This window comes from Onychomys torridus, chromosome 14 (assembly GCF_903995425.1).
Source record: "Onychomys torridus chromosome 14, mOncTor1.1, whole genome shotgun sequence".
In the NCBI taxonomy this organism is placed as follows: domain Eukaryota; kingdom Metazoa; phylum Chordata; class Mammalia; order Rodentia; family Cricetidae; genus Onychomys; species Onychomys torridus.
In genome coordinates, this window is record NC_050456.1 from 56,098,422 (window position 1) to 56,242,600 (window position 144,179).

General features: G+C 46.3%; 1 protein-coding gene across 4 annotated transcripts; it reads left to right on the plus strand.

Moving 5' to 3' along the window:
- Nucleotides 1-2,857: 2,857 nt before the first annotated feature.
- Nucleotides 2,858-98,213, plus strand: Adck1 (aarF domain containing kinase 1). 4 transcript variants are annotated; one of them, XM_036206568.1, is made up of 11 exons: nt 2,858-2,939; nt 10,593-10,738; nt 15,051-15,134; nt 36,993-37,196; nt 66,211-66,369; nt 75,929-76,087; nt 81,384-81,500; nt 91,725-91,874; nt 93,232-93,429; nt 95,536-95,729; nt 97,536-98,213. In XM_036206568.1, exons 2-11 carry the CDS (start codon nt 10,604-10,606, stop codon nt 97,705-97,707), a joined length of 1,572 nt encoding a protein of 523 aa, XP_036062461.1. In that variant the 5' UTR covers nt 2,858-2,939; nt 10,593-10,603; the 3' UTR covers nt 97,708-98,213. The 4 variants fall into 4 exon arrangements, with proteins under 4 accessions (XP_036062461.1, XP_036062463.1, XP_036062464.1 ...); XM_036206570.1 differs by lacking the exon at nt 2,858-2,939 and adding an exon at nt 2,947-3,129; XM_036206571.1 differs by lacking the exon at nt 2,858-2,939 and adding an exon at nt 3,145-3,306.
- Nucleotides 98,214-144,179: the final 45,966 nt, after the last annotated feature.

Genomic DNA, 144,179 nt, shown 5'->3' on the forward strand with positions numbered 1-144,179 from the left:
GTTAGAGGACATCTTGGTGGAGTGGAGTCTTTCTTTTCAGCAGTATGTAGTATGATGATATGTGTAGGATTCAACACATATCGTCAAGTTTGTCTAGCAAGCACACATTTACTCACTGAGCCGTCTCACTGGCCTCATTCTGTTCCATCTCAATGCTTTTGAGTGATTTTCTTTGTAAATGGAGGCGAAGTTTTCCTGTCCCAACTGCCTGGTTCCAAGTAAACACACAAAAGCTTAAATTCATTACAAAATGATTGGCAGACAGCTCAAATTTATTACTACCTAGCTCTTACTTTTAAATTAACCCATTTCTCTCTTTCTTCCTTCCTTCCCTCCCTCCCTCCCTCCCTCCCTTCCTTCCTTCCTTCCTTTCTTTCTTTCTTTCTTTTTTTCTGAGACAGGGTTTCTCTATGTAGCTTTGCGCCTTTCCTGGAACTCACTTGGTAGCCCATGCTGGCCTCGAACTCACAGATATCTGCCTGTCTCTGCCTCCCAAGTGCTGGGATTAAAGGCGTGCATCACCACTGCCTGGCAAATTAACCCATTTCTATCAGTCTACATATTGTCATGTAACCCATGGCTTTATTGGTCCTCTGACATCTTGCTTCTTGGGTAGCTCACTGACATCTCTCTTGACTCTGCCCTTCTTCAGTTTGATTGTCCCACTGAATTTTATCCTGCCTTGCTATAGGCCAGGCAGCTTTATTATTAACCAATGAGAGTAATACATATTCACAGCGTACAGAGGATCATCCCACAGCATTTCTCTGTTCCTAGCTTGTTCCCAAACACAAACCTTTCCTCTGGGGAGTTCCCTCTTCAACTTTTAATTCCCAGCCTACAAGTCAACTTTTAGTTTCCTCTTGGACAGAATTAATGCTTCCTTCTTTGTGCCCTATACCACTTGATTCATACATAGCTTTACCGTTTCTTGCCCCACCTGGACATTATTGATCATACTTCAGTGTATGACCTGCAAACTTGAATTGGTGAGGACTATGTTGGTCATCTCTATGTCACCACTGTCTGTGCTGTGGCCACCTTCTCTCTATATCTTTTTTTTTTTAAAGTTATATTTATTTATTTGATTTTATAAATGTTTTGCCTATACGTATTTGTAGGCACCACATTATTACTGTTATTAACGAGGCAATTCCACGCAATTTATCTGGTCATCAAAAGAGGCTTATTTCTGGGATAACTTACAGCCAATAAGGGTTGGCTACAGGATCTGGGAGAAATGAGATACCATCCAGCGGAGAACTCTGGCTTGGTGTCCCATCCATCTTCCAGGACTACGAGGTATCCAGAAGGGCCAAATACGTATGCACCTTGAGTCTTAAGGGGCTCCCTCTCAGCCATGCCCCAGGGGCAGGTCAGCCCCAGGGGCAGGTCATAGGCAGGTATGGCAGTTATCTGCTGTCGCTCTAGGGGCAGTGTTTCAAGGTCGAAGCTGGAACAGCTACCCACTACACCACATGTGTGCTTGGTGCTCACAAAGGTCAGAAGAGGGCATTGGGATCCCCTGGAACTCAAGTTTCAGGTAGTTGTAAGTTGCCATGTGGGTGGTGGAAAATGGACCTGGGTCCTCTGTAAGAGCAGGAAGTGCTCTTAACGGATGAGCTAGCTCTCCAGCTCCAGTCACTTCCTTCCAGCCTTTATGTGGCTCTTTCCCCTTTTCTTAAAGTATCTTCCCAATCCCCCCTGCCCCTTTTTGAGACAGTGTTTCTTTATGTAGTCCTGGAACTTGCTTTGTAGACCAGGCTAGCCTTGACCTCACAGAGCTCCATCTGCCTTTGCCCCTCCAGTGCACCACCACACCCAACTATGTGGCTACTTCTTTCTGATGCCTTTCAATGAAGCTAAGTTCTTAAATTTAATACAGTTCAAATTTATCAAGGCTCCCATTACAATTTGTGCATATGACACTTAAGCCCTATCTTGAGCTCATGAGGATGTTTTCCTTTAAAACTTACCTTAATTTTCTCATTGGCCTCTTGACTTCAGTTAGTTTCTGCATGTGGAGCTAGTTAAAGGGTCCAGCAGATAATTAGTGTTCAGCTCATGTCCTGAAACCCTTTGTCTTCCCTCAATGACCTGGAATGCCTGCCTATCAGAATCTAGCTTCCACAGAGGTCTGGAGACTTCTGGGCTCTTTAGGAGATTCCATACTTACACCTATGTCAATGTCACATAGTCTTAATTTTCATAGCCTAATTGTACATGTGGAACATGGAGGTCCAAGTTCTTGAAGCATGTTCTTCTTCAGAAATGTTTTGATTATGCTTTATTGACAGATGAATCCCCCATTCTATCTTTGTCTTTCCACAGCGGGAACAGCTTCTGATGTTTACAGAATGGGTGCCTCATAATGTTTTCAAAGTACATCTTATAAGTCAACGTCTGGTCATTAGAGGTCAGTACATCAGGATCACAGATAACTCAGATCCATCTGTGTATCCTCCTCCTCCTCGTCCTCCTTCTTTTTAAGCTGAGGATCAAACCCAGGGCCTTGCGCTGCAAGCGCTCTACCACACTGAACTAAATCCCCAACCCCCATCTATGTATTCTTATTATTTAACAACTATCAGTAAATTTCTTCTTCGACGACTCATTCTGATGCCTGCTTAAAATCTATAGCTCCATAATTGCATCCTCCCACTAAATACGAATCCATAACCTGCCTTCTGAAAAACATTCTAAGATTCCGTGTCGGTATCTCAGGCAGAGAAGCGACACAGACTCCGCTCTGGCTCAGGATGGAGAGTCTCAGGACCACAGTGGCTCTGACTGGTGTCAGTGACCTAAGGAACCCAGGAGAACTACAAGTCCCGGCAGCCCGCGCGGCACCGGCTTTCAGTAAGCGCCCGGGTGGCGGAGGCACGGTTTCCTGGAGTTTGGGATCCGGGCTGCGGCGGTCCTACTTCTCTTCCCGCCGGGTGAGTAGCACCAGCGCAAGGAGCCCGGGCAGACCTGGTCGCCAGATCGCGCCGCACGTGGAGCGCGGAGGGAACGGGTGCAGACGTGCTCCTCGCTTTCTGAGCTCAGGCTTTGCAGCCCTGGCGAAGCTGGGTGGAAACTCAGGGCGTGTGACCTTGTCACCCTGGCAGGCGCGACCACGTGGCTTAGGTGACTCGCAGTGCCCCGCCCCCCTTCTCTACGCTTCTGTAGCTCGGTGTCCTAGCGGTCGTTAGCGGGGACTGGTCACTTTGGTGGTCCAACCTTGTGTGCACCGGAGTAGGCGGTTTCGAGCGGCTCCGCCAGAAGCATTCACACCTTGGTGGCCCTGTGGGCTCCCACGCAGAGGTAGCTGGGGCGGTGAGTGTGGAGTGGTGAAGTACAGGGGCTCCCCAGAGAGCCGGTCACCTACGCTTGCAACAGGAGCCAGTCTTACTTCTGATCCTGAGGACGCCTTTCCAGCCCCGCGGTGCTTCCAGCTGATTTGTGGAGAGAAGCCTGTTAGAAGACACCTAGTACAGCTGTCCCAGTGGCTTTTACTTGCCACCAAGCGGGAAGCTTAGCGGTCAGTGGGCACTCAAGAAATAATTGCTGAGTTGACAGGACTTAGATTTTTGTCCCTGCTTCAAGTTTTTTTTTTTTTTTTTTTTAGCGTCTTCTTGTCACTGTAGTTCTCAGGCTGTATAGTGTGCAGCCGAATTGTGTGGAGGGCTTGTTACTCTACAGAATTCTGCCCACTCCCCTCCCAACTTCTGATTCTAGTATGGTATTTGAAGTCTGGAATCGGCATGTCCAACATGAATCCTGGAGATGCGTTGTTGCTGTCCTGGGGACCATTATTTGAATGCTACTGTTTTATAACAACAACAACAACAACAACAAAAATCCATAAATTCTTCATACCTGGTTATGTTTTTTTTTAATTAAAAAAATTATTTATTTATTCATTTATTTATTTATTTATTATTTTTGTCCTTGTTTACCAGCTTCACTGTTGTAGTTGGACCACCCCTGGGGATTGCTTTACACAGTGCACGCTATCATACCCCCCCCCCATTATGTTACTTATATATATTCATGTAGTTTCGTCACTTGGGCCATCTTTTCCCCCTGGGTTATATCATAATTTCTTTTACTGTGTTATTTGCTCGGTTGGTATTCAACAGGCCGTATGGTGTGAGATTATTATTATTATTTTTTTTACCTCTGCTGAGAGAATTTGCGTTTTCTTTCTTTCCAAATTTACTCCACCTCCCTGCCCCATTTTTGTCAGAGAAGGTCCTGGGGAGTGAGAAGAGTACTTGGTTTTGTCATCCATCCTTGTCTTGTTCAGCCCCGATAGGACAGCACACTGGGTCACCTAGGTTTCAATGTCCACGACAGAGAACCACTGGCCACCCCAGGACCCAGCCAATTGTGTGTTCATATCCACCTGTTGCTTTGGTGGCGGAGCAGACACATCTGGCTGGATCCAAGCTTTTGCTCCATTGGCTCCTAACCCTTGCGTGGTTCCTTCCACTTCCTTGTGTGTAGAGGGAAACTCCAAAGGTGTGTACCTGAGGATCTGAGCTGTGCAAGTAACATGAGCTATGAATGTAAGCCCTTTGGGAGGTTCACTCTCTCCTCGTATCTGCTGCTTGCTCTTTGCTCTTGGTCTTACATCGTTAGTCCCCCTTTCCTAAGATGAGCTGAATGAAAGAAGGTGTCTCTTCTGTGCCTCGGTGAGATTTATTTTCCTTATCTGCTGATGAACCTTGGCATTGGTTATGTATTCCTTCATTTAATTAGTATTGATCTGAGCAGCTTCTAGCCATTACACGCTAAGACATATAGGTAAAACCTTGCATTGAACTTGACCACTATTTTAGGGTGGGGAAGACTGTGAGCCTCCTTAGGTCAACTGTCCCTGGGTATTGACTCATCTTGTTTGTTCTCTCCAAGAGTATTTTTTGGGTCTTTTCTGGTTTGGAGAACATCCTTGAAAAAAAAAAAAGTGATTATTTGCCCAGTCTCTGTGGGAAATGGGAGGTAGCTAGGGTTACTTTTGGGGAAAATTGAATTTGCTCCTTAAGTGATTTTCCTTAGCGGTGTTTTCTAGTTCACTGAGTGGGGATGAGTGGGGGTGTAATTTCAGGTCTGTATTCTTAGGATGCGGCCTGGGAAGGGGGCAGCCAGGAGATGGTAGTTGGAAAGGCCATTTACAGTAAGTGCTGGATTTCATATTTAGTTCTGTCCTTGAGATGGACATTTTTGTTTGACCATCAACTTCCACTTGTACAACTTTCTGATGTATGTTGTCATGATGAACTGGGGTGTCTCCTCTGGCCTAGGGACAAAGAGTTCATTCTTCCCATTGATTTGACAGTTAAAAAGCCACATCAGTGCTTCAGGCTCTAAAGTGTTATTTCTAGCGAGGAATATTGCTTGATCTTTGACATGCTATTGATTTCCAGAGCTGCAAACACTGCCTCCACAGGCTTAGCACTTTGGGGGCTTGGTTGCAGGTCAGAAACTATGGTTTCTGTCTGCAGCAGCTGTATTTACTTCAAGCCAGTAGTAAGGACTTAATGCCTTGAGGTCCAAGTATCCCTATCAAAGAAAGAGATATGTCATTAAAGAAAGAGAGAAAGATGGGGCTGGAGAGATGGCTTGTGGATATGCGCTCAGATGTGTTGCTTATCTGGGGGTCTTGAGTTTGGTTCCTAGAACCTACATTGGGTGGTTCACAAATGTGTAACTGCAGCTCCAGGGCATCTTATGTACCCCTTCTGACCTCCATGGGCACCTGAACACATACACACACAGACACACACACACACACACAGACAGACACAGACACAGACACACACACACACACACACACACAGACATATAGAGACAGGTATGCACACAGACATATACACATAGACAAACATATACAGACACACACAGAGAGACACAGACACACACATATATAGACACACATACAGAGACACACAGATGTGGACACAGACACACATACACAGACACAGAGACGCACACAGAAAAACACACAAATACACACACATACAGACACATACATAGAGACAGAGAAACACACACACATACACACACACAGACAAAAACACAGACACATATATAGACACACACAGACACATACACACAGACACAAATATACAGACATACACATAGACACACACACAGACACAGACACAGACACACACACAAACACACGCTAAAATAAATCTGAACATTTGCAGTGGAAAGGCCTGTTCATATCATTTCTTTACCACTTTACTGGCTGAGCCACTGGGGCCGAACACTCACTCTCTGCCTTCATTGTCCTTACTTATACTTGAGACTATTGCTTGTCTTGTCTCACTGCGCTGTGTGAAATATTAACAAGGTGAGTGTACCGTGTAGTGGGATTAAAAGTGTGTACCTCCCGAGCCCACATGTGTGTTGACTCTGTAAAGGTTAATTTTTGCTCTAATATTATCTAGTGATTACGTGTTAGGCTCTGGGTAGTCTCAGACCTCCTGCAAGGTGTGTGCCTTATGAGAGGTAAACAGGTGAAAGTCAAGGCAAGCAAACAGAGCAGGGCAGGTGATTCATTAGCAGGGGCCTTTGTAATGAAAGGCGTTTTTCATTGACAGACATACTTCACGCGTGACAGGCCTTTTAAAATACCCCGAGGGAAGCAGCTCATTTATATGTTGAAGACTCTCTGACACCTTATGGAAAACTCCAACTCCAATTTATCTAGACACAGTTTGGCTCTTATTTCATCTATTTTATGTATTTCAATTCCTACCACTTTTATTACCGAGGACATTTGTTTGAAAATGGGATTGCCTCTTTGCTCCTTTGATACTCAGTGGTAGTCTCAAGGGTAGAGAGGACTGCAGGCTGTTAGGGGCTGCTGTGGAGGATGGTAAACAGGAGGGTGGGGTTCAGAGGAGCAAAGGTTGGGAGGTAGTATGGGGGGAACGGAGAGAGAATGACTATCGAGTTGGAGGTCCGGGGTATATTCATCTAGAGACTCAAGTTACTGGTTCTGCACAGGCCTCATGGGGAGTAGAGTTGATCCATTTGTTGATTAATTCAGTTAGTAAATGTTTTTGGACCACTTACAATGAGCTAGACTACCGTCTGGCATGTTACATCCTGGGGGCCACATTTGGCCTGGCCCATTGCTTTGCATGCTGTGGTTTGGTTGCCTTGCACTAGAGTGAGTGCAGAGTTGAGTAGTTGCCTCAGAGGTAGGGTAGCCCCCAAAGCTAAAAGTAGTTACTGTATGGCCTTTTGTAGGAGAGCTTGCTGGCCTCTGTTCTAGGCACAGGGAACAGCAAGGTGGAACTCTTGGAGTGCAGTCTTGGATGTGTTGGAAAACTAGTAAGTTGGAATAGAGTGAGTGGAGGGCAAGGTGGACAGGCCAGAGATCCTTTGAGAAATCTGGAAGGCAGATCTGTTAAGACCTTGGCTATTTGTGAGTGAGTTGAGGTGATTTGGATAGCTGAGTGCACAGAAGTGAATAGTTGGACTTAAATTTCTACATGCGAATTAACTCGGGGAAGCTGAGGGTTGAAACACGAATTGCTAAATGGTCTTATAATTAAAAAATCCTGGGTTGGGGGTTTAGCTCAGTGGTAGAGCGCTTGCCTAGCAAGCGCAAGGCCCTGGGTTCAGTCCTCAGCTCTGGAAAAACAACAACAACAACAACAACAACAACAAAAACAACCCTGCCAGGCAGTGATGGTGCATGCCTTTGATCCCATCACTCAAGAGGCAGAGCCAGGAGGATCTCTGTGAATTCAAGGCCAGCCTGGTGTACAGATCCAGGACAGGCACCAAAGCTACACAGAGAAACCCTGTCTCAAAAAAAAAAAAAAAAAAAAAAATCCCAAGCTAGATATTAGGGAAAATGCTGAAACATTAGAGGGACAAAGGGACAAGCCATTACCATGTCTTACTTCGCCAAGTCCACAAATCCTCTGACTGAATGTCTCCAAGTCCTCAGCCAAAAGGGGTTCAGCTGAAAAGGCTCTAGTTCCTGTCTCCTCACGCTTTATATACCTTTCTCTGCCCAGCCATATTCCTTCCCAAGTGCTGGGATTAAAGGCGTGTGACTCCCAAGTACTGGGATTAAAGGTGTGTGCCACCACTGCCTGGCTCTGTTTCCTCTCCTAGACTGAATCAATCTCATGTAGTCCAAGGTGGCTTTGAACTCACAGAGATCCAGATGGATCTTTGCCTCCTGAGTGCTAGGATTAAAGGTATGTGCCACCACTGCCTGACCTCTATGTTTAATCTAGTGGCTTGTTCTGTTCTCTGATCTGCAGGCAAATTTTATTAGGTACACAATATACCACAGAGAGTAGTTTGGAGTTTGAGGATAACCTTGTCTACATAGTGAGATCCAGGCTAGCTAGGGCTACATAGTCTCTATTTCAAACTAGTCAGTCAGTCAACTAACCAACCAACCAACCAACCAACCAACCAACCAAAAAAAATCTACTGCAGGAAGAGAATTGCTCTGTCTAATAGCTGACTTACTGTGTTTATCTCTAATTTTGTCTTGAGGTCTTAGGGCAGTGATTCTCAACCTGTGAGTCACGACCCTTTTTTTCATAGGGGTTGCCCAAGACCATTGGAAAATATAGATATTTACATTACAATTCACAACAGTAGCAAAATTAAAGTTATGAGATAGCAACAAAAATAATTATATGTTTGGGGGTCACCACAGCATGAGGGACTGTATTAAAGGGTCACAGCATTAGGAGGTTGAGAACCCTTGTCTTAGAGGAATGGCTGTGTCTTAGTTAGGGTTTCCATTGCTGTGAACAAACAACATGACCATGGCAACTCTTATAAAGGAAAACATTTAACTAGGGCTGGCTTACAGTTTCAGAGGTTTAGTCCATTATCTTCATGACAGTATGCAGGCAGACACGGTGCTGGGGAGGTAGCTGGGAGTTCTCCCTCCAGACTGGCAGGCAGCAGGAAGAGAGAGGACCTGGCTTGAGTATTTGAAACCCAAAGCTCCTCTTCCCCCACTTCCTCCAACAGGGTCACACCTCCTAAATCTCTCTCAAGTAGTGCTATTCCCTAATGACCACACATTCAAATATATGAGCCTATGGGGGTCATTCATATTCAAACCACAACAGACTATATCATGCTCCTTCAGGGGACCAGATGTTGTTCCCAGCACCCATGTCTAGTAGTTCCTAACTGCCTGTAACTCTGGCTCCAGGGACCCTGACATCCTCTTCTGTCTCCCACGGGCACCTAAACATGTACAGATCTATATGTATACACATAAATACAATAAAATAAATCTTGAAAAAGAGAGAGGCGAGAAGCAGAACAGGTAGGTAAAGTAGGAAAGGTTGGAGGAAGGTGCTATATCTCAGTGCAGACGCACAAGCTGTGTTGAATGCAAGCCTAGGAAGCCAACTATGTGCTCTTTAAAGAAATGGTGTAAAGTCTAAGTTGAAAATAAAGGACTGGAAAAAGATGTGCTTTGTGTATATTTAAACAGAGGCCTGTGTCTATATTTATGAAGCATGATTCAAAATAGACTACAGAGAAATTGGAGACAAGGCCGTTTGTAGCAGTAGCTTCTGTGCAGAGAGGAAACCAAGTGACAGAATGGGGCCAGAGCAGAAACTTAGGAGGTGATGACCTGTACATTGCTGCTGCGTCTCTCAAGCCTTTGCACTGACGGGAGGCTTGGTGATGTTCCTTTCTGTCTGGCGCTGGTCCCTTGGCACCTGCTGCTGGGTAAAGGGCTTTGGTGGGATGCAGAGTACTCAGGGATTGTTGAGGAGGTAAGGCCTTGGGACGAAGTGTCCCCAAAGAATGGCTGTGTCGCCACTGTGAACTGAGGAGGTATGAGTAAAGAGGGTAGGGTCTTTCTGCCCAGCGGTATAAGTTCGGTACCCAGTAGGCCTCCCAGGACTGTGTACGGACAGAGTAACATCGTCATCCTCCAGGAGCACATTCTAAACTATCTGACTGTAGTAACCGTTTGGACTGTCAGCTAGAAATGGAGGGACTACTGGCTGCGTCTGCCTACCTACCATTTTGTCAGGAGCCTGCCAACTTCCGGCCTGTGCCTCAAGGCTGATGGTGACCGTGGCTGTGTGCTGTTGTAACAGTAGTTACAATTGACAACAGTGGCCATGCCTTTCCTGTTCTTCCTATCTAAAGAGCTTTACCTCTTCTGGATCCTTTACTCCTTGACTCTAATTCTTGCTACTCCCTGGCAGCTCTGATAATGTGCTGTGTATCTTTTTGCTTCCTTTCTGCCCCACCCTAGAGAGTAAGCTCCACATAGGCAAGGGCTGTCTTTTGTTCAGCTCCTCTGTGGTAGCTAAGACAGCACCTGGTGCTGTCGAGGAAGGACGCTGGGAGTCAATTTGTACCAGGTGCTACACCAAGCACTTTATGTGATTATTTCCCCTCATCTTGATTTCAAGGTAGGCTGTTATCTTGTTTTAGAAATGAAGAAACCAAGGCCCCATGAGATTAAGACTATGACATAGGGTCATACAATCTGTGAGTGGCAGGGCTGGGATTTGATTCTGGATGGCTGCTCTATGAACTCCTTAATTGCTAACCTTTCTTGACCTTTCTTTCTTGCACAGGGTCTGGGGACATGGCCAGAAAGGCTCTCAAGCTTGCTTCCTGGACCGGTGTGGCTCTTGCTGCCTCTGGTGTCTACCTCTACGGTAACAACTACTTGGACCCTAATGACTTTGGCGCCGTTAGGGTGGGCCGAGCTGTTGCTACGGTAGGTTTCTCTCCTTTGGGGGTTGCAGAGGAATTACAGCATTACTTTAGGTGTTCATAGGTGCGGCAGGTAGGCATGCTGACATATATGGACATACAGGTATGTCAGCTCTGTGTAGCTGGAAGTTTTCCTGTGTTCCTCCCGGTCTGCAGCTGCTCAGATCTGAGTAAACACACAGAGGCTTATATGAATTAAAACTGCTTGGCCATTAGCTCAGGCTTACTTCTTACTAGCTCTTACACTGAAACTCAGCCCATTTCTGTTAATCTATATGTCACCATGTGTTCCAGAGTTTTACCTGTGTGCCATTACATGTTGTTGTTGAAGTTTTCCTGTGTCCACCTGGTCCTGTAGCTGCTCAGACCCAAGTAAACACACAGAGACTTATTACTTATAAATTGTATGGCCGTGGCAGTCTTCTTGCTGTCTGTTCTTATATCTTAAATTAACCCATTTCTATAAATCTATACCTTGCCACATGGCTCATGGCTTACTGGTATCCTTACATCTTGCTTCTCATGGTGGCGGCAGCTGGCAGCATCTCCTGACTCAGCCTTCCACTTCCCAGAATTCTCCTCTCTATACTTCGCTTATTCTATACTTATAGTATATTTGCCTATACTATACTTCCTGCTTGGCTACTGGCCAATCAGCATTTTATTTATCAATCAATCAGAGCAACACATTCACAGCATACAGAAAGACATCCCCAGTGCTCCCTGGACAGTGGGCTGGCATCTCCTGACTCAGCCTTCCTCTTTCCAGAATTCTCCTTCTCTGTTTATCTCGCCTGTACTTCCTGCCTGGCTACTGGCCAATCAGCATTTTATTAAACTAGTGTACAAAAGCCTTATCCCACAGCATTTCTCCTTTTCTGTTTAACTAAAAAGGAAAGTTTTAACTTTAACATAGTAAAATTATATATAACAAAACAGTTATCAAGCAAGAATTACAGTTATAATATTTAGTCTGTTTGTATTTGGCAAAATTAAAGATTATATCCTATCCTGTATTTGTGAGTCTAAGGTTTCATATCTACCTTATCTCTTAGCATAACCAAGGAATATTATAATTATAACTATGTAGTCTTCAACTACATCAAAGACCTCAGAAGGATACATTATTATCTAAGTAAACAGGAAGAGCATTGTAAGCAACTTCCAAAAATCTAGAATGACAGAGACATTTACCTGCCTGGACAGTTACCCAAAGTTCCTCTGTAACGTTGGGGCATCCATCTGTAGCCCATAGGCCTAGTCTCTCAGTCATTTTTTTCCTGCTGTGTTGTCCTGTAGAATGTCTGGCAGTTTCTTCTGCAAAGCAGGAACCTGAAGAACCATCTAGCCTTGCAAATTTCAGTGGTTACTTCCTATGGGTCCTGCATTTCTGGTTTATACAACATTTTGTTGAGCAGCCCAGGCAAGAACAGTTTCTTGTCCAAATGGCTATTTTTGCCAAGAAGATAAACTCCATATGGAGTGTCTTCAACGCCCATCTTCCTCTTTGAAGTAAATCAGTGCTGCCAGGAGCAGACATGTCTAAATTTTTAAAACATTTTAAATGCCATATTCTGTAGGTCTTTCAAGTGTTTAAAGATAACTACCTAATTGAATTATATCTATGTATACCTAGAAAACTCAACATGACTATAAGTTTGACTATCATAGAAGACTAATTATTAATCTGTATTTCTTAATTATCCATGATAATTCAAATGAGTTATATAAACATAATACCTTAAACAAGAGTAGATATGTATAACAAAATTAACTTTAAATTTGTATCAGTAAACTAAAATCTATACCAATGTAAAACATTTTAAACAAGTTGCTCTTTAAAAGTAGGTTCAACAATCTACCTTTTTATCCTATCATATCTATATCAAGATATTGATTATGACCAATAACAATTTGTAACCAGCTACCTAAACGAAGACAAACATCCATAATCTATTTTTTTGGGAATATGGGTGTAGTTTTCTAGGCTACTTCCTGCTGTTAGAGGGTGCTGGTAATCTTATGGGGACACAAAGAAAATTTTAGGATTATGGTCAAGTCCTGACTAGAGTAGTTTGTGAGGCTGTATTCTCTGAGTGAATTGCCTTGAAGTTGATTTTAGATGTTGGATGATCTGGGCCACGGTGTCTTGGCTGGTCAAACCATATTAGCCTGGAAGCAATCCACAGGTTCCCATCTTCTGTGGAAACAAAAGCAGAACTTCTTTTCCAAAGCAATGAATCCTTAGACATAATTTGTGAAATCAAGATATCTTTAAAAAAAAAAAAAAAAAAAAAAAAAAAAATATATATATATATATATATATATATATATATATGTTTAACTCTTTAACAGCTTTTACAATCAAATGTTTCTCTGCAGTTAAAAATCCCAAAGACAAAATTATAATTTAAGCTTCCTTTAAATTATTTATTTATTTATTTATTTATTTATTTATTTATCTATTTATTTATTTATCTATCTATCTATCTATCTATCTTGTAAACAGTGTTCTGCCTGCATGCCAGAAAGAGGGCACCAGATCCTATTATAGATGGTTATGAGCCACTATGTGGTTGCTGGGAATTGAACTCAGAACCTGTGGAAGAACAGCCAATACATTTAACCTCTGAGCCATATCAACAGCCCAGCTTTTTAAAAAAAAAAAAAAAAAAAAAAAAAAAATATATATATATATATATATATATATATATATATATATATATATATATATATTACCCTTACTGTCTCTCTTTCTGTCTGTTCTCTCTCTCTCTTTTTTTTAAAGATTTATTTATTTATTATGTATACAGTATTCTGCCTGCATGTGTCCCTGCAGGCCAGAAGAGGCCACCAGATCTCATTACAAGTGGTTGTGAGCCACCATGTGGTTGCTGGGAATTGAACTCAGGACCTCTGGAAGAGCAGTCGGCACTCTTAACCACTGAGCCATCTCTCCAGCCCCCCTTACTGTCTCTTTAAAGCCTTTATTTTTAAAAGCTTTCTATTTCTTTATATAACTGTCTATATTCCTTTTCCTCTCTCTTCCAAGCCTACGTACATTTTTACACACATTGTAAACCATTTAGAGGTTTATTTGATCTGGACCTGACTTATTGTGAATCTATTGCTTTCAACTGTAGAATGACTAGGACTAAAATGGCAGCTTTGGCTGCTGGCTCTGCCTACCTCAGTTTCCCAACATGGTGGAACTACATTTACAGCCAGAAATGGGAGAACCATGCTCTCCACCAACTCTGGGAAGCAGTGGGTCTATGCTTTCATCCAGCAGCATATATAGTCCAGAAGCTTCTTCTTGGGTTTTTTAGAAACCTTGTCTTGAAATTTAAAAAATAAAAAAAGAAAGTTGTGAGTTTCAACTCAGAAAGGCGGGTGGACCCAACAAGTGAGCTGTCCATTCTCTGAAGGCCTCTGGTCCTGATCATCCTGGTTTATTTATTATTCAGTGAATAAACCTTGCTGATAGCTGGTGCTCAGAACATACAGGTGGAATGAAATTAGGCTTTGGGTAAGTACAAATGAACACTTTTTTTTTTTTTGGTTTTGGAGACAGTGTTTCTTTGTGTAGTCTTGGCTGTCCTGGAACTAGCTCTGTAGACCAGGCTGGCCTCAAACTCATAGATATACCTACCTTTGCCCTCCGAGTGCTGGGATTAAAGGTGTGTGTGCACCACTACTGCCTAGGGGTAAACAAACACTTTTGAATATAAATCTCAGAATGTAATTTCTAAGGTCTTTAGCTGCTCAGCTCTGAAAAGGAAAGTTTGAGCTTAAGTCTTCTCCATGCTGGATATCTGCTGGAAACCTCTGATTTTCTTATTGACTGTGGATAAGGGCCCCTCATTGGAGGGTTTTGGCCAGAGGATCGAGAATGGAAATTCATATTTAACAGCCTTCATTTGGTTAGTATTTATTGAATGTCTACCTGTGTAGTGTAAAAGATGCTGGAGAGCAGTAATATGTAGGAAGGACCAATCTTAAATTCAGACAGCTCACAAACAAGTAAGCAAATGGGCAAGTGAATTTAGAGGTGGTTGATTATGATCAATTACGGACAGTTTCTGTTGTATAAAGGCAACTTGATATGGGACATCTCTAGAGGAGTGTCGTTTGTACTCACTGCTGAAGGTCAGGAAGGAGCATCTAGGCTAAGTAAGATATGGGGGCTGAGCATCCAAAGGGTGGGACCAGTTACTTTTATAGACCCAGCAGCTCCTGTGTGGGTCTCCTGGCTTTGGCAGGGGTGTGGTATTTGATGTCCTCAATGTTAAGCATTCTCCTTCCTTGGTTCACAGACAGCTGTTATCAGTTATGACTATCTCACCTCCCTGAGGAGTGTCCCATATGGCTCAGAGGAGTATTTGCAGCGTCAATCCCAGGTAAGGAAACTGTGGGACCCATCAGAGTTGGGCCAGGATGGGTGTGTCTGAAGAGTGGGCCCAGAGTGAGCATTGAGGTAATGGCCACTGGCCAAGGGAACAGAAGACCACCTGCTCCTCCCTATGCAGGTGCCTTAGTACCTGTGAGTAGCACTGCTCTCCCACATGAAACTGGGTCTTCCATACTGTGGTGGTTTGAAAGAAAATGGCCCCCAAAGGCAGTGGCACTATTAGGAGGTGTGGCCTTGTTGGAGTAGGTGTGGTCTTGTTGGAGGAAGTATGTCACTATGGAGGTGGGCTTTGAGGTCTCATATATGCTCAAGCCACACTCAGTGTCTCAGATCACTTCCTGTTGCCTGTGAGTCAAGATGTAAGAACTCTCAGCTCTCTCTCCAGCACCATGTCTGCCTGCATGCTGCCTTGCTCCATACCATGATGATAATGGACTAAACCTCTGAAATTGTAAGACGCCATCTCAATGAAATGTTTTCCTTTATAAGAGTTGCTGTGGTCATGATGTCTCTTCACAGAAATAGAAACTCTAAGACACATACTAAGGCCATTATCTATAACGTGTTGTTGGGGAGGTGACTGTGTTTTTCTGGTGACAGCAGGGATGTAGGCCAACTCCGGAGGGATAATAACTTCTAAGCTGTGTTGTTAGGCAGAAAGAGGTTGATTGTTTTTCTGTCCTCTGAAGGCCAGTGGCCTTCATTAGGAGTAGAGCTGTGGACCTCACACACCTCCTCAGTCAGAATGTGGTAGTTGATGTAGATGTGTTAGAGATACCAGGGAGATGGGGGATCAAACATGAGGTCAAACAGAGAAAGGTTGACAACAGACGGGCATGCCTTTGCTCAGGTGGTTCCTGCAGCCGGATTGTCCTCAGAATGCTAAGTTTTGCTTCTGGGCTCAGCGTGGACACCTCTCCTCTGTGCTGCCTTCCTTCCAGGCATCCTTTGTGAATGGGAGAGTTAATGAAAACATTTTCATTTAAACTTTTCATTTTGCACATTTTAACTGTCCACAGAAGTAACAGAGAGCAGAGCAGAGTCTGATGACCCCACTCCTCCCATGGAGCTGTCCAGCCTGAGGAATGATTGATTTGTCATTTCTCTGGTTTGTTTACTCACTCTGAAGTGTTTAAATGAAACCTCAGGTGACATATTGTTTCACATATCAGTTCTTCAGTACATGTCTCTAATAGAGAAAGACCTTTGAAAAACCACAACCATAATATTCTGGTCACATGTAACGAGATGAACAATTTCACAGTAACTTCTGGTTCATGTCCAGATTGCTTTTCTCCCAGAAATGCTTTTTAAAGTATTGTTTTAAATTTATGAGTATGTGCGAACTCTGTGTGTGTGTGTGTGTGTGTGTGTGTGTGTGTACATTGGGTGTCTACTCTATCACTCTCTGCTTGATTTCCTTAAGCCAGGTCTCTCGCTGAACCTGGAGTGAAGCTGGCAGTCAGCAAGCCCCATGTGTTCCTCCTGTCTCCACCAGGTTCACAATGCTGGGGTTAGAGGTGCACGACACCACATCTGGCTTTTTACCTGGGATCTGGGAATTTGAACCCAGGTCCTCAGACTTTCAGTCTTACCCACTGAGCCATCTCCCCAGCCCTGAGATTTATCTATTTATAGTTTGTTCCAACCTGAATCCAAACACGGTGTATATATATATATATATATATATATATATATATATATATATATATATATGTATTGCATTTTGCTGACATTTCGTGAGTCTTTTAGAATCCATAACATTTCTTCTCTCTTCCTTTAATTTTTTTTTTTATTTAGTTATTCACTTGTTGGAGAGCTGGATCATTTATCCTGTAGAATTTCCACATTCAGGATTTGGCTGATTGCCCCCTCAAAGTGCTATTTAATGGGAAATGCATTCAGACGACTCACAATTCAAAATATACAATATCTGAAACAGACAAAATGACCCTTGTTCCTCAGGTACCCAATTTCCCTGCCTGGAGGCAATCATCATTTCTTGTATATCTTCCCAGAGCTGTCTTCCTATAATTTAATCATTCCGTCTTTATTCCTACCATAGACAATAGTTACACATCTTCTCTCAGGCTCTTGCTTCTCTTACATTGGAGATTGGGGCTCTCAGTTTGTATATTTAATCTTCAGCAATAATGCCTAGGATGGGGGCTGGAGAGATGGCTCAGCGGTTAAGAGCACTGGCTGTTCTTCCAGAGGACCCAGGTTCAATTCCCAGCACCCACATGGCAGCTCACATCTGTCTGTAATGCTTACACCAATGCACATAAAATTATACCAGGTTTTTTTCTTTTGGGTCACCAACTAGCTCCCAAATCATAACATGGAGACTTACTAGTTTTGAATGCCTGGTCTTAGTTTAGCTCATTTCTAGCTAGCTCTTTTAGTTTAAATTAACCTGTTTCTCCTTATCTACCTTTTGCCTTGGGGTTTTTTATTTTCTTTCTGTATGTCTTACTTTCACTGCGTATCATGTGTGCTGGCTGTTGGCTCTCTGGCTTCTGGCTCCAGGTGTGTCCCTCATTCTCTCCGCCCCTCCTCCTCTTTCTTCTTCTCTTGTTCCTCCTTCCTTCCTCTTGAGCCTGGATTTCTCCTCTTACTTATTCTCTCCCCGCCAGCCTCTCCTCTCCTCTTTTTGCCTGGCTATTGGCCATTCAGCTCTTTATTAGACCAATCAGGTGCCTTAGTCAGGCAGGGTGAAACAAATGCAACACATCTTTACATCATTAAACAAATGCAGCAGAAACAAATGTAACACATCTTTGCCTAGTTAATATTCCACAACATAAAATTAAATAAATTATTAAATAAAAAAACCAGTGCCTAGGATAGAATGGGTTTAATGTCTGTCTCAGTGTCAGCTTATGCCCTTGCCTTTAGAGAGGCCACAGAAGGAGCCTAAGATTTTCATTCAGAATCCTGAGGTTGTGCCTTTGCTTTGGGAAGGTCATCCAACCCTGTGAAGTGGCTCTTTTCCTTGTCTGTAAACTAGAGATGGTGATTGTCCTCACCGAGGATTATGTAGTCACCTGTTGGAGTCAGTGAAAGATAAAGCAAATGTGAAGATAAGTCAGAGGTCTCCTGGAAGGTGAGGACAGACCTGGTGTAGGGTGTGAGTTTCCTGGTCTGCGGTGCCGATCCAAGTGCCTGGGACGTAGTTGGTTCTGAATAAAGGCTTGAACAAATGAATGAATGAATGAATGAATGAATGAATGAATGGCATCACTGTAATATCTCAAGGCCCCTGTCTTTGAGGTGTAGTTCCCCTCTGCTCCCCCCACCCCACGTCCTTTCTTCATTTATTCCATGCTGTGGTCCTTAGAATCCTCCAGAGTGACATTCTTCAGAGATTTCCAGGCCGGGACTAGGGCAAGGGTTGTCTTGGGGAATCCCGGGAGCAGACGGGCTGTGAAGAGACTTGCTCTCCAGTATGTAAGTCTCGTGGAAGGCAGTGATCCTGCAGCTCCCCTAGAAGCTACCAGCTCTGGGAACCCGGTGAGGGAAGTACAGCTAGGCCTTTGATGAGAGGGCAGTGTGTATGTAGTGGCTGGGTGCTGCACCCTATAACAGAATGTAGGCTGGGTCCTGGGAGTTGTGCCTGGGAAGGGGATCCAGCAGGCACCGAAGAGCATGGATAAATACTGCAGGAGTGTTCTCATCGTCACAACTGCCAAAGGAGTGAGCAAGGAAAAGCACCATTAGCTCCCTTGTCAAGCTGGCATCTCCGGGTTCTAGAGTACGTTACAACCAGGGGGCTTAGCGCAGCAGTCAGTGACTTGAAGGACTTTCAAGGTCAGCACTGGCAGGCTGGCTTTGTGACTCACACACACTGCATCATGAAGGGGAAGAAGGGAAAGCATGTGGCACTTTGCTAGGCAGCTGAGGGTGTAAGGATGGTCTCTGGAGAACTGGATTCCTGGTGCCCAGATGCTTGTAATGGAGGTTTGTGTGACTGGACATGGTCACCATCCAGAAGGAAGCCACTCCTAGTATACATGTCTCGTCAAAAGGCTGGAGGTGACAGGACAGGATGGAGTTGATTCTGATTGAAGGATTGGGTGATAGTGGGTATCCTCTTCATAGGGAACAACTTCTGGACCCTCCTTTGGTGATCTACCATATTGTATACTCTCTCTTCTATGCTCTCTCTCTCTCATCCTGGTCAGATGAAGACAGGTTCTCTGATGCTATGAGCAGGCGTTCACATGTACCTGAACAGCAATTATGAGACAGGTATGATGCTAAGGACTCTGTAATCTGTCCTAACTTCCAGACAATCCCGCAATGTAGATACCATTGTTCTCATTGTAAAGAAACTTAAAAAAATAAATTTCCTAGGTTAGACTACAAAGTACTGGGGTTCCCAATGTCATCCTCATACATATGATGTTGTACTTTGTTCTTGTTTTTCCCCTCCCACCAATCTGTCCTGTGTCCCTCCTCCAGCTGATTCCTTCTCACCCAGTCAGTCCCCTTTCAGAGGAAGAAACTCTGGCACATGTTAGTCAAGTGACTTGTCTAGGGGTCCACAGCTAATCAGTTACCTCCCTGTGATTGTCATACAAACTACTTAAAATGAGTAGCTTAACACAACAAAACATACCCTCCTATAGTTCCGGATGCCAGAAGTCCAAAATCAAAGGACTAACAGGGTCGTGCTGGTTCTGTGGGCACTATGGAAGAATCTTTAGCCTCCTTGGGAACTCCAAGCAGCCCAGTGACTGCATATCTCTAATTTCTGTCCCCATCTCCCCCTTCTCTTTCCTGTAAGGAGAGTTGTCATTGGGCTTAGACATGTCTCTCTCATCTCCCAGGTAGTCTAGACTGATCACATCTGAAAATTCTCAGTAATGTTGGCAAAAGTTCTCTTTCTAAATAAGGTTACAATTTGAGATTCCAGGGGCTAGGATGTGTCTGCATCTGTGTGTGTGTGTGTGTGTGTGTGTGTGTGTGTGTGTGTGTGTGTGTGTGTGTGTGTGTTGGAGAGGTAGGCGGCTGTTCGGCACACCCCAGGAGCTCAAATGAGCTGCGTGGTGTAGCTCTTCCTAAACCTGTGCCAACTACTTCCTGATTGGGAGTACCCAGGACTTCTCAAGCCTGCAGTCACACAGGCATGGGTTGGCTTGTTGTATCAGAAAGTATGGACTGTTAAGTCTTGGCGTTCTGCTGACCTCCCACCCTCCATGCCTTCAGCGCTTGGCCATTTCTTCTGGAGCCTTTCAGTCCGTTCATCTTGGATTTATGAGTTCTCACACCTTCATGTGTTCAGCAGGTCAAGCCTCAGGGGCTGTGAGGACCGCTTCCTACCTGGGCAGGTATGACGGATGTGGTACTCTTGCCTTAGTGGCCGCACCTCTAAAATAGGACTATGGGAACGGCCTGGCCTTACTAGTGAAGTGTGGCAGATGGTGCTGCGGCTGCAGAGGTGGCTTGGCTGCTCGATAAGAGCAGCGGCAATTGAATAGGCTGCCGTTCGTTCCTGCATCTCACTGTTGTGGCCCCAAGCAGCTATTTTCTCCCAGATTAAAATCCACTCAGCGCTCTTCCTGTCCCCAAATAAAAACTCCTCTCCAAGCTCTTGCCTGTTACAGCGAGACTTTTTAATAGATTCTGCCTCGTAGAACCATGAGGCATATGTCCAATTAGCAGAATAAGTTTGCTTAAATGTACAAATAAACTGTTGATTGACAAGAGCGGCACATGTTCGAGGCTAATTTAAGGCAAAGTAGTTTGGGAACTGGGGTGCAGCCTCTTCTCCCACCTCAACCTATGGCTAGGCCTTTCCTTAGGAGACGGATCTTCACCCTGACCATCTAGATGATGATGATGATGATGATGATGATGATGATGATGTGTGTGTGTGTGTGTGTGTGTGTGTGTGAGTGTGATCTCCATGCTCCATGCTGTGCTTCATCGTTGGGCAGAGTATCCAAGCAGGAATATTCACAGAACCAATGGAACAGCTACTGCTTAGCGAGCATGTATGGCATGCCAGCCACTCTGTGGGATACTGGGTATACAGCGGTCGATTCTTGAGGGGACAAGAGGTGAGCAACAGCTGGGGAACCCCCGAGAGCACCTGCTCCAAGAGGACAGGGACTTGGTCTCCCTTGCTTGCTGCCCTGCTGGGACACTCGGCCCAGTAGGCTCAGTGTATATTCTTAGATGAGTTATCGAGGGAAGGGACAAGATATTTTGAGCTCTTATTGAGTGTCCCAAAGGAGATAAAAATGGAGTCACGGGATAAAGAGCAACTGAGGGTGGGGTGAAGGAGAGCTCTCTGACCTCCGCTGTGTCTGGAGAACTGTAAAAGAGCCAGCAAGGGGAGATGGGGGGGGCTGTTAGAGCTGGCTTTGCAGGTCTGGGGCTCCGGGCAAAAGCGGCTTTGGCTAGGTAAGCCTGTTGCCTTCCTTGTGTCTGTGTTACCTTGCCGCACTGATAATGGGTACTCTCACGAGGCTGCAGCCTCCATGCTAGTACCTGGTCAGGCTCTGCACCTGAAAGTGGTGGGAGATCCCTGTCATGTGACCTTTTGGTGTTGCTCTGGTCATTCTAGCCATGGTTGGGGGTAGGTGCCATATGGCTCCTGTGTGCCAGTAGCAGGCTCCCTGCAGGGCTGCAGGGTAGTGACAGAATGCAAACCACCCTGGGCGGAGCTTCGGGGGTTGCAGGGCAGAGGTAGGGAGGTTGGGCTTGGGGAGAGCCAATGTGCCAGACATGGGGAATAGCCTCCAAGAACCCATCCTAAGGATGGAGAGTATGTATGAGCTAAATCCCCCAGTGTTGACTCCACTGTACCCTCAGATCTCACTTAGAAACATCAATTCAGAAATAAAGTATCTCAAGACAGCCACCGTGTTAATTTCCTGTGGTTACTGTAACAAATTGCTATTAAATGGTGGCTTAACTTAAAATAATACAGACTTGGGGTGCTGGAGGTTTTTTTGTTTTTTTGTTTTTTTCCCTTCCTTCCTTCATTTTTTTGAGACAGGGTCTCACTATGTAGCCTTGGCTGGCCTAGAACTCATCATGTAGCCCAAGCTGGCCTTGAACTTGTAGAGATCATTCTGCTCCTACGTCTGTTGTGATTAAAGCTGTGCCACCACACCTGACTATTTTTCTGGTTTTTAGGGATGCCCCAGGTTTCTTGGCTCATGGGCCCTTTCCCCATCCTCAAAGCCAGCAGCATCTGGTCCAGTCCTCGGCTGCTGTCTCCCTGGTTCTCTTCTGCCTTTGTCTTTCATTTCTGAGAGCTGTGGTGATTACCTGCACCTGAGCAAGGCCACGAATCTCACTAGGAAGATCATGGGGTTATTAGCAACCTTATTTTCTTCCGCCACGATGTGAACTGCCTTTGGATCTGTTAAGAAAACAAATTTCCCTATGAAAAATTCCAAATGTCATTACAAAGCACAGAGTAATAAAAATGAATGTTGTACCTGGCGCCGGGTTAACTGAGAGTATAGGTTGTTGGCTGATTTCTGCTGGCAGCCATCCGGCCACTGTGAAGAGAAAGCCCATTTGTGGGTGAAGTTGGTATTAAAGAGTTGGGTTATTTGAGTTCCTGTTGAAACCAATGAGTCTTGATCATACTGGGAACTCTTGGAGAAGGATGTCTGGGTTTGAAGCATGATTGGCATCTTGACAGGTCACAGAAAGATCAATAATTCAAGAGGAATGATGCCAAGGAGAGGTTTGTATGGTACAGGCTTGAAATGGAGCCACTGTGGATCAGGAGCCATCTCACCCTGTCTTAGTCCTGGCCTAGCATTTGTTTCCCTTATGTAAGAATGTGGCGATGGCCTCAGCTGTTGAATAGGCAGAAAGTAGAAAGTTGGTAAATTTAAGCGTATGAATTATTTTCTTTGTAGATGAGATCTTGAAACACAGGTTTACCTTGATGGCTCCTTATTTATATATTGTATGTTTTGTGTTGTATGTGTGTATCCTAAAATATGTTGCCATAATTCTTTTGTTTGTTTACTGCTGGAGAACTTTAAATAGTAATTTCAATCTATGTCTCTAAACCAGGACACTTTGCTAAGGAATCACAGTGTCATTAGTATACATAATGAGATTAATAAGTGTTAATGTCGTCTGTGTTAGTATTCTTTAAGAACAGTGGTTCTTTCCTAATTCTGCAACCTATAGTTCCTCATGCTGTGGTGACCCCCAACCATAAAATTATTTTCATTGCTACTTCATAACTGTAAGTTTGCTACTGTTATGAATCGTAATGTAAATATTTTTGGAGACAGGTTTGTCAAAGGGGTTGCGACCCACAGGTTGAAAACCACTGCTCTAGAGGACCAGAACATAGAACATGAATGTATACAAAGTGGAATAATTAGACTGGCTGATGTGGACAGGTTGGGTAGTCCAGCAGTGGCTGTTTGTTCACTGGAGAGGCTGAAAGCCCCATAGCTCCTCAGTGCAGCAGGACAGATGTCTCCTCTGCAGTTCCAACCTGGCACCCAAGGCCTGGAAGACTCCCAGGACCTACTGATCCTCAGTCCTCCTAGGAAGGCCAAAGAAACTGGGTTCTTTGGGGAAGGATGGCAGCCACGGTGGGGGTAACAGCAGCAGAGTAGATGGACGTACCCACCAGAAGCAAAGGCAGGCAGGCAGGCAGGCAGGCAAAAGCAGCGCTGCCATTTCCTCAGATCACTTCATTCCTGGGCTGCTAGTGGAGAGTACTGCCCACTCTTGGGGAGTGTCTTCCCCTTCAGATAATTCTTCTGCAAAAGCATGCCTCTCAGTTTATTTCAGACCCTGTAATTGCTAACTGTGGTCAGTTTTCCCTAGCTTCCCTACCTAATGCCCTTCATGTGCCCCTGAACCTGCTACCCAGCCTCATACCCTTTCCAAGCACAAGGCCTTCTTGCCTGTATCTTTTGAGGTTTGTGTAGGTGGAAGTTTCTGTCCTGCTAGCCACTCCCAAATAACCACACAGAGGCTTATATTAATTAAAAATGCTTGGCTGATAGCTCAGGCTTATTACTGACTAGCTCTTATAACTTAACTCATTCTATTAATCTATGTATTGCCATCTGGCTCATGGCTTTACCTGTCCTCCAGCATGTCTTGCTCCCTCTCTGTCTCCACTGACTCTGCCCTTCTTCTTCCTCTCTAATGCTTCTTCCCAGCATTTCCAGTTTGGCTGTTCAGCCTATACTTCCTGCCTGGCTACCGGCCAGTCATTTCTTTATTAACCAATGAGAATAATACATATTCACAGTGTACAGAGGATAATTCCACAGCAGGTTTTGTTTTGTTTCCTGCCATCGGCGATAAGAACGCAAGGCTGTATAGACACGAAAAGAGACTGTCATCCCACACCCAGGCTGATATCCTGAACAAGCACAGAGAGACAAGAGGGGAGGCAGGCTGGCTGGTGGTTATTCTGCTTGTGGCCTTAACATTTGTTATTCTTGTCTGTAATTTCAGAAATGCCCTCACTCTTCAAGCCACAGAGCAACTGTGAGAACAAATTAATTATGCATCTCTTCTCACTGTGTGTGATTAAGGGGCAGGTGGAGGGAAGGATTCTTTGTAGCTTTCCTGGCCAGGAGGTTCCCAAATGGACACTTTCTAGATTGAAGAGTGCAGGTCCCCAACTCCTGTAGGCATCTGTAGAGGCAGGCTTGCTTTGTGGCAGGGGGAACTGCAAGTCGCCAGTAATAACATTGTTATTCTCTTAAAGTTGTAACTCATTTGCTGAGTGCTTGCTGTCATGACAACTCATCTGTTGGAATTCCAGGGATGCTGGGACAACTTTCTTCGCTTCATACTTCTCTCAGTCATTGCCAGCAGCTTTAATTCCATCACGAGACTAATCCCTTCAATCTAAAACTCTGTTCCCAGTTAAGATACAGGTGCTGGGCTGGGGAGATGGCACATGCCGTGCAAACGTGAGGACCCGAGTTCAGTCCCCAGAACCCATGTTCAAAGAAAGCCAGATAGATGCAGTGGCGCACGCCTTTAATCCCAGGACCTGGGAGAAGGAGGCAGGCAGATCTCTGTGTGTTTGAGGCCAGCCTGGGCTACACGGCATGTTCCATCCCTGCTGGAGTTACGTGGTGAGTTCCGGTGTTTTAGATTCTTTCCATTGCTCTGATAAAACACCATGGCCAGGGAAACTTAGAGAAGGAGCTGGGACCACACACTCTTTGGTCTGGAGAGTATCTATCTGAACTTCTGTTTCTTCTTTAGAAGTATGGTGGCATGCACTCTGTCCAACTCACAACCCTCCTAGCTTGGCTTAGACACGCTTTATAGTCTAGACAGGTTTTGAACTCAGGATCCTTTCGCCTCAGCCTCTGAGTGCTGGAAATACAGGCCTGCATCGCCAGGCTTGGCTTTAACGTGATTCACTGCTGACTGTAGCATCAGTTCCAGGTCTGAGTTGATCGTGTTTGGTATTTGTTCTTCTCATGACACATGAAGTGTCGTGCTTTCTTGATCCTCTGTATATCTGTTAATTTTCTAGATGTCAGATATTGTATTTTATCTTTGTGGGTGTTATATGTTTTTGTAATAAATGCTCTTGGAATTTGATCTGGGACATTGTTGAGTTTCTGGGGGATAGTTAGTTTTCTTTTCAGGTCTTGCTTTGATATTTGTTAGTTGGGAATGAGACAGTGTTTAGGCTATCTCTAGATACTGAGGCTGGGACTTCTTGGGTATGAACAAACAGTGTCCCATGAATTAGGATACTTTCCAGTCTGGATGGTAAGAATAGGCCACATGTGAGTCCTGGTACTTAACTCTAATCTCTGGACTTGTTCTTTCTCTGGACGCAGGCAGTTTTTGCATGTATGTGTGCTGATCAGCCTCAAGCTGAATACCAGGGAACTGGCTCTGTGCAAATCGCCAATTTTCCTTTATTAGTGTTCTTTACTTCTCTCTCCTCTCCTGCGAACTCTTTCTAGACTGAATTCTGTCTCCGTAACTCAAGGGTCCTTTTGACAGAGATGCTGCAGATTACGGGGGCCACCGCTGGGTTCATCTTCCTTCTTTCTACCTTCATTGCACGATGCACAGGGTTTTGAAAACCACCGTTTTATGTTTCGAATGTGAAGGCAAGAGAAGCCGCTTTTGGGGACATCAAGGTCTATGGCCTAGGAGACTCCCAAGGGGAAGCCTGGGGTACGGAATCATGCTTTATGTCATGGGTGTGGTGGGAAGGACATGCTATGTTTGATTCACTGATTGGACACTAGTGTGATTGTTGTGCCCAAAGCCTGGACCCCCCAAAGGGTCACCAAGAGACTGAATCTGATGCAAAAACAAAGAGTCTCGAGTTAACCCGGTTGGTCCAACTGAGGTAGCAGCAGAGCAGGAGAGACCATGAGCAGCACCAGGAGAGGGTTTTTATAGTGGCTAGACAAGGTGGGGGGGCTTGGGGGAATTCCAAGATTGCCCAGTTACAGACCTGGGATTGGCTCAAGTCCTGGTTAGGAGTACCTGGACTGAGTTGATTGGCTCTTTTGGGTCTAGGGAATTGCAACATTAGCACCTGGAGTTGTCTGCTTCTGATTGGCCCTCCCTGTGGGGTGAGGTGTTCCTGGCTCCTGATAGGCCCTTCCCTATGGGATGAGGTGTTCACGGATTCTGATTGGCCCTTCCTTATGGGGCAGGGTGTTAGCTAGGGCAAAAGGTCAGAGGCAGTCAGGAAGTCAGGAGTGGAGGGGCTTCCTACTATGCCTGTAATTCTGCTGAGGCCTGGGCCTCTCAGTGATGTCTGAGAGGCCCTTGGATCTGTCCAGCTCAAGGCAGGGGAGCTCAAGATAGGTGATGCTTACTTTTGTGCCCGCATTGTATGGATCTAGACGAGATTGCCGAGGGAGTAAAGCTGGAGAATCATATTAGCTATTGTTTATCTTTGGATATTTTGAAGTCCTGGGTCCTTGAAGACATTAGAAAGGCTTTTCCTCTCAGTGACTGATCCTGAGAGAGGAAGTGTCTCTCTAGCACTGTGACTCTGACATGCAAGCCAACTGATGCAGAGTGCTTATTCCCCAACCCCTTCCATTCAGCTCGTGCACTCAAGGCCTCATTTCCTTCACTCTAAATGTCCAGGACCAGGTCCCAGACACCTAGGTATAGCCTTTGTGCTCCAGAGCCTGCAGTAATGACTCAAGCCAGCCAGTCCTGAACTGCCCCGCCTCACCCATCTCTCCAATAGAACCCACAACAAAGACGTTTGCCCATGCTTTCTACCTTCCCTGGTAGTTTTTCATGTAGCCCTAGGTGGCATGCCATGACTTCTAGGGATTTGTGACTAAAAATTCTAAAATTTCCTTCATGATAATTGTGTCTGTGTTTGTGCATCTCACCATACTTGATTAAAACACCTCTCCAGTTCCCTTACAACAGGTATAGAAATACCTGCTCTGGCTAAGAGCAGCACATCTATGACTTCACTTCCCAGCAACCCCATGAGGTCAATATTATTTCTGGTTGTGAAAACCGAGTTTGAGAGAAGTTCTGTAACTTGCCCATGGTGATGCTGCTATTCATTGCTGTGGTTATCTCTGTGTTCATCTTCATCTTTGGCAAATGTTAGCGTACAGTGCAATGAGTTCATTATGACATTGCCAAGCATGCACACAATATACCTAATCACATTCAAGACCCAGTTGGCTCTGTTTGGAATCTATGACTTTGTCTTTCACTGTCCCCCACTCCTTCCCATCTTTTGTGGGGCACTTGTGTATCCATACCCCTGTCTCATGACATCTCCAAACCTTAATCGGTTCTGATGGGGCCCCTGTGGATTCAGTCTGATGCTGGTACCTTTCTGCCAAGTTTGGGGAAGTAGGGCCCCTGCTCCCTAGGGTTCAGACAGGAAGAGAGAATGGTCTTGGGCCTTTGCTCCATTGGCTCAAATCAGTAATTAATCGGCACTGAGTTTATCTTCTTAGTCATTCATTGCCCCCCCCCCAAACCAAACTGTCTAATAACAATACTTTTAATTAATATGAGGCAGATTAAAACTCATTACAGCAAGGTGGTAATGAGGTAATCATAAGGTATGTTATTGAGCTGGGAGTGAAAAGGAAGAAGGAGCCTGGGCAGGGAGACCACGCCAGCTGTTCTGTGATAGTTCAGTGGGGATGGGAGGCAGGTGTTGGGGATCTTGGTGAGGAGGCGCTGCATCCATACAGCCAGCTGATCAGTGAAGCCAGGTGCTGGGTAATGGCACAACTGGGGTGCAGTGAGCAAATGGGTGCCAGATGTCAAAGGAAGAGGTAGGAATTGGGAGAATCTGAGGGGACTCTGAAGTCTATATATTTAGAATAATACTATGTGTGTTTCTTTCCTCTCCCTCCCCCTTCTCTCTCTCTTCCTCTCTCCCTCCCTCCTCCCTAGCTCCATCCCTTACTTTTGTGAGAGGGCCTAGGACTCTCTAGTTAGCCCGGATAGGGCTCAAGCTCATGAGCCTCCTGCCTCAGCCTCCAAGTCGTGGGATTGTAAGGGATGTTCCACAGTGTGATTTGCATTTCATTTTTTTAGTTTTTCGAGTCAGGGTTTCTCTGTGTAGTTTTGGTGCCTGTCCTGGAACTCACTCTGTAGACCAGGCTGGCCTCGAACTCACAGAGATCCTCCTGGCTCTGCTTCCCGAGTGCTGGGATTAAAGGCGTGCACCACCACCGCCGCCTAGCCTTTTTGCATTTCTTGTAGGGTGATGCTTCACAGTTTAGATGACGGTCTGTGAAATTAGCTTTTCTTCCTATTAGGTTGTAGGGACCAGGTTTGTTAGACTGAATATGTGTGTGTGATGGGCTTAAGGTTTTTGTTCTGTCTTTTTTGAGACAGGGTCTCTGTGAAGCTCTGGCTGTCCTATGTAGACCAGACTGGCCTCGAACTCACAGAGATCTGCTTGCCTCTGCCTCCTGAATGCTGGGATTAAAGGTGTACACCACTATGCATGGCTTTTTGTTTGCTTGCTTTTGTATTTAAACATATTTTATCCATCATTTAATTAGTTCTTTGAGCATTTCATGCATACTTTGACCCCATTCATCCTCCCTCCCCCAACTCCTCCAGGCCCTCCTCTTCTTCCCTCATTTAACACTTAAAAAAAAAGTCCATACTGTAAGAGCGTGAATTGTTGAGCCCAAGATTGCAAAAAACACAGGGACAAATAGCCAAACGAATGGAAGCACATGAATTATGAACCAAAGGCTGTAGAGCCCCCAGCTGGATCAGGCCCTCTGGATAAGTGAGACAATTGAATAGCTTGATCTGTTTGGGAGGCATCCAGTCTGTGGGACCAGGATCTGTCCTTAGTGCATGAGCTGGCTGCTTGGAACCTTGGGTTTACACAGGGACACTTTGCTCAGCCTGGAAGGAGGGGACTGGACCTGCCTGTACTGAATCCACCAGGTTTAAATGAATCCCCAGGGGAGTCTTGGCCCTGGAGGATATGGGAATGGGGGGGAGGGGCTGGGGAGAAGGTAGGGGTGGGGGCAGGAGGGGGGAGGACAGGGGAACCCATGGCTGATGTGTAAAATTATAACACAAATATAATAATAATAATAATAATAATAATAATAATAATAATAATAATAATGTCCATAAAGGGCATTTTCTGTTGACCCTTCCCCTCCCAAAGCAAACAATTGCCAAGAGCTTGGCTAGGGTGGATCTGTGTGTCCAGTTACTCTCTCGTGCTGGGATTTGGCTTGGCCTGGGCTTGCACAGGACTTGTGTATGATGTCACAGCCACTGTGAATTTGTGTGTGCTTGCCTGGTGTGTCCAGAAGACACTGTTTCTTTGCGGTCATCCACTACCTCTGGCTCTTAGACGCTTTTAGGTCCCTCTTCCACAAAGATCCCTGAGCCTTTGGAGGACCAGGTATGGTACGTTTGTTCCACGTAGGGCTGGCCTTCTGCAGTCTCTTATTCTCTATGCATTGACCAGTTAGGGGTCTCTGTCAATCATCTATTGCAAACAGAAGCTTCTCTGATGAGGGTTGAGAGATGCATTAATCTATGAGTGTAATGATAGGTTGTTAGGAATTGGGTTAATATATTTATATTTAGTGGAATGAGAGTAGTGGGTTCTCTCCTCAGGTCTATGAGCTGTCTTACCATGGTGTGAGGCCTGATAATGGTGCCAAGTATGGGTTTCATCTTGTGTAGCGGGCCCTGAGTCCAGTCAGAAAGTGGTTGACTTCTGACTGACAGCAAAGTGGTCGTCATGGAATGCATGGCATTTGAGCTCCTTTTGCGCCCAGCGGGCATGTCTTGCCAGATAGACTGTTACAGCTGACAGAATTCGCACCTGGGTAAGATCGATGATTGCTTATCTCCTCTGGTTTCATTGTCTAGCACCTTCCAGCACAATGAAAGCTAGGCAGTGGGGACAAAACTTCCAGGTTAGTTCTAACTTGATTTCCCCATGTTCTGTGACTCAAGTATGTGATATGTTCAGCAAGAGGGTCTTGCTGTCATGTTCCGGAGGGTCAACAATAGCACTGGTAATAGCCTGTACTGTTTAGGGGTCTATGGGACCTCACTAACCAACAACTCCAAGAGAAGTAACCCATTCCTAGCCCTGGGCTTTTTATTTGTTATTCTCTGATATAGTAGGGGCCCTATTGCCCTTCTAGGGTGATTTCATTGTGACTCCTTTTATGTATGTGTATAGCTATATTTTAGGAAGATTCTACAGTAGTAAGTTTCCAGATGACCTCTTTTGAGAAGTCCCTAGAGTTATTTATCCCTCCCAGTTTCCTCTTCTACCCGCCCTCTCCTTCTCCGCCATAATTTATTCCTTTATATCACTGTAGTCTGTCTCCTATCTCTTGAAAGCTTCTCTCATGGTCTGTTAGTATTTTCCTGGCCTCTGTGGGTATTCCAAATGAAACACAAATATCTAAAGATTCAAGGCTACTATCTACAAATCAGAGAGAACATGTGACCTCTGCCTTTCTGGGCCTGGCTTACCTCAATCAGGACATTTCCAGTTCCCCTCATTTGCCTATGGATGTTATGATTTCATCTTTCTTAGTAGCTGAGTAGTAGTTCTCTGTGTAGATATGCCACATTTTCATTACCCATTCATCTGTGATGGGCATCTAGGTTGTTTCCATTTACTGGATATTGTGAACAGAGCAGCAATGACCATGGAGCAAGTATCTCTGTGGTAGGATGTAGAGTTCTTTGTGTATTTATTTGCCTGAGAGCTGGATCATGTCTGAATTATTTTCAGCTTTTTGAGCAACATCCACACTAATTCCCATAGTGGCTGCATTTACACCCCATCAGCAGCAAATGCGGGTTGCTGCTTTCCCCACATCCATGCAAGCAAGCATTTGTGCTCTGGATTTTTTGTTTGTTTGTGTTTTTGTTTTTTTTTTTTTTTTGAGACAGGGTTTCTCTTTGTAGCCCTGGCTGTCCTGGAACTCACTCTGTAGACCAGGCTGGCCTCGAACTCACAGAAATCTGCCTGCCTCTGCCTCCCGAGTGCTGGGATCAGAGGCGTGAGCCACCACTGCCCAGCTGTATTTTGGATCTTAGCCATCCTGATGGGAGGGCAATGAAATCTCAAAGTAGTTTTAATTGTCAGTTCCCAGATGGCGAAGGATGTTTAACATTTTAAAAACTGTTTCCCAGCCACTCTTTGGGGAACTCTGTTTTATTAATTTTTGGACATTTCACTCCCTGGAGAGATTGATTTGTTTCCTCTCTGCTTTTTCTGCTAGTTTTTGTGCACTGACTGTATGCTGGACCTGGTGCTAGGCTTGATGTTACGCATTACTTTATTTAACCACTGTGGTGAGCGTAATTATTGTCCTATTTCTGATCGGGAAGAGACCAAGGTTCTGTCGAGGTTTGATGATAGGTAAGTAGCAAAGTAGGATTTGGGCTCAAGTCTTCCTGACTCCAGTGTCAGTAACATTGACTAGCAAGTCACATGACCCTCCCCCCCCCCCTTGTTTGGTTAGGAGTGAATACATCTTTTGTAGCCATCTAAAATGTATACACTGGATCCAACCGTCAGGGTCACCTCATTTCCTAACCTGGTTATTGTTCAGTGCCTGTCACATGGAGTGACTGGACAGCTACCTTTCTTGCCTGCTGTTGACAGTTTTGGCTTTTTGGATGTATGCCCGCTGCTCAGTTGATATGTTGATATTGTAGTCTTTCTATGCGAAGACCATGATGTACATCACCACTGCAAGCCTAGTACATACAAAACCCCCATCAATGCTCATTTCCTTGCATAGGGGGCAGAGGATACAGGCCTAGGTGCCTGATGACAGACATTGTGATTTTTACCATTCATTTACTGGCTGTGAGACTTTGAAAGTGTCCCTGAACTCTGAAGTTATTTAATCTTTATGGACATATCAAAGGTCTGTGGTCCGCAGCTGGGGGATGACTCAGTTGGTAAAGTGCTTGCCTTGCAAGCGTGAGGCTTTGAACTTACAGAACCCATGTGAAAAGGTGAGCTTGGTGATGTAATCCTGAATGTTAGAACGAGCCTGGCTTCTGACCCAAAAGGACAGTGGACCTGCGGGAGCTGGAGCAGAATAGGGACCCTGGAGGGCCGAGTGTTACTGTTAGGCAGCATCGGCGTTTTGCACCATTGCAGAATATTTTAAGTTTTCTGTCAGTGGCAATGCACCTTGTCTGTGAGCGTGTGTGTGTGTGTGTGTGTGTGTGTGTGTGTGTGTGTGTGTGTGTAGAAACTGAATGAAGGTGACCTCATCAGGCCTTCTTTAGTGGAAATGAGGGTGCCATATGCAGTAGGTACTGACTCAGTTTCATGGATCCTGGTTTTATGAGTATCTTTGTTGACCTATCTTTTATGACCTATCTTTGTTACCAGTCTACATTTTTTGGTGACTGGGTGGCTTTCCCTGAGGTACACAGACTATACTATAGACACACATAGCCTCTGTACCCAAGAGCTAATGTGCCATGTAATAAATAGTTAAGCCAGGGTTGACTGGCCTCTCTTGGGCTTGGGTGAACCAAGGATCCCCATGTTGCTTAGACAGTGTTTGAAGGTGACCATCCCTTTGTGTCAAGAGATATCCATTTGTCACTGTTTTGAGTCACAGGTGATGAGGAACAATGAACCCTGTTTCCTTTTGGAGAGGCTGGACAGGATGAGGTCAATGCTTTCTAAGGACCCGCAGCAACAGGGACGTGTAGGTGTGAATCTAGCTTAAAGAACACAGTTGATGCTGGGCGGCGGTGGTGCACACCTTTAATCCCAGCACTCAGGAGGCAGAGCCAGGCGGATCTCTGTGAGTTCAAGGCCAGCCTGGTCTACAGAGCAAGATCCAGGACAGGCACCAAAACTACACAGAGAAACCCTGTCTTGAAAAACAAAAACCAAAAAAACCAAAAAACAAACAAACAAATAGAACACAGTAATCAGGTCTGCCAGCAGTACACACATGCACACGTGCATCCAGGGTGCCCCACAACATACAAGCACACACAGCAACACATGCTGCAACTTTCAGGATGAACACACACACACACACACACACACACACACACACACATACACACACACACAAACTATGGCTTCAATAGTTCTCTTGATCTGAAAAACCCCTCAATTTTCATCTTAATCATTGCAAATTTAATTTCAGGGCTTAGCACTGTGTATCACCCAGCTTCTAATTACATAAGTAATTTGAACAGGGGAAATTGAATGTAAAGAATTATTAAGTAGTGAAAGATGGCTAATTTCTAGAAGAGATCCAATGAGATTCTAATGGCGGAAACTGTAAATACACACAGCAGCTACTCCTGGAGACGGTGGGCCAGAGAACAAGGCTGAGTCTGATGACTTAAGCTGAGTTCTTCCCACGTCGGGGGCAGCCTGCTGGCTGGCAGAAGAGCTTGTGAGTGGGTATGAGAGCAAGTTCACCTGTAGGAACAGCATGTTGGGTGCTCAACACATTGTGGAGTGCCTTGGTTGGTTCACAGACCGGGCCTACAGGTAGTGGAGGGCATGGGCCGCCACTGATCTGTGAGCAGTGCCTGCCTCGCTGGTTGCTCATTTTTTTCTAAACACTGGAACCATTAAGGGCAATGCTGGCCTCTGTTTGGGCCTCAGTGCACCCCCCTGCTGCCCAAACCTGATGCCTGTCTTTAGGATCAAGAAGAGGTGGGTGGATCCATAGCTGAGAGGCAGTGTAGATGGTCCCACTTACAGGGGCTGGATTTACTAAGATTTTTTTTTTTTTTTTTTTTTTTTTACCTTTAGGGGCAGGGGAATGGCCTAATTGGTAAAGTACCTGCTGTGTAAGCATGGGGACCTGAGTTTGGATTCCTGTCACTTAAAAATTGGGTGTGGTAGTGTGCATGTGTAACCATAGCCTTGGGGGTGTCAGGAGACAGGTAGTTCCCTGAAGTTCACTGGCCAGCCAGCCTAGAGGAATTGATGAACTCCAGCTTCATGGACAAACCCTGTCCCCAAAAACGGAAGTGGAGCGTGATTGAGGAGGACACCGAGGTTGGCTACTGCCCTTCACAGGCACTCACACACTCTTGAGTTGTTTGCCTACAATAGTTTTAAACTTTGTTCTGACCACATCATCTCATCTCAGAACTGTCGCTTACCCTTGACTAGCTATAGCCACTACTTAACCTAGTTCCATATGTCCTTCCACTGTCTAGCATTGGCCAGCTTTGTCCTGGTTTCAGTCCTTTGTGATTCTGGAGCTGAACCAAGTCCTTTGGATACTAGACAGGCATTCTACCACATGGACTGCATCCCCAGCTCCCCGTTTTCTCACTTCTCAAGAGAATCTCCTTGCCTCCCAACTCTACCTTCTCTGGGGTCACTGTCCATGTTAGGATTAATTTCTTACTGTTAACTGCTAGAGGAAATGGACCATCATTGGTGCCACTTGGACCCCGTCTGCATCAAGGCTGGGAGACTCCACTGAAGGGGTGGAGTTGTAGGACCATAGGCTCCCCCCTAGAATGGGTTATGATGCATATCAGAGCCATGCACCAGGATTAGAAATGGATGGGTCCCTGTGGGCCTGAAGACAGCCTGGACCTGGGATGGGGGTGTTCAGGGCTGCAGGGATCTTTTCGTTTTGTTTTCTTTTTAAAAAATTTTTTTATTTTATGTGTCCGAGTTTTGCCTGCATGTGTGGATGTGCACCGTATGCGTGCCAAGTACTCATGGAGGTCAGAGAAGGCACTGGATCCCTTGGAACTAGAGTTACAGACTGTTTGTGAGCTGCCATGTGGGTGCTGGGAACCAAACCAAGTCCCCTGCAAGAGCAACAAGTGTTCTTAACTACTGAGTCATCTCTCCAGCCCCCAGCATTCTCTTCCTACTATTGAGAGCTGTGGTTCTCAACCTTCCTAATGCTGTGACCCTTTAATACAGTTCCTTATGTTGTGGTGACCCCCAACCATCAAATTACTATTGTTGCTACTTTATAACTGTGATTTTACTACTCTTATGAACTGTAATGTAAATGTCTGTGTTTTCTGATGGTCTTAAGGCAACCCCTGTGAAAGGGTCATTTGATCCCCAAAAGGATTGTGACCCACAGATTGAGAACCACTGTCTAAAGGACTAGTGTGCTCGTGGCTCACCTGGCAACTGATTATACAGGAAGGCATTTCTTCCATCCGTGCTAACTCTTTTTTAGAGCTGAGGACCGAACCCAGGGCCTTGCGCTTGCTAGGCAAGTGCTCTACCACTGAGCTAAACCCCCAACCCCCTGTGCTAACTCTTAACATGGTTTTTATTGCTAATTCTGTCATTGTTCTTCTCAGCACCTGAGATTGTAAGTTTTATTTTTATTGTTCAAACTCCTTTGCTACTTTGGATAGAAGCAGATAACAGGTCCCCATAGCTCGCGGGAACTCCTTGTCTCCTACAGTATGTACAAGGCCCAGTTTCCTTAGAAGCTGTAGCCCCAGGACTGGAGAGATAGCTTAGTGGTTAAGAGCACTGACTGCTCTTCCAGAAAACCCAGGTTCAATTCTCAATACCCACATAGCAGCTCACAGCAGTCTGTAACTCTGGGATCTGAAGTAGGGCCTACCTAACCTCAAGACCCTGAGCTGGGCTGGTGACTCAGGACCAGCTTGGGTGCATGGGGGGACGCCTCTCAACTCTAGGAGGAGAGAATCACATCAGAGTGTAAATGAAGGGCCTCATCGTTGACAACCTGCCCAGCTGTCTGCTCCATGTGTGGGAAGAAAGCCTTAGCTTTGGAATGTTTTATAGCCTTTCCTTGGATATTCATTTCTGTTTTCTAAATAAGACAACTGATTTTCTTATTTTTAAAGGTATCAACTCTGCCTCCCTGAACTATTTTGAGGATTAAAAATTATGCTATATATGAGTCGTTATTATTATTTTCTACTATTACTGTTATCACACTGTCAGTGGTAGAGTTGCAAACACCTTGAAGTCTGAGATGGTTGAGGAGTAGGTGGAAAAACAATTAGCTCAGTATACCTTTCAATGAGGCCCTATGTTTGTCTCGGTTAATAGCTGCGAATATTCATTTGTGGGGAGTGAGGCTCCAACCAGTTAAGCTTTGATAGAAGGGGAGGAGACTGGAAGCATCAGGCTGTGTGCAGAGGCTGGCCTCAGTGTGAGATAAGAATTGACTGCTCTGGAGACTAGGAAAGTAAAAGATGAAAAGAGAAGTGTGTGTGTGTGTGTGTGTGTGTGTGTGTGTGTGTGTGTGTGTGTGTACCTGCTGCCCTGGGCACTGGGGAGTAAACAAAGGTGTTTGAGCAGACAGGCAGAAGAAGGGGATACTGTCCAGGGAACAGGTTGCACTCACTTCTCTGGCTTGCCTGTCTCCTGCAGGTGCATCTCCGCTCTGCCAGACGTCTCTGTGAGCTCTGCTGTGCCAACCGGGGCACCTTCATCAAGGTGGGCCAGCACCTGGGGGCCCTGGACTACCTGCTGCCAGAGGAGTACACCAGCACGTTGAAGGTGTTGCACAGTCAGGCTCCACAGAGCAGCATGCAAGAAGTCCAGCAGGTCATCCGAGAAGACCTGGGCAAGGAGGTACCTTGTTGTTCTGGAGCAGGGAGGGACCAGACAAAAGTCTGCCTCTACAACAGGCTCCTTCAGAGCCCTGCTGCCTGGCCCAGGGTACTGAGGATCCATCACTGATGTGGAATCAAATGTCTCAGCAGCATTCGGTGCTGAACCACGAGCTAGAAGGAGCCTCAGTGACCATCAGTAAAAGATAATAGCCGAAATGTGAGATGTCCGTATTCAGCAGTGTTGGCTGGTGACCTGAGATGGTTCGGATGCTTTGACCTAATACCGTCTGTCAGCTCCTGGGGGTTTACTGCATACTGAGGACTGTCGTGGGTTGCACTGTCACAATCCTCACAGCAAGTGTGAGGAGGTGAGAACTATTATCGACTCCATTTTGCAGCTGAGGGATGAAGGCTAGCACACTGTGTCAGGATGCCATCAGCAAACCGTCCAGTTCACTGCATTGGCTTCTTTGGAATGTTTCTGGTAGATACTTATCCAGCCTGCTTGATCTCCAGGGATGGGACGCTTACTCTCTTAGCTGCCAGCTGCCCAAGGTGCCCCTCCATTCTATTGCCTCTGACTATCAGAAGGCTCCCTGCTGGGCATGGTGTTGCATGCCTTTAATCCTAGCTCTTGGGAAGCACAGGCAGGTGGATCTCTGTAAGTTCAAGACTGGCTTGGTCTACATAGTGAGTTGCAGGACAGCCAGAGCTGTCTCAAAAAAAAAAAAAAAAAAAAAAAAAAAGGCTTTCTGAAAGAGGCATTAGAACTCACCTCCTCAAGTCTCACCTTCTCATGTCCATTCTGTACCCTGGAGATGGGGACCTGCAGGGCATTGATTTAAAATTTATTTTATTTTTTTTTCTAAACTGGGTGTGGTTGCTTGGACCTTCACTGGCTTGTTCTGGACATGGAGGGACTGGAGTATCCACTGCAGGTGGCTGAGCGGCAGGTCAGGCCCAGCCTTAAGACAGTGTGTGCTGTAGCTTGGGCACCCCTCCAAGACCTCTGCTGAACCCTGATCCCCTCACCAAGTGTTGTCATCTAGAGTTCTGAGCCTGATCTTAAAAGTCCAGTCTTCACCCACTGCCTGTTCTGAGGCTGGTTTGTAACTGTTGATCCCTGCCAGTTGGAGCGATGACTCAGTGCTTGAGAGTGCCTGCCCGTCTTCTAGAGGACTCATCTGGTACCCAACACTCACTGGGCAACCCACAGTCATCTCTAACTTCAGCTCCTGGGACCTGATGGCCTCCACCATACCTGTATCTGTGTGGTACACACACACACACACACACACACACACACACACACACACACACACACGTGCGTGTGCACGCCACCTACCTGCTTTATTGACTGCCTGGGCCTGGGAGGGGCCTGGTGACTAGAGTTTGGGCTTTGGAGCTGCAGTCTTGGACCCAGCACGAGTTATGTGTTCCCGTCACCTCATCTGTAGAACGAGAAAGACCGTAGTGCCCACTGGGGTTGGCGGGAAGGTTATAGAAGATAATGGACTGCAAACAGAGGGCGCTACTGTGCTGCTGGCTGTCCTGTCCTGTGCCCCACTCACCTCACTGTGTAACCCTAGCCTTCTGTGCCTGTGGTCTTAGAGAGAGAGAGAGAGAGAGAGAGAGAGAGAGAGAGAGAGAGAGAAAGAGAGAGAGAGAGGGAGGGAGGGAGGGAGGGAGAGTGTGTGTGTGTGTGTGTGTGTGTGTGTGTGGTTTTTCTCTATATTCTCTATCTGCCAAGTGATTCTAGGCCAGTTGTCCATCTGTTTATCCATCCAGCAAATGCCGGGCAGAGCGCTAGGTCCTATATAAACTGCAGCTGTCCTGGGAAATCGTTGATCTCCCTGGACCATAACTTAGCACCCTCCAAGTGTGGCGTAGCTTGTTGGAAATCAGGCTGTTCTGTTGCAAGCCAGAGTATCGTTAGAGGTGAAGGCCGTGGCAGCCCATTTTCCCTGGACCTGTAGCACCAGAGTAGTGAGGTATGTGGTCTCTTCCAGTGTCTATTTAATGGCAAATGGGCTTTCCTGGGTTATGCGAGGCAAGGCTGAGGGTGTGGCAGAGGCTGGATAAAGATCAGTCCTGTTTTTTGTTTTTTTGTTTTTTAACTGATATGTGGAGCTGGTAGTAAGGATCCAGAACCCAGACAAGTGGTTCCTGCATATCAGTGGTGGTCTGGCCTGCAGAGAGGTCTGACTCTGGGAGGCCCGGGTCAGGCACAGATACCTCCAAGATTGTCTTGCTCTGAGGAACGATTCCTCCAGAAGGAGGTAGAAGGAATGAAAGGCAGGTTTGACTTAGGGTTGGTGTCAGGGAGAAAGCTGGAGGCTAGGAGGAGTGGGGCTTGGATAGAGGAACCCCAGGGCAGTAGGGACAGGGCTGAGGCGGCCTTTGCTTCTTGCTGAGACTGTTGGCCTCTGGCGTCCAACAGTGTGAGATTCACCCCACTCCCGAACTAAAAAAACAAAGTAACTCACTGTAATAACAGTGCTGAGCATCCTTGCTGGTGTGTTGCAGCTCAGCAGGGGTGGATGTGAGGGAGGGGTGGTAGGAGAAGCATCTGGGTGAAGGGTGGGGCAAGAGCAGGTCAGTGGCTCCTTCCAGACCAGGCAGGGCAGAGGATGGTGACAAGTCAGGGCTGTCAGCTGTCATGGCGGCCAACCAGAGGCTGCAGGAGGTTTGGGGATTGGAAGATGTCTCCTGAGTATCGGTCTTCTCAGCCTCCTCTAGCTGAGTAGTCCTAAGCCCAGTGGCTGGATGGCTACTGTCCCCGTTTGTCCAGGGGTTCTTCTGAGAGAGGGAGGCTGTTGTCCAGGTCATAGTTCTGAGTGGCTGTCCCTCATTGCTGGGGAGTGTAGAAACCTCCAGTACCACAGGTCCCCAGGCAGTCCCCCCACCCCCTGGGAAGGTGGCCTTTGTTCTCTGGTGACACACTTTTTCATCTGTGGGTGGAGGGGAGGGGAGAGGGGCTGTGTGGGAGGCAGGGTAGGTGAGTGTGGGGGTGTGAAGGCGGAGGAAATCACTCACTCTGCACGCCTCCCTCCTCCAGCCCCTCCCACGACACTGCTGGGGAAGAACACTCTCTTTAAGGATGGTGTTGACGGGTTGCATTAATTCCTGCCCCCTCCAGCTGTAGGCCCTCCCGTGGCAGCCAGGCTGCACCCCTAGTTTCCAGGATGTAGTTGGAAGAAGCTGGGTATTCTGCATCACCGTTTTTCTGGCTCCCCAGTCCTTGGCTGGGTTTTAAGGTCATCCCAAGTTCAAAGACTGTGTGAGTGTGCCCGCTTCTCAGACTGCAGCAGGGGTAGGCAGGAGCTGAGGGTGCTGGTTTGGTCCTGACAGCTTAGTTCACGAGTTTCTTCAGGACCCTCCCCATCCACAGAGTCCCTGAGAATCAATTGTGTACTCAAGCCATTTCCTGTTCCAGGGAGTTAGGGCTGGTCTAAGAGGGTATCTCCACTAGAGGGATGGTGCAGAAGGTGGAGGCAACAGCATCCCTGGATTCTTAACTCCATGATTATGTTTGGTTCCTTGACATCAGGTGGTCCTATCAGTGTAGAGAAAAGGTCATCTAAGGACTTCATCCTTGCATAGGGACTAGCTTAGAAGAGTTCTGGGGGGCCAATTGGCTAAGTGAAGGGCAGCAAAAAGTAATAAGAGGAGCCCCAAGAGCTGGTCCCTAAAGAGAGGGGCATTTTCTGCTGTCTCAGAAGTGACCTTGGCCCGGACCCAGTCAGCTGTGTTCCCTGACTACCCTTAGGGCCACAGGTCCAAATGCAGTACCTGCCTTGGCCAGCAGATGGCACCTAAGTTCACAAGTCAGGGGTGTGTGGTGGATCCCTGAAGCATGAGATTCGGGCTCTTTTTTTTTCTTGGGCATGGTCCGAGAAGGCCAGACTGACATCTCTTCATCATGGGCAGGTGCAGGACTAAGTCACAGGGCCGCTGACTGTTTTGTCCTCTAAAGGTCTGTGTTTTAAAGGCTCGGGCCCTGGACTCTTGGCATTCTGCCTCTAGTAGAAAGGGCCCACCAGGAGGACCTCAGGCCACCGGAACTGCAATAGTTACTTTTGTCATTGCTGCGGCAACATGAGGAGGGAGTTTTTTTTGTTTTTGTTTTTGTTTTTGTTTTGTTTTTTTTTTTTGGGGGGGGAGGCTCTCGGTTGGAGGGCACAGTCCATCATGAAGGTAAAGCATGGTGGCGGGAGTGAGAAGCTGGCACAGTGCACCTGCAGCCGGGAAGCAGATGCCAATGAGTGCTGCTGGTTAGCTCTGTCTCCTTGTTCAGTATGGGACCCCAGCCTGCCACACAGGTGGGTCGTCTTCTTACCTCAGTTAACCCAACGTAGAGAATTCTTTACAGACACACAGAAGAAAAGTTAATTCCTGTGATAATTCTAAATACCATCACATTGACCACAAGGACTGGCCATCACAGGGGCCCTTGAAGGGAATTAATTGTTAGGCCTTTCCTGACTCTCTTTGCTTCCTGATTATGAGGCATGCATTCCACCTCCTCCGGCCCCTCCCCTCCCCCACCAGTCTTTGGCCTCATGCATGCCTCCTCTGAACAACATGAGCCCGTCCTTAACATCTTCTTCACCTGGTGATCCTCTGGGGCCTCCCACCAGTTCTAACAGCCTGTGATTTGGTGGTTCAACACCCTTCCTTCTTCCTTTTCTTTTTTCCTTGCTTGTAGAAACAGCTGGAATATGTGCAAAAGGAAGTTTTTAGACCCTGATGCGGCTAATTATGGTTTGACCTCATTCCAGAGCCCATGGCGGGTAATACATGCCTAGTCACACGAGAGTCCAAGGTTTTGCAGGAGAGAGAGGGATTCCACTGAAGCAGAGAGACTCTGTGGAAGCCGGGGCATCTGACCCAGGTTTTTCAGGTGGGGCTAGAGATGTTGCAGATGGGAGGAGAGGCTCCCGGCTGGATGACGCGGGCTTGGCAAAGGTGTCGGTGTGGAGAGACAAAAGCCAGGAGGTGACCGAGCTTTGTTGACTAGAAGGTAGTGTTTAGGAGCGAGACCACGTTTTTGAAGGGCCTGCAATGTTCTTTTCCGATGTGAGCCTGAGGGAGTGAAGGACTTGGCGGGGAGCTGGGCAGAGGAAGGCTGCAGGGACTGACTTGTAGATGGCAGAGATCGGAAGGCATCGGGAGACTGAGCCTGATTGTCTCGGTCATGCAGAGAGGTGGTCATCCTTTATAGTGGGACTCAGGAAGTGAACATGACTGTTAGCCACTTTTGATTACAGATACCCATGTGCACATGCGTGTCTGCCCACAAACCCAGGTGAGTCAGGACGCATCACATTTCAACAAATGATCCACGCATCAAATTTCAACAAGTGATCCACGCATGTAAACACAGTATGGACATCCATAATCCTAGCACTCAGAGCCTGAGGATCATGAGTTTGAGGCCAGGCTGGGCTACATAAACGAGACCTTGTTGAAATGAAGGAAAACAAAACAGAGCAATCAAAAGAGAACCGACGGGCGGAGGTTTATTATTGTCATGGAATACAGTTGTGCCAGGAAGGGTTTTCACCTCTGAAATCTGATGAGCCGCTGAAGAGACTGAGGTCACTGGCTAGGGTTTAATCTGGAAACGCCTTTGTCAGGGGAAGCACTTGTGTGGTTTATGTCCTCCGAAATATGTTTATGTCAGTCTTTTCCATTTGAACTCCCCTACCAGGGGTGTAGGGATATAGAATTGGCTTGATTTTGTAGCTTCCCATCGTTGCCAGGGATGAGTGCATCATGTTTTCATGAGTGCTGCAGGTACTTAGTGTTCTTGGTGGAATGCACGGCCGGAGTTTCTATGGAGGTTCAGAAGAGATCTTGGGGTGCCATTGTGTACCAGGCAGATACACCCAGTTTTGTATGAATCCACAGTGGCATGTGGGGGATGATTTAGTTGTGTGTGTGTGTGTGTGTGTGTGTGTGTGTGTGTGTGTGTGTGTGTCCCCGAGCTCTGGTTGAATCAAAAGTTCAGAAGAAGAGTTAAGAAACTCCCGCCCCAAAGACGTCCGTTGATTATTCAACTGGGAGGCAGTGGCCAGAAAGAGAACACTGTGGAGTGCAGGGACCAGCCAGAACAAAGGCAGGAAGGAAGGGGAGGTAGGAGAAGGGATAGCCTGGGCAGGGAGCACACGGGACTGCAGCTGGCTCGGGAAACCTTGATGAGAAGTAGGACAGTGTCCTCTGCAGGCTATCTGCTCTCTGCCAGGGCCGGATCATTTTCATTCCTATGGTACGCTGGCTTAGCCAGAGAAACTGAACGTATGTATTTTTATATGTATGCATGTATGTAGATATGTAGAAAGATAACATTGGCTTTTAAAAATTGGATTCATGTGATTATAGAGACTAGCAAGTCCAAAGCTGGCAGAGCTGGCCCTGCCAGAATCTTTTAAGAGCCGGTGCCGCTGTAGTTCAGGTTCAAATGTGAAGGCCACCTGCTGGCAGAATTCCCTCTCACTTCAGGGATATCAGCTAATTGCGGGAGGCCCACTCACATATGGAGGGCAACATGTTTTCCTAATCGACTGGATGGGGAGGTCTGCAATCCCAATACTGTGGAGGTGGAGACGGGAGGATCGAGAGTTGGAGGCCAGCTTGGTCTGCACAGTGCGACAGTGTCTCAAAACCCATGGGCCGGGTGTTGGATTTCCAATGTCACTCAGTGAAAGAGTACTTGCAAGGCCCTGGCTTTGACCTCAGCACTGGACAAAAGAAAAAAAAAATGGGAAAACCCATCTAGAGCAACATTTGCTCTCGTATCTGGGCACAGTGGCCCAGCCAGGACGGTGCATGGATAAACCACCTCGGTTCTCCATGTGGCCCTTGAGGGGAGCCGTGTGTCTGTACCGCTCCCCCCTAACCCCCTCCTGCTTTCACATGCTACTTGATGTTTATATTGATCTGAAGGGCAGGAGCCAAACTCCTCTTGGTTTATTAGTTTTGTGGCTTTGGCTTTCCTGTTTTCCTGGTTCCTTTTTTTGTAGACTCTGCTGAGGGTGGGCTCACTGTGGGTGAGCACAGGTGGGCTGTTTGAACACATGCGTCCATCTGACTGCTCCCCATCTCCTGTTAGGTCCATGGATTTACTGAGCCCCTCCCATGCAGGTCTCTGTCCCCTGGGAGTCCTTGCTCTAAGGAGCCCTCGTTCCCCCGTGCTCTGACTCTGGCAGGGGCCTGATGAGGTCAGCTCGCCTCATCGGCCCGCAGTCACCCATAGGATCACATTGCTGACCTCTGGCCTGCTTCTCCTGGCCTGAATGCCACCTTTGTTTGTCCCCCTCAGGTTGTGTCTAAGAGGGCCATCAAGTGAGTGTTCTGGGAACAGAACGGAAAGGGAGGGAGACACCCCCCTCCCCCCTTCCTGGCTTGTTCTCATCCTGCCTTCCCAGCAGATCTCAATAAAAAAATACATTTATATTAAAAACATAATGAAGAATAAAAAACATTTTCCCCCAATAATGCTGAACATCAAAAGGAGATTTTTATCAATTATGAGAGAGAGATTTTGGCCATAAAATGGTAATTTAATGAGTAGGAGACGGATGGCAGGAAGCATTAATGTCAGCCACAATGGATGGCCTGCCATTAGTCACTGGAGGAGAGGCGAGGCAGTGGCCCCACAGCCTGGCTGCTCCTTTTTTGATGTTCCCCCAACTCCTGCCCAATCCTCCTCAGCCTACTCCTTTCTCTCTGCCTGTTGAGCCTCTGCCCCGTCTCCTTCTGATAATTATAACTTTTTTTTTTTTTATTTTAGATAGGGTCTTACTATGTAGTCCTGGCTGTTTTGGGTCTCATTATGTAGACCAGGCTGGCCTCGAACTTACAGAGATCCACCTGCCTCTGCCTCTGAGTGCTAGAATTAGAGGCGTGCGCCACTATGCCCAGCTTATTGTAACTTCTTGATGAGCCATGCATATCTGGGGTCAGGTGGCGCTTGTTGCTTCCCAAGAGAGCTCCACAGTGAGAAGAGCAGGGGTTGCAGAACTTCTCAGCTTGGCAGCCTGTCCTGCCTGGGCTGCCCTAGGGCTCCGGTCTTTTTACTGAGATTTATTTATTTTATGTGTATGAATCTTTTGCCTACATGCATGTATGTACACCGCATGCGTGCCTGGGGCCCATGGTGGTCAGCGGTGGGCATCAGATCCCCTGGAACTGCATTACAGATGGTTGAGAGCCATCATATAGGTGCTGGGAACAGAACCTGGGTTCTCTGTGGGAGTTGAGAGTGCTCTTAACTGCCGAGCCATCTCCCACACCTGTCCTGTTTCATTCTGTTCTCATCTCCCCCATGTGCTCACGGGACTTGTTCTCATTCCTTGAACCTGGGTGTCTGACCGCCGCCACGACCCTGCTAGGTTAGCTGTTATTCCAGGAGGGGTCCAGAGAGCAGCTTCCTGGGAGACTCTGCTCTGGTTTCCTCAGGTACCCTAGTCAGGATCAGAGGCCCCTTTTGGCACCTGTAGTTGGTTACTTTCCAGTCCTGACTCTCTCATTGTGCCCAACTTGGACTTGGTATACAGTAGGTATTAATAAATGTCGTTCCATGGAACTCTAGAATTAGGTTGCTTCTGTTTTCTTGAAGCCTTCACTCACCCCCTCAGGCAGGTTGGATGGACCCTCTTGTGGATCGGAAGCATATGACGTGGACTCAAATCCTGTGTCTTGCCCTGCAGTCTGGTCGTCTCTGTGCTGGCTTATGTTCTCAGCAGGGCATATTGGGGTTTTCCTCAGGGCACTGCCCAGGGCTTGCATACAGAAGTGCTTAGCGGTGGCTTGTTAGGTGAATGGAGAGCCTGTTTGACTTGGAATTGGAGTCTTGCTTGAGTTCTGGATGCTCTGTGTCATCCTGGGTATGATCTTTCTAGCCTGGGTTTCCTCGTCTGTAGATAGGGATGATCAAAGACCCTGTGAATTAGTGGGGCTGTGGTAAGGACTGAAAGATAGAAACAGCCCAGAAATGCTTCATTTCAGGGCCTTGGGCTGGGCAGTGATGTTCTAGGTAAGACCTCAGAGGCACAGACAAGAGCAGAGCTAGATCACCAGGATCCTGTCAAATGAAAAAACTTCTACACCAAAAAGAGAACAATCAGCAGGTTGAAGTGAACCTGCAGAGTGGGAGGAAATATCTGCAAGCTATCTGTTCAACAAGGGAATAAAATCCATGGTTTATCAGAGACAAGATGAAAAAACCCTACACCCAGCCTCAATAGAAAAAAAAAAGACTCATTAAGAAACATGTATGATGACATATTCCCTCAATCTCAGCAGGCAGAGGCAGAGGCAGGAGGTTCTCTAGGGGTTCCAGGCCAGCCTGGTCTACAGAGTGAGTTCAAGGCCAACCAGAACCACATAATGAGACCCTGTCTCAAAAACAACAAAAACAAGTAACAACAAGAATTAGGCAGGTGATCTCCAAAGAAGACACATATATGTGGCTAATAAATATTTGAGAAAAACACTCAACATTGCTAATCAGTGATGGTGTATGCCCAGCAGAAGGCTGAAATGAGAGGATTCCTGTAAGTTGGCATCCCGCCTGAGACACAGAGAGTTCAGGAGTAGCCTGGGGTACATAGCAAAACCCTGCCCCAACCCTCAACCTTTTCATAACCCATCTCCTGAAAACAAGATATCTCACACCAGTTAAAATGGCTATAGCAAAAACGATGAGGGTATAGAGAACATGGAATCTCCCACACTGTTTCCCTTTTGAGATAGGATCTTGCTATGTAGCCCTCGCTTACCTGGAACTGGCTGTGTAGACTGAATTTCCCAGTTTTTCCAAGTTCTGGGATCATTGATGTGTACCACCACTTCCTGCCTCTCCTGCACTTTCTGATCTACTGTGGAAGACAGTGTGGGGTTCCTTAAGATGCTCAGGTGAGACTAACATACGATTCAGTAGTCCCATTACTGGGTCCATCTCTAAAGAAACCAGCATGCAGAGATATCTGTATTGCCATGCAGTATTCATGATAGCCAAGGTCTGGTACCCATCTAAGTGCCCCAAAGAAAATGTGGTGCATATACACGAGAGAAGATTATCCAGCAACAAACAGGAATGAAATTTTGTCATTTGCAGCAACATATCATTGTGAGATCATTGCGTTAAGTGAAATAAGCCAAGCACTGAAGGGAAATACTGCCATGTTTTCTTTCATAGGTGGAAGCTGAAGAAGTTCACCACCTAAAAGTAGACAGTAGAATAGTCACCAGGGGTGGAGAAGGGTGTGAGGAGGTAGGTCTATGGAGAGGCTGGCTGGTGGGTATGGAGCTGCAGCTGGATAGGAGGAAACACTGTAGTGTTCTCTGGGAGGGTGGCTGCATCTCATAGTATTATACTGTGTATTTCCGAACAGAAGAGAGTATTTCAGATGCTCTCATCCTACAGAAGTGAGGACCGAGCCAGGTGATGGACATGCTGATTGCTCTGATTTGATCATCACCTGTTGTATGTGTGTTTCAAGATGTCATTTCCGTACCCTCATAAGTATGCACAATTAGTACGTGTCAATTAAAAAACTAGACACAACCATCTGAAGCATGGGGCCTGGCATAGAGCAGTAAATGCCAGGAACTGTCAGCCGCGCTTCTGATGTACTGAGCCCTCACAGCCTATGCAGGAACCTCCTGGTTCCTGGGTCTTCCTGGACTTTGACAAACAGCTCATTTCTTTCCCCCTGGCTGTGCATAAATGAGTGCATTAGGCAGAAGCAACCCATGAGAACCCTGGCTGATGGATCCTAAGGGTTTAGAAACTTTCTGCTTCAAGCCCGAATATCCTAAGTCAGGAAACTTGTGTGGTGTGACACATCTGGGTGGTAGAATGGGGGAGTTGAACCCATGTTTGTGTTCAGCTTGTTTTCTCCTTTTTATTCTGCTCAAGACCTCATCCCTTGAAAAGGTGCTGCCCAGGTAGGATGAATCATTTTACTACAGCTAACTCAATCTAAAAACTCCCCCAGCTATGTCCAGATCTGTCTCCTCAGTGGGTCTCGATTCTGTCAAGGTGACACCCTAACATCCATACTTCCTAGGGAAAGAATCAGAGGCCCTGAGACATTAGTAGGGGTTTATAGCTGTAAGTGAAATCAAATGGGAGATAGATAGATAGATAGATCGATCGATCGATTGATAGATAGTGTGTGTGTGTGTGTGTGTGTGTGTGTGTGTGTGTGTGTGTGTTCTTCATCAGGCACATGTGCATCCAAAGCCTGGCACTGATCTGAAGATGTTTTAGGCACAGTGTCAACACTGAAGGACTGATAGAAGGGACCTGTGCAGTGTCATATGGGGAGGGTCTGGAGTGGGGCAGTATTGGTGTTCCTTCCTCCTGCCAGCCCCTAGATCTCAGAGTGAGTGTCACCAGCTGGACAGGGGTAGAGGACAGATGTGGTCATTGCTCTGGAAGGAGCTGAAAGCTGTCCTTGAACCCCCAGAGCTGTCAGAGCATCCTCATCTCCTCCTAGAACAGAGTTCATGGCCTCCCTTGCCTCGATAGCAAGAAGGGGACTGGTCCCGCAGGCTGTTGGGGCCTAGGTTAGTGCCAATGATTGTCTCTGATGTCTTCTTATGAACCAGAAGTGGCCTTGTTGATGATGATTTAAGAAGATAGCTAGAGGTGGGGTTTAGGCTCTACCAGTCTGCCAGTGAGCATAGCTGCCAGTGTGGACCATATGCTTGCTGCATGGTGGGTGTTCATCTCAGTTTGGGCTCTCCTGGAAGTGGACTGGAAGACAAGCCTTCCAGAGAATTTTGTGGAGAGTGGTCATGTGGCTGTAGGAAGAGGAGGCCACTGATGACCCTATGCTCTTAAACCAGCTACCACGGTGGGCAGAGGGGACTCAGTCTTGTGGAGTAATTGGGAGGTGGTGCCACACACCCAGGGCAAGGGGGACGGAGAGTTTTTAATGCTCCAACCTCTTAACCTCCTTACCCATGGCTGCCTCTGGGGCTGTTAGTTCCTGAGACTGTAGTCAAGATGCTCATATAAAAGGGGCAACTGGGAAGAGGCAAGATCCAGGGAACAGATAGGGCTGGTTACTTCATTCTTATGTGAGGGGAAACCCATTTTTGCTGAGGGGTAAACAGTTCAGAGAGGTCAAGTCATGAGCCTAAGGAGGGTCTTGGCTCCTAACTCCAACATTCTCCGGCCTGTGCTTTTCATGGCGGTTCCTGTCCCGGCCGGGTAATGCTTGCCTGTGATTCCTAAGAAGGGCAGGCAGATGAGGAACTGTAGCTGCTGCTGCTGCTACTCCTTACTGAGTGCTTCCTCTGTCTGAAATGGACCCTGGGTGTTTTCACGCATGTGGTCTCATTTAGTCCCAGAGCAGCTTGGCAGGGTGTGTTTGGGGGCCCTGACCCCAGTGTTCCTAGATGTGGGAAGTGAGACTTAGAGACATTGGATGACTGAGCATCACACAGCACTGAATGAGCCAGGGACTGGGCAGATGAGCTTGGTTGACACATGGCTCCAGAGACACACCCACTTTAGTTAGGCTGCCCCTAACAGGAGATGGACCCGCTTCAAGACCACACTGATAGGTGAGTGAGGCTGGGCTGAGCTGGCACCCAGTCTGGTGAGACTGTCTGGTGACACTCACCCAGGAGAAAGAAAGCGAGGCTGTCCTTGCTCCGGTCTCTCCTGGGTCTGCCGCCTAACCTGCACTGTCAGGCTGACCTTGACCAGTCAGCTGATGGCCAAGTGGAGGCCTCAGGAAGTACAAGGGCAGACGGTCAGGCTCTTGTGTGAGCCTCTGTCCCGTGCTGGCAAGCTGTGGTTGGAAGAGAGCCCCCGTCATTGTAATTCCCAACTGTTTTCTACCCGATGTTACCCTTGGGCAGCAGAGGGAGGTGTGCTCTGCATGTCTAGCTGATTTATGTTCACACTGAAACAATAATGTTTAATCTGGAAAGGGCTAATCAATTTTTTATGCTGATTATGAATCAGCCAGGTGGCCCTGCTGCTTCATTCAAGCAACTTCAGGAACTTTCCTGGCTTGGGCCTCTGTGGTGCTATATGCTGGGAGGCCCTTCAAGGAGAGCCCCTTCTTAGAGCCTGTGCCCCTTGGGAAGAGAATGAATGTGTGTGTGTGTGTGTGTGTGTGTGTGTGTGTGTGTGACTGTGTATGTGCATGTATGTGTAGGTACATGCATATATATGCATTTGCATATATGTGTGTACATGTATTTGTGCATGTGTGTTTTTATGCATGCTTGAATGCATGTGCCATATGCATGTGTGTATAGGTGTGTGTCTGTCTAAATGTGCATATATGCACATATATTGCACATGCACACATGTGTCTATGTGTTGCATGTGTGAATGTGTATACATGTCTGTGTATACACACATGCAGAGATCTGTATGTATATATGTGCATTGTATCTGTGTGTGTGTGTGTGTGTGTGTGTGTGTGTGTGTGTGTGTGTGTTCACATTTCTAATCAGGGAGGTAGCCTGGTGCCTGATGGAGAGCCTGTTTCGTGGATGTTTATATGAATGCACTCATGTGTATACATATCTCACCAGAGAGGTAGCCTGACTCTAGATGGAGAACCAGACTTGGGTATGCATGTGTGTTTGCACAGGTGCATATACTCATGTGTCAGCCTATGTAGTTTACACACATGTTTAATTAGGAGTGTGGACTGAATCTAGGAAGAGAGCCAGGCTTGGGTATACATGCTTGTTGACCATGTGCACATATATGTTGCTGTGTGTAGGTTGGCTGCTATGGACCGTGGACATAGTTTGGGAATTGCAAATTGGAAGGAAAGGGTTACAGAATCATGGAATTGGAAAGGTCAGTGAATCTTCTAATACTCTGCTTTTGTAATTTAGGAATCAAGACCAAAAATGGTAAAGTGACTTCTTGATGTCATCAGCTTGATGGCAACGTGGGTCTTAGCTTTCACCCCTGTATCCTCCAGTGGCTGCACATGCTTTCATGGTCATGGTCATAGTCATGGTGAGAGCCAGAGCAGGGGACTTTATGATTGATTGTCTGGGGTTGGCTAGTCCCTTTGCAACCATCCTGACATCTCTGAGAGCTGATAATTCAGGGAACAAGACAAGGAGGTGACATGCCACAGTATAATGTCAGTGTAGAACGAGAGAGTTCCCCGAGCCTCTGCTTCAGTGCTCCTGGATCCCACAGAAGCATGTGGAGAGGGCTGAGCTAGAGTTTTCTGGAGGAGAGAGTAAGCAGGACTGTTGTTGTCCTTTTACTCTTTGTTCTTTGTTCTTTTGGGGGCCCGCCATCCAGCTCCCAAATAAATCACACATGGAGGCTTAGTCTTGCTTTTGAATGCCCAGCCTTAGCTTGGCTTGTTTCTAGCCAGCTTTTCTTAACTTAAATTATCCCATCTACCTTTTGCCTCTGGGCTTTTACCTTTCTCTGTTTCTGTGCATCTTTCTTTACTTCTTACTCCATGGCTTGCTGTGTAGCTGGGTGGATGGCCCCTTCTTTTCTGGGCCTTTGATCCCTCCTCTCAGATTTCTTCTATTTATTCTCTCTGCCTGCCAGCCCCACCTATCCTTTCTTCTGCCTTGCTATTGGTCATTCAGCTCTTTATTAGACCATCAGGTGTTTTACACAGGCAAAGTAACACAGCTTCACAGTTAAACAAATGCAACATAAAAGAACGCAACACATCTTTGCATCATTAAAACAAATGTTCCACAGCATAAACAAATGTAACACATCTTAAAATAATATTCTACAACACAGGACATGGCATAGAGAGAATGAGCAAGAAGGCTTTTGAGTGCTTCTACACAGGTGGAATGTCCTGAGCTGGTTGCCAATTTAGGCAGGATGGGGTGTCACACTGTAGTGTTGCAGAATACTCCTTTACAAGGTGATTGGCTTAATAAAGATCTGAATGGCCAATAGCTCAGCAGGAAGAGGTTAGGTGGGACTTCTGGGCAGAGAGAGAAGAAGAGGAGATGAATCTAGGCACATGAGAGATGCCAGAGGACCTGGAGAGGAAACAGGAGGTGCAAGGTGGAAGAAAGGTAAAAAGCCTTGAGGCAAAACGTGGATTAATATAAATGGGTTAATTTAAGTTATAATAGCTAGTGGGATAAGCCAGCTATAGGCCAAGCTTTCATAATCAATAGTAAGTCTCCATGTCGGTTTTTTTTTTTTTTTTTAAGCTGAGGATTGAACCCAGGGCCTTGTGCTTGCTAGGCAAGCGCTCTACCACTGAGCTAAATCCCCAACCCCTTTTTTTTTTTTTTTTTTTTTTTTTTTTTTTTTTTTTTTTTTTTGTGAGCTGGAGCTCCAAAGAAAAATCCCTCTACACTGGAGGGGTCACCCCAGGGAGGTATGTGAATCTTGAGTGAAAGTAAGGAAGACAGTGTCTCTAAGTCTGCACAGCTCTTGTGTGTTGTCTGCTTATGTGCTCCCTGACTCCTCAACGGGCCATGGAACTTCTGTTGTGTGGCCCTGAGTTATACAGTTGAACAAGCTTCCGTGAGCTTTGGTTATGGGAATCTCACCAATAAAACCCCAATGACACTTGCCTAAGTGTCACAGTGTTCTGGATAATAAGTTCAGGAGGTGAAGCTGGCCTATCAGAGCAAGTGGTCTGGAAGTTGTGATCCAAGGGTAGTTAAAGGGACAGAAAGATGTGACGTATGACTGGAAATTGTATTACGCCTCAGGGCATACACAATCTGGTCAGGGACGACAAGGAGGGTGACTGCAGGCAGAGGCTGGGAGTAGTGAGCTGGGTGTGTTGAGATCTGAGACTGGCAACCATGCATTGGCCCTGTGAGGAGCACAGTGTGGTCTAATGTATGGTGGCTGGTCTATGGAACTATCTGGAAGACCAGTCAAGTGTCTTCATGGTCATCCAGGTGAGAGGTGATGTTGATTGGACCAAGGTTAGGGATCTGGAGAGGATGGGTTGGCACGCTTGGAGACTGAATTAAAATGGGGGTGGGGTAGGCATTGCAGCAGAGGAAGGCACCATGATCCACCCTCAGGGTTCTGACGTGGACTGTGGGAACCTAGTACTGAGTCCAGTGCTGAAAGGAACAATAGAAGAGGGTGTTAGCCATCCATCCAGAGGAGGCGTCTTGTATAGCGCTGGTATTTACAATTGCTTCCTATCTGCAGAATGGAAACCGGTAGTGAGTGTCAGAGTGGCCCTGGGTCCATGTGGGAGTGAGTGGTGGAGGTGGAACCTGAGGAGATGGCTCCGTCAGTGTAGTGCTTGCCTTGTGAGCATGAAGGTCTGAGTTTAACATCCAGAACCCAGGTAAAGAGTTAGGTGTGGTGTTCATGAGATCCCAGCACTAGGGAGCTCCCTGACCAGCCAGTCTAGTCTGTTTGGCAAGTGTCAGACCATTGAGAGACCCTGTCTCAAAAACGGTAGACAGTGCCTGAGGAGTGACATCCAAGGCTGTCCTCTGGACTATGCAGGCCTGTGTGCACACGTATAACTGCACATCTACACGCATGGCCACGTGTACACCCTAAGGCTGAACAGACTGAGGTGTGTCTGGATTTCTATTTAAGTTGAAATAACACATTAGCATGCTGGTGCCATGAGAGCTTTGGGGTGTTGCCCTGTGGTCAGGTGTGTGGAAGGAGAGGCTTATTGCAACAGCTGGAGAGCCTGCCTGTCATGGCTGCAGCCCTGACAGGGTTTTGGGGGCTGGGTAGCTCTTCCTCGGGGCCTGAGGTTGGTGACTACCTGAGAAGCTGCGGAGAAAGCGGGGCTTCTGCAAAGGGGGGGGGCGGGGATGCCGCTGAAGCCCCACGGACTTGGCCTTAGCCCAGGGGTTTGGAAGGGGCAACCTGAGGAGACAGCTGGGAACGGAAGACCCTTTGCCCCAGAAGGGGAGGTGGGCTGGTCCTCCGTGTCATCACCTGGTATGGGAGTCACGAAGCTCTTGCTCCCCCTCCTGGTCCAGATCCAGGGATTCATGTTTGGCCGATGTCCTGGTGCTGTCCCCCAGCTTCCTGGCACACTTTTGTCTGGGGGAAATGTGACAAAAGGCTAAAAACGGCTTTATACTTAGATGCTCCTATTGTGTGCCAGGGGTCAGCAGACACCGTAAATGGCCTGCAAAGGTTCCTACCGCTGCAATGACAAACCTCTGCACATTTAGTGGCTTCAGTCAATGCCAGCTTATTGTATCCCTGTTTTGCAGGGTAGGAATCCTAAAATTAAGGTATTGCCCAAGGCACATTCCTTCTGGAGACCCCAGAAGAAGCTGGCTGAGTACCTTGGTCTAATCCCTGTCTCAGCCTGTCACCTCCGTTACTCTCATTAATTTTGACCCTTTTGCCCTCCCATCCTCTTCTCCCTTTCCCTCTCCCCTGTTCGTCTATTTCTTTCCTTTTCTTCTTCAGTACTGGGTATTGAACTAGGGCCTCATTCATGTTGGGTGAGCCTCTACCACTGGGTATAGTCTCATTTCCTCTTCTCCCTTATATATATATATGTGTGTGTGTGTGTGTGTGTGTGTGTGTGTGTGTGTGTGTATTATAAATCACATTGTGTGTGTATACACATGTGGAGGTCAGAGGGCAGTTTATGGGGATTGGTTCTCTCCTTTCAACATGTAGGACCTGGGGATTGAAATGAAGTCATCAAACTTAGTAGCAAGCACCTTCACCGACTGAGCCATTGTGACACCAAGTCCCGGCTACACTCCTCACTTCAGGACCTTTATCTTCATCAAACCTACAGAGTTTCTTATGCCATGTAAGAGCCCGTTTACAGCTTTTGGGATGGGAACATAGACCGTTTTTCTGCTTACCCTGGGGCCAGAAAGTCCCTATTTCGACTTTCACAGGTCATATTCTCTTTATCACAGTGGTCAGCTCAGCCTGGTATGAGGGGAGCTGTGCAGATGGGCATGCCATTGGCAGGTTGGCAGGGAGGTCACCCACCCTCTAGCTAGTTTGTATGTGTGTGCATGTGTGCTTTTCTGTGTGTTTGTGGTGTGTGTGTGCGCTTTTCTGTGTGTGTGTGTTGCACGTGTTTGTGTGCATGTATGCTTGTGTGTGAAGGCCAAAGGTCAGCATTAGGTGTATCTTCATCAATTGCTCTCCACTTTTTTTTTCTCCTTTTAAAGACAAAATTTCTCTGTGTAGCCTTAGCTGGCCTGGAACTTGTTCTGTAGACCACACTGGCCTCAAACTCATAGATCTACCTGCCTCTGCCTCCTGAGTGCTGGAATCAAAGGTGTGCACTACCACATCTAGCTCCCACCTTCTCTTTTGGAGACAGGATCTCTCACAGAATAGCTGGCTGTCTTGGTTAGATTGACTGGCTGTCCAGCCGCCTCCACATCTGCAGTTCTGGGATTACAGGCATATGCTGTTGTGCCTAGTTTTTATGTAGGTGCTAGGGAATCCAAACCCAGGTACTTTGTTCATTCAGAAAACACTATGTCCACTGGGCCATCCTTGCCAGCTCTATAGCTGTTGCATGCTCTTTTTCCTTGTGGTCTTGGTAACTCTGCTGCAGCCAAGTTTCCCTTCCTTGTACATTTCTGGTCTCTGCAACGTCTTCACATGGAAAGTGAGTCCAGAAAACTTCTTGCTGCATGCGTGTTCTGAATTCCTTGCTCTGGGCTCTGAGGCATGGGAACATACATAGCTTAGGCCTGCTGCCACCTCCCAAAGGCCAGGAAGCCTGTCCCAACAGCAAATGCAGTGCCCATACGTGATGGACGCTGTGCTTCCCATTCTCTCCCCTCTCTCATTTTGAGCCTTGGGACATCTGAAGGTAGTAGGAGAAGCCCTGTGGGGTTCTTGAAGACAAGCCTGTTAGGTTTCGGGCTTGCTTTCTAGTGATGAGGAGCTGCGGAAGAGGACCCCTTCTCTGGTGAGGGGCCAGGGAGCCCAAGGTGGTCTGGATTCTGTACTGGGAGCTGCTCGCCGTCGGAACCTTGGCTCTCTTGCTGCTATGCGCCATTGCTCAGTTCACAGTTCTCTGCCCTGGAAGGCTCTTCTCTCTCTTCTTTAGCGACTTAGCTGACTCCTCCGTCATCAGGTCGCATTCTTGTTATTTTCTAGAGAAGTCCTCCAGCCATGCCCATTTCCTCCAACACTAGCTCTGTGCTCCTATCCCTTCACAGTGCTCATAAGGACCAGCCGTTGCATACATCATTTGTGCTGAGTTGACAAAGTCCCAACTGCTTCCACTTCCCTTTACATTCTCCTAGTGGCTTCAGAAGATGGTGGCCATACTCACTCCCCCTTATGCCCCAGTAACAACCACAGCGCTCCCCACACACGTTAATCACTTAGGAATTTTATTTTGTTGTATGTGTAAAAGAATAATGACTCTTGGTGAATATTTTGTCCTCTGTAAAATGGGGTTGGTAATAGCTTCCTTCTAGAGGGAGAGGAGGATTGGGTAAAAGTGCTTTGAGGACACCAAACATTATGCAAATATAACGTGTTGCCCGTGGTTGATTTGAACATCTCATTCTTGAGAAGCTAAGTTGTCCTGATGTTCCCTTGGGCATACCTAGGTTCAGAATCAAGGAAGTAGAAAGGCCTTATGTGTGCCAGTTGGCACTGGAAGCCAGAAAGTTCCGGACTTCTAGTCCTGTGTGTTGGAACCACATCTCGGCACTGTGGTGGAATGAGAACATGTAGCCTGCCCAGGTTCACGGCAGCCTCAAGAGGGGCTCATTGCCTATGCTCTGATCCCCCAGGGGGCCAGCTGCTCAGGTTGTACCCTGGCTGGGGGGGCGGGGCACAATTTCATAATCTTCTTTATCCAGGATCTCTGGTCTCTTGTCCCAGAGACCTCTGTCATAGGCAGAGGCATATTCATGGCACCCTCCAAGGCTGTAGGAGTTATTAAGATGGGGGAGTTGAAGGATTAGATTTATGACAGGCAGTGGTGGATTATGAAGAATAATTTATCAAATGTCAGTGCCTGCAGCCTACAATTTACAGAAGGTTTGCTTAAGCTGAGGAGATCTGATTGGACTGCCCCTCCCCCACCACTAATGAATGACAGTTCTAATGGGATGGCTTCCCAGGCTGGCCAGCCACACTGGGTGTTTATCTGCTTTTTATTAATCATTATTAACATAAAAATTCCCTCAAGTTCCTCCAGCCACAGTTCTCTAGTTACTCAGTGCCAAGGAGGCTCCCTTGGCTACCTGGAAGGAACTGTGGTCACCTTTGGGAGGTGTTTCAGCTATCTAAGTCAGTGGGAAGGTCCCAAGTTCCTTTTCCATCACGAGGTACAGGGAACCTCGTCTCAGCTTTAGATGTTCTCTAGAAAGTACCTAACCGTCTGAGCACAGTTCTGGGTCAGGCAGATACAATCGGATCCAGTGCTGTGAAAAATCCAGAAGTCTCTAGTTCAAGGAGGGTGAGGGAAACTGAGGAAATATAGGAGGAGGTGAATATGCAGCCACAGCCCTGTTCTCAAGGAGGGCACATGAGCTCTAAGGATGTATTCAGGGGGGTTCTCTGAGTAGGTGACAGTGAGGGAAGGCGTGTGGGAAGGGGAGCCTTCCGGGTGGAGGCAATAACATGAGCACAGACCTGTGGGGCTGGGAAGGAGTGATCTGGGCTCTAAGAAAGCCTTCTGGCTGGGACAGAGCGAGGAAGTTGAAAAAGAGAGGCAGATAGGCCCAGCCCTGATAGGTCTGCTAGGGATGTGGACCGTAGGTACCTGGGGAGATGATTTCAGCAGAGAGAAGCGACACAGTTTAGCTGTGTGTATGATAGAGTATAAACTGCAGGAGATAGGAATCTAACTGGAGGAGGTGGTTAGGAGGCTAGTGTAGTCTCTGGGTAAATGAAGACAGTGGCTTGTCTCATGGCAGAGCAGGATGGAGACCAGCATGTCGTTGGTTGTTTTATTACTCTTTCCTCTTTGGGGGAGCCCACCACCCAGCTCCCAAATCATGATATGGAGTATTATTCTTTCTTATAAATGCCCGGCCTTAGCTTGGCTTATTTCTATCTAGCTTTTCTTAACTTAAATTACCCCCTCTGTCTTTTGCCTCTGGGTTTTTACCTTTCTCTATTTCTGTATATCTTTTCTTTCCTTCTTATTCTGTGGCTTGCTGTGTAGCCAGGTAGCTGGCCCATGGTGTCCTCCTCCTTTTCTTCCTCCTCCCTCTTTTTCTCCTCCTGTTTATTCTCTCTGCCTGGCAGCCCCACTTATTCCTCTCTTGCCTTGCTATTGGCTGTTCAGCTCTTTATTAGACCATCAGGTGTTTTAGACAGGCAAAGTAACACAGCTTCTTAGAGTTAAACAAATACAGCATAAAAGAATGCAGCAATCTTTGTATCATTAAACAAATATTCCACAGCATAAACAAATGTGACACATCCTAAAATAATATTCTACCTCACTGGCATCTCTGACGGTCTCATGCTCTGCATTATACCACTGTACTCTCATGGCTGGAGCCATAGTGCAGGCATTTCCTCTCTACTCCTTCTGCAGTTGTTGAGGGTCTAGGGTTTTCTGTACCCTCTATGTGTATGACATCATGTGTCAGCCCTACAAAATTGTTTTTTACAGTGTTTTATAGATGAAGAAGGTAGGCGTAGGGTATATGATACATTTGAGCTGGTACATCATAGAATTAAGATTTGAACCTGGTATTTGCCGGGGATGTCTTTCTGTATGCTGTGAATGTGTGTTGCTCTGATTTGGTTGATAAATAAAATGCTGATTGGCCAGTAGCCAGGCAGAAAGTATAGTATAGGTGGGATGAGCAGAGAGGAGAATTCTGGGAACAGGAAGGCTGAGTCAGGAGATGCTTCGAGCTGCTGCCATAAGAAGCAAGATGTAAAGATACAGGTAATCCACAAGCCACATGGCAAGGTATAGATTTATAGAAATTTAATATGTAAGATCTAGTTAGTAAGAAGCCTGAGCCATTAGGGCATACAGTTTTAATTAATATAAACATCTGTGTGTTTATTTGGGTCTGAGTGGCTGTGGGCCTGGGCAGGACTGGAGAAAACTCCAGCTACAGGTGTTTATCAGTACCTGTATTGGGATCTCCACAGTGCATTGTCCCTCAGGTCTGATTGTCTTGACCAGCCGTTGAACATGTGTCAGAGGCATGCTCGCATCCACCACACATTGTTCCTGCCCCTGGGTTCTTGGTATTTGCCACTATTCCACAGGAAGAAAGAAGCTTGGAGATGTAACTTGTTTGATAGAGTGCCTACCTAGCATGTAGGAACCCCTGGCTTTGGTCCTCTGCATCACATAAATGGCTTGGCGGTACATACCTGTAAGCTCAGCACTGGAGAGGTGGAGAAGAGGAAGTTCAGGAGTTCAAGATCAGCCTCAGCTATATTGTGAGTTTGAGACCAGCCTGGACTATCTGAGGTCTTGTCTTCAAAATTAAACCAAACCAAACCAGAAGAAAAAAAAATCTAACCAACAGATTGAAAACAGAAAAGAAAGAAGACCAAACAGGAATAGAAAAGAAAGATGTTTGATCTGAGTGGAGAGGTCCTCGAGAGAGCCAAGTGGGTGGGTGATGCCTCGAGTCTGGAGCCATCAGCAACTGCAGGAGCGGTCCTGGGTTGGCCTCCTCGCAGACATGTTGCCAAGTTGACCTCTGATTCTGTGGCTGGCCTCCCATTTCCTCCTGGTTCAGTAATAGCAACAGCCAAGGGCTCTGTAGAGCTGACAAGCTCACTCTCAGGACCCCAGAGAGAACATGCTGCAGATCATGGAGGTCCATGTGTGCTCAAGCTGTTCTTGTGGTTAGGATTTTCCTTAGGTTTAGGTTGTGGCTGTGAGTGGGAAGCTGAAGACAGGGATGTCTCACTTGGAATGCAGAGGTGGAGAGGGAGACACTGACACGATGTCCCTTTCTTGGTCAACCAGGGTCTGTGTGGCCATTCTGGAGGTCTCTGTGCCTTGTGGCTTTCAGGATTAGGTGATGTGGTGGATGCAGGTGAGTTGTCTACCATGGCACTAAAGCACAGGTATGTTCTTTAAAGAGGTGATTGTCTTCCTTCTGAGGTCTCTTTAGGGTCATACAGACTTTTTTTGTTGGCTCAGTGACCTACACTAACATGGTTTCTGTCATGTTACAGGTCTGCCTTAGGTGAAGGGATGGTGTATTGACCCTACTGTGTTGTCAGTGGCTGCCTGGAGCACTATGTTGTGAGAGACTGTAAGGCATCGTGGGGCTATAGCAGCAATAGATGCTGGATGGATTAGTGATGTCTAGCATGGGTATGGCTGGATGTACCACTTGGATATGGTTGCGTAAAACGTTAGCCCCAAACCCAGAGACTTAAAACAATAAATATTTTTTTTTTTTCTTAAAGTTTCTGTGTATTGGCTTAAAGTTCGAGGCCAGTCTGGTCTACAAAGTGAGTTCCAGGACAGGCTCCAAAAGCTACACAGAAAAGCCCTGTCTCAAAAAACAAACAAACAAACAAACAAACAAACAAACAAACTTCTGTGTGTCTGTGTCAGGAGTTTAGGAGTAGCTTACTGGATGGGTGAAGGTTATTAAGGTTCTCCACAGAGACAGAACCGATCGGATAGATTTCCATAGTAGTAAACATTCAAGGGAAGATTCATCATGGGGATTGTTCATGCAATCATGGAAGATGAGAACTCCTGGGACAGGTCTGGAAGATGGAGACCCTGGCTAGGATTCTGACTTCAGCTGAAGTCAGAAAGCTAGAGAACCACTGGCTGCTTTCTGCTTGTGGCCCAAAGGCCTGGTAACACAGCAGTGGGGCTTGAGGGAGGCTTCTGGAGGAAGTACCGGGGTCCCATGATCCTAATGTACGGAGCCCAAGGAGACATGGTCCCAACTCCAGAAGGGAGAAGAAACATCCCTTTCTGTTCCCTCAGCCAAATGGGTGTTACCAACTTGGTGTTGCGATCTTCTTCTCCTCCTGACCCCCAGGTCTCCCTCCCATGAAACACCCTCCCAGACACAGCCAGAGGAACACTTTGCTGGGTTCCTCTGTAGGACTAATCCAGGCATTTAACACTAATACTCACGATCAGGGTTTCTCACGAGGCTGCCGTCATCTGAGATTCTGTCTGGGACTGGACGGTCTGGGTCTAGGGGCTCCCTGTGTGCAGAGAGCCTGGGTCTTTGCCATAGGAATGACCTGTGGTAGGACAGCTATTCCCTCTTCCAATCCCCCCCCCCAAAAAAAAAATCCAAGAGAGGGACAGGGAGGGAGAGAGATAGATCTATTGACTGGAGGAGTGCTTCTGTAATGTCAGAGTGGGTCCTGAACTCCAGTTCACACTTACGTGGAATAAACTCCTCAAGGGGAGGAACACTGAAAAGCTCAGAACATATTTTGAAACCATCACAGGGGGAATGAGAATCTCCCCACTGACACTCATTTGCTATCCACTGTCAAATGTGACCTTGGAAGGCCAAGGCATGGCCTTGAAGGTGGGGAGGTGGGAGAGCTGCAAACCAGGATGTGTTCTCGAAGGAGGGGCAGGAATTGCACAAACTGAATCAACTGTGATAGATTGGTGTACCTGGGGCAGGTCCCTGGTCAGTGGGGCTTAGAAAAGCAGAGGTGGGGGATGGGTTCAAGACAGAGGTGATGGAAGGCGGCATTGTTTTGTTCAAGGCGGTTTTGCTGAGTCCTGGCTGGCTGGAGCTATCCTGATTGCCTTAGGTTGAGGTTCATTCTAGCTGCTCCATTAGCATAGGCTGAGACTTTGCCCATCAGACTTGAATGGATGGCAGCTGGAGCCCAGCCAGGTCTGGGGTGGGCCAGTTCCACAAGAGAGAACCAGATGTTCTTGGTGGCTGATGCCATGGTAACCTGCTTCCCCCTCCCACCAACAACCCAGATGCACTGGTCTGTGTTAGGTGCCCAGGGCGTCTTCACAGCTCTTAGAGAGCTGTCTGGCCTTGGCATTTATTTAGGCCTGCTTAAGACAGGCTCCTATCTTCACCTGGAGCCAGGCTGTCCAGGGCCTTGGGAGATGCATTATGCCTACGATGATGCCATTTCTGAAGCTAAAATTGATCTGATGTGAATGAGTATGGAGACCATGGTGTGGGATATTTGATATTGGGCCTTTCTAGAAAGTTCATCTCCACTCTGCCCTAACCTGTGACCTTGAGCCAGTGGCCATGAGGGGCCTCAGGTTGGCCAGGCCTTCTTCAGACAGTGGTGTGGCTGGCTAAGAAACTGAGCTGAAGCAGAACCCCCTAGCTTCTCCAGGGCACCCCTCTCCTGTCATCTTATTTTGGGCCGAATGAGGCTCTTGGCCAGTACTTAGCCACTCCGTGTGATGTTCTGGAAAAGAGGCCTACTGGTCCTGCTTTCTGGGAACCGGCAGGCCTGCCTTATGCCTGTCCAGGCACAATGTCACTTGGTCCTCAGACCCTGAGACCCCTTCTCCCCAAGTCGGACAGCTGAGGACTGAATGGCCAGAGCTACAGGGAGGATGCTAATCTCCTTGCCTGGTCAATACTTTTCTTCATAAAAGACCAACCATCCCCCTTGATATTCATGTTCTGATCCTCTCTGCACAGAACTGGATGGAGCAACTTTTTTTCCCTGATAACTTTTTTCTTTTCTACTTGACCATATCAATCTAGTTGAATCTCAGACCGATGGTAATTAAAAGGCACACGACTAGTCATTTTAAAATCTAGCTGTTTTACTTAATTGATTTTTACCTCCAGACCCAGAGACAGCGAGCGAGCGAGCGAGCGAGAGAGAGAGAAAGAGAGAGAGAGAGAGAGAGAGAGAGGGAGAGAGAGAGAGAGAGAGAGAAAGAGAGAGACAGACACAGGGAAGCAAGCCTTAGAAGGGAGCCAAGTTTCCATGAGGGACTGGAGGCAGCCGAGGGCCCTGCTTGAATCTAATTGCTGAAAATGCAGCAGTTTGTTTCTGCTAATGGCTTTCTGCCGAGAGGCCTCGGCAATGAGGCCGGTCCTTGGCGACTGGAGGGGAGTGGTAGCATTTGTTTCAGTGGCACGGGGGGGGGGGGGGGGGGGAGATAATTCTGCTTTCGGGACAGGGTCTATTTTTCCTTACTATCTATCAGCATAAAGTACTTTCACTGAACACTTTGAATTAAGGTTCCATTTAGAGATACTTTATTCATATTTAATTACAGGCTGCAGCACCAATCTTTAATTACCTTTTCTATAAGCCAGCTAGGAATCATCCACGAGCGATCAATTATTGTGTGTGTGTGTATGTGTGTATGTGTTTGCGTGAGCATGGGAGGGTGGAGGAGTGACTTCTAGTTAGGGAAAGATGGCTGCAGGGACGCTGGGGCTTGGGGTGGGGCAGGGGCTACGCCTGACAGATGCCTCCCACCCTTTCGATGACTCCTTTGCTTCTTCTGGGGAAACTGAGAGTTGGGTTAACCCCTTCCTGCTAGGGCTGGTTCAGATGCTGAGTTGGCAGCTGGGGGTTAGGTGGTCTCTTGGGGTGTCTTGGTATCTGCCCCTGATGGGGGCAGGAGGTTGTGGGGACGGGCCCCTTCCTGTCCCTGGGTGAAATGGCAAGCCTGGCTCCCTGTTAGCCTGGCGATTAGGATCTGCTTGCCCCAGCCCTTGCCTTCCTCCCCTTCCCTGTGGGGAGCGCTTGGCAGCTGTTCCTGTCACACAGCCCTTAGAGATGCCATGTCACTCTTCGGTTGCAGCGACTCCGCAGTGTCCCCACAATGACACAGGTTGGGAACTGGTTGTCCTTCTCGGAGAAGGAGGTGATGTTCCCTGGGCCAGGCGAAGGCTAGGGTTAGGGGATGAGGCCACAGGGAGACTGGGCAAGGTCCACAGCTCCGCCTCGGTGGTTGTCCAGGCATTACTAGTGTGCACAGGGATCTGTGTGGAGCTCATTATACAGTAGCAGAAGCCCTGCTTCCTACTGTTCCCGAGTCCTTGTTCCTCTAAGGGGGCAGGGAGGGGCTGAAACCCACAATTTCCATGTCTCAAAGGGGCCCTGGGCCTGCATCTCCCTCAGTCACCTCATCGGGTACCTGAGAACACGTGACGTTAGAGTCCCTTCACTTGTCTCTGTCACAAAACTTTGCTCAAACTGACTTAGGCAAGCAAGCAAGTGAGCAGAAAGGGAATTATAGGCTAGGTATATGAGGGGTGGCTAGATCAGGGGACTCAAACTAACCAGGATTTATTCCCCTTTGCCTTGGCTTCCTCTGTTTCCATTCTGTGACCCTTGGCATGCCCAGAGCTGTATTTTTTTTCTCAGGTTCAATAGAAAGTATGTATTCTTCCACTGTTTAAACAGACACAGAAAAATGGAGTCTGATTGGGCTAGTTGGGCCCTGTGTCCATTTCTGAGCCAATCAGGGTGCCTGGGGCTGCTGAGGGTTCTGACAGGCCAGGCTGAGGTCTCACCTGGAGGGAAAGGTGGGCTCTGTCCAGGTAAAGGTCAGACATGGTTTATACTTTCCCATTCTGGACGGCAGTCCCTTGGAGGGTTTGTGGTAGTAGCACTGTGGGGAACGACAAGAGGTTTCAAGGTAGGCTGACTCTGTTCTCCAGGGGAGAGAACACCGGATTTAGCCACTCGGCAGATACTTGTTTGACTCTGACTAGTTCTATACCTGTACAAATTGCAGGGGTACAGCAGTGGCCAGAGAAGCAACCCCCCAGCTCACTCGGCACATGGGGGAGGTGGCTGTGGTCTTCTCCCATACTAGGATCAAGTCTACGATGAAAGTTCTTGTGCTGAGAGACCCAGAATAAGCAAGCAGCTAACACAAGAGACTCTTGCCCTCAGGAAAGGCAAGAGTTGTTGGGGGGCACGGGACAAGGAGATTAGATACCAGGATGGGGAGAAACCATCCATTGGAGAGCTGTCACTCATGACCAGCATTCGAGACCCTTCCTGATGCCTGGGTCTTGTCCTCTGCAGAATGTTGGTGAATGCAATGAAATGTAGCGGAGAGTACAGGAATGGTGGCGGGGAGGTGGAAACCATTTATGATGTGAGATTAACAGGTAAATCCCGGCAGACAGTTGGGATGATAGCTGTGGGCTGTTTGTCAGCTCAGGTTTGAGGAGACAAAGGGACAGTGCTGAGGGGGCGGGACAAGGGGCCTGGAAATGGGGATAAGAGCAGGAAAGGGAGTGGGGAAGCAGAGGCATGTGATCAATTACAGTAGATATATTGGTGTGTATTTGTCTGCCAAGCTGGCCAGGCTTTCTGGAACCTTGGGGCTGTGGGGGAGCTTAAAGAAATGGAGAGGATTCGAACCACAGCCTTTGCCAATCTTTAGAAAAGGTTTTGAGGGGTGGGGAATCTCTTTCCATCTAGTAGGATATTTCTGTCTGGACTGTGTAGCGGTGACTAACTAGTCAGAAAGACCCAGTGTGGCAGCTCCAAAGAAGGAAGGGAGAAGAAGGCGGGAGATGCAAGAGTAGGAGTGCACTGTCCACTTCATGCCGAGGGAAACTGAGGCACGGAAGAGGCAAGGGAACCCCCAGAGACTCACTTTAGGCCTCCGGCAGCCCTGGGATCCTGCTAGGTCGTGCAGGCCAGCAGTGGCTCAGACATCCATGTCGAGGCTGCGGCTCACTCAGGTAGAGGTAATTGATGGCTGTGATTCGAAGCCTCCAGCTTAAAGGTCCCTGAGCTCTCTAGGTTGGTGGAACTGGAATATCTTCCATCTGGCCTGTCGTGCTGCCCTGGCCCCAGTTGTGTTAGCTTTTTATGATCTATGTGTGAAGGTTGAGCGGACTGGTGGATCGTTAAATGGGCAGACGGTACGGCGTCTTTCTTCGGCCTTAGATGGGGCTTACAGGGCTCCTGTGCAAACATGCCCTCCACGTGTGTCTCCCGTCCTGTCCCATCCATGTGTCTGGTGTGAATCCTGACCACAGCAGAAGGGCCAGCTGGGACCCACACAACTGATAAGGTGGTAAATCTGCTGTGGGACACTGAACAGCTCCGGCTCGTCATCGTCTCCCTGGCTCAGCCTCTCGCCGAATTAGGCCACCACCTCTTAGTGACTCTGTTCTCTTTCCACTCCTGACAGATCCCTGATTTGTTCCTCAGCTTCGATGACACCCCTCTGGGGGCAGCCTCCCTGGCCCAGGTCCATAAGGCAGTGCTGCGTGATGGTCGAACAGTGGCTGTGAAGGTCCAGCACCCCAAGGTTCAGGCTCAAAGCTCCAAGGACATTCTCCTGATGGAGGTGGGTGCTCCCCCGTCTCTCTTTCCCATTCCTCAGTCTTGTTTTTCCTCAGGAGCCAGACAGCCTCCCAGATACTTACTCAGGCTGGTGGGTGGACTGGGGCCCTCCGAGGAGCAGAGTGGGGGAGCAGAGCTGAGGCACGACCAAGGCTGTGTCATAAGACTTGGAATCACACCCTGGTAAGGCTGGTCAGTTCTTGATTTGTCCTGGAAATGCTCAGAACACAATGAGCAGCTGATGGGGCTGAGCTGACTCAGGTCCTGATGGGGACCTGAGTCACAGGGAGACCTCCAGGGAGATGCAGTAGAAATGAAAGGAACCAAAGGTGGTCTCCTCAGGGGTAGACAAAGTTGCATCATAATGTATTGGATTCTAGCATAAGAAAGTATGTGATAAGCCAAGGCACTGAAAAATGGTGTGCAGGCCACACAGAAATATTTATGCAGATGACTCATTTACTTATATGACATTTGTTTGGAATTAACAAACTTACATTCTTGCAAATGGTCCTAGGGAAATCTCAAGAGGGCCTGTGTGCTTCTGGAATCTTCTACATGTGTATCCACCAAGGGAGGGAGCGTGCGTGCTCCTATTATTGGTGAAGAAGCTGGGACTCCTACATGGAGGTCAACAGACTGTCGATCTCACATATCCCTCCCCTTCCCAGTCTCTCTTCCTTTCCTTCTTAGTCTAGACTCACCTGAGGTCTCTTCTCACTGTGTAGGACGTGGTGCCGAGGGCATGTGAGTACGTGAGCTCTGTCCCCACCCTCCCACGTAGCACAGGAGACAGGCATGTAAACGAACAGCCATCAGGTCGGAACCTGAGCTCTCAGCCTCAGGAAGGAGCTGTGCCAGGATGCGTGGAGTCGACAGGGGGGGGGCTTCCCTGCAGGGTTAGTGTTCTTGTGGACTTGAAGGACTCCTGAGACTGCTGGCCAGCGCGTGGATAGCCCAGCACGCGGGAGGGCCCCCAGGCAGCAGGAGCCAAGGGAGCTTGGAGAATTCCTACTCGCTCAGATGGTGGGAGGGACTGGGAGTGAGGCTGGGAAGGTAGGCGGGACAGAAAGGACCCTCATCCCAGGAACAGTAGCCAGAGTCAACGATGACATACCTGTGGGACCGACACATGTGATTTTCTCAGTATTCAGTGGGGGAAACCATGTAAGAATTCTAATCAGGGCACGGTCATGATCAGCTATGCACTGGAAATAAAAGCGTGTTGGCAGTCAGGAGAATGCACAGAGTCTGTCTAGTCAGGAGACTAACGGAAGGGCTGCTGTGTTGGTGTGAGAGAGATAAAGTATGATGCAAGATGGTATCATGGGGGTAGAGGAGGAGTCAGCTGGACTTTGTGGCCAGCCCTTCATGGGGAGGGAAGGAGGGGGTAGAAGTTAAGTGTATCTTAGGTTTCTTTGCCTATGTATATCAGCTAGAGTCTAGTTGAGGAAAAAGAAGTCGCCCTAGGTTAGAAGAGCAATCGTTATATAAGGTTCCAGAAGCATATCAGAATGGGAGTATTGTTGCAGCCATTTTGGAACATAGTTTCCCAGAATTACTTAGCTTTGCCAAGTGGATGGCTAAACCAGGAAGGCACTAAAAAGGGTATTTGGGGTTGGGGGGGGGGCCCTAGAATTACTACAAAGAGCAACTACAAAGGGGTGAGGGGTGAAGGAGAATTGATACTTGAGGAAGTGGGGGTACAGTATAAAATCCTCTGGTCCAGTGTTCAACCATGGGAGGCTGGGGAGAGTCAGTTCAAAGTGTAGAGTTCAGTGCTCCTGAGACATGAGTAGGCCTTAGCTGATGAGGGAGGGATACTGGAGACTCAGCAGAGAGACATGATTGAGAAGTGAAGTCCAGGAGGACATTCAAGAGATTGGGTACCAAGAACACAAAAAGACATTGGCCTTTGACGGGTCTTTGCTGTGAACGTAGAAGGCAGTAAGGCTGAGCATAGATGAGTGTGTGGGGCCCTGGAGAGGGGAGGGAAGGTAGGCAGCAGAGTGTGTACCAGCCCAATAGCCTCTATTTTTTCTCTGCTGTAGGAGGCCAGACCATCTGCCAAGAATGAGGGGGTAGGAGGTGGCATTGGAGGCTCGAGGGGGTGAAGGTTTGGAACAGCTGCTGCGTGTCTTTCAGAGGGACCTGGACCACTGAGTGGCCTTGGTCCTGTGCTGCGGACCTAAGGTTTTAGAGACTCTCTTGATAGCTTAAGACATGGTCATAAGCAGGAGAGAACAGGAGCCAGGGAGGATCTATGGGTTTCTGATGGCTCTAGAGTCAGGCAAGAGCCTACCTTTGCCCAGCCTAGGTGTCCTAGCTCCAGGAGTCAGGAGGAGAGCTGTCACTTTGCTCTGTTCAGATCCTCGCTGGCTCCTTAAGGAACAGTGGCTGTAAAGTCAGTGGCCTTAAGAACAGTGGCAAAGTTTTGACATCTCCCTTCCTGAGGTAAGCATCGGATGCTTTTGTTGGGACATAGGCCTGGTGGATCCTCTGTGGAGCACACAATGTCCTCTTGGCAGAGGCTGGGAGGGTTAGGGTTGGGAGCACAGGAGGGCCTGATGCTGCAGGACCAGGACCAGGCTGGGTCCTTGGTGGAAGGTCCTGTTGTGGTTACCTTTCTCCACTGGGAAACCAAGAAGATTCTAATTAGAAAGCTTTTGTTGTTTGTCATTTGAAATCAGCTTTTTTTTCTGCCCAACTCCAGATCTAAATGACAACTCTGGGATGGTACTCAAGCCTTCATGGCAGGAGGAGAATGGCTTATTTTTAGGGGACACTAAGGCCACCTTAGGTACCAGAAGCTTGTGGGCAAGTGTAGGTGGTTGGCTTTTTGGCACAGGCTGCTGGGCTTCCTTCCATGCCAATTCCAGGTATTGGGTGCCCTGAGGCTTGCCTCTTACTATTGGAAGGGCAATTAGATTAAAGTAATTCTTACTAAACAGAGAGGGACTGATGGGTTTAGCCTTTGGATGTCTGCATTTTTAGGAAGGCAAGCTTACAGATCTGAGCATACATCTCATTTAAAGATGGAGGGCATGCTGGCTTCCTGGATTAAGGCTTTTGAGAGGGAAGAGGTGAAGTCTATGGGCTGTCCCAGCTAGGATGCTTTTGGCTACCATATTGAGAATGTCCTTAGAGAAACGAGGAGATGGAATGCCCGTATTCTCTCAGGTGTGGAAGCACCTGTACCAGGTGTCCCAAGGCTGCCTAACCCGGCACCTCATTGTGGTTTGTAAGGACCAAGGTTCTCCCCATCTTTAGTTGGCCATAAGCTTCCTCAGCTTCCTGGCCTATCCTAACAGTGTTCCTCACGTGTCCCCAAACAGCTGCACAGCTCTGGTGTCATCCAGATGCCAAAGAAGGCTGCTGTCTCCCTTATATTCTTTCCAAAAAAAAAAAAAAAAAAGCCCAAATAAAACAAAACAACAACAACAAAAGGGTTCCCTGGGAGTCTCTTCATTGTTACTCGAAGTAATAATACCCTGACTGTTCTGGCACTAACTGTCCTGGAGAGAGGGATGAATCACCTTGAATGGCACAGGCCCGTCCAGCTTCACCTTCTCAGTGAAGCCCGCTTTCCCAGATGGACAGGAGGATATGCTAGTGTTCATGTCAGTCAGAAAGGTGGGTGGGGGAGGTGGCTCCCAGGCCGGTCCCCAGGAGGACGTGCCACCCTAGGATTCGGGGGTTTCAGCAAACCAGGCCATGCCCTTGGGGATGGGGACCGCCTCTGGGACGGTGTGTCTCGAGATGCCGGAGAAAGGGAAGTCACTCAGAGCATAGCGCCTGACAGGTCTGGTGACACGGTGACTTTGTGGGGGAGAGAGAGGCGCAACCAGGGACGCTTTTCAGCTGTGTCATTATTGCCTGATACAGTCCCTCCGGGCAGTTGGGGTAACTCCGCTTCTAGATGCACAGCCAGTGACGCTTATTGATTTGTGTGGCTGCTCAGAGCCAGACTAATTGGGCCCCGAGATCAGAGCGGCGATTCAGCAGGAAGGACTGAGGGGAAGGGCACCGTCTTTCCACCTGCTGGCCAGCGCTGTGTGTGGTTCTTTCCTGCCCAAGGTGGTGGTAGTTCAGCTGGCCGTATGTACTGCCACGGTCACCGCTGGAGCAGAGTGGGACTTGGGTGGGTGGGAGGGGTGGGGCTCTGAGATGGTGGTGGTGAGTTCTCCATCCCCGGTTCTGCAGCACCACCCTATGTCATTGTGTCACAACCACGTCCCCTCCACCTCTGTTGTCGATAGAGCTTCTGGAGCTGATGGAGAACAGCCCTGGCTCTATCACGGCCAATGCTGTGCCATGCCAAGTGGTCTGATGCGTTGAGGCAGCGCTTTCCAGCCTGAGTACCAATGTCCGATCTATCGCTTGATGTCACTTGGCCTTTCCCAAGGGTCCTTTAAAGAAATGACTGGCGACAGTCCTGTTCTTAACTTTTTAAGCAGCATTTTCACAGTGTCTGTCATCTTGTTTCTTTTCTAACTCTGCTGATTGAACAGCGGGCGACCAGGTAATTCCTGTATCGGCACAGACCCCAACAGCGGTTTTAGTGAAAAGAAACAGATAAATATGCAGGGATGGAAGCCACCCTATGGGGAATTGTGTTCACTCTCTACTTCTGTGTTTTAAAAGGCACGGGCTTTAATAACTTACCTGAAAAAAAAGATAAACCCAGCCAGTGGCAGGTGTTTACATAACCCTGAGCTTACCATCTATCCTCGTCAGCACCCATCCTTACCAGCTCAGATCGGCGTGGGCCTTGTCTCTGTGCACTGATTTCCGTGGAGCAGCGTTTATCTTACAGCATTTGATAGCAGTAACCTCCGCTGCACTTTGCGGAATGCACTGCTCTTTCTGCGCCTTACCCGAGCTTCCTATTTATATTAGCTCACACTGTCTTGTATAAGGCAGGACTCCAGAAAGGAAGGAGAAAGACCTGGGTCCAGATTCTGGCCGGGCAGTTAGAAACTGTTTCAGGGGTGCTCAGGGCTCCCAGAAGCACTTTGTAAAGTGGGCAGAAGGATTCAATGGGAGTGAGTCTGCAAAGTTCCTTGTTGCATATAGCTGGTACATGGTGGGTACTAAGTGATGAGTGTTTCTTTTCTTTTCTTTTTTGTGGGGAGGCAATTATAAATAAATGCCACTATGGCTGGGCGTGGTGGTACACGAATTTGATTCTAGCACTTGGGAGGCAGAGATAATATTTCTGTGAGTTTGAAGCTAACCTGGTCTACATAGCTAGTTCTAGTACATCCAGGACTAGATAGAGAGACTCTGTTTAAAAACAAACAAACAAATAAATAAATAAATAAAAGAACAGATAAATAAGTAAATAAATAAAAACTGTCACTTTTCCACAATTTTCTACTTTTCCATTGTATTTTTATGTCTCACAATTGATTTTTGTCTACTGTGAGGCAATTACCATATAGGAAAATAATTTCAGTACCTATATTTTTCTTTTCTGTTTTTGATATAGAGTCTCAATTTGTAGCCCAGGCTGTTGGTGAACTCAGAGCAATCCCACCTCAGCCTCCCTCATGCTGGCATGATCAGGCCTGGCCCATGGTGTCTTGCTCTATTTTGATGCCTTCACCTTGAAGGAGGCTTTCATTACTCACGGTTCCTTGATTGATAAGGCTCCAGATCTGGAAGTGAATTCTTCATTATTCTGTGGTTCTCAGGAGCTCCGAGGTTCTTCCCACCCTAATTTCCAAAAGAAAACCTAGCCCATTCCCATCACGCAACTGTCTGGAGGAGAAGCGGGATACTTTGAAATATTCATGTTTTCGTTTGCTTATTCATTTCTTCATTCACGTGAGTGTCCAGTCCGCCTCTGCAAGTGTTGAGTACGTGCTGGCTGCTGGTGAAAAACGCTGGCTTCCTGGAGAAAGTGCATTTTGGGAAAGAAGTTTAAAAAGGCAAACAGACGACAACACCTGTTTTATTTTAGTCAGTTGCATCTGTTGTCAAAAGGAAACCAGAATGGATCTACTTAGGTTGAGTTTCTTGGATGGCTGCACACTGAACCAGGAGGTAAAGTAGGGCTTTCTTTACTCTCACGGGCCAGGAAAAGTGCAAGACGCGGCAGCGAAGCCCCTCGTACCCAGGATCCCCCCCTTCCTCTTCTTCACCTAGTAAATGTGAGAGGTTGGTGAACTCTGCGCTTCCTGGGTTTCATAACTGACAGCGGAGTTTCAAGTTGGCCACCTCACAGATGGGGATGGTGACCTGCTGTAACTGGGAGACTGGTGACTTCTCTAACAGGTCTCTTATTTTAAAAAAAAAAATGTGTATGGTGTGTGTGTGTGTGTGTGTGTGTGTGTGTGTGTGTGTGTGTGTTAGGGTTTTTTTTTTATTACTGTGAAGAGACACCATGAGCATGGCAACTCTTTTTTTTTTTTTGTCTGAGCAACTCTTATAAAGAAAACATTTAATTGGGGTGGCTTGCTTATAGTGTCAGAGGGTCAGTCTATTATCATCATGGCAGCATGCAGGCAGACATGCTACTGGAGAAGTAGCTGAGAGTACTATGTCTTGCAGGCAACAGGAAGTTGACTTGAGTGTCACACTGAGCAGTATCCTGAGCATAGGAAACCTCAAAGCCCTGCAGTGATAGACTTCCTCCAACAGGGCTGCCTGAGTGCATGTATGCATGCGTGAGTGCGTGCGTGCGTGCGTGCGTGCGTGCGTGTGTGTGTGTGTGTGTGTGTGTGTGTGTGTGTGTGTATAACGTGCCTGCATGCCATGGCATTGTGTAGAGGTCAGAAGACAACTCTTGGGTCAGAGTCTCCCCTTCCACTCTGGATTTGGGGGATTGAACTCTAATCATCAGGATGTGCACTTGAGTTTACCCACTGATTCATCTCACTGGCCTGTAAACCTCTCAGTTTGAAGGACAGAGGTTCCCTTTATCTAGTTTGATTTTTCACAGACACTTCAGTTACCCACATTCAACCACACACAAGAAGATATTTTGAGACTGCATCTCTTTAACTTTTATTACAGTATATTATCATAATTACTTACTTTTATTATTCTCTTACTATGCCTCATTATGAATTATAAGCCTTTATGAATAGGAAAGAATAGTAAATAAAGGGCTGGGTACCACTGGTAGTTTGGGATGCCCTCAGGATTCTTGTGTTCTCCCCTAATAAGAGGGCCTGTGTAACCACTGAGGGACCCACCACCCACAGAATGACTTGGAACCCAGTTCTGCGAGTGCTGTGAAGGTTTGGGGTTATGAACTAATGTACTCATTAGTTATTAGCAATGAATATTAATAAAATGTCTGCCTTTGTGATGAATGGCATAGAGTACTAATTGTGACCAATAGCATTAAGAATGACTAATTATATTAATGATTAGTGATGGAAAAAACCTTTAAAATACCTTTCTGTATGCTTGGATATTAAGGATAATTAAAAATTTCATGAGTAGCATGAACATACAGAAAACAGTGAGTAATGGCTGCCTGGTCAGCAGTGTAGACCTGGGTCGGCTACAGGAACCTCCCTGTGTATACCCAGGTTTGGCCCAAGAGGTCAAGTACAGATTGTACAAGTATGGGAGCTCACCTCCGGACTCTCTTGCACCTCTAGATGAGGCCCAGGATTCAGACCAGAGCAAAACGCCTGGAGTTTTGTTGTTTGTTTTGTTTTTTTCTGAACTTGAGACCCAGAAAGAGGAGCTCAGTTGCTTTCCTTGGCCCCAGCGCCCCAGGCTGGGCTTAGGTCTGGGACAGCCACTTGTATCTTTACGTACTTGCTCTATCACCACTTCAGTGGCAGCTGAGGGTCATCTGAGGACGCCCGATGAGATGTGGTGCCTGTAGGCTGTTATGTCCAGGTGCCTGGGTCTGACGCTGACCCTGGCCCACCGTGGTCACCGCTCCCTTCCTGTTTCATGCGACACAAACAGAAACACAACCGATGAAGCCGGTTGGTGTAAGGTCACAAGGTCCAGCCTGTGAATGACTGGACAAGACTGGAGAGAAATTAGACCATGTCCCAATGTAATTAAAAAGGGTTGTGTTAGAAATTGACCATAGTAACCCCATGTGATGGTTCTTAGAATGGCACCTGGTACACCACAGAGATCACAAGGTTTCAGAACAAAGCAGCAGTGCCTTTTGGGTGATGGCTTTCCAATAGGTTTTGAATTATCTTTTTCCCGCATGTGTCTAGTACAGTGTGCATACTCTGAGGCAGCGCAAATGCAGACACAGAACCAGCCTGTCAGTGGGGCTCAGTGAGTCCCTCTGGGGATTGGGATTGGAAAGGGAAGGCAAGAAGTGAGGGGGACATTGACACCGAGTCCCCACGCCTGTGGGGGTGGGTATGTGTTTGGCTCCTCTCACTGGGTTCTTGTCCTCTGCCTCTCACATCATCAAACTCACACACAGATGCTAGATAAAACTTCTAATCATTATCTCATCCCTCAAGAATCCACAGTAAACCTAAGTGACAAAATTCTTAATTTTTTCATCTAGGTGGACAAACCTTTGTCTTGTCGAGCTTGCATGGTTCTTTATTCCAGTTTTTTTTAATGATGAAAGGTCTTATTTTATGAAGACAATAGGAAATAAGGCAGAGTGAATATATCTCCTATCAAAAAGTGCTGGGGACCAGGAGTGTTTTAGGGTTGTTTGGATTAAGGAATTTTACATGTATATAATGAAGCATCTTGGGGATGGTCCCATGACTAAAGACAGAATTCATTTATGTCTCATATTCATTTTACACTCGTAGCCCGAAGGTAATTTTATACAATAACTTTAGTGCTCTTGCATTTTGAATGCCGCCTGTCATGAGGTCAGGTGTGGAAGTTTCCCTCCGTGATGTCATGTGAGCATTCAGGAAGTCTCAGATCTTGGGGCATTTCTGATTTCTGAGCTGTGAGTCAGACATGCTTGGCTTGTCTGGTAACTGCTTCAGTCCCAGCCACGCAGCTACAGCAGAAGCACCTCCTCCACCCTTTAGAAGTTGATGGAGGACGACAACTCTGGGCTAGGGATTGGGTCAGTTGTTGAGAGCTTGCCTGCCTACCATGTGCAGAACCCTAAGGTTAGTCCCTAGTCCCCCAAACAAACAAACAACAAAACAACATTAAGAACAAATATGGGAGTGGCCATAGCACAGTGTATGGAAGCTGTCTTGATCAAGGCCTTGGGTAGACCCACCAGGAACTGGCCTCAGGCTTCCCTGCTGGGCAGATTGGGAAAAATCACAGGAACTCTCAGAGCCCGGATTAGTGACATGACCTGTACCTACATGTCTCCCATAATTGTGTGGATTCAGAGGAACATGAGTGCTCGGCACAATGCCGGGTACCCAGCCAGGAAGCACCTAGCCAACGGTCGCCAAGGTTACTTCTGAATGCTGTTAGCTTCTCATCACCTTGGACTTGGTACAGTTGTAGGGACAGAGGCCAGGAGAACAGTTCCTCCTCCTACGCATCCTCTAGGGGAGACCCAGGCAGCGGGTAGGAGGTGTACCTTCCTTGGCGGGCCCCGTGGGCTGACCGGAAGTTTGCTTGGTGGATTTCAGGTGCTCGTCCTGGCTGTGAAGCAACTCTTCCCAAATTTCGAATTCATGTGGCTGGTGGATGAAGCCAAGAAGAACCTGCCTCTCGAGTTGGACTTCCTAAATGAGGGAAAGAATGCGGAGAAGGTGGCTCACATGCTCAGGCACTTTGACTTCCTAAAGGTAGGAGGGAGGGGCCATAGGGATGTCCTGGATGTCCCCACTTAGAAGGTGTGAGTTGGGGCATCTCTTTGCCAAAGCTTCTCACTTAAAATGAGTGATTGGTAATTGGACCCCTGTTAACGCCCTTAAAGGTAATTTCCAAAAGAATGAACCCTGCTTATGATTGTTGACCTGTCAGTCACGTGAATGGAGCCCTTCTTTGCATAGAGTGAACGGAGCACCCCTGTGGGACGGTGTGCTGTGGCCTCTGCCTCCAGAGAAGGTAGAGCGATAACGGTGCCGGTGACAGTGACAGCTCACACTACTGCGCTCGGATCCTGTCCCAAAGATGCTCATTACATTTGCTCATGTAATATACCCAGTTCTGTTACAACAGCGTCCCCAGCCATCACTGTGCTGTGCAAAACTGTGCAACAGAGACCTCAGGACACACGAGAGAAACAGGCACGGAGCACAACACTCCCAAACCTCAACAAACACAGAAAAAGAAGCATAAGGCTGCGGAGCCTCACGTGTGTCCCTTTGCAGGCCCTGTATTTCGTAATCCTTTTCCTGTTTTCATTATTTTCTTGATCTCTTGCTGGGGGAGGCACTGCAGGTTGGCCCCCCACTCTGGAAACTTTCTACTTAATGAGAGTAAGCAGACCCACATGTTGCCTGTCTTACAAAGTTTTGCACACAACAGACACTTTTCTTCATTTTGGTGGCTTCCCATGAGGAAGTGCTTAATCTATCCAGGACAAAGAGTGGGGGGGGGGGGGGACGACGGGACGGACTCCGAAAAGTGCCCACTGTAGAGAGGAGACAGCAAGCAGTGTTCAGTGAGCGTTTTAGTGTGCTGGTTTAGTACTGGTACACTGACGGTGCTGACATCCTGGTGGTGGCCTCTTCCAGCCCAGGCCCATACACAGCTGTGTCTTGGGAAGAGTTTCAGTTGTAGCCCAGGCTCTCTGACTCTGTGTCTGCTGCTCAGAACCTCAGAGTTTCTGCCACCTTTTACCTGGCAGACGTGCCCCTCAGTGCCAGAGTGCTGAGCCAGACAACCCAGCAATCTCCTCCAGTGTTTCCATGGAAACAGCAGAATCATCCCCTGGCTGGAGCCAACTAGCAACTGCCAGACCAAGACATGTAATAATAATAATAACAACACAGATTTTTGAAACAAGGACGCCAAATTGATAAATAATTAACATACGGGTCTGACCCATGGCTGCCAGAACTCACATACCGTTCCTAAGACAGTGGAGGAATGAAGACTCCTGAGTAATTAATTTTGCCTAAGCACATCATAAGCAGGAAGCAAATTTCTGCGCTGCAAACCCAGCTCAGCTTTTAAAACTGTAGATAGATTGCTCTTGCATGCTGGCACCCCATCACAACATCTGTGCATAATTAAGCCTCAGCAAAGAGTTTGCCTCTCATGTGCGAGACCTTTCTAGTGCTTAAGGGTGGGGGGGGGCTTGATAACCTTGACCCTTCACAGTAAACCGTTGGGTTTCAGCCCATCACTGAATAGATAGAGAGGAGGCCTGAAGAAGGTGAAGGGCAGCCAGACTGAACAGTATGAGTCTGAGAATGCATGGAATAGGGCTGTGCCAGGCAGTCAGGCTTGTGATTAACCTGGGGGATAGATAGTTGGGGGCAGGCAGGAAGGGAAAAGCTGTCTAAGCATAGGTTTGAAACTGGAGGAGATAAGAGCACACCTATGGGTAGAGTGAGGACAAGAGTGGGTTGCATCGGGCAGAGTCATGCCAGAGTTTCTTGAATGAGGTCAGGAGCCTGAGGTGCTTTTGGAAAAATGTCGTAGCTTATTAGACTCTCAGATGAGCAACATGTCTCGTAACAGCAGACCTTTTAATGTGTTAGACATTCCTAAAAGTGTTGCACATGTATTTACTCTTCATTCCTTAACAGCCCCATGGTGTCACCTTGAATCCCATGTCATCAGTGGGGAAGCAGAAGTCATTAGCCTAGGGTTACACAGTGAACCAGCAAGGGGCAGAAGCAGGGTTAGGGTGGGCACAGCCATGGCTTCAAGCCATGCACATCAAACTGCCTTTGTAATACTTCTTGGAAAAATTTCTGAATCATAGAGACACGTAGGTTTGCATGAGTGTATTGCATTGACTCAGCCCTGAGATGGATCAGGACCCTCCTGAGTCACTGTGTAGCCATCACGGGGCAGCCAGGGTTTGACTAGCAGCTCAGCATCTGGTCTTTCCATGTTCATGGTAAGTAAGGTGAAGTGGCTCCCTCTATAACCATCACAACATCTCGTATGAGGTGCACACTTAGATGCAGAGAGACTGTGCGTGTGTCCATAGTCAATACAGCAAGTAGGAGGCTGAGCTGTGTCCTGCCTGGCCAGGCCCTGACTGCAGAAGGAATGTACCCTGGTCACAGCACATGGATAAAGCAGGAGTACAAGGCCAGGCCCCACCATGAGGTCAAGGCTACCCAAAGTCTTGGAACTTTTTAATGGACTGCTTCTTGAGGTTGGGATGGTCTTGATGTGGGAGCAGGTGGAACCCTCAGGTGGGCCTCTATGGAGCTGTCCCGTATGACACAGACCACATGGGCCAGGCAGGGTCCCATAGCCAGTGGTGGCCCTGCTGGGGCCAGGGAGTACCTGGTGAGATGCCTCCCAGAGCTTGCTTTTCTTATTGCTGCCTGCCTATGTTTGTCTCTTGGGTTTCCCTTCCTGGATAGAAGAAGCAGATGGGCAGTGGTAAGACGGAGCCATTTGGGGACTTGAGAGCTAAGTCATGCAGTTTGCTGTTTTGTGGTTTTGTGGCCATTTCCCTGTGATAATCTTCTCCACTTTCCATCCCCGAGGAGCTGAGGGAAAGGGCATGTGATCATCAGACTGGAATGGTCAGTCACATCATAGGGAATGAAGGTCTGGGAGGGAGGCCCTAGCTTATCTCTGCCCCTGCCCAGGCAGCCAGACAGCCTGCTGCCTTGGGCTCTCACATCCGGCTTGCTGCTCTCCTAGCTGTCCTCCAAATGCCCCAGTAGGTCCTGCTGGGGCTCTAGCCTAATGTTTACAGAGCCCCAGCCAGGGCCCACTGCCCAGCTCAGGTTTCCAAATCAATGGAAGAACTCAACCCCCAAGTAATGTACCTGTCCTCAGGAGACCAGGAACAACTCTAACAACCGACATGCACTGGTCTTGAGTGGACAAGTGTGTCTAAATCCTACATTCAAAACAACAGAAGAGGTACAGATTTCTTGATCTGTTTCCAAATGGTGAAAACCTAGTTTAGGCTCATCCGGTTCTCAGCACAAGGGCTTCAGAAGCTCTGCCCCTTACCGGGCCCCTCATCAGTGAAGGGAACAGTCGGGGGTCGGGGGTGCGGGGGAGCAGGAGCTAAGAGAATGAGCGATGTTACAGCTGTCTCAGAAGAACTAGGGGAAGAATGTAGCTGGACTCGAGGGCTGTCTAGATGGGTCTTGGGGACGGGTAAGGGAGGACTCAGTCCACAAAACACTTGAAGTAGTCACCCTTGGTTTTTCTCCTTAAGAGGAAATAGTTTATCAGCATTTTGGAGAAATAGCGTGCTGAAAGCAACATGGCTTTGGTGGTCCTGATTGTGTCACCTTCTTATGTGGTATCCTGCAGCCTGTGGTGCCCTCTGACCCCTTGCTGTTCTGAGGCAACCCATGTTCTTTTGCTTTTAGGTGTTTTTAGAGCCACAGACGGTAGGAATGTGTCAATTAGTTTATAATTTGTTTGCAAATAACTGAAAGCCCAATCCAACAGTTTTTTGTGTGTTTATTTTTGTTTTTAATGGTTGTCCTTTGGGCTGGAGGGATGGCTTGGCAGTTAAGAGCATGTGCCGTGCTTCTAGAGGACCCAAGTTTGGTTCCTAGCACCCACATCAAGCGGCTCACAACTGCTTGTAACACCAGCTCAAGGGGATGCGATGCCTCTGGTCTCCTTGGGCACTTGCACTCATAGGCACATATACCCCCCACCCCCATACACATAGTTAAAAATAAGTCACAAAATGTTTATTGTCTTTATAACGCAGAAAGGAGTACCTCAGTACCTGCTGAGGATGCTTAGTAGTTTGACAGTATTAGGGCTGGTACCTGTGATTCTCTGAAGTTTTTATTTTTATTTGATTTATTTATTTTTTTAAACCCCCTTATGTTTGCAAGGTGGCAGTCACTGTTTCCAGAATCACTTCCACTTTCAGGGTGGGAGAAAGAGAAAAATACCACAAATGTCCTTTTATGAAGAGAAAATAACCCTTCCCTGGATCCTCTAATAAACTGCCACTTACATTTGATTGGCACGAGCTGCATCATGTGACCACCTACTGTGGGGCAGGCAGGGAAAGGGTTTAAATTTCCCACGTGTGGGGAAGAGGAAGATGGGTTATAGACATTGGGTTAAGACCCAGCATTTTCTGCCATAGGAGGCTGGTAGGAAACTGGCAGAAAACAGAATTTATCCTTGGTCCATTGTTCCAACATATCTCTTTCCCAGATGCTAACACCGTAGCAGAGTTAGGGCCCTGCAAGGGTCCGATGGAGGGAGAGGCAGAAGGAAACAGCTTTTAACACTAGTGTTAGCTACATGTGCAACACTGACCACAGTACCACATGGAAACAACCTAAGGAAGGAAATATTTGTTCCGGCTCCCGTCTTCAGAGGGTTTCACTTCATAGTGGTGAAGTCATTGTGGAGCTTGTGGCTGGGAAGGGTATAGTGGAGGCTCTTTCCATCACAGGGGACCAGAAAACAGAGCTTCCAGATCCAGGGCCTGAGCTCCTGTACCAAAGGCCTGCCTCTGGTGAGGTCTTCTTCCACCAGCCAGGACCCACCTCCTAAAAGTTCCCAGACCTCCCAAAATAGTGCCTCTTCCCACCCATCCGCCCCAGCAGGGGACCAGGCCTTCAAAGCATGATGAGCCTGTGGTGGACATTTCCAATTGAAGTCTCAACAGTAGCAGCTTCCTACCATATCTATTATAGTGTCTGGCTTGCAGTAGGGTGAAGTGGGGGTGGGGGTGGGAGGTGAGTGGTATGGAAGGGAGAGGGTTTTAGGGTCGTGGCAGTGGGGGAATCATGAAGCTGCCCCCACTTTCGTGAAGGACTCGTAAGGGAGTTCTGCTGTAATGGCTGTCTGGCTGAAGCAGAATGCCTAGTCCTCACCCAGGCTTTCCTCTCTGGCGGTGGCTCCATCCTAAAAGCAGTATGTGGCAGTGTCTAGCTCCTGGCACTTGACTAGCGGCCGGCCCTGACCACAACCCACTCCTCTGATGTGATTCACCTTCTCTTCCTCCAGGTCCCCCAGATCTACTGGGAGCTGTCCACCAAGAGGGTGCTCCTGATGGAGTTCGTGGAGGGAGGGCAGGTCAACGACAGGGCCTACATGGAGAAGAACCAGATAGACGTGAATGAGGTGAGGAGGGGCTAGTGCTGGATGCAGGGGGACATCGTGTGGTTGGGGCTGCCTGGCTAGGCCTGGGGGCTCTGATGCCCATCGAGCCTGGCCCATGGCCATTCATCAGGGAGGGTCCTCCTAGGCTTCTCCATCCAGTCCTGGGTCTATAGTGGCAGTAGGAGCAAGCAAGCCTCCAAGCATGAGGTTGCTGCGGCCGGCCATCATTTCTCAGAGCAGCCAAGTCTATACAGCCGAGCCGCGGTACCCAATCAGGACTCAGTCCCTTTGGTACCTGTTTATCAGCTCTCATCCTGCCCTCTGGGGCCACCACTGCAGGACTCAAGGTGTGGAACAAAGGACCGTGGCAATCACCTGGGTCAGTTTCACAGAGCACGGGAGGAGATGAAGCTGTGTCTTTACCTCCCGTTCCCCTGGTATCAGGAAAACTGACTAGTGGACCAGGGTCTGTACCCAACCTTCTGCTTCCTGGTCAGCCCAGGGCCCCCTTGAAAAGAGGAAGTTGTTCTTTTTTACCCATGTCCATTGTTAGTGCAGTCCCCTGCATGTGTGGGGTCTGGGTACTCAGGGTGCCCAGGCTAGAGCCAGACATCATTAGCTAAATCCTCAGTGGGGATTACAACCAGGATTAGAACCCAGGTCCTTTCTCCTCCACCTTCTCCATCTCCCTCCCATGTGGGTCCACAGTAGAACTTGCAGCCACTTGGATGATGGCTTTATCAGTAACTCTGCCAGGAAATTGGCAGCACACTGGAAACCTGCATGCTCCGCTTGCCTTCAGCCCCTAGGGTAGGTGTAGGGATGGTGCCTGGGTGTTTCACAGAGTCTGGCTACAGTGGGGTGCTGGGCCCCACTGGGAGACCACCTCGAGACTCTCCCTACAAGGAAGCAGAGCCTCTGCCTGCTAATCAGGAGATCCAGCATCTCTACCCTGTGTTGTCACTGGCATCTCCTTCTTCTAGAGACGGATTTCGAGTCCAGGGGCTCACCCTCGTCCATTGATTTCCCTGGATCCAGCAAGCTAAGGCTGTAATGGCATCTTATCAGAGGTGGCTCTGATTTTCCAAGACGAGGGTAAACACAGATGTATGTGCTCTGATGCTGTGGCTTGCTTGTGACTGGACCAGCTGGAGATTAGTGGACTCTGGGCAGGGTGGACCCTCTGAGCCCGGGCCCCTTTGTACCTGCCTTCACCATTCCTGTGTGTGTGGGAAAAGCCAGGATCCAGACAGACAAACCTTAGTGAACACCCAGATCTTTCAGGAATGAAGCAAGCCAGACTTAACCTCTCTGGTCCTCAGTTTTCTTATGGAGGGTGATGGACCAGCTGACCTCTAACTAAAGATCCTTTCTGTTTGAATATTTTATAGCTTAGTGACTCTGTGCCTTAGTGAGTACTGACACAGGATGGTTCAGGAACCCTCTATTTCAGAACCATTAGGGGAGTTTGGGTAGCTATGCAGATTCCTGGGAACACCCCAGGGCGCACATGAGGATCTGAGGTGGGAAAGGGTTGCAGAGTCTCCAAGTGGGTCCACAGAAGACCTCACCCCAGGATGAAGCCCTCAAGCTACTATCAGTGCTCCTGTGTGCCTGCAGCACAGGTGGCCCTACCTCGGAGCCTGCCTGGGCTCCTCTATTTATGTCCTTGAGCCTGGCAGCATATACATCCAGGGATCATACTTGCCAGTAACTTTAAGAGCTGGGGGGCAGCAATTATCACTGATCTCATTAAAAGCGAAGGTTGTGTGGGAGTCTTCTGCAGGCCGATGGGGCTTCTCCTAGCCACAGAAGGACTATCGATTGTAAGGCCTTTATCGAAGGTTAATTGGATTTCAGTTGAGTGTGGGTTGAAGACCCTGCCTGGTCTGAGGCCTGGCTTAATTGGCATGAAATTAGCCAAGAGAAAGGTGACTGAGTTGGTACCACAGGGCAGCAGGGACAGATGCAGGAGGCCTGGTGGTCAGATATCACCTGTTTATGAAGACTGATTGGATCCAGGGGCTCTGGGGAGAGATGCCAGCCAGGTACTTCCTCAGGGAGAGAGCCATTTGGAAAAGAGGGCCATAGTTACGTGGTCTTGGATTCAGCCCTGGTCCTCAGGATCCCCAGGAGGAGGAAGAGGAGGACGACTATAGAGTTTGTTTCCTCACTCTCCAGGTTGTAAACTTCTATTAGAGTGGGGATGGATTTAGGACTTACCGTCAGCACCTATTTCCAGGGATGCCAGGTACTAAGCCTCTGTGGAGCTGAGATCACAGGCCCAGAGCGCCTGTAGCTGGCTCAAGGCTCCTTAGCCTTTGCTCTGTCGCTGGCTGTCCTCAGGCCATGCCCCTGCTGGTTGTCTGCTGTGGTTTTCTTTTCTTGTGATGGAGGTGTTGCCTTTTCTTCCCTTTGAAGTCAGAGTCGCCTTTCAGCATGTTTGTTGAGTACCGATTATGTACAGGCTATTATTGAGTACCTATTCTTCTGCCCATGTGTGCTAGAATGGAAATGTGGACAGAGCCAAGCGTGGGGCTTCCAAGAGACCCAGTGCTGGACAGGATGGGTACCTGGAATTGTCTGGCTCTGCCATCCATTGCTCTGGGGCCCTCAGGTGAAGTCCTTGAGACAGGAGTCTCAGTCCTTTGTGCTATGGGACAGATGCCATCCTGTGAGCTTTATAAGCAACAGGACCACGTAAAAACATTTTCCATAATTCATAATTGCTGAGGATATTATTAACCATGGAGGCATCTCTTCCTCTGTAGAGTCTTTGGGAAACTCTGTTCCCTTCTTGTCCTGTTCTGTAGCCTGTGAGTGCATAGATTTGGAGGCATTTGATTGGCATGCCATGCCATGGATCAGAAAAGCCAGGCTGAAGTTTCTGCCCTGGCCTTGATTACCTTCCTTCCTCTCTCTGCCACGTGTGGACAGAATGGAACCTTCCTGGTTTTGCTCTGTAGTGTTCCAATGCCATAGCCCTTCTGGCTGGCTGGTATCTGAAGACGCTGGAGATCTAGTTCCTGAATCATTAGAAGGAAAACCATTTCTGCTCTCTAATCCCCATCACTCCTGGATGCTCATGGATGCTCATGGATGCTAGGGGGCCCCCGGGTAGTTCCCGAGGATTTGATTTCTCACAGCAGAGGTGTTGGTTGGGCCAAAGGAATTTCCCGGAGCCACTGTTTTTGGAGTCTAGTGCTGGCTCTAGACTGTCATCTGTCAGCTAGCTGGTCTGCTGTGGGGTCCCCTGTGTGCAGGAGACTGTGGGTGACCTAGAGGATCCTTTGACAGCTGAAGCAGAGCTCTGAGCCTACTGCATATGCCCAGTGCACGATGACAGAGAAGCCCTAGCTCTCTGGTTTTCTTGGCAGGACAATGTTTGTCAAAGGGCAGGGGATACAGGGAGGGGAGAATCCTTTTCCTGGTCTTTCACATTGACCCAAGCAAGGTGGAAGGGTATGTAATCTGTGTTGGGGGTGAGTTGTCATCCTAGCAATGAGACACCAGATGCCAGCCCTGGATCTCACTTTCTGGACTTGGGACGACTTGCGGGCACCCCTGATAGAGAGATGAAGTCTTTCTTACCTCATAGGTGCTTATGTCTGGCTCTCATGTTAAGCCTGGTAAGGCCCAATTAAAGAAGCAGTATTGGCTTTCTTTGTATGATAAAATACTTCCTGTTGTTAGATGAATAACTTGAAGAAGAGTTTGAGTTTATTTTGGCTCATGGTTTCAAAAGGTTGCATCCATCATGGCCGGGAAGGCATGGTGGTTGGAGTGTCTGTCTGTGGAGGGGGCCGTGGCACAGTGGGTCTTCATATAGCCAGATATCAAAAAGCAGAGGTCTCAGACGGAGCCAGGGCCAGCTATCACCTGAAATGATCTACTTTCACCAGCCAGACCCTGTAGACGAAATTCTAAATAGTCTTAGTAAATAAGAAACACAGAGCCAAATACAGGGGTAATAGCCAAAGAGATCAGAGAATTAGTAAATTTACAATGGATTTCCTTCCATTGTAAAGCTATTTCCCATTTTTTTTTAAATGTGGGAAAATTTTTTTCTCTTCTAAGTAGTTTCTCCCTTTAAGATATCTGATATCCTAATGGACTTACCAAGTCTGCTTAGAACAGGAGTCTGAGGGGATTTCAAAACAGCTACCTAGCGTGGTTGCACGGAGGGAGGGAGGGGGAGGGAGGGAGGCAGAGAGAGGGAGAGAGAGGGGTGGGGGAGAGAGAGAGAGACAGACAGACAGACAGACAGACAGACAGGAGAGAGAGAGCCTACTATCTACCAGGAGAAGAGAAAAAGGCTAAAAGCTCAAGTCCAGCCACACATTTGCTAAAATCCAGCCACATGTTCTGGCTTGAGCTGATTCAGGCCTGAGCTCTTGTAGCACCAGCTCCTTTAAGCCTGGACCAAGTAGCTCCAGCTGTGTGTAACCGCTTATTGCTACGATCAAGTGCAGCTCTCACTTGGTGCAGCCGGACCAGACCAGGACCAGACCGCTTGCAGTTACGGTCAATTGCAGCTCTGACCACATGCAGCCGATCGCTTATAGCTCCGGCTGGGCCTGGGGCCTGTAAGCCCTGGCCTGTGAGGCCACCAGCGGTCTTTTAATAAATTCTTGCCACGTTGGGCGCCAAATGTAGACGAAATTGTAAACAGTCTTAGTAAATAAGAAACACAGAGCCAAACACAGGGGTAATAGCCAAAGGGATCAGAGAATTAGCAAAGAGCCATGACTACCTTATCTTACCACCTTGCTGTGGTTGAGTCACTTCTGAGAGAGCTTCTTCCTGTCTGACTTGTGTTTTTATTGCTTTCCTGTTCTGCCTTCTCATCGGCTCTAAGCCCAGACACATGACTTCCTCGTTCACTGCCTGTCTCTACAGACCTCCAGGTCTCTATGGTTGGTACTGGGATTAAAGGATGGTGTCACCACGCTTGGCTGTGTCCTTGACCACACAGAGACTCTGCCTGCCATGTGGTCAGATTAAGGGCGTGTGCTACCACTGCCTGACTTCTGTTCCTGGCCATGTGGCCTCTGATCTCCAGGCAAACTTTATTTATTAACATGCAAATAAAATCACATTTCAGCACAATTAAAATATCACCACAAGACCCTACTTGCTAAAAACTCCACCACCTTTCAAATAGTGCCGCCTCTGAAAGCATCTGCCCGTGGGGGCGGTTAAGTCGGGAGTCCCAACAGGAGGCTTTTTCCAAGTGCCTGCTGTCAGCCACTCCTCAGTTTCCTGGACCCTGCCTCAGTTTCCTGTGACACTTCTGCTCCTGTCCTCACTACCACTGTGTGAGGCTGAGTGGCTCACGGCATCTGGTGTTCAGGGCCGTCATCCCATACTTGCTCATCTAAGACCACTGTGTGCCAAGAATAAATTGACTTGAGCACTGGGCAGCACTGGGCAGCTGGAGCGGTCTGCAGTTTCTGTATCTCCATGTTGGTTCCTGGTGACGGGAGGAGGGTGATGGTGACATGCCCCAGGCAGCAGGCTGGTCTCTGTGGAGAATCTGGCAGGCTCTGGGGACAGATGTCACAACAGCAGCCTCCCCTTTCTCTCACAGACGTTGTCTTGCTTTTGGAGACACCCCCACCCCAGGAACATACATAGACTTTTCCTTGGGGGTAGGAATGAATTAATTCACACAATTATAGACCAATTAAACTACTTTCAGCCAATTCAGGCCTTGAGAAAAGTCCCAGAATAACTCCTTGATTTAAATATTATTTACTCAATTAATTCTTTACTCAGCCTTTTTATGGCGTCCTGTTTTTTTCCCTTCTTCCCTACTGTTAGAGAATAAAGGCGATTGTAATTAGTGAGATCACGTATGAGTGGCACATTCTTTTCACACAGAACAATTCAGATTTCTCAGTGGCTTTTTAGTAAAGAGCACTGTCCTGGGGAAATCACCCAGCCAGGTTTTCTTCCCGAGGTCCTTTTCTTCAGACAGACAGTATCTCAGAAGTCAGCCTTGGGGAAGCTCTCCCTGGAGTGAAGAGGCCGGTGGACTGACCACTGAGCACCTGTTCTCCAGAGTCAGGTCACCTGACAGATCAGCATCACTCACTGCTGAGCAAATGATCAGGCTTCCTGTCTCTTTTATCCCCAACCCCTTCAGCTGTTTCCTGCAAAGAATGGCTAAATATCTGGAGCAGAGCCTGGCCCATCAGTCATGGACTACTCCAAAAATGTGCCCCTGCCCATCAGCTTGTGGATACCATACCTCTTTGGCTAGGGCAGAGGTAGCACTGAGGACGTGGTGGTCTGTCCCTTGGTAGATGTTGTAGCTGAAGCAATATGGAAGTACTGAGAGAGGGGCTCAGAGACCTTGGCCTTGCTTCTGGGATGCACCAGCCCAGCAGAGGCCTGGGACTTCTCCAGGACCCTGAATACCTGTGTTGAATGGAAGGGCTGGGTGCCCTGGGGAAAGACTGACTCCCAGAGAGGCTGTCAGCACAGTCCTGCAAGATACAAAGACAATTCACCCAAAGCAAAGAAAAGAGAGCCGAAAGAGTGGCATGTCCTTTCCAAGTCATTCTTAGGTATAGTTCAGCCGGCACTGTACCAGTCCCAACTTCCTTCCCCCGAGGATTTTTTAATATCTAGGGAAATGTACTTTTCTTTGTTATCTGCAATTATGAGCTCAGCCTGAAGGCCCGCATCAACTTGTAGCCCTTTCCCAGTTGAGACGCAAATAGTTTCTGCCCAGTAGAAAAGATAATCCTGAAAGTTGATTTTTTTTTTTTTCTTAAGACCCCCATAGGACAAGAAGTAGTTCACATTTCCATCCAGGAATTCTCCTTTCTTCCTGTTTAAATGTTCGGAGTCAGACCCAGCCTTCTCACAGTTGTTTTCAAAGCATGTCTACCATCACACCTGCTTCCTAACTGTTGACCTGAAAGCCTTGGACGCTTCCTTCTCTGTGTTTTGTGAGCTGTGTTTAGAATGCTGACAGTTACACTTAGTAGGATCAGGCATGCATTTTTCTCTAGGTCTAAAACAATGTATGGTGAAGCCAAAAGCAATGACATTTGTGTGTCTAACTTTGAGTGATGGCTTTCTCCTCTGGGTAATGGTATTTGACTTTGAATTGTGAGATTGCCCTGTGAGGAGGTCGAACAGATGGCGTTAGTCCCACATAACTGCTAATGGAGATCGAGAACTGGGGTGGCTTATCTCTCGGGCCACCTGTGCCCAAAGCGGCGGCACCAAGATGGCTTCTGTGCTGAGCTGGTGGCATGAGCCAACTGTTCCTTGTGCTTTGCCTTCTATACCCGTCAGTCCTAGTGACATCTTGTTGGACTGAGCATTCAGAGCACCTCCCACCTAAGAAGGTCTCCAAGTGGCAGCTGGCTGAGGGGTCTTGAAATGGGGTGTGTGTGTGTGTTTTGTATGTGCAAGTGTGTGCATGTGCTCTTTCTGGTGGCTCTACTCATGTATATGGTAGTAGTCAGCAGCACCCCTCCCTGCCCCATGGAAGGAAGATCAGCCCTCAGGGATATGAGCACCTCCACCCTGAGTCCCCATGCCCCTGGGGGCCATCCTTCATTGTAGAAATAAGGGGCCCAGAGCGATTAACAATATTTCAGAAAGCTTAGGGGAGATCATACATCTCCCTGTGACAGGTTTGCCCAGACTAAATGAAATGTCACTTCTCCACATTTTGACTGGGATTCCGTCAGCTCAGTCTGGCTGCGCTGCTTATCTTGGGCTGATCAGGAGCCCTGATTGGACTTTATATGCGTCCTTGACAAATAAAAATGAATGATTACTTAATAAATGGAATTGGTTCGTCAGATATGGCCTTTTGAAGCGTGGCTCCCAGGAGCTCCAAGGAGCCTAACACAAAGGGTTCTTGGTGGCACAGGGATGGGGAACTGGCTGGCTCATCTAGGACCACTTTGGCTGAGGCCCATCTCCTGGGAAACAGAAGACAGTGGCATGGGGACCCCTGCCATCTCAGCATCAGTCTGAGATTCAACCTGGGACAAAGTCCTATTCCTAATGAGAATGACGGAATCCCAAGGTGTGTTTCACCCGGGGCAGATTTCAGGAGTCAGAGTGCTGGTGTGGTAGGGTGGTGCCTTTGGCATCTTCCTCTCTACAGGCCTGTTAGGAAGAACCAGTGACAACTACCACAGGGACATGTGCAAGAGGTCACTCGGTCCCAAGCCCTGTAACATGCTCATTCACTTCCATAGCCACCCATGAGAATTATTGTTACTGAAACCGGTAGTATTAAGTAGCTGGTTCAGGGTCTCAAGGGAAAGGTACAGAAGTAGGTGTGAGCCATATAGGTGGGCATTGTTCAGCAGCTGGTGGTCATACCTGCTTTGGACAAACAGGGCTCTGCTGTGAGCAGCCTTAACCTCAACGCTCACAGTCCCTTGTCTGCAATGTGGAGGTCATAATTGTCCCTACCTTTTGAGCATTACTAGTAAGGATGGCAGCTAGTGTTATAATGTGGGGCTCTTCTTTTATTCAAGTCTTTTGTAGCCCAGGCTAGCCCTGGACTTGCAGCCCTCCCATCTCAGGCTCCCAAGTGCTGAAATTATAGGTCTATGCCACCATCCCTGACCATTAGGTCATTCTTTTTTTTCCTGAGACAGGGCTTCTCTGTGTAGCTTTGGAGCCTGTCCTGGAACTCACACTGTAGTTCAGGCTGGCCTTGAACACACAGAGATCCTCCTGCCTCTGCCTCCCGAGTGCTGGGATCAAAGGCGTGCGCCCCCACTGCCCGGCTCGTTAGGTCATTCTTGATCTTTTCACTTGGTGCTGGTTATATATGGTTGGGTCTTGGGGGAGATTGATAGGATTAGGATAAACACTGGGTAGGAAACACAGCACCCCGCAGCCCATGGAGGGCTCAATTCAGGTTGAGTGCAGAGTCTTGCTTTGCTTGTCTGGGGCTGGCCCAAGCAAGTGCATGCATAATAGAGCCAGTCCATAGCACATCAATTATACCTCAATAAAGCCATTTCACAAAACAGAGCCAGTCCCTGCTGTCCTGGGAGTTTATGATAGTGAACCAGATGGTCATTTGTCAAATAATCACGTGAGTAATTGCTAGTGCTGTAACAGAAAAGGCCAGGTATCCTTCAGGAGTGCGTGGTGGGAGCACTCTTCCAGCCCTAGATAGGACAGGGCGATGGGGAGATGGTAGGAGGGCCTTGTGGTAGCAGGAATGGTGTGTGTGTGTGTGTGTGTGTGTGTGTGTGTGTGTGTGTGTGTGTGTGTGTGATGAAAGGTGAGGACAGGGAGGGAGGCAAGACCTTAGGTCCTAGAATTTGTTGCACAGGACTTAACGGTTGAGGAGGAATCTTAGTCTTGAGGCCCCCCCAGCGCCAGCTCCTTTGTCTCCACTGTGTTCATCTGTTAACAACCACGAGGTTCACCTGACGCTAGAAGGAATGCCAAGGACAGTCAGTGTCCTGCGGCATCTACCTTCTGGCCGAGTCTATCTTTGTCCCCTGGAGACCCATCGACAGATCATCTGGGGGCCCGGGTCTGGTTCTATTCAGCAGCTGCTCCCTAGCTGGGAAGAGGCTTTTAGCTTTAATAAAAAAGGGACTAGAGATAAGAAGGCTGCAGAAATGACAGGATGATTTAAATGGCCTCTCCAGTGTCGTTTCTTCTGTACAGACATCATAAATCAGATTAGTATTGGGCTCTGGGGGATGGGGACAGGGGAGCAGGGCCTGGACTCTGGGTCTGTCTAGGACTGGCCTGGCAGCAGAGCAGCTCCAGAGGAGGGTCACCGTGTCTGTCACCTGTTCCTGATGGCTCCCTGTTCTTTGAAGGAGTGGGTAGGATTGTTCCCACAACCCAATCTCACCTTTGGGAAAGAGAGAATAGGGGCTAATAAGAGAGCAGGGAGGAGAGAGATGGGTGGGGTGGGAGGCGTGGGCAGGGCAGTGTGCGAGGTGAAGATGACAGCCATCAGGAAATGAAGGAGCAGCCATTCTCCTCCCGTACATGCAGGAAATGACACTGGAGGCTAGGGCTGTCCCCGCACATCTGAGTTCCAGGTGGTTCTTTCTCCATGGGCGCATTTGAGCTGGGCCCCTGTCTTAGACGTGAGAACTGCATTTTCTTCAAGTGCTCTGGCCCAGTGGTTCCTGTCACCCCTTGAAAGTGGCTCCATTGGGTGATGAGAGAAGTTCCTGGAGCAAGTCCAGGCAGGGCAGAGCTCCCACCGGATCGCTTCCCTTTCAGATCTCCTGCCACCTGGGCAAGATGTACAGTGAGATGATCTTCGTCAACGGTTTCGTGCACTGTGACCCCCACCCAGGCAATGTGCTAGTGCGGAAGCATCCAGACACTGGCAAGGCCGAGATTGTCCTCTTGGACCATGGGCTTTACCAGGTAGGAGAAAACTCTGCTCCTTCATGGGATTGGAGCCTCTGATGCCCTCCAGAAGCCCTGCAGGTGAGGGTGGGGGGGGGTAGCTGAGAAGGGCTCCCTCCTCCAGGAACTGTCACTTTTGTATAGCCCTAGTCCAGGAGTTTCCTGAACCACAGCATTGGTGCAACCAAGTGAGGTTGCTCTGGCCTCTTTTGTAGCTGTTGTGAGGAGCAGGTAGGAGGAATGTGCCAGTGTGGCTTTGTCCTCCCAGGGAACTTCAGGAGACAGGTGACTGCATATTTAGCCCTAGCGAGGAGAAGGGGGTTGAGACTGTGGGAGCCAGAGGCCCTAGACTGTCTCCCTGAAATGAGGATAAACATAGTATGAATGAACCACAACCAGCACCGTCAATGTGGGACGTGCACTTATCAACTTGGGACCCTGGCTTGACCTGATTCCATGAGGCAGACGGTCCTGAGGAGATTCCATATTCACCTCAGTTCCTTTCTTAGGCCTTGATACCACATCCCCAATCTCAGCCTCCTCTTAAAGTCTTGGTAAAATAGGGTGCAGGTCAAATTAGGCCCGCCGTTGTTACATGGAGCCCCAGTGACAGATGGCCCAGACGTGACAGAAGCTCATTGGCTTGCTCTCATGCTAGTCCTGGTTCTGGTGGATGGAGTCCACAGAGCTCTGGTCCCTAGGACTCACAGGAGGCGATAGCAGAGGAGAGGGCTAGGGAATGCTTGGAGAGCTTTGAGGGAGGTGGAGGTTTTTGCTCCTCATCAGTCAGTGTTGAGGTAGAGGACTGTGCATGTCTTTGTGGGAAGCAGCCTGTACCTAAAAAGGAGACGACAATATAGACTTTGGAGGGCAGTTAGCGGTCTCTGCCAGTTAGGACCAAGGCTTACCAGTACTGGTTGAGTCTCCGTAATCCAAAAATCTGTACTTCCACTGCTTGAAGCTTTTGAGCAGTTTGACACCACAAGTGGAAAATTCCGTGCTGCGTAACTTTGTTTCATGCTCAAAATTGTTAAACACATTGTATAAAACTACCTTTAGGCCATGCATGTAAAGCATGTATGAAACAAATGAATTTCATGCTTAGATATGTGTGTGATCCAGCCCCAAGATATTATGCATATGCAAATCTGAGAGAGAAAAACTGAAATCTAGATCGTTTCTGGTCCCAGGAATTTCAGCTGCATGATATTCAAACTCTGTTAGCTTTGAACGTAGGTGTTACAAATGGCTGAGTGTTGGGGGGACTATGGTCCTCCTCATCCCCCTGCGCAGCGGTCAGCACTAGTCCGGGGTTCGGGCCTTGGGTCGAGAGAGACTGCTTCCTGACCGTGCTGGTCCGGTTGGTTGGTTCTAGGTGCTCACGGAGGAGTTCCGCCTGGACTACTGCCATCTGTGGCAGTCCCTGATCTGGACCAACATGGAGCAGGTGAAGCAGTACAGCCAGCGCCTGGGGGCTGCAGAGCTGTACCCCCTGTTTGCCTGTATGCTGACAGCCCGGTCCTGGGACTCGGTCAAAAGGGGCATTAGCCAGGCTCCAGCCACCGCCACTGAGGTAGGTGGGCCCTGTCCCAGATGCAAGGATCAGGGCCCATGGACCCCTTCCAACCCGGTGTCTGAGGTTCGTGATTGGTGGGCTGGGTGTCTCTGTAGGGAGGGCTGTATTGGTGCCACATAGGGTGAGAAGTAGGAGGACAGTAAAAAACTATGGCGCTGGGGTGAGGAGGGCAGGGGAAGGATAGCCTAGCATGTCCCCTGGGACCTTATTAGCTTAGGCTTGTGGACTTAAAATCCTAGACCTATGTGGCTTAATGAGATGCCAGGCTTCCTCCAGCACCTTCCAGGGCCATCTTACACCGGCACCTTTTGCCTGTCTCCACCCACTGGGCATTATTCCCTGGGCCCGTGTCCTCTCCGGCTTCTCCATTTGCAAACAGCTCTGTCCGAGTGAACCAGCCCCTTTTCTTTACTTTTTGCTCCTTCATTCATGGACTTCGACTGTCTAGACAAGACACAGACTTTTGGGAGCTCCTGCTCCCCATATTCCATCCCCCTCTATGCGCCTGCCCAGGCTCATGGGAACTTATTTGCTTATTTCTTAGTAGTGAGCAGGCTCAGGCTCCACCGAGGCCTCTTCTGTCGGTAGGTAGAGATGTGGTCCAGTCATGCTTCCGGAGAGCCTGGGCGCTGCGTCCAGCACCTCCCCTCCCTGGTCCCTTGGCCTTGGATGTTCCCATCAGCCATTTGGGCCTCGGGGTCCTTCCTTGCAAGCTGCCTTTACAGGCGCCTCTAGCAAAGGCTGGATCCAGAGTCTCAAACAAGGTCTTAAAGAGTCTATCTCTCAGCAGTTATTGGCTCCGTTTTCTTTCAAACAGGCGTCTTCCTCCAGCAGGCCTAGGGGCAGTGATGAGCACCTGCTATTCCAGGCTCTCCAGCCTTAAAAAAGCACTCTGGAAGAGGTGCATCTAGGGATGGTAGGAGCTCTGCTTCCGTGCTACTGTCCTTGCATGTAAAGTGCCTGCTCACAGTTCCTGGAGTTCATTCATTCAATAAACATTTGCTTTAGCTGGCCCCTGAGCGTGTTTCAAGGATCCCGCGATCAACAGACAGAAAGGCCTTTTGTGTAATTTACACTTTGGTTGAGAGAGACAGACAGTCAACAACTGAACAAACAGGCAATGGGATAATTGCAGGTTCCAGGGACCTTGGCGGAAATAAGGAAAGTGGTGTGAGGAAGGGCTTGGGGAGCCTGGCGCAGAGACTGGGAGAGTGCTTGACATTTGAGCTGAGGTGTGAAGGACGAGAAAGACACCAGCCTCAGGAGCACCTGAAGGATGCACTCCCCGCACACTGAGGCCCAGGGTAAAAGTGTTTCATGTGGTCTGGAGGATGGCAGGGCACAGAGGACACCACACGGGGCCTTATGTACTATGGGAAGAGGTATGGAGTCGGCTCTCCGGAGGAAGGGAAGCCTTTGGCAGGCTTTGAGCAGGATGCTCAGGTCCGATGTTTTAAGGGTTTCTGTGGAGTGAGGTGTGATGAGCCAGTCACTCAGGAGGGAGATAAGTACTCAGAACCACCACTGGCTGAGAATGAACAAGGTATCAGTAGCCTAAGGCTCTTAGTTTCTGAAGAGTGTGACCCGAAGGGTCAGATAAACAGTTGGGGTCGCCTTAAAAAGGAGAGGGGGTGCTGGCTGTTGGGCAGGCACCCACCATCAGTACCCAGGCCATGGTAGAGCACAGGGGATGGGAGATAGGATGTGGTGCATGGTTAGGGCGGGACGTGGTTGTTCTGTCTATGGACTATATAGGACTGGGATTGGTTAGCTGGAAGGACTTCTTCCAGGCCTTGAAATTGGCATCCAGTAAAGCCTTCAAGAGTCCTTGGCCCTTTCTCAGTGTACCCTAGTGCTGTTTCCAGGGCTTGCCTGGGAGCCAGCCTAGGAACCCCATATGGATGGTTGGGCTGCAGGGCCCCCATGCTTCTCTTTTCTTTGGTGGTGGTGGGGGGATGCTCCACAGGGTGCTAAGGTAGCTGTGCTAGAAGCTCCCACCTGGAGCTTCTTTGTGTCCTCTTGGTCACAGGCTACCCACACTCTTGACGCTGTGATCTTCATCTGCCATACCATCCATTCTCATGTCTTCTTGCTGCTGTCTAGGATTCAGAGATCCGTGGTAACGCGGCCAGCTACCTGCCTGAGATCAGCCAGCTCCTTAACCACGTGCCTCGCCAGATGCTGCTCATCCTGAAGACCAATGATCTACTCCGTAGCATTGAGACCACCCTGGGCACCCGATCCAGTGCTAGTTCCTTCCTCAACATGTCTCGGTGTTGTATCAGGGCACTGGCTGAGTGAGTATGCTCCTGTCTTGGCCACCTCCCACTTCCAGGGACTGTTCCATGGGCTTTGCTTTCCCATCATCTAGTCCTTAGGGCCCTATCTTGGCTTCTCAAGCTCTAGATCTCCCTTCAGAGAATCATGGGGGCAAAATCAGCTGCAGTGAGTTGGTAGGTGTCTTGAGACAGTGTCTTTGGGTGGCCTAGAACTCGTGTACTTTGCCAAATGATAGCATCTGGGATCTCATCCTCCCAGTCCAGCTTTCCAGATGATTCTTTCCCTCAGAGTATGAAGTTGGTTTTTGAGCATCTCAACCCATTCAGGTAGCCCCAACCTGACCCTGTTTTTAATTGGCACTGGGACTTGGCTCCTAGTACCAGCCCAGGCATTGAGACCATTGCTCTTTATCCAGGAGATGTGGCTGTGACCTGGGAAGGTGTGGCTAGTAGGCTCTCTCAGGGTCACAGATCTTTCTAGATGCCTTAGCATCCTTGAGGCATTGATGATAAGGAGAGCTGTGCTTCTTTAGGAAGGCTCTAGAGGAGTAAGCTTCTGGTAAATTCACCAGAAAGGCTGTGGTCTGGCAGAATGTTCTCAGCCCAGAGAGGAAGCCTAGCTTGTGGTCACATCCCAGCCTGTCCATCCTGGGGAAGGAATGGGTCATTCTGGGCAACTGACAGATTTGGCCACATAGACCATGCATTCTCTAGCAAATATGAGATTGGGTTACAGCAAAATACTCTGACCGATGAAGGGAAGAATGTGATTTATCTTTTCTCCAAGGGTAGAGGAAGACAAGATTTAAAAAGTGAAAGGTCTAGGTTTGGAGCTCAGTGGGGTCTGGGAGGCAGACAGCCATTTGGGGTAAGAGACTCTGAGAAGCGTTACTAACACCATAGACAGATAAATGGGTAGACAGCAGCATGGCGGGCCTCTAAGGTGAGATCAGGCCCATGTTTCAGAGGAAGAGGAGGGTTTCATACCATATAGTTGACCAGTAGTCCACAGCTGGGGCCTACCTTGACTGTCCCTGATTATCAGGTTGGGAGGAATGCTCCATTTCCTGGAAGGATGTGTGACCCCGAGGATGTGAAGGAAGAGGGACACATTTAGATGAGGTAAACCCCTATGATGGAGGATGCACCCGCTGATGTCTGGGAATCTGATAACCTGTGTTGATAAACTTCCTTGGGGGAAATGAGAATTATGGAGCCTGCTAATCTGGGATCTAGACCCCTGGGGAATCTACTAGAGGGTGACAGGTTCACAGACAGGTTCCTGATGGGGACCTTGACATTTCTTTTACAGCAGCTTCGAGAAAGACCTCTGTGGCTTGATACTAGCTCCCAGCCTAAACCCTAAACAGGAGGTCATTATCATAAATTCCAGTTTTCACCATGTCTTGTGTTTGGTTCAGAGAGACTGAGCTGTATTGACATGTAAAGTGCTCAGCCTCCCAGAGTCACCTGACCCTTTGCAGAGGCTCTGACTGTACTTGAGTCAGAGTGAGATGGGACTCTGGGTTGGCATATGTTTTCTATACTTTTGGAAAAAGAAACCACACAATGTTCTCCAGGGCGAGGGGATCAGAGCCTTGATGCCTCACAATTTTACTGCGTTGAATATCTTCTTTGGGACATTTAGTCCCTCTGGTTCCCAGACTGGGCCGTTGTGTAGTCAGGTAACCAAGTGGTCCCCAGGGTCAGAGAGCTGGTGAGCTGTCCAGGCCACCTGCTGTCTTTTATCTTTCTCCATGGTGCCAAGCTGATGTTTTCTCACCTCCGTTTCTTCTCTCCTTCTTTCTCACCCTCCTCCTCTAGGCACAGGAAGAGAGATGCCTGTTCATTCTTCAGAAGGATCCAGATATCTTTCAGCGAGGCCTTTAGCCTGTGGCAGATCAACCTTCATGAACTTCTGCTTCGAGTGAAGGGCTTGAGGCTAGCCTGCTGGATCTCAGCTCTCCTGGGCTGGCTGACTCGGGCTCCACACTGAGTGTGACTGTGGTCCCCTGCCCCTTCCTAGTGTCTTTCCACACTCCGCTTGTTCTTCCATGCTCTGAGTACTCATTCACCCATGTCAGCTGAGGGGTTGGCCTGTGGTCCCAGGGTGGTCGTCCGTGGCACCATCACACTCTGCCATCGGAGCCCCCCACGGTAGCCTTGACTTGGGTCCTGGACTGTACTGGGAAGGGGATAAAGCAACCTTCTTCCCATCTCCCGTAGGGCTTGGTCATCCCCACTTTCATGGGGATTGTCAGAAAGGACGGACCACACATGCCAGAGGGCATGTTTAACTTGTAGGAAATATGTAGGTCTTCAGAACTTGCTACGGAACAGACTGCGTTTTTGCCATATCACTCCCAAAGGTATCTCACCTCAGCGAGGAAGGCTCCATCTGAGAGTAAAGTGTACAGCTGTGGGTTCCTGCTGTCATGGTGACACCTCCAGTGTTGTATGTATTGTGTTTCAATAAACCCTTTCAAGATTGCAGGGACTGTCCCTCCTGACTCAATGGCTCCATTTGGACTTAAGTTGCTCCTGGTGGCTGCTTCCATGGGAAACCCATAGGTTCCTTGGGAGGCCGAGGAGGGTGACGTCTGGTTCAGTTTTAGAAGTTATTTTCTGGGTTGGGAGCAAATCTACATGGTTGGCGGTGGACCTGAACACCATGTACCCCAGGACCTTGCCCCTGGGAGCCAGGCAGGCTGTAAGACCCCTCCTGCCACAGGGCCACATCCTGCTCCTTGGAGGCTTCTCCTGCCTCCTATATCCCAGATCTTCATTGGTGGTATTCAAAAGCCCAAAGCTTGGACCTAGGGGCAGAGATAGGCTCCAACTTGTTTCCAATGACTAAGGCACCTGCTTTGCTCTACTGGTTAAGTCCTAACTTACCCTCCGGTTCTCAGCCAATGGCCAGAATCTCAGGTCTAGGATTGTACCCGGTCCTCCCAGGTCTTTGGAGACATCTGTCTTCCTGACGAAACCACAGTCTTTGTGACTGTGTCCATTCTGACACATCCAAGTCACCTGTTGAAATTCTGTTTCTGATCTATTGCCTTGCCAGCATTCACCTCTCCTGAGTCCATCATCTGCTCCTGTGTCTGCATGGTCTCTGGGTCTCCGAGACCCCACATATGGCAGGCCCTTGTCTGTGATCATCCATGCTTGCAGATGGATAACTATCTGATCAGAAAACCCCAAATCTGAGCCTCATTTCTATTCTCTTTGTTAATGATACAACAAGCGGATTTTTCTAGTGATCAGAGATTATTTGCATTCTTTTGTTTTCTGAAAGAATTGATTGTTCTTGGTGACCAGTTGGATGTATCCAGGGACCCAGGAGAATAATTAGCAAGCTCTGTTATTAATCATGAGGATACATGCTGCATATTCTATTTTATGGTGTCTTTTACAGCCACTGAAGTAAATATAAATGTCCTTTCTGTTCAAGATAATGGTCACTTGCTTTTTGCTTTGGATGTAATGGTTGGCTTGCTCTGGGATTAAAAACATCAGCATGTTGCCTGTAGGCTGAGCACCCAAAACGGTTTCCAAGACAGGAGGGGTGTAAATATAGTTGGGAGTTCAGGGTAGTTTGAAAAATCTAGGAGGCTGATGCTAATGGCGACAGAACTGTAGATGAGGATTATGCTTGCTCCTTGAGTTGTCTTGTGTGCCTGAGCCGAGCCTCTCTTAAGTACCTGGTACATAGATGCCCTGGCCTTTGGTTAGTGACTCTGTGAGCGTGGAGCTACTGGGAGTCTTGGCAGACTTTGTGGTTTTCAGGGAGGTCGAACTGTTTTGAAAGGCTGCCTGTGCACTCACTGGCTCACAGGAGATGCTTCGAGTACGGCTAGGTTATTATCAGCAATGTTATCTTTTCCACAGCAGGACCAGAACTGGTCAGCCTCTACACTGCAGGCTGGAGGGGGCCTTCTTGCCACCACACAGGGACACCCTGGAAAGACAGAGCTGCTCTAAGAGGGCCCCAAGCAAATTCTGGGTAGCGGGGCAGATGGGAGGTTTGCCGCAGTTCTTAGTGTGGGCACCTGTGGGAAGATTGGCGCCAGCGGGGTGGTCAGGGTGTGGCGGGAGCAAGAGACAGGCTCTGGGCCCGGGCGTGACCTGCAAGTTCAGAACTGGCAGAATGAGTAAAACCAGAGTGTGGTGCGTTCCTGGCAGTGGGGACCGCGGGGCCCCTTGGCTGCACGGGAGGGTGCATATTTAACAGGAGAGACCTTGAACACCACGTGACCTGGTGCTGCCATGTTCGGCAAAGAGCCGCTTGTTCAACAGCCCTTGCCTTCTGCCTCCCCACATTTTTCTCCTTCCTGTTTCCTTTAGTTTCTGCACCCCGCCCCCCTTTCTTTGCCCTACTCTATGAAGCAAAGCCTGCAGGGTCAGACTGTCTTTATCGGCCGGAAGGAGGGCTCAACCCCGAGCAGAGTCAGTGGGAGCCCTGGGCTGTGCTGTTGCTGTTTTCCAGGGTCACTGACTTCTGGTCAGGCCTGGCTGCCCCTGGAGATGCCACAGCAGCCCAGCACCAGCCTGCTTCCCCTCTGTGCCAGGGTGCTGTCATTGGCCAGGACTGCAGGGATCGTGAGACACATTCTCTCAACTCTGCGTTTGGTTCCTAGGTGCAGAGCTCCGACTTCTCTCCTCCTGGGGAAGGATCAGGCTGTTGAGACCAGCCCTGCCTTTTCAGCTCCTCCCCGTTGCCCCTCCCTGTACCATCCATGATTTTCCTGTGTAAACCAGCCACGGGGAGTCCTATTAAGTCCTGGATTTTGCCTCTGTGAGCCTGGGTGACACTGCATTGGTAATCAGCCTCCAGGGGATTGTAGTTTTACTGAACCAGGGACCCTATGGAGTTGCAAGGATGCCAGGACAGCCACCAGTCCATCACCTGAGAACTTGTTAGGAATATAGACTCTTAGATCCCCTGTCCAGACTCGCTGAACCAAACCTGGCCCGAGGCCACCAGTTGCTTTAATAATTCTTCCAGGGTATGCTAATGCAGGCTTACCTCTAAAAGTTCCACCTCACCGGCTCTCATTGCTTCCTGCACAGCAGAATCCCCGGAGAGCTTCACGGACCGAGATTCTGAGTCAGTTGGTTTGAATGCACACCAAACCCTTCCCAAGATTTGTGGCTAACTTGTTATTCTGAAATAATTTTAGATTGCCAGCAGATTTGCAAATCCATCATCTCCCTTTCTCTAAAGTCAACATCTCACACAACCAGACTGTCTTGATGAATAAGATGGATATTCGCTTTAGTACAGTGTTAGTGACAGTACACGTGCTGCTGGTCTCTTCAGTTCCTCGCCCATGCCCTCTCTGTGTTTGTGGATCCTGTCTAGACAATGACTGCTCTTGTTATTCCCATCCTCTCCGACTCATTTGACCTGCAACAGCCCAGCCTCTCAAATCCTGCTGTGTTCTGAGACCGTGACTCTTGGGAGGAGTGTGCTGGTTGGGGACTTTATAGAATGGTTCTGTCTGGTGTTGGTTTTCTCATGACTAGACTTTGTTGAGGGGTTTTTATTAGGGGCTCCCCCTCGTTATCCCATCCTGACATAGGAATACGACACTAATGTAATGTTGCTCTTTGCGGCGCCCCAGCTGGGGTTGGGACTCTTGCTTTAGTCTCATGTCTTCCAGATTTTTCTAGAGAAAGAAGACACAACTTTGGAACCCCTTGTCTCTGCGTACCTGGCGGGGTTTGATTTCTTCCAAATCAAAAAAAATTTAAGAAATAAAACCCACAGACAACAGTAAAGTGATAAGCATAATTAAAATGATATTGTGGTTTTGATGTTTACATTAGCTATAAATTATATCTTTAACCATCCCTTATTGTAATGACCAGTGATTATAGCACCACCAGAACCTTAAACATTCATCCCCTTCCTCCCCAAGGGTCAGACTCAGCACCGGGAGTTTTATTTTCTAGGTTTATTGGCAGTTTTAGAATGGGAATGACCTGTGGGCCTCATAGGGAGCCATTGGCGAGTCATGCAGTCTGGGTCTGACCTGGCAGCCCACCAGTGCTTGCAACTCCAGCAAGGACAAAAGAGTCTTATCTGGGCTGTGGCCAGCATACTGAGATCTGCTGGTCATGAACGATGGAGGTGACTGATGGGCCTGTTCCCAGGTGGAAATAGAGAGGGAGAGGCAGAGGGGTGCTGGCAATAGAGACTTTCTTCTCTTCAAGACAGATGAAGCCCTTTCCAACTCACCAAGCTAGAGAGCATAGGTCAAAGCTATGGCTGTTTCTGCCTTCATGAAGTGTCTAGAAGGCACAGCTCAATGGCCAGGGCTATTTAGCTAGTTAGAACTGCTTTCCAGCCCAAAGCAAGCATGTGCACACCAGATGGCTATCAATATCCACAGACAGTGGCTATGTCATCACCAAGTCAGACAGTTTAGGATAGCATTGTAGGGAAAGGGCAAGAGTTGGCCCAAGTTCTAGTCTTCTTTCCATGTGTTTACCCTATATTGCCAATGTGATGTTGGATAAGTAAGTTGGGCTAATCTGGGCCACAATTTCTCAGTTAGAAAAATGGAGACAAAGCTTGGCATAGGCATCATGGTGCATGCCTTTAATTCCAGTATTAAGGAGGCAGAGACAGGTGGATCTCTGAGTTCAAGGCCAGGCTGGTCTACAGAGTGAGTTCTAGGACAGTCAGGGCTACACAGAGAAACCAAAATTGGAAAAAAAAAAAAAAGAAAGAAAAGAAGAAAAGAGTAGTGGAGATGATAATTTGTATTTCTTGTAATTACTGAGAGGATCAGGTTATATAAATGATAGCATGTCCTTGGAGAAGAAAGCTACCAGTAAATGACCAGAAATACTGTTAACTCCTGTGGATCACTTGTTCTTGAAGAGGACGTGGGTCCAGTTTCCAGGACCCACACTGTAGTCCACAACTATCAATAACTCCACTCTCAGGGGATCCAGGGCCCTCTTCTGACATCTACAAGCACTAGGCACATGTGGTACACATACCTACATGCAAGCAAAACACACTCATAAAATAAGTAAATCTAAAAAAAATGTAAATACATAAAAGATATTAAAAGTTGAGATCCTGCTTTCCCCGCTTCCCTTGCAGCTAGGTTCATTCATTACATGAATGGTGAAGGGGTTTTTTAGGAAAGTGGGAAATTTTTTCTACAGAAAATGTTAAAGACATGGGTTGTGTGCATTGTCTCTTCCTTTCATCAGGAGAGGCTGGTGTGTGGTTTAGGATACCTGGACCTATAGCAGCTATTTTGTGAGACGAGGCCCTCCCTGCTTTCCAAAGCCGCCTCAGCCTGGGGTTGCTGGGCACTTGCAGAGGGTATAGCTGCATGAGGGTACCCCTTGAGTGTTATTTTTCACCTAGGCTCTGGGTCCTTGGAAGCCAGGCCTCTTGGAACACTGCCTTCCAGGATACACCCTTTCCAGAAAATTCTCATAAGAGGATTTAGTATCAGAAGTTCAATTTTTCTTTCTGGGAATATAGAAGTAGTTGTGATTTATTTCTAATTCTTTCCCTTCATCCCAAACAGGGAAGAGTGACCAGAATGTGAGGCGATTGGGAGGGAAACCACATCCATTGAGGAAATTTGAAGGGGCTGAGTGAGTTCTCTCCAAGTAGTTCTGATTCATAAGTATCATGGCAGCCACACCTTGAGTAGCCTCTAATCCTTTCTCTCCTTTTCACCTGGCTCTGAGTCTCTGGCAGTGGCCAGCATCACCACCCTGGGCCGGGCAGCCAGAAGTTAGGCTGGTTTTCTTAGTTCTCCTGTTACCAGGTCTCTGAGCTGCAGCTTCCCTCCTGTGGGATGGCAGCCACTGTCCCCAGCTGTTCTTGACAGGTCATAGTGACCATGAATAGAGCTGCCAAAGGCAACAAGGTGAAGCATGGTCACAAACACAGCATTGGCAGCTTGTCTACTCAGGAGCCCTGCTGCTTTTGCAGACACCCACCTTTACAAGTGTCCAGACTCCGACAACCACCCTCTGGTCACAGAGATGGCATCCAGTACCAGTGATGCTCCTGAGAGGACTCCATTGGGAGCTGTGGAGAATGACCACTTCCTTTGGGCCCCAGCTCCAGTGGCTAATCCTGGCTTCCACCATTCCTGCAAGCCAGATCTTCCCTGGAGTTTTCTCAAGTATGTGAACCCATAACCTGCATTCTGCCACTCCATTAATTTATGTGAGTTACTTTAAGTTGTTTGTTTTTGGAGGTAAGAAATCCTGATCATTTCCCTAGGGGGCCTGGATCTATGTTGGAAGGTAATAGAGAGCCTAGAGAAGTCTAGAAATGAACCCCTGTCCAGGGATAGAAAATGAATCCAGAGGCTGGGGATTCTGTAGAGAGCTGAGCAAGAGCAGAAAGTTACATGGGCATACACTCTGTCATTGCTGCTATGGTACAAATCAGGGCTGTGGACTGAGTGCTTTCCACACCATCTGTGATCCTCGTCACATTCGATGACAGCTCTGTGTGCTGGCTGTGTCTCTCCTCCTGAACCCTCCAGGTTCGGGAGAAAGGAGTTAGAACTGGCTATTTGGCTTAATTTTTCCTATTGATTCTGCTTGCTGGTGTCTACACAGGTGATCCCCAGAGAGCTGGCAGGCGCTGTTTCCTTAATCACTATTATTTGATACAGACATCCTTGGGAATGTTTAGGATAAAGAGCCTCCCACAGGTACTGCTCCCCCTGCTGCTGTGTATGAGGCTGGCTAGGTCACAGGACCTAACTTAACCATGCATGAGTGTGGGAACTGGGGTTGTGTGTGGATTACCTCCCACCATCCTTCTTCCCATGCATCTGATGAGTCCATTAGCAGAACTCATTGGAACGTTATCACCTCTCTCCCTGTCTGTTTGTGTCATTGTTTATAGATTTGTAAAAGGCCTATCTTGGTCTTCTCAGATAGTAGGTTCACTCCAAATCCATGACCTGACTCTGCTTTTCAGGTAGGTTCAAGCACTTTGCTCCCTATTTAGGTGACAAGTCTTAAGTCCTGCCTTCTGTGGGGAACCTCTCTAGACCACTGTGCCCCTTATCTGCCCATCTCAGTCCCTCTGACCCTCTTCTCCATTCCAGGCATCCAGCCCTCAATAATTCCCCTACCTGTATTGCCTCCAGACAATGATTTTCATGGTGGCTTTCTCCCAGGCCCTTCCACCCCAAGACGGCAGAGTCAGCTCACTTACATATGGCTGCCTACACTTGCCTTGGCCCTAGTGTCAGTAGCCTGGTTGGAGAAGCCAGGTTAGTCAGACATGAAGCTGCCTTGAAGGCTTGGAGCCTTGGACACGAGCCAGCTTTGGCTCTTGCTGGAGGGAGCTGTGGTAAGTAAGTGAGTGGTTCTTATGATCTGGGGGATGAGAAAGGAATTTTGACATTTCTTGGGGACCCATAGCTTCTGTTGGCAGCCCTACAAGGAAGGCAGATTCAGAACTATCTTGGAGGGACTAGAATGTCTCAGAATTTCATTATGATCAAAGAACATGCATTCACTGTCTTAGTGAATAGATCCATCAGCAGCCATTTGCCCAAAGGCCAGCATTCAGGCTTTGTCCCCCCTTGATCTGAACATCATACCTCTGAAACCCCCATAGACACTATGTTTTTCTATCTCTTGTATCTACCAATTTTCCAGTGTCTCTTTACCCTGCTGCCATGTGGTTCAGATCTGGTGCCCCTGGGGCCTCTTTACCTCTTGTATTGTCCCTCCTTATCTCCATCCCTCTCTCTAACAAATTGCTCACTGACCTGTAGGTTACTATAGGTCACACAATTGCCTACTTGCTTATAGACATAGCCCCAAACCTATTTGTTTAAGATTTCTTGCCAAGACCAGTTTACCTAAAATTAAATACTTTTGATTGTTTTCAGAGTCATTAGACCTTTCTGTTAATGCCTAGCATATATTTTTTTTTCATTTTAAAGATTTTTTATGGCTGATTCATGAGAGATCATTTGACTTAATTTCATATTTCTAATAAGAATTTATTACATGTGCAGATTTGGTGAATGATTATCTTGTGTTCTTATGGATATATTTTCCTAGGTTACCTACTTTCATTAACTTTAAAGATAACCAATATTGTTCCTAAAGACACTTTCCTCAGAATATAGCTGCCCTAGCAATAAATACCTAGGCCATTAATTATAGTCAGTTTTTATGCTCAGTGTCATAAAAACCCCCTTAACTAAGGGCACATTAATTTTCAATGGAGGGAATTAGTGTCACCATTGGGTTTTGTGGTTCATACTGTGTCATGAATTAGAAATTCTGAAAGTGAGGATTCTTGTAATACAGTTGGCTAACTCTTCTTGTAGCCAGTGACAGGGATCACATGTGTGCTCAGCTTATGTGGACTGAACCAATAGATGACTGGGCTGCAACAGTGAAAGGAAGGATGTGGCCTACAGTTTTATACCATGGTATGGAGGGAGAGAAATGGACAGCTAGCAGTGAGAGAATGTGTGAACTTTTGGTTTAGCAAAGTAGACCACCGTTATGACAAATACTGCATGGTACCCATTACGGCTGATGGTGACTCCCAAGACTGATGAATGTATCCTTCCATACCATGTTGGGATGTGGCCCAGAATCCTTCCTAATGCCAGGTTCCTGCCATTGATGGAACAGTGTGGCACTTGTGCCCAGTTGAGGCTTCTCTAACTCAGAACCTTGGGGATAGACTTAGGGCTCTCAAGAAATGAAAAGACAATGACCTGATTAACTTCTCCACTATGCCAGGACATTCCTGTCCTTCTGTGATGAGGAGTCAGTCTAATGGCTTTGAGTGGCATTCCCTATTTTAGAGAATATTGTCGCCAATGCTGTGTGGCTGTCTTCTGCACAAGTTTGCTCTTCTGAGATGTGAGGGTCCATCTGCCTTGTCTAGTTTTATGTGAACTTGACACAAGCTAGAGTAATTTTTTTGAAGAGGGAAACTCAATTGAGAAAATACCCCTACCTGATTGGCCTGTGAGCAAGACTGCAGTGCATTTTCTTGACAGGGCCCATCTCACTGTGGGTGCTGTATTGGTGGAAGTATTAAGGCCACTCCACGTAGTTAAAAGGGAGGTTTATTTTGTGGGGTAACTTACAAGTAAAGGGATAGGTTACAGGGTCTGGGAGAGGTAAAGTGCAGTCCAGTGGTGTTCTCTGGAGAACTCTGCTCAGTCTACCTTGAGTGTCCAGGATCCAGATCCAGGAACCAAGAGAGCCAGCACATCCAGATCTCAGGTCTTAAGGGTTCCTGTCTCGGCCCATCTTGCAGGCATGACAGTTACCAGAAGCCTCAATGGGGGTAGTATTTCTAGGTCAAAGCTGGAATAGCTACCCACTACAGTGCTATGCTCCCTGAGCTGGTGGTCCTGGAGTATATAACAAAGCAGGCTGAGCAAGCCATGAGGAACAAGCTAGGAAGCAGCCTTCCTCCACGGCTTCTGCTTCAGCTGCTGCCTCCAGGTTCTGCCCTGAATTCTGTCAATGATGGACTGTGATATGAAACAGTAGGCTGAAATAAAACCTTTTTACCCCAAGTTGATTTTGGGTATTGTATTTTTTTTCACAGCAATAATACTGTATCTAAGACAGCATCCCGAGTCACTGGCCCTGGGGCCCGAAGGAGTTCTGAATCGTTGCTCACTGTTTTGGGAGACTAATGGCTACACGGAGCCTACATTTGAATGACAGTGCACCTCACCTGTATTAATATGACTTTTGAAATTATGTGAGTGGGTGGTTCATAATTTTTCTAAATTTCAGGGTGGTTGAGGGGACATTACAAAACATTTGTTGTAAAGAGGTTGTCCTGGGTTTTACTAGGCTAAAAGCCACTAAGGATTCTTTTAGTCCTAAAACCTTCTCAGTTTGGGAGAGTGGAGAGGAGATGTAGGTACCATGAAAAACTGAAAACACACAGCTGTGGAAACAGGTCAAAACAGAGTAGCATTCATTGCCAAGACAGAACCCTGATGTACAGCCCAGGTACCAGACAAAAGTACTCCAAATGGGGCTCTGACTCCAAATGGGAACCAGGATCAGAACCTACTAGTTTTGTAACTGTGATTTTTTAATTGTTAATTGTTAAGTATTTAATGGCTATTAAAAAATTATTGTGTAATGGACTGGATGCCCCTGGCCCTAATTACATATGTTGAAATCCAAATCTACAGTGTGATGGTGGTCGGATGTGAGTTCTTGGGGGTATGATAATTAGGTCATAAATGTAGAGCCTGTCAATAGGATTGGTGCCCAATAGGAAATGGTGAGTTCTCTTAGCCTTGTAAGGGCACAGGAGAAAGTGGCTGTAAGTCAGGGAACAGGTTCCTCCAGCTCTGCTAATGCCTTGATCTTGGACCTCCTAGCCTTCAAAATCACGAGAAGCACGTGTCTGTTTCTTCTATTCAGTCTATGGTATTTTTGCTCTAATATCCTAACCTCAGCCAAACACCCAGCTCAAATGTGTGTCCTCTATACATGGAAGCTTTGCACGTGGCTCTTTTCCTTTTATTCCCAGTCTTTCCTCATGCCTTGTTTTCATGATGCAATTGAATGGAATTAAACTTGAACAGCTCCAAATTATATAATTAATTACATTCAACTTCAATTACAATCACTAATTGATCCAACCCTGCTAGCACAACACTTTCATTATTTGGCACACAATTATTGAGCGCCTACTTTGTGTTAGGAATAAAGTAGGAATTGGTCAATTTCTCATGGGTAGGGAGAGTGGGGAGAGGTGGGGTTGTCGAGAAAAGCCATTTAGGGACAACTGGCTGTAGTCAAGGATTTGGTGGGGAAGGAGGGAGCTGGGAAGATCCTGCTGGACTTAGAGGTCACCTCTGAATGTTTGTACACTAAAAACCTCAAGTGGACCATGCTCTGGGATTGGGCAGGCTGGTCTTGGCAGCAGTTCTTGTTTGATATTATCCAGGTCTTTCTGGTCTTCACTTTCACTGACTCAAATAATTAGCGAAAATATTAATAGACACAAGCTGGGTGTGACAGCTGTACCTGTAGCCCCAACTATGCAGGGCATTTGAGGCAAGAAGGCCACTTGAGGTTGGAGTAAAATGGCGAGATGCTATCCCAATATTTAAAAAAAACAACTACCTGTTGGCAGTGGTGGTGCACGCCTTTAATTCTAGCGCTAAGGAGGTAGAGGCAGATAGATCTCTGAGTTCGAGGCCAGATTGGTCTACAGAGCAAGTTCCAAGACAGCCAGGACTGTACAAAAAACCCTGTCTCAAAAAAAAAAAAAACCCAAAACAAACCAAAAAACCAAAACAAACCCCCCTCCACAAAAATTAATATATACAATGAACATTTACTACCCCAGGTGCCCTGGGTCTCTTCTCTAGTCTTCCTTCTCCTAAACTTCTCTCATCTCTTCCCACTACCACACTGCACCCTCTGCCTTTGTTCCCCAAACCTGAACATGGATCCCTGTTTCACCTAAGAGTCTTTTTCAACCACCACCTTCTCACTGTTGTTGGTGTCACTGGCCTGTCGGAAGCATTTGGAGGCATCAGGTGGTAGGTGAGGTTGTCAGCTCCAGAGTGAAATTACCGAGTACTGAATCTTGATGTGTTTGGCTTGACAACAAAATACCAAGAATGGAATGGCTGAAATGACATAGACACTTATTTCTCAGAGTTCTGGAGCCTGAGAAGCCCAAGATCAGGTGAGGGCTCATTCGCTGGTAGATTCTGATTCTCATCCATGAGTTCTGCTTCCTTGTTCCCCCATGTTAGGAGTCAGGTGCTCTTTTCTCTATCCCTTCTCCATTCCTCTCCTTCTTTCCCATGCTAGTCTGGAAGCCAGTACTGCTGGGATTCCAGATATGTGTCATAACTTGCTCTGAGGTCTCCTCTATAAGGACATGATGTGTGTGTGTGTGTGTGTCATTATAACTTGCTCTGAGGTCTCCTCTAAAAGGACATGATGTGTGTCATTGTAACTTGCTCTGAGGTCTCCTCTATAAGGACATGAATCTCAGTCATGAGGGTGGAGCAGCCTCCATTTTTTAGGTAGCCATATTGGGAGTTAGGACTTTAACATTAATTTTTTTGGGGAGGGGGTGTGATGGGGGCACAAACATTCAAACCATATTCCTGAGCTTTGCTCACATTGCTTGGCAAGGAGATTGCCCTGTCATGGCTTCCCAGGTTGGGACAGTTACTGCCTGATTGTTCTGGGGAATCACTTCCCTGTCCTATGTTCTCATCTGAGGGCAGGGAATGTCTTATTTCTTCTAGTAGAACTTGTACTAAGTAGCTCACTGAAGTGTGAGTACTCCTAGGCATTCAAAAATGTGAGGAGGATTGGTGGTAAGAAAGATGATATATTCCAGAAGCAGTTGGGTTTTTGTTGAGTGACTTATTTGTGGTCTTATGTCCACCCTTGAAGAGCTGGCTCCATGAAGGAAGGAGACCCAGGTAAAAACAAAGATGAGATGTGGGGCTAAAAATGCAGACTTGTGCTATTACTGTACTGTCAGCATGTTCCATGGTTCAAGCCGTACCATTCCTGTTACAGAGCACACCCAGTGGAGGTCTGTCCACTTTCCAGGGATGGTAGTAGCATGGTCTGCTTGGGAGTCAGAGGGCTCCCTGGGAACAAGCTCACTCAAACAATGGAGAGCACTTAATTCTGCAAGTTCTACCCCGGCCTCACCATCTGCCTCTGCCTTCCTCCATGTCCTTTGTCCTCCGCTCTCAACAAAACCTAAGAAGGTAGCTCCTAGGCATTCAAAAATGTGAGGAGGATTGGTGGCTGGGGAAAGAGGAAGAACATCTGTCAACTGTGTTATCACTACTGTTGGGTCTCTCAAAGCTCCTCAACAGACTGAGAACCCCATGAGCTCTGGCCCTTCCACGGGTGTCTCCCTTCCTGCTCAGGCACCACAGCATAAACATCACTGCATTTTTACCGAAGCATTTCTTTTCAATGTCCTCTTCCTGGGTTCCACTACCTCACAGAGACGTAGAGGTCCTCCAGAGAGGCCCTTGGATCTCCACACAAGCCTGTTGAGCTGGGAGATTTCATCATCACCTTTTCTGCCAGCTCATTTCTTGGATGGCAGTTTACCCAGAGAGTTTCCTTGGAGAGGGGTCTTGCTGTTGATGTTTCCAGCTGTGAATGCATCCACTGCTGAAGTCTGGTCCTCCATCACTTGGAGTTACCCTTTACTTATCCCAGAGAATTCCCATGATGAACCTCTTACACCATGCATGGGGGTGGCAGTTCTCTTTTCTCTCCATTCAATGTTTTCAGGTAAATCATGGCTTTTGTGCATAGCAATCCCAGGATCTACCATGCCTGAGTCATTCTGGGTATGTTGAGGCTCTGAGATCCCAAACTCATCCGGACTGTGTGACCATTTGTTATCCAAGGGCCTGTTCTAGAGTCAGAAGTCTATACAGGTCTATCATCTGTCTATCATATCTTCCTATTACCTGTCAGTCATATCCCTATCTCTATCATCTATTTACATTCAGTTCAAACTGGAATGAGGCGTGGTAGAAGAGGTAGGTAGAAGGGAATGTTACTCTTATGTTTCTTTCCTTGACTTTTTGCTTATATTATGTAAACATTCCATTCTCTTAAGAAAAAGACCCAGGCACCTAGCATTTTGATCCCAAATGCCAATGACTGCTCCCCACCATTCTACCTTGACTTCCGCATCTCATAGTCTCATCATCCCTTTCCTGAGGCGAATGTGATGGAAAGTCTGGTTTGGTTGCTGGGCTGGGGAAGAGGCAACTGGGAAGAAAATGGTGAGGGTGGATGAACTGCATCATAGGATAATGCAAAGCTCTTAGTCTGACATAAGTGGATAAAGTCTCCCATTTGCTATGATGCTACAGTGAAGTATTTCAGATGGTTTTGGCTTGTGGGAGTTTCAGCTGCCAACTGCCGTCTCCCACTCCCTTCTCACCCCCCTTCTCCACTAGAAGCCATGTTCTGCTTGGGTCTTACTCTTTCGGGCTTGTTTTGGACAGATCTGAGCTCTCTGGATAGCTGTCTTTTTTTTTTTTTTTGTATCTCCCAGTCTTCCTAGACCTGCTGGCATTCCCAGTGACACCCGTGGGCTAAGGATGCACGTGTGAGGAGGCTCATTGCGATTTTTACCTTTTGTTTTACTTTTGAGTTATTTTGAAAATTTGGTATCATCCACCTTCAGGTGACACTGAAGATGTGGACTATGTGAAGCCGCCATCGTGTTGGAAAATGGAAGGGAGAGCTGCAGGGGTGGAAAAGGTAATAAACAAGAAGGGGTTATTCAATATCCCACCAAACAAAAGAGAGCCCCAATCAGAGAGCATGTAACTCCCACCTCCACCTGAGCTTTGCTGTATGCACTGGCAGACAAAAGGCTCCATTGAACTAGGAATCTGTTGAATGGTACCAAGATTCCCCAAATGAACAGGGGATAGTGAATAAACTCACACAATTAAATTAACTAATTAATCATCAAAATTAGCCAACTCCACCCAGCGTGCCTCAACAGATAAAAATGACTCCCCAAATAAAGCACCACGAGGCAGAGGAAATCTGTAAGATCCTTCTCCACACTGAATGAAACAGGCTCAGTCCAGCATGGGGGAATAAAACTCCCCACCAGATGTACAAATAAAAATTCAAAAGCTAGGAACAAAACCTGGCAGAACTTGGACCTGTCTGTAGAGCCCTGATTTGGGGGACCATGTCAACATTTCATACAGCCCCAAATAATTCAAGCCAGCTGGAGTGTGGAGGAAGTCAAGGTGGGATACAGACAGCAACAAATGAATCTTATTCTACAACCAAATAATGCAACCACACTGAAGGGTGGTGGACAGAGGGGGGAAGGGTTAGAAACAATTGGATGATGTATCTTAAAGCCACAGATAAAGAACTATACATAAACATTGTGCTCTATTCAGTAACTTAATTTTACATAGAGAGTTTGGATTAGCAATGCTGAGATCATTATGATTGAATAAGTAAACACTCTGTGCTGTGGATAAAGAGAGGTTTCTCCTTGTCAGAGAAGGATGTTACAAATGAGGCAAGGTGGATATTAAAAATGAACCCTGTAATTGATTAGAGGTGTCAGTGTAATTAACAGTTAATACTTAAGTAGATAGGTAGGTTAATCTATGCATATGCATTTATGCACATAGAATTTTTAATCATGTTAAGGAGGCCTAGAAGCAACAAAACTTCAGTCTATAATCTTAGCTCTTCGAAGGGTGAGGCAGGAGAATAGTGATTTCAGGCTGTCATAAATAATTGATTGAACAAATAAATGAGAAAAGCTTCTGATAGAATTTTAATTGTTATGTACTCTAGGTTTGTGTCATTTTAAAATTTAATGTTGAGACCTAACATTTATGGGATGGTGTTTAGAGATGGGGCCTTTGGGAGGTGATCAAATTTATATGAAGTCACGAGGGTAGAGCCCAATGTCGGAATTCCTGCCTGTATAAGAGAGACTAAGGATGCTTTTCTCTTCTCTGCCACGTGAGGATACAATAAGGAAACTGTTGTCTGCATACCAGGAAAGTCCCCACCATACTCAAGATCTGTCTGTGCCTTGATCTTGGGCTTTTGAGCCACAAGAACTGTGAGAAATGAATGGCTTCTTTAACCATCCAGTCCATGATATTCTACTATAGTGGCCAGAAGCAACTTGGACATGGATGTAGAAGGAATGATGGAAATAAAAAAAAAAAATCACCATTTTGCAATGGACAATGGATGCATAACAACATGGATAATCTTACAAACAATGTGAATTTAGAGAAGATGGAAGAATACCAGTGTATGGAGACATTAGTCAAAACAGCAGGTACCTTGGGAAGGAAAGAAGGGGACAGTTGATTGGGCAGGAGTGCAAGGGAAGCTTCTGGAGCACACATAATATTCTATGTCTTTATTCAGGTGTAGTTCCATAAATTTGTAAAAATTATGCATTTTAAAAAAGAAAAATCACCATTTGGCAAATAGTAGCAATTGTTGAAGGCACAGATCATCAATGGGTGTTAATATCAGGGAAAAACTAGATGTTTGAATATTTTCAAGGTATCTTATAAAACATTATTAAAAAAATTTAAAAAGCTATGTTAGCACAGAAACTTATCGTGTTACCCTAGCGGTTTAGGTTAACATCACCATGTCACCAGTAATGAGACATATGTACACAATGTTCCTTTTGATAGGTATGTTCATAGAAAGACATAACATTGATTTTGAGATGTTATTACCCAAAATGCACAATATAAATTTAGTCATGAGGAAACACAATGGGCTCAAATTAAGCAATTCTAGTAGTATTCCAGATACAACTAGATGAATAATATTCTTTAAAGTGTTCAAGCCAGGAAATACTTGACCATCAAAGAAAGACATAATGGGGGTTGGAGATTTAGCTCAGTGGTAGAGTGCTTGCCTAGCAAGCTCAAGGCCCTGGGTTTGATCCTCAGCTCCAAAAAAAAAAAAAAAAAAAAAAAAAAAAGACATAATGTATCACACATTGGAAGTTAAGCATACTATGGGATCCTGGATTGGACCATTGACTAGAAAAAATATGGGCAATCAGATGTGCAAATTGCAGCATAGAAATAGAAATATGGAAAACGAAGGCACTGGAATTTCTGCAAAGGTTCATGAATGTTCAATAACTGAATCCAAATGTATGAAAATGGATGAAATGCCAAATAAAGAATTAAAAAGTAATCCTAAATTATCAATGACTTCAAAGATAACTCAACAAACAAGTGAATTTAAAAAGTCAACTCAAGACTTGGACAAGAAGTTTAACAATGTGGATGAGAAATTCAGCAAAAATAGAGAGTCTGAAAAAAATATTGGAAATAAAAAGCTCAATAAATAACATTTAAAAAGTGGAAAGAGAACCATTACTAATAGACTACACCAATTGTGAGGAATATTTACAGTCAGAAGTAAAAGAAAAAATCAAATATGACTACACATTTGAGATCTCTTAGATGTGATTAAAAGACAAAACTAGTGAAACTGATGTACAAGAGGAAACAAACTAAAGACACAGGAAAACTCTATTGAATAAAATCTATAGCAGAGAATCCTTCAAGTGCAGGGTAGGATAGGGACACCTAACTGCAGGAGACATTCCAAACCTCAAGTAAATGTGACTATAAAAAGTAAATAGTAAAAAGCCCCTCCCCATCTCATAGATAAAATGCTAAGAGTACACACCAAAGACATCATCTTGGAAGCTGCAAGAGTAAAGTGTCAGGTTACCTAAGAGGCAACCCTATGAGAGTACCTGCAGACCTCACAATAGAAACCCCAGCAGCTAGGACAACACGGATGAACATGGCTGAAGCTCTGAAACAAATGCCACGCAAAGTGACTTTTCAACAGGGCGATCCTTTAAGCACTGAAGGTGAGCTGCTGACCTTCCATGGTAAGCGTATGTGAAGCATGGCCATTAAGTTAGTGCTGGGGAAGACTAGCACTGTCCAGCCTCTAAGGCAGCACTCAGGGCTCAAAGGGAAATCCAGTGTGGCGAAGCTTCGACTTTTCTATCTGAGGGGTTAAGGATAAATGAAAAACCTCATGCACTCTCTTGATGGTTTCTTTTCTTTATTCTCTCCAGTTGTTCCCATCATGCTGTTCTCTCATGTTGTCCTATCCTCATGCTCCTTGTTCCCTTTCCCTCCTCCACTTAAATCCTCTAACAGCATCTCTCAGGCAATACGAAAGTCATAAAAAAAGTACATTCCATTTCTCTGGTTATCCAAGAACACCCACAGCCCTCATTTGGGACTACAGAGTCAAATTATTTTCTGTAGCCTTGACTAGTCAGAATTTATTTTCACAAATTGAGGTCAAGAATGGGGGCAAGGACTTAATCATTTGCCAGCTAGCAAGAATTAGGCTGTTTTTGTATTTACAACCTAGCCAGACAGCACAGCTCCTGTGTCCTTGTGAACTAAAGATTGGGAATGTTTATCTTAAAAACCACTAATCTTAAAAACCACTAGCAAGGCATCTGGTCTAAGCTAAAGTTATTTTGAAGCTTTGTATCAGTTAGTGGTGCTCAGCCATAAAATTAAAGGTATTTCAGCTATTCTGGCTCCAAGTTTATCATTAATTTGAGCTGTGATCAGAAGCAGCTTCTTAGTGGAACTCAATAGGCCCTGACTGTGTGAAAATTATAGAGCATCTTCCTGACAGTCCACAGATATAAGTGCCCAGTAGATTGGGACATTTCAATGAGATAAACACATACCTTACAGGCAGTAGGGAATTTCCCCATACCCAATCCAACCACTGTCAGCTATCAGAGAAGGATGGCAACAGCAAGCAAGCAAAGCCACAGCAGAAGCAGAGGGCATTCTGGAGTCTGTGTTCTCTCAAGCCTTGCTTAGAGGAGACATACCTGTCAGAGAGTTTTTCTTCTGGTGGGCTGACAGCTGAACTCCAAATGCCACCTGCTCTTCCTCTGGCACAGCCGTGACCACCGGCAGAAGACACTTAAAAGAATGGTACACACAGAAAAGGGGGAAGATAGACAGAAGCACAAGTGTTTGGAAATAGTGAGAATTAATCTCACTAGGATAAACAAATGAGAACTAGGAAAGGAACAGGTGTTACTGACTCCGTAAACCAGCAAAGCCTCTGAGATAGAGAGGGGAGAAATTAGTATGTGTGACATTCAATGATAACACCAATTGTAAATGGGCACAACTCTCCAATTAAAAGATGTGGATTGACTGAACAGATGTTTTAAAGATAAGATGGTTTGCTATCTTGAAAAAAAAAACAAAAAAACAAAAACAACTCACCTGTGAGGCAAAGGTACAAGCCAAAAATGAACAGATGGAATATGATATTCCAAGAAAATAGAATCTGCAAGCAAGCAGGAATAGCTATACTCATATATGACAAAGGGGACATCAAGTCAAAATGACAAGGAATTAATAGGGCTAGTGCATATTAGTAAAATAAATCTGTCAAGAAGATATAATAATCATAAATATATACTGTTATTTATTTTTGCTCTTTTTTGGGGGCCTGCCACCCAGCTCCCAAATAAATCACACTTGGAGGCTTAGTCTTAATTATGAATTCCCAGCCTTAGTTTGGCTTAGTTTCTAGCCATCTTTTCTTAACTTTAAATAACCCATCTACCGTTTGCCTCTGGACTTTTCCTTCTCTCTTACTTCTTTTAATCTTACTCTTACTCCATGGCTTGCTGTGTAGCTGGGTGGCTGGCCCCTGGAGTCCTCGTCCTTCTCTGGCTACTTCTCTTCCTCCAAGATTCCTCCTTCTATTTATACTCTTTGCCTGCCAGCCCCGCCTATTTCTCTCTCCTGCCTCAATATTGGTCATCCTGTCCTTTATTAGACAATCAGGTGTTTTAGACAGGCAAAGGAACACAGCTTCACAGAGTTAAACAAACGCAACATAAACAAAAATAACACCTTAAAATAATATTCTACAATGATATATATACTCAACATTGGTGACACTCATAAAACAAACACTAGATATAAAGGGACAGTTAGGTCCAGATACAGTAATCGTTACTTACTTTAGTGCTCACTACTGACCCATTCTCTTAGACCAGATGTCAATGAAACCCAGAGGATAAATAGAAAATATTATGAAAACTTACATTCTAATTAACTGGGAATTAGAATGGATAAAGCCCCAAGTCAGATATGTTCACTGATGAATTCTACCAAGTCCTTATTTATTTTTATCTATCTATCTATCTATCTATCTATCTATCTATCTATCTATCTATCTATCTATCTATCTGAGACAGTGTTTCTCTGTGTAGCTCTGGCTGTCCTGGAACTCTCTGTAGACCAGGCTGACCTCAAAATTAGAGACCCACCTGCCTCTGCCTCCTTAGTGCTGGGATTAAAAGTGTGTGCTACTACCACCCAGCTCTCTAACAAGTCTTTAAAGAGCTAGTACCAATGCTCCTCAGAATATGCCGTAAAATAGAAAGAGAAGGGGAGCTTCCAAATTCATTCTACAGAGCCAGTACTTCCTCAGTACCAAAGCCAGATAAGTATACCACAAAAAGAGAAACTATAGAACAATTTCATTGATGAATACAGATACAAAATTCTTTAGTAAAGTATTTGGAAAACCAAATTTAACAACACATTTAAAAGATTACAGGCCATGTTCAAACTGTTTTCATTACAGGGATGTAAAGATAGTTTAGAATATGTGAATCAATAAATGTAAAGTAGCATATAAATATAATTAGGGGCAAAATCCACATGATTTCTAAATAGAAGAAGCCTTTGGAAAAAAAATCCAGCATCCCTCCATGGTGAAAACACAGCAAACCTAGGGATAGAAGGCCCATCCATACCTTAACAAACGGTATGTAAGATAAACCAATAATCAATACTGTACTGAATGGGGGTGGGGTGGGGAATTGCTTTCTGTATGGTCTGGAGAATGATTCGTGATAGCTTCATGTTTGATTTTGAATGAATGATTTTACTAATCATGTAGCAAGCTGTAGCGGACAGACATCAAAACATCAAAGTTGGTACTCACCACATCTAACAGAGATGACAGAAGTGGCTGCAGTGAGAGAGGGCAAATAAAGCCAACACTGTCCAATGTTAGTGCTCAGAACCTCCAGGAGAAGTCAGCTAGGGAAGCTGAGTTGAGGCAGTTGGCTGTAATGCCCAACCGAGAGTTTTCTCCATATGAATGAACTCCTGGCATCTGGTTCCCACTGCGTGCATTGTTATACCATGGGAAAAACAATAGTAACTTCTGTTGAAAATGGTTTACCTTTCAGCTATTTTCAAGGACACCATGTTTTTATTCTTGGGCTGTTTAATGATCCCCACATTCTCTCCTGTTCCTGTCACAGGGCTAGAGGGATAGCTTCCCCTGGGTTTGGGGGACACGTGAATAAACATGCTTGGGCCTAAAGTAATAAAGGGAGAGCAAACCTGCCTCTAGAACCAGCTTTAAACACCATCTGGCAATTTACCAATGTGCTGTTGAAAGGAACAGGTAGACGCCGTAACAGACTTCTCAGTTTTCTCTCAGAGATCAGGCCTCAATTTCAGTTTCCTGAGACTTGAGTAAGCAGTTTCTGGGAGGGCCATGAACAAAAGACATAGTCCTTGCAGTAGCTCCCCTTCTGCACATACTCTGACTGCTCAAGGTTCAGCCAGTTGTTTACTGTCTGGGAACCCCCACCAACTTAGAGCTACACATATGAGTCAATGACAGAGCCTGGGCCACTGAGTTAGCCCCCCACAGTCAGTACATGCTAGGCTAGCCAGCCTCTATGGCAGCTCAAGAACAAAGCCTGAGACTTGTGCAGGCCTGTCCCAAAATGGTAACTATAACCCCCAACTAACCCTAGCCAATTAAAAGTTACTAACATGATTTCCATTTGCATAAACCAATCCTGAGTCTGTTCCTATGTGGTCTGTAGATCCCAAGTCCCCCTTGCTTTAGAAACCCTGCCCCATTGCTCCTCGGGGTCTCTCCTGCTCTGCTGCTGCATCAGATGGACAGAGAATCCCCAGTTAACTCATAGTAAAAAGACTCTTTGCTTTTGCATCGGATTTGATCTCTTGGTCTTTGGGGGGTTCTGGATACAACACTGTGTGTTATGAACTGAAAGCATGTCTCTAAATGAGACATGGACTTCAGCTTTCTCTACTCTACTTGATATAATGCCAGAGAAAAAAGGTAAGAGAAAGAAAGAAAAGAAGTGCACGTAGGAAGTGGAGAAGTCAAATCGTATCTATTTGTAGATCACATGATCTTCAAAGACACCAAGTCTTCACAAAAAACCTCTTAGATCTGATATGTGATGCTTCCTGTAAGGCAATAGACCATAAACTAAGTAAACAGAAACTAGTTGCCTTTTTTACATACCAATAATGATCATCCTGAGCAAGAGACCTAGAAAATAATCCCATTCATAGTAGACCCAAACACAAAACCTGGAAATAAACCCGATCAAGGAGGTAAAAGAGCTCTTATGATTAAAACTGCAAGACCGTGAAGAAAGAACTTGAATATAGGAAAAGATGGAGAGACCTCAGATAGTCATGGATTGGCAGAATAAGTACAACGAAAATGGCCATATTATCAAAAGCAATCCCCAAGTTCACTGCAGTCCCCATCAAAAGTCCAATGACTCTCTTCACAGAACCACAAAACAATCCAAAAATTCATATAGAACTACCAAGGACCCCAAATAACCAAAGCAGTCCCGAGAAAAAAGGTAATGGTGGTGAAGTCACAATACCAGGTTTTATATTCTACTATAAAGACATAGTAACAAAAATACACAGTACTGGCACAATAAACAAACACAGAGGCCAATGGTAAAGAATAGAACACACAGAATTAAATCTATAAAGCTGTAACCACTGATTCTTGACAAAAACATGTATTGGAGAAAAAAAAAAACCTCTTTAACAAGTTGTGCTGGGAAAATGGGATATCCATATATGGGAGATGAAAAATAAGACTTTTATTTCTCAACCTACACAGAAATAAATTCAATGGGATCAAATGGAGACCTAAAACTTAAGAAAAACTTTTATTTTTTTTTTTTTAGTGGCTAACTTTTAAAAAATTAAAATATAACGTAACCCCTGCCACTGTCTCCCACACTTCCCATGTTTCCTCTCCCCATGCCTTCTCAAATTCATGACTCCCTTTTCTTTATATATCTATATATTTTATAATTTTATATATTTTTTGTTTTGTTTTGTTTTTTTGTTTTTTGAGATAGGGTTTCTCTGTGTAGCTTTGCGCCTTTCCTGGAACTCACTTGGTAGCCCAGGCTGGCCTCAAACTCACAGAGATCCACCTGCCTCTGCCTCCTGAGTGCTGGGATTAAAGGCGTGTGCCACCACTAATATTTTATACTATACATGGTGTACTATACATATTTAAAATATATTTAAATATATAGTAATATGTGCTTACATATTTACAAATATATAAATAAAACTGCTGAGTCTGTTTAGTGTTACTCATAGTATCTGTTTTTAGGTCTGACCACTTGGTATTGGATAGCCAATTAACCAGTCTTCATCCCTGGAGAAGACTAACTCTCCCTCTCTCAGCTGTTATTAGCTGCCTGTAGCTCTTCACCTAAGAGTGTTGGTTCCCCTGAGGTTTCCCTGATCTGTGCTGGGATGTCAACTTCTGTTTGAATTGTTCAGCTCTTGTTTAGTTGGCCATACTGTTGAGATTTCATGAGTACAGCTTCCCTTTCCTATCTAGAAGAAACCATCTTACACTTGACTTCCTGGCTCTTAAAATCTTCTTGTCCCTCTTCTCCAATATTCCCTGAGCCTTGGGTGCAGGAGTTGTGCTGTAGATGTATTGACTGGGGCTGGGAACCCCACTGATAGTGCCCTGAATTTTGACCAGTTGTGCCTCTCTCTATGTTGTAAAAAGAAGCTTCTTTGATGAGGGGCTGAGAGCTATACTTTCTGTGGGCATAATGATAAACATTCAGAATGCAGATAGGAATTAGAGTTTTTGGAAAAGAGGCACTAGGAGGTTCTTCTTTAAGATCCATGACCTTACTAATCCTGGGTGGTTGGCTAGGTTTCCAGTACCAGACATGATTTCCCCCCTATTAAGTGGGCCTTAATTCCAATTAGCTGTTGGTTATCACCAATACTTAAGTGCCACTATTGTATCTTTAGGGATGTTTGGCCATGCTGATCATTGTTGTGGTTCATAGGCATTACAGCTGGGTAGGACTATTGCTTGCTTGCTTTCTTTGGCACATGCCACTGCAGCCCACAAGAACTAGCTTGAGCCAGCCTGCTGTATATATTTCATGTTCCTTGCATCTATCACCTGTATGGCTTTTCCCCCACTAAATGTAACATGAAGGTTGTTAAGATGAAAGCAAAAATGGGAACATGTTTGAGTCCCTTGGCTGTGTATCCATTCCTCAGATTTTTATTTTTTAGCCCAATTCATTACCCCTTTCCTGAAACCAAGGGCATGCCTCCCCAACACCGTCCAAGAACCAATGAAGCTGTGATGCCTCCAGCTCACTTCTGAGGTTTCCCCAAACCTTCCCCAAAGCACCAACATCTAATTACTTCTTAGACCTGTACACCCCTTTGTTTGTTCTTTTACCTTCTTTCTTTATGTTTGTTTCTACCTTTTTCACTATTTCTTAAAAAACCCAGATGAACATGCATCTCTTGAGAACATTCCCTCATCTGACCAACTAGAGTTCTTCATAGCCAGTGTCCATCTTCCTGTCCCTGTTCAGGTGCCACTTTTCCATGCCCTTGCATGGCTTCAGGGACTTGACCTGATTGGGCTGGGGAGAGAATGAAGGAAGACAAGACAAACAGACGGACATACACTGGGATTGAGTGGTCTGGGCTCTTTGGTGCAGAAACCACAGCACCCAGAAGTTCAATGTGTTTCCTTTGTACAGTTGAACAGAGAGGCTGGGTTATTACAAACAGCTGAACCAGGAGGTGGGCTTATTTATTACATTCAGATAAACAAGGAGGCAGATTATGGTATATAGCTGGATCAAGAAGGCACGTTTACATAACGCTGGTAGGAACAGTCTTTATAGGGGAGTAGTCTTTAGGTTTGTAAATATCTGGGATAAGAAAGCTATGGTGGACATTTTATGCACATATAGTCAACATTTGCAGCGGGAAGGCTTTGCCATTTCCCTGAGCCTAGCCTGGAGAAGGTGCTGCTATTTTCCTTGAGTCTAGCCTGGGGAAGGCTTTGCCATTTTCCCATAGGTCAGAGGCTTTGGGGTTCTTGACATGGCCTTTCTCCACCCTTCACTTGTGAAATATTTATTTGGGTTCACAGTCTAGGGGGTCAGTCCATCATGGCAAGAAGGATTGCGAGGAAACTGCTCACATTACATCCATAGATAGGAAGAGGTGAATGGTGGTTTGATGGCTATTGGTTGTCAAGTTGACTACATCTGGCATTAACTAAAACCCAAGCGACTGGGTACAAATGTAAGGGATTCTTCCTGACTGACTTATTTGAATTGGGAATGCCTTCCCTAAATTTCAGATCCTTTGAGTTGGGAAGATCCACCTTAAATCTAGGCTACACCTGGTGGCAGCCTCTACAAAGAACATGGAAGAATGAAGTGTTTGTTCTTAGCCTGCTTACCCCCGCTCTTGTTTCACTGACGTTAGAGGCTACTTCTTTGGGATTCCGGGATTCTGATGTGTATTGGAGACGAACTGAGACATCCAGCCTCATGGACTGAACAACTTCTGGATTCTTGGGCTTTCCACTGGGAGACAACCATCATTGGCTAGCTGGACCACAGCCTGTAAGCCACTCTAGTTTATTCCCTTTCTATCTATGTAGATCCATTCTCAGCTCTGTTCTCTAGAGAACCGTGACTCATACAGATAACACTCCTTTTACCTTTTTATTCAGTCTGGGACCACAGCCCCAGAAATGGTGTTACCCAAACTTGGGGTGGGCTGTCTCTCCAGTTAAACCTCTCTGGAGGTGTGTGTATTCTAGGTGATTCCAAAGCCAGTCAAGTTGACAATGAAGATCCATCATAATACCAGTATGTAAGAGGTCCTGGACTCAGTCCCCAGTACTGGAGGAAAAAAAAAAAGATGGGATACAGCTGCTATGCATTGCAAAGAAGGAAACTGGGGCACAGAGCTGGGTACTTCTCTAGGATTGTCTGGAAGTAGGCCCCTGTGCCATCCAATTTCAGGGCCTGCTGTCTTGCCTGCTATGTTTTCCATAGCAATGAGAAAGCACCGTGCCCCAGACTGATGGCTGCTCACAGTTTAAAATGATGGCGAGTCTCATGAGCTCCCAATTCTCCTCTTTGACTCCTTTGGTTTCCTTGTTCACTTTCCTCTGCTCTAACTTAAAGGCTTGGTAACTGACGGGTTGGCGGTGGCACACGTCTTTAATCCCAGCACTTGGGAGGCAGAACCAGGCTTTGTAACTACAGGCCACAGTACCAGCTCTCCTCCCCAACACCATGTTTCTAAGATGAGCAAATGGCAGGAACATTAGGGAGGAAGGCTCTGTGCAGCCTGCAATTGCTGACCATGTCCTAGACATCTCCATCTGGCAATGGCAGTCACAAGGTCAGCTACCCATATTGCTCTGACCTGGAGCACTTGAGTTCACCTGGCTCTTTCCTTGGCACCCAATTCTTTTGTTTTATTCTTCTCTCATACAATACATCCTGACCACAGTTTCCTCTTCTTCCATTCATCCCAGTACCCCTTACCTTCCCTCACTCCCACATCCATTCCTCCTCCATTTCCTTTCAGAAAAAAAAGCAGGCACCCCAGGGATTTCAACCAAACAGAGCATAAAAAATTACAAGACTAGCATATGCATAAACAGGCATAAATATATCAGGGCTGAGCAAGGCAACCAAGTAGGAAGAAAAGTTTCCCAAGAGCAGGCAGAACATCAGACACACCTACTTCCACTATTAGGGCTCCCACAAAAACACCAAGCCTAACAACTATAACATATTTGCAGAGGACCTAGTGCAGACCCGTTCAGGCTCCATGATTGCTGGTTCAGTTTCTGTGAGTCCCTGTAAGCCCTGCTTAGTTGATCTGTTCTCCTGGTGTCTGACCCCTCTGCTTCTATAATTCTTCCCCCTCTTCCATGGACTTCCCTGAGCTCCAAGGGGAGGGACCTGATGGAGATCTCCAACTTCGGTTCTCTCTCCACGTAATGGCTGGCTGTGGGTCTCTGTATCTGCTCCCATCAGCTGCTGGAGGAAGCCCCTATGATGATGATTGGGATGGGCCCTGGTGCATATTTCTAATGGTCACTTGGAGAAACACTGTCCCCGGATCTCTCTCATTCATCCAGAAACTTCTGAGCCTCAGAAGTCAATTGTCAGTAGGATAGGGCTCCCCAATCCTTCCTTTCCTTTGCTTGCCACTGTCCCCCTAAGACAAGGCTCTGCTCTGACTGTCTCCTAAACAGCCATTGCTTTATCCCTGTGGTTTTTCTGCTTTGCACTATGCTTGCAACCACCAACAGCCCCCCAAATCACAGCCAGCTTGCAACTCTAGTCAGCAGTGCCAGGCTGAATAATCTTTAGGTCCAGTTGCCCAGGGAATCTATATGTTATGTTGGCATATTAAATGCATAGAAGTTTTTTTTCTTCCAAGAGAAGTCCAGGTTCTCCTCACTACCTCCAAATTCACAACTCTGTTCTTTATGTCTGTTATCTTTGTTCATAGAAACAGCACAGGGTGTGGTGAAGCTACCTTGCTTAAGGGTGAGACATACAACTCAGGCTTTGCCCATCACAGCATCCCATCATTACCATAGTGATTGGGTAAGAAATGGTTGATTGAGCTGATTTGGACCAATCAGAGTCCTCTCTAAGACTCTACCCCCATTATCAGGGAAAAGAATATCCTCTGGGCCTAAGTATACCTTAGCTTGCTAACAGCTCTTCCTATCTACAAGGAAAGCTTTTGTGAAGGCCATGATGCTAGGGATGGAGGTGACATCCATTGAGCTCCTGGTTCTGTAGTGTCTCAAACCTACCTACTTGTGGCAGCATTCTGGCATCATAAGACAACAGAATTCTTCTTTCTCCTTTATAAAATAAAATTGTGATCTTAAAAAAGAATTCTTTAAAAGAAGTGTGTGTATATGAGTGAGTGTGAACCACATGTATGTGGAAACCAGAATAGGGCATTGGATTCCTTAGGATTGGAGTTCTAGGTGGTAGTGAACTCCTTACTGTTGGCTCTGGGAACTGAATCTGGGTCCTTTGTAAGAGCAATTAGAGTTCTTCACTGTTGAGACGTCTCTGCAGACCCTAAAGTGGAATTCTGTATAAGAATCAATGTTGTGGAAACATTTATCATATGTCAGACACTGGGCTATGGATTCTATCACTGCCTGGGGGACAGCCTCCAGGCAGCTCAGGGCTTGAAAGGAACCCACAGTGTAGGCAGTGTAAGCTAAGACTTTTCTATATGAGCAGATGGGTGAAAAAGACACTCACGCACTCTCTTAATGGTTTCCTTTTTTATTCTTCATTCTCTTCCTTTCCTCTACAGCTTATATACCTCAACAAATTCTTTCAGGTAATACAGGAGTCACAAAGAGGTTACATTCCATTTTTAAGTGAATGATTTTAGGTAAAAACATGTTTTAAAAAAATCTCTCTTACATGATTAAAAACAGAGTCATCCTGACAACCCACATACAATGTATCTAAGTAACTTGTCACAGATGAATAGATCATGATCAAGGAAGGAGCATATTTTCTCAGCCAACCCTTTTGTTAACAGGCTGCAAATTGCAGTTACAAAGAAAGAATCAATCACTTTATTATCTATCTTGAGGGGTTAATCTTACAAGGAATTTTAAAGGAGTCACAAACCTAAACTTTTAAACATAAAAAACAGTCAGTCAGCTGAATTTTAAATCTTCAGGGTGTATACCCATATCAGAAAACTGAGGTCAGGAATGGGTGCAAGGAATTAACAATTAGGCTGTTTTGTATTTGTGATCCTATTGTAATGAATCAGACAGCTCAGCTATGTGTGCTCCTGAACTTTAGATTGTTTTTCTGGGGTTATTTATCTTAAAAACCATTAGCAAGGTGTCTGGTCTTACCTGAAGTTATTTGTTTCAGCTAATGGTGCACACTGAAACCTGTGACTGCACCTTTAAGCATTAAGAGAATTAGAGCCAGCCTGGCTCCTGGATACCCAATTGTTTTCCTTAATAATTAATGAACTGTGATCTAAAGCAGTCTTTTAGGTGAAACTCATAGGCCTTAGCTATAAAACTCATAGGCCTTAACTATGTAACATTTCCTTGTACTTATTTTTATTCATCAAAACTATATATGAGCTATCATTATTATTATCAATTAGACAGTACAGCTTAGGGAAGAATCATCTTTGTGACAATCCACAGATAAAAATGCCCAGTAGATTGGGATGTTTTCATGAAATAAACACACTACATTACAGGCAGTGGGGGTCTCCCTACATCACTCACACCATGCCAGATACCTGAGAAAGATTGTAGCAGCAAACATGTAAAGGCAGAGCAGGAGCAAAAAACTATACTGAGTTTGTAGTCCTGTGGCCTTGCCTAAATGAGATTTACCCATCAGAGAGTTTTCCTCCTGGTGGGCTGATACCTTGAACTTCAGTTGCTACCTGCTGCTTCTCTGATGTGACCACTGGCAGGATTTAGAATTTTTTTTCAGAGTTATTTTATGTGTATGAGTGTTTGCCTGCATGCATGTATGTGAACCACATGCAAGCCTTGTGCCCACAAAGGTCTGAAGAGGGTGTTGGATCCTTGCAACTGGAGCTATGCATAATTGTGAGCTGCCATGTAGATGCTGAAAAATGAACCTGGGTCTTCTATAAGAGCAACAAGTGCTCTTGACTGCTGAGCCATCTCTCCAGCTCATAGCTATGAACTTTAAATACATTGTTTTTTAAAAAATCATTTGTTTATAAATCTTGGACATAATTTCCTCAATTTGAAGAAATTAATGAGGAAATTTGTCATAAAATTTCCTCAAGTGTATTTGTTCAGATAAGTGAAGTAGGACAGAAATCTGTGCTTTCAGTCTGAACTTTGTAACAGATTCTGTCTTTCTATTTGTTGGTATTAGGGTTTATTTTACATTTTAATGAACTTATCCCTCATGAAACCATAAACCATGAGTTCATAATGGCAAATTCCAAGACTCAAGTTCTGTTTATCATCTACACCAGTTCCAAGGCATCTGGTACTGGACCAGACTCATCATAGATCCTGACCAGACCCTTGCTGAACCTACAACATGCCCATGACCTTCACAAAAGCTTCACAACAATTTTTTTTATGAAAGGGACACATTGGCCAGAATATGAGATTGCATCCATTGAGCTCTACCCTGTAAGCATTATTACCCAGTATCCCTTGGCGCTGACCCCCATGGGACTGCATTTATTCACTATCCATTCATTCTTTTATTAATGACATGTTCAGAAATTGGATAGTGCACAGCCTGGTTATCTGTGCATGGTGGACTGGAGTGCCCAACAGGACCGATTCCTGCTAGCCCCTGCCCTTCAGTCTTATTTGTGGAACATTGTACAGTTGACAAGGAATTTCACCTCCATTATCTCAGTTGAACTGAGAAATTCTATTTTTGTTTCCATAATGCAGCCTCTCTCCACTGTCCTTCACCCCATGGGACTCTCTGCTGCCTCCCTGGAGCCCCTTCTCAGATGACAAGCTACAGCAGTAGCAACAGTTGCCAAGGACCAAGTGGAGTTACCAGTCCCAGGCTTTCCCCTCTGGGGCAGTATTTACTTGGAATTAGCAGCAGTCCCTGCTCAGCAGGTGACTGTGCTGACTTTGAATGTGGTCCTTGTTTGTCTTTTTCAGCCCAGAGATCCTGTCAGTGTGGAGAAGCAATAATAGCATGCTATTAAGTTCTTTCTGGTAATGTAATTCAGACTCAGGCAGTAGTTTGGTCACCAAGGTCTTTGAAAAGCTTAGAATAATTTCAGTGTCATTATCTCCCGTTTTAAAGAGCCAGGCTCTAACATGTAAACCTATATCTGGCCATTCCTGTATAATGAATTCTGAAATGCATGTGTGTCCATGTGTATACACATGCACATAAGCACAAGGGTGGGAAGCCGTGTGCATAAAGCAACCCCAGCCCCAACTGACCTAGAGATCCCAGAGTTTGCACTAAATGCTTCCTTTCGGGGGTGGGGCCCCCACTATTGAGGTGCAAGAATTTTCACCCCTAGTTTTCCTTCTGCCGTATTATGAAGTCTCCATTTTTGCTTGGAGTTATAATTATTACACTTAAAAGACTAAGAATCCTGGTTATAATCACATATTCAGGATGAGCAATGTACACTCACAAAGTCTGAGTTTTGGTCACATTTTGGTCTCTATAAGTCCCTGGTCATCCACAGAACTAATTCTTTGAGAAAAATGAGAATGACTTACTTACCCCCTGTCACAGAGCACTGGTCCACTAGTTGAGTGCCTGTGTCTGTTATATGCTGGCATCTCCCAAGTGGAGTTACTGCTGTGATTGGAGACTGGAATTTCCAAGCTGAAAGCCCCCCCCCCCCCCCCCCCGCCACCCGAGAGAATATGAGTCAGCTCCCTCTTCACAGTGAAGATAGAATGGGCCTGTGAGCAGTGTCCAGGCTAAATTGCCAAGTTGCAAAGCCACCATGGGATGTCAGGGCTGTTGGCCCTCCTTCAAAGTTCTGGTAGTATTTCAGTGCCCTGGAAGGCCACTTCTTTCACTCTGGACTTACACTTCCTGTGTTTCTTCTTTAATACATAACTTATTTTTTATTTTGTGTACATTGGTGTTTTGCCTGCCTATATGTCTATGAGGATGTCCGATCCCCTGGAACTGGAGCTACAGACAGGTGTGAGTGACCTACCACGTGGGAATTGAACCTGGGTTATCTGGAAGAGGTGCTCTTAACTGCTGTGCCATCTCTCCAGCCCTATGAGCTGCTGGGGGAATGGAACCTGGATTTGGTGTAATCCTGATACAGTTCTAACCAACTCTGGAAGCCTCACACATGGTTGGGCCAGGTAACTGGGGAGTGTTCCTAGACACTGTCTGCTCCTTTGTGTGTTGGCCACAGCATCTACAGTTAATTCCCAATGTTGTGTGGCTTAATCAGCCCTCTTAAGTGAATGATGTGCTTTATAGGTTGCTTACTACTGTTTACTGTGCCTGATTGACAACACCCTCACTAGATACCCACTGGACTTTCTATCCAGTTGAGAAACTGGCTCCCCTACCCCTTTTTCTGAGATAGAATCTCATGTGGCTCAGGTTGGCCTTGAACTTCTGATGTTCCCTCCTCTACTTCCAAAATGCTGTAATTATAGACACTGATCTCATTTCTGTGATTCTGGGGATGGAACTTCAAGCTTCATGCTTACTAGGAAAGTGCTCTACTGACTGAGTTGCATTCCCAGCTCTAGACTCCCAATGGTTAGCCTTGCTGTGCAAGTTGGTATTTCTCATCTACAGTTCTTCTTCTCTTATTAACTCATATTATTCTCATTTCTACCCTCTGCTTTGTAGCTGCTGCAGAACTGGCCACTACTTATAGCTGGGAATCCACCACCCCCGTGTGTGTGTGTGTGTGTGTGTGTGTGTGTGTGTGTGTGTGTGTAGTTGGGAGTTTGAATCTAGACACTGTGTTTGAGATGACATTTAAGCCTCTGAGGGGACATGCTTGAGTTGAAGCTGGAAATGTGGGACCCTTGATATAGGAGTAGGTGAAGGCCGAGAGATTGGCCCACACCATGTAGGAATGGGTGTCAATAGGGAAAGTTTGAGGACTGAGGATTGAGGCCTGCAGCAGCTGAAAGATAAAACATTGAGGAAGTCTAATGAAACAGAGCCAAGGAACAGAGAGGCGGGACCTGGAAGTCATGTGCTGGAAGTGTCTAAGGAGAGGCCTGGGTGATTTTTGTTAAATGCTGCTGAAAAAGGGGATTGCAGCTGGCTGGTTGGAATTGGTGATGTGGAGATCTTTGGTGACCAGCACGGATCTAGGATTATGTCTAAGCCTTGTGGCTGCAGCTGTGTGACATAGCAAGCTAGTGGTATCATTCATTGAAAATCCCCCGGGGGTTTCTAGACATGTGACAAAACACTCGCTGTCACTCATAGTGAACTAAATGCAGACGGAAACATATCAGGACACCTGTTTCTTATGAATCTGAATGGGAGCCGGGCACTTGGAGCTGTAGCCAACTCTGCCTGTGAGAATGGGAGTCAGTGCAAAGGCTATGGGAGAGTGTGAAGCTAGAGAACAGGAGGCAGCTGCAATTCTTCACACAGAAAGACATGCGCTCTAGAGGACGACATGACAGTAAATGAGCTGGATGGTCTGGAGGAACCTGAGTTAGGATTGCACTGCCCTTTTGGTGTCACATTGTTACAGGCTGTTATCAAACGGTCTTAGAAGCTGTTATTGCCACCCAGATACTGGGAAGGCACAGCCAAAGTCATAATCTGACTTGTAGCCACGAAGCCAGTGGCAGACGGTTACTGCAAAAAGTCACAGTGACCAAGAGCTGCCTGTGAGTGGCCACCAGAATGGAGAAAGAAACGCCCCTCTAGTCTCACAGCTTGTGAGTGCATCTTATTGGCAGATGCTAACCAGACTCAGATTGCACTGGAAAAACAAATCTAGGAAATGTGGTTTCCAAGCTTCTAGCCATTGGGATCTGTCTTATCTCCCTGTGGGAAAGCGAAGAGGAGAGCAAGAGATATTGAGTGGTAACAGACAAAACCCAATGCAGTGTAGGCTGTTGGCTTCTTAGCATCCATGCACACACTATCGCCCATATTTAAATATTATTAGGAGCAACACCAACAATGTACTTCCATCGAGAAGAAATGGTGGTTGTACAAAAGAATGCAATATCCATCTCATGCTGCTGCTGTTTTATTTCCTAGTTAGTTGTAATCACATTTTATATTCCCCTTTGTGTGTATGTACTTGTGTGTGTGTGTGTGTGTGTGTGTGTGTGTGTGTGTATGAGAAGATGTGTGTATGCGTGTGCACATGGAGACCAGAGGATAATGTTGGCTGTTATTCTTCAGATATGATCAATCCTGGTTTTTTTTTTTTTTTTTTTTTTTTGAGACAGGGTTTCTCATTGGTGGAACTTGCCAAGTAGTCTAGGCTGGCTAGTCAGAGATATCTGCCTCTGCCTCACTAGAGTTTGGATTACAAACATACCACCACATCTGAACTGTTATATATATATATATGGATTTGAGGGATTGAATGTAGGCCCTTGTGCTTGCAGGGAAACACTTTACCAACCAAGCTTTCACTCCATCCCATATGATTCAGAAGAAATTATAACATTAGGTACCACTGACACTCTTTCTATTTAGTAATAATAATAATAATAATAACAATAATAATAGCAGATAAAAAAAACAGGACAGAGATACAAAGCAAAGCAGGAAAATATATGCATACCTACTATATTTTTATAATATATGCCATCGTTGGCCATTCCTAACTACTTCCTGGTGTATACCCCTTAGTTTTTAGTCAGCATTTGGGTTTCTCTATTTGGTGGGGTGACCAAATCTTCCTTCCTAAAGGATGTAATCTCTTGGAGATCCTGCCTGTGTATAAGATTCTTGTAATTTTCAGCTAACTTTTTCTAATGGACCATGGTGGTTTGAATAAGAATGGTCCCCATAGGCTCATATTTTTTTAATAAATAATTTTTTTCTTTATTATTATGTGTTTTAAATTTTATACATCAGCCATGGGTTCCCCTGTCCTCACCCTCCCGCACCCACCCCCGCCTTCCCCCAGCCCCTCCCCTCCATTCCCATGTCCTCCAGGATGAAGGCACCCCTGGGGATTCATTTAAACCTGGTAGATTCAGTACAGGCAGGTCCTGTCACCTCCTTCCAGACTGAGCAAAGTGTCCCTGTGTAAGCCCAAGGTTTCAAACAGCCAGCTCATGCACAGATCCTGGTCCCACAGACTGGATGCCTCCCAAACAGATCAAGCTATTCAATTGTCTCACTTATCCAGAGGGCCTCATCCAGCTGGGGGCTCCACAGCCTTTGGTTCATAATTCATGTGCTTCCATTCTATTGGCTATTTGTCCCTGTGCTTTTTGCAATCTTGGATTTAACAATTCACACTCTTTCAGACACTCCTCTTTCTCAACAGTTGGACACCTGGAGCTCCACCTGGGGCCTGGCTGAGGATCTCTGCATCCACTTCGATCAGTTATTGGATGAGAGTTCCAAGGCGACTGTTAGGGTGTTTGGCCATCTGATCACCAGACTAGGTCAGATCAGGCTTTCTCTTGTCCATTGCCAGAAGACTACAGAGGATATATTATTGTGGATTTCTAGGGACCTCTCGAGCACTCTGCCTATTCCTGGTCTCATGTAGTCTTCATTTATCATGGTCTGTTAGTCTTCATTCTCCCTTTCTGTTCTTGATCCAGCTGGGATCTCCTGATCCCCTAAGCTTTCTTTCCCTCAAATCTTGCCCTTCATTACTCCCACTGTCATCCAGGTTGTTCATGTAGATCTCATCCATTTCTCTGTCATTGGGTGATCCTTGGGTCTTTCCTAGGGTCCCGTTTTCTAGGTAGCCTCCCTGGAGTTGTGTAGCAGTCTAGCCATCTTTGTTTTACATCTAGTATCCTCCTATGAGTGAGTATATACCGTGTTTGTCCTTCTGAGTCTGGGTTACCTCACTCAGGATGATTTTTTCTAGATCCATCCATTTGCCTGCAAACCTCATGATGTCATTGTTTTTCTCTGCTGAGTAATACTCTATTATGTATATGTACCATATTTTCTTTATCCATTCTTCAGTTGAAGAGCATCTAGGTTGTTTCCAGGTTCTGGCTATTACAAACAATGCTGATATGAACATAGCTGAGCAAATGCCCTTGTGGTGTGATTGAGCATTCCTTGGGTATATGCCCAAGAGTGTTATAGCTGGGTCTTGGGGGAGATGGATTCCCAGTTTTCTAAGGAAGCTCCATATTGATTTCCAGAGTGGCTGTACAAGCTTGCATTTCCACCAGCAGTGGAGGAGAGTTCCCCTTGCTCCACATCCTCTCCAGCATAAGCTGTCTTCTGTGCTTTTGATCTTAGCCACTCTGACAGGTGTAAGGTGGTATCTCAGAGTCGTTTTGATTTGCATTTCCCGGATAATTAGGGATGTTGAGCAATTCCTTAAATGTCTTTCAGCCGTTTGAGCTTCCTCTGTTGAGAATTCTCTGTTTAGTTCTATAGCCCATTTCTTAATTGGACTGTTGGGCATTTTGATGTCTAATTTCTTGAGTTCTTTATATATTCTGGATATCAGCCCTCTGTCAGATGTGGGGTTGGTGAAGACCTTTTCCCATTCTGTAGGTTGTCGCTTTGTCTTGTTGACCGTGTCCTTTGCTCTACAAAAGCTTCTTAGTTTCAACGGGTCCCATTGATTGATTGTTTCTCTCAGTGTCTGTGCTACTGGTGTTATATTTAGAAAGTGATCTCTGGTGCCAGTGCGTTCAAGAGTACTTCCTACTTTCTCTACTATCAGGTTCAGAGTAACTGGATTTATGTTGAGTTCTTTGATCCACTTGGATTTAAGTTTTGTGCTTGGTGACAGATATGGATCTATTTGCAGCCTTCTACACATTGACATCCAGTTATGCCAGCACCATTTGTTGAAGATGCTTTCTTTTTTCCATTGTACATTTTTGGCTTCTTTGTCAAAAATTATATGTTCATAGGTGTGCGGGTTAATTTCAGGGTCTTCAATTCGATTCCATTGGTCCATATGTCGGTTTTTATGCCAGTACCAAGCTGTTTTTATTACAGTAGCTCTATAGTAGAGCTTGAGGTCAGGGATTGTGATGCCTCCAGAGGTTGTTTTATTGTACAGGATTCTTTTGGTTATCCTGGGTTTTTTGTTTTTCCATATGAAGTTGAGTATTATTCTTTCCAGATCTGTGAAGAATTGTGTTGGTAATTTGATGGGAATTGTCTTGAATCTGTAGATTGTTTTTGGTAAGATCACCATTTTTACTATGTTAATCCTGCCTATCCATGAGCATGGGAGATCTTTCCATTTTCTGACATCTTCTTCAATTTCTTTTTTCAGGGACTTAAAGTTCTTGTCATATAGATCCTTCACATGCTTAGTTAGAGTAACCCCAAGGTATTTTATAACATTTGTGGCTATTGTAAAGGGTGATGTATCTCTGATTTCCTTCTCAGCCTGTTTGTCTACTTTATATAGAAGGGCTTCTGATTTTTTTAAGTTGATCTTGTATCCTGCAATGTTGCTGAAGGTTTTTATTAGCTGCATAAGTTCCTTGGTTGAATTTTTGGGGTCACTCATGTATACTAATATGTCATCTGCAAATAGGGAGAGCTTGACTTCTTCCTTTCCAATTTGTATCCCCTTAATCTCTTTATGTTGTCTTATAGCTCTGGCTAGAACTTCAAGTACTATATTGAATAAGTATGGGGAGAGGGGACAGCCTTGCCTTGTTCCTGATTTTAGTGGTATTGCTTTGAGTTTCTCTCCATTTAATTTGATGTTGTCAGTTGGCTTGCTGTAGATTGCCTTTATTATGTTTAGGTATGTTCCCTGTATTCCTGATCTCTCCAAGACCTTTATCATGAAGGGGTGTTGGATTTTGTCAAATGCCTTTTCTGTATCTAGTGAGATGATCATGTGTTTTTTCCTTGAGTTTGTTTATATGGTGTATTACATTGATGGACATTCGTATGTTGAACTACTCTTGCATCCCTGGGATGAAGCCTACTTGATCATGGTGGATAATTGTTTTGATGTGTTCTTGGAGTCTGTTTGCCAGAATTTTATTGAGTATTTTTGCATCAATGTTCATGAGGGAGATCGGTCTGTAGTTCTCTTTCTTTGTTGCATCTTTGTTTGGTTTAGGAATCAGGGTAATTGTAGCCTCATAGAAGGAGTTTGGTAATATGCCTTCTTCTTCTTTTGTGTGGAACAATTTAAAGAGTATCGGTATTAAGTCCTCTTGGAAGATCTGGTAGAATTCTGCAGTGAAACCATCAGGTGCAGGGCTTTTTTTGGTTGGGAGACTTTTAATGACTGATTCTATTTCCTTAGGGGTTATTGGACTATTTAAATGGTTTATCTGGTCTTGATTTAACTTAGGTATGTGGTACCTATCCAGAAAATCATCCATTTCTTTTAGATTTCCCAGTTTTGTGGAGTAGAGGTTTTTGAAGTATGACCTGATGATTCTCTGGATTTCCTCATCGTCTGTTGTTATGTCCCCCTTTTCATTTCTGATTTTGTTAATTTGGATGCTCTCTCTCTGTCTTTTGGTTAGTTTGGATAAGGACTTGTCTATCTTGTTGATCTTCTCAAAGAACCAACTCTTTGTTTCATTAATCCTTTGTATGCTTCTCTTTATTTCTATTTTATTAATTTCAGCTCTCAATTCGATAATTTCCTGGTGTCTGTTCCTCCTGGGAGACTTTGCTTCTTCTTGTTCAAGGGCTTTCAGGTGTGCTGTCAAGTCACTAGTGTGAGATTTCTCCAGTTTCTTTATGTGTGCATTCAGTGCTATGAATTTCCCTCTTAGCACTGCTTTCATAGTATCCCATAAGTTTGGATATGTGGTGTATTCATTTTCATTGATCTCTAGGAAGTCTTTAATTTCTTTCTTTCTTCCTTCCTTAACCCATTGGTGATTCAGTTGAGCATTGTTCAGTTTCCATGAAATTGTAGGATTTCTGTAGTTTTTTCTGTTGTTGAAATCTAACTTTAAACCATGGTGGTCTGATAGAACACAGGAGGTTATTCCAATTGTTTTGTATCTGTTGAGATTTGCTTTCTGGCCAAGTATGTGGTCGATTTTAGAGAAGGTTCCATGGGGTGCTGAGAAGAAGGTATATTCTTTTTTGTTTGGGTGGAATGTTCTGTAGATATCAATTAAGACCATTTGAGCCAAAACATGAGTTAAGTCCATTATGTCTCTGTTTAGTTTCAATTTTGCCGATCTGTCCAGAGGTGAAAGTGGGGTGTTGAATTCTCCCACTATTAATGTGTGGGGTTTTATATGTGATTCGAGCTTTAGGTCTTGGATTGTCTCCCTTGCTTTTTCATGATTTTCATTCAAGGATTTATTGTTTTCTTCTGCTTTAATTGTCCTTTCCTCCAGTTTTTTTTAACGTTCTTCCCATTTTTTGTTTGTCTGTTCCTCTACTTTATTTTTGATTTCTTCTATATAAGGCTCTAGCCTTTTCATGATGTTACTATAAGTATAAACCTTATAAAGGTTGTTTTCTTCCTCTTCTTCTTCCATTCCATGATGTTCAGGTCTAGCTGTTGGAGAAGGGCTAGGTTCTGGTGATGCTCTATTGCTCTTTATTTTGTTGTATGTACTTCTGCCTTGATGTCTGCCCATCTCCTCTTGAGTTCGTTCTTGGTCTTATCAGTGTACTTGGTCCAGAGAGAGTTGACAGATTTAGGAGCCTCTCTCTGGTCTAGATGGGAGCACTGGTCCAGATGAGAGTGCTGGCCAGATAGGAGCTGGGGGGCTGGACTCTGAGTCTCGGGAAGTCCCTGATTTCTCCTTATTTTGTCCAGATGGGAGTTCCTGTGGTCTCTGGTCCAGATGGGAGTTCTGGGGCGGACGGAAGCTGGAGGCTGGTCTCTGAGTCTCAGGAAGTGGCTGGAGTCTCGGGCAAATGGGTGTGGGGGCAGGGTGTGGAGACTGCAGTGTCTGCCTGTAGTCTTGGAAAAGGGGGGATGGGCTTTGATGTGTCAGAAGTCTAAGTCAGGTCCAGTAGAGCTCTCTCTTCCTGCTGCCTGCAGATTCAGATGTAGAATGCTCAGCTACTTCTCCAGCACTATGTCTGCCTGCATGCTGCCAGGCTCCCTGCTATGATGACAATGGACTAAAATCCCGAAACTGTAGGCCAGTCCCAATTAAATGCTTTCCTTTAGAAGAGTTGCCTTGGTCATGGTGTCTTGTCACAGCAGATACTAATGAATACATGGACACAGATATGTGCTGTGGATATCGCTCTGTGTAAATAAAGTTCTGATTGGCCAGTGGCAAGGCAGGAAGTATAGGCGGGACAAGAGAGAAGAGAATTCCGGGAAGTAGAAGGCTGGGGAGAGACACCGCCAGCCGCCGCCATGAAAAGCAACATGTAAAGACACCGGTAAGCCACAAGCCATGTGGCAAAGTATAGACTAACAGAAATGGGTTAATTTAAGATAGAAGAAGCAGATAGCAAGAAGCCTGCCACGGCCATACAGTTTCTAAACAATGTAAGTTTCTGTGTGCTTTCTTGGTTGGGTCTGAGTGACTGTGGGACTGGTGGGTGAGAGAGATTTGTCCTGACTGGGCCAGGCAGGAAAACTCTAACTACAAATGGCGCCCAACGTGGGGCAAGAATTTCCACCTAAAACCTGAGAAAAAAGATTCTAAAATGGAGCTAAAAACAGCTTCCTAGTTGTCTCTCTCAAGTTAGTGGCAGCCTGCCGGTTTGAGCTACTATGGCGGGTTTCTGGCTTGTATGTCTGACCTGCAGTGTGGCGGGAATGAGAAATCTACAAGCAACACTTTGCTCTGCTGTGTGGTGGATTTAGCCTTTGCTAGTTTAAAAAAAAGTTTCTGGGCTATGCACTGCTTTGATAGAACTGCTTCTGATTGTTGATGGTACACATGGCTCCAGACCCAGAGCTGGCGGTAAACTGTACCACCACCATGTTGGGAAGCTGAGGTGGGCGGAGCCAGCAGCCACAGTGGCGTTTCAGTCTTACAAAGATGGATATTACACAGAAAATCTGGTTTGCCTTGTCTTTGGGATTTTTAACTACAGAAAAAGATTTGATCGTAAAAGCTGTTGAGTTAAACAAATATGTAAATTTTAAAGGTACCTTGACTTCAAAATTTGGATATAAGGATATGTTGCTTTGGAAAAGAGTCTCTGCTTTTGTTTCCACAGAAAGCCAGAGGCTGTGGATTTGTTCCAGATTAAGATACATCAGGTTTGATCAGCCAAGACCACCTGAAATGTCTCTGATGACACCATGGCCCAGATGATCTGACATCCAGAATGCTTTCAAGGCAACTGGCTCAGAGGTTCACCCTAATGGACTACTCCATAATCCTAAAATTTTCTTTGTGTCCCCATAAGATACAGCGCCCCCCTCCAGCAGGAAGTAGTAAAAAAAACTACGCCCACATTCCAAAAAAATATCAAGCTGGCTTTGGAGATGGAATTGGCTCACTCCTTCTCTAAACCCAAACACATTGTTAAAAAAAAAGGTTAAGAGATTCTTATGTCCCAAATCAGAAGAGCCCTCTGATGTAGGACAGAGAAAAACCACTATTTTATTGATTATAAATGCAATCTCTTTCTAAAGATAAAAAGGGGATATGATATAGATATAACAGGATAAAAGGGTAGATTAATGAACTTACTTCTAAAGAGCAACAACTCATTTAAAATGTTTTACATTGGTATAGTTTTTAGTCTATTGATACAAACTTAAAGTTAATTTTGTTATATTATGTGTATATTTCTACTCTTGTTTAAGGTATTATGTTTGTACAGCTCATTTAAAATTGTAATGGATAATTAAAAATAGATTAATAACTGGTCATCTATGATAATCATACTCAAAGCCATGTTAGTTAAGTCTTCTAGGTATACACAGAGATATTTCAGATAGACAGGTGATCTTCAAACACTTCAAAGGTCTACAGAATATGGCATTAAAATATTTTTAAATTTTAGACTTTCTGGACAGTGAGACATGTCTGCTCCTGGCAGCACCAATTTACTTCAGAGGAGGATGGGCATTAAAGACACTTCATATGGAGTTTGTCTTCACCTTCTCAAAAATAGCCATTTGGGCAAGAAACTCTTCTTGCCTAGACTGGGACTGGACGTGCAGGACCCATAGAAAGGTGATCACTAAACTTTGCTTGAAAAAATGGTCCTTCAGGTCCCTGCTTCGCAGAGAAAACTGCCAGACATTCTACAGGACACTGAGAGAAATGACCAAGAGACCCTGTGGGCTGAAGAGAAATGCCCCAACTTTACAAAGGAACATTAGGTGACTGTCCAGGCTGCCAGCTGTCTCTGTCTACTCTTGCAAGACTCCTGAAAAATGCTTGCATCCTCTCCTGGTTCTCAGGTAATATTATATCCTTCTGAGGGCTAGATAGTTATAATTTCCTCAATTATGATAAAAGATAAGTTAGATCTAAAACCTTATACTCACAAATATAAGATAGATAGGATATCTTCTTTAATATTGTAACTGTAATTCTTGCTTGATAATTGTTTTGTTATATGTAATTGTACTATGTAAAAGTTAAAACCTTCCTTAAAAAAAAAAAAGAAAAGGGGAAGTGCTGTGGATATCGCTCTGTGTAAATAAAGTTCTGATTGGCCAGTGGCAAGGCAGGAAGTATAGGCGGGACAAGAGAGAAGAGAATTCCGGGAAGTAGAAGGCTGGGGAGAGACACCGCCAGCCGCCGCCATGAAAAGCAACATGTAAAGACACCGGTAAGCCACAAGCCATGTGGCAAAGTATAGACTAACAGAAATGGGTTAATTTAAGATAGAAGAAGCAGATAGCAAGAAGCCTGCCACGGCCATACAGTTTCTAAACAATGTAAGTTTCTGTGTGCTTTCTTGGTTGGGTCTGAGTGACTGTGGGACTGGTGGGTGAGAGAGATTTGTCCTGACTGGGCCAGGCAGGAAAACTCTAACTACAGATATTTATTCAGGATTTTCTACATAAACAGTCTCTCTCTCTCTCTCTCTCTCTCTCTCTCTCTCTCTCTCTCTCTCTCTCTCTCTCTCTCTCTCTCTCTCTCTCTCTCTCTCTCTCTCTCTCTCCCTCTCTCTCTCTCTCTCTACACACACACACACACACACACACACACACACACACACACACACACAGTATCTTATCCAAACATGTTTGGAGCTAGAAATGTTTCAAATTTAAGAGTGTTTCAGATTTTAGAATATTTTCAGAGACTTTATTGATTGAGTGTCTCTAATGAGAAAAACCCTAAATTCTAAATGCTCTGAAATTCAACTTTTTGCGCATGAAATAGAAACTCAATATTAGATTTTAGATTTTTTTAAATTAGGGCTTTTCAATCTGTAATTATTATAACACTGTAATACACATATAAAAAAGACAGAAGGAGAGAAAGAGGCACGGGGAAGTGTCGTGGGGGGTGGGAGTGGGAGACACAGAGATTATGAGGCACTGGTTCAGTTCTGGAGGCTGAGCAAGCTCATGGTCTGCTGTCTCTGCACCTGGGCGCTCAGGAAAGCCAGCAATGGGATTCAGCTCACGTCTGATAAATTTGAATATGAAGTGAGTTTTAGATGCTATTAGAGATTAGTGCTAGTTTTTGTTAGGTGTGAGGTTGTTAATAGGAGAAATTTTCTTTTTGGCGGTACATGTTGAAGGGATGAGTTGTCATGATGTTTTTAATTTACTGTGAAATGGCTCAGTTACAAGGGAAAAAAACTGGCAAAAAAATATATAGTTGTTGAAACTAGGTAGACCGGTGCTTATTTTGTCATTTTTTTCCTCTTTCAAATTAAAGTTGTTTCTAATTAAAGTTGAAATTCCAGCGAAACAAACCAACAGAAGGAGAAGGATGCTTCTGGGCCTGCGGAGTTAGCTGTAGCCTGTGGCCCTGGGGTGGGGGATGGACTGTGGAATATGGAAGCTGAATGTCTGCTCTGCAGACACACATCTGTTGACACCGGCCTCAGCCAGTGCTACTGTGGAGGGGAAGGCCTCTGGCCACTTCTGTTTCCTTCGGTGCATGCATGCATGAGGAAGGGTTTGTTTAGAACCCTGCTGACCAGAGCCATTACCATGTGGGTAATGGACCTGCCACAGCCAAGCCAAGTGTCTATATGATTGTGGGATTTCAGGCTTTAAAAGTAACTGTCTTTGTGTGTCTGTCTCAAAAGTAAGATGGTTCAACTGCAAACAGTTAAAATGTCATCAATTTCCACTCTGACATATCCTGTATCATGCCTTCCCTTAGGCTAACTGATACTAGAATGGCCTTAGGAAGTTTTGGGGATGCACCTGAGAGGACGTGAATCTACAGTGTGCTCAGCTGGTATTTAGTGGCATGTTTCTTGTCATTTGCTGGCTATCCTGTGGTTGGAAGGGCTTGCATGAATATCCCTACTGTGGGGGTCTGCTGGAGTCTAGCTCTGACCTGCTCCCACCTTTCAAAGGGTTCTTGGGTGGAGGAGAGAGGAATGAGAAAATATTAAATAGAAAGACAGAAGGAGATGATAAGAAAGACAGAGACACAGGATAGTTTTTGGAGGGCCCAGGGTCATTACCCAGCAGCATCCAAAGCTTTATTCAAAAGTTTTTTTTTTTTTTTTTTTTTTTTTTTTTAATAATATGCCAAGGGGAGAGGCAAAAGACCTCCCCCTTGCAAGATCAAAGCACACCATACTGTCAAGTGTAGACTCTCCCAAACACCTGGTAAACACATCCATGGTGAAATCATCCCCTTATGCATCCCTGCCGGGTAAAGCAAGCACAGATTCTCTGACCCTAAGTAAGGTCTCACTCGGAAGCCTCTGTGGGCCTCCACACCCTACTGTACACACTGATGACAGTCACACAGCTTCAGGGCTAACATAAGGATGAACCCTACGTCCAGCATCAAAAATATTTTGGTGGCAGAAGCTAGTCTATAATATCTTCCCATTTATCAGTTGTAGAAGAACGTAACTGGAGAATTGGTTACTTGTTGATGTCTGTTCAAAATAGAATATTTATCCTATCAGGAATATGCTTAACAATTTAGTTTATATACTTAAAAAGATACAATTTTTAAGTGAGTATCATAAAGCACAGAGTTTATCTAAATTTTTATATTATTGGGACACAAACCTTTAGTCTTACTACAAATGATGAGTATATCTCCTGTGTTATACACACACCATCAGTATTAAAAAATAAAATCGAGGCAGACCCATTGGTGTGGACTTGTAATCTTGGCTACTCCAGAAGGTAAGGCAAGAATATCCCTGGTTCAAAGCCTTTTTAAAGCTACAAATTATTGAAATACAAAGTAAAAAGGTTGAATGATAGAGTACTTGGCTTTCATATGTGAAGTCTTAGGTTCAATGCTCAGTAAAACACACACACAGACACACAAATACACAACACACACACACAGAGACAGAGAGAGAGACAGAGAGGAAAAAGCCTATCACTAAGTTATCTTGGGCAGTTTGGTGGTTGCAACATTATCTTTCCCAATCTCTGTATAATTTCAGCTACTTAAAATTTATAAGATACTGTGAGTCATCCTCTGCCTCCTTCCAAACTATAATACTTTTTTTTTTTTTGAGAGAGGGTCTTATGTAGCCTAAGCTGACCTTGAACTCATGATCCCCGTTTCAGCCTCCCTGGTGCTAGGTTAACAAGTTGGTGCCAGCATGACTGGCTATAATTTTGAACTGACTTAATAAAAGAAGGTTTCTGCAATTGTGGAAGCCTTGGGTGGAGAATTAGAAGACAGAATCATGGTTGTTCATGTGGCCCTATGGCCACTCCAGACAGCTTACTTCCAAACTTCTTTTATTTGAGGGAGTGATAAATCTCCATCTTAAGTGATTGTTACGTTGGCTCTTCTTGTTTTGAGTGGCCAAACAGAATTCTAACTGAAATATGTTTTTGCCCTTTGACTCAGCAATTCCACTGCCAGGAATTTGTCTTACAGATATCTCGGCACTATGCAAAATGATGTGCGGCCAGGGTCATTCACTGCAGCTACAGATGGGAAACAATCTGTGTCCCTCCATGGGGACTGGTTAAATCAATGATGGACGTCCATAGTGATATAACGGGCATCATGTATTTGGAGGAAACACTTACGTCAGTGTGAAACGATCTCTAACGTATGTTACAAGAAAACAGAGAGAGCACTCTGAACGATGCTTGCACAGACATAGGTATGTGCTTGTATATGCATAAAATGCTTTTGCAAGGACCCGTGGGAATTGGTGTCTCAGGGGAATTGAATGACTTGGGAGAGGATGGGGAGGGGGTGTTTTCACTGTATTCCTTTCGAGTAATCACATGAACTTTTAAAAATTATCTTTATTGATTTGTTTTACATCCCTACCACAGTTTCCCCTCCCTCTTTTCCCTCTAGCCTTCCCCTAGCTCCCCAATCCATCCATTCCTCCTCTGCTTCTGTTCAGAAAGGGGCAGGCCTCCCATGGACATCCACAAAACCTGGCATGTCAAGTTGCGATAGGACTAAGCCCTTGTATTAAGGCTGGGCAAGGTGAGCCAGTATGAGAAATGGGTTTCCAAAAGCCATTCAAAGTATTAGGGACAGCCCCTGCTCCCACTGTTAGGAGTTCCACAAGTAGACAGAGCTATACAACTGTCACATATATCACATAAACTTTTTTGAAAGAAAGTCTCACTACATAGTCCAGGCTGGTCTCAAATTCAAAATCTACCTGCTTCTGTCTCACAGGTCCTGGGATTATGGGTGTGTACTATTCATGTCTAACTACAAAACAACATTATTCACTTCATTTATATTTGAGACAGGGTCTAGATGGCCTTGAATTTACCATGTAACCAAGGATGATCTTGAACTTCTGATTTTTCTGCCTTCACCTCCTGAGTGCTGGGATTACAGAGATGTGCCACCATGTCTGGTTTATGTGGTACTAGAGATCAAAGCCAGGGTCTTGTGTGTGCTAGGCAAGCATGCTTCCAACTGAGCTACACCCCCAGCTCCATTGTGTGAAATTTTAATCTATTAAGAAAACATTAAAGCCGGGCGGTG

Excerpts from the sequence above, each read along its gene's own strand:
- Adck1 (XM_036206568.1), top strand. The coding sequence starts at position 10,604 with ATGGCCAGAAAGGCTCTCAAGCTTGCTTCCTGGACCGGTGTGGCTCTT. Across the intron at positions 37,197-66,210 it reads GAGAAGACCTGGGCAAGGAG|ATCCCTGATTTGTTCCTCAG; the intron begins GTACCTTGTTGT and ends CACTCCTGACAG. Across the intron at positions 93,430-95,535 it reads CTCCAGCCACCGCCACTGAG|GATTCAGAGATCCGTGGTAA; the intron begins GTAGGTGGGCCC and ends GCTGCTGTCTAG.